Source organism: Toxorhynchites rutilus, chromosome 2, assembly GCF_029784135.1.
Source record: "Toxorhynchites rutilus septentrionalis strain SRP chromosome 2, ASM2978413v1, whole genome shotgun sequence".
Classification (NCBI taxonomy): Eukaryota; Metazoa; Arthropoda; class Insecta; order Diptera; family Culicidae; genus Toxorhynchites; species Toxorhynchites rutilus.
The window spans coordinates 230329968-230474146 of NC_073745.1; the positions used below are offsets into that span (position 1 = coordinate 230329968).

At 38.9% G+C, this 144179-nt stretch overlaps 8 protein-coding genes and 1 long non-coding RNA gene across 14 annotated transcripts; 4 read left to right on the top strand and 5 right to left on the bottom strand.

The window, feature by feature from the left end:
* Positions 1-9004: 9004 nt before the first annotated feature.
* LOC129770932 (uncharacterized) lies at positions 9005-28178 on the bottom strand. 2 transcript variants are annotated; one of them, XM_055774132.1, is made up of 4 exons: positions 27459-28178; positions 20671-20847; positions 10790-10886; positions 9580-9717 (listed from the first exon to the last, which is right to left on the bottom strand). In XM_055774132.1, the coding sequence occupies exons 1-3, from the start codon at positions 27477-27479 to the stop codon at positions 10818-10820; spliced, it is 267 nt and encodes an 88-aa protein (XP_055630107.1). In that variant the 5' UTR covers positions 27480-28178; the 3' UTR covers positions 9580-9717; positions 10790-10817. The 2 variants fall into 2 exon arrangements, with proteins under 2 accessions (XP_055630106.1, XP_055630107.1); XM_055774131.1 differs by lacking the exon at positions 10790-10886 and having other exon boundaries at positions 9005-9717; positions 27459-28151.
* An 18220-nt stretch (positions 28179-46398) lies between these two features.
* On the top strand, positions 46399-47488 carry LOC129771571 (uncharacterized). The gene is made up of 3 exons (XM_055775337.1): positions 46399-46498; positions 46559-46946; positions 47007-47488. Exons 1-3 carry the CDS (start codon positions 46401-46403, stop codon positions 47415-47417), a joined length of 897 nt encoding a protein of 298 aa, XP_055631312.1. The 5' UTR covers positions 46399-46400; the 3' UTR covers positions 47418-47488.
* Positions 47489-58581: 11093 nt separating this feature from the next.
* Positions 58582-79484, top strand: LOC129767883 (uncharacterized). Its single transcript, XM_055769135.1, has 4 exons — positions 58582-58762; positions 58844-59010; positions 78988-79073; positions 79135-79484. The coding sequence occupies exons 2-4, from the start codon at positions 58981-58983 to the stop codon at positions 79250-79252; spliced, it is 234 nt and encodes a 77-aa protein (XP_055625110.1). The 5' UTR covers positions 58582-58762; positions 58844-58980; the 3' UTR covers positions 79253-79484.
* LOC129767884 (uncharacterized) lies at positions 69355-70869 on the bottom strand. Its single transcript, XR_008741590.1, has 2 exons — positions 69997-70869; positions 69355-69935 (listed from the first exon to the last, which is right to left on the bottom strand). It is a non-coding gene; the product is annotated as an uncharacterized LOC129767884 (long non-coding RNA).
* On the bottom strand, positions 79462-80012 carry LOC129767882 (U6 snRNA-associated Sm-like protein LSm6). 3 transcript variants are annotated; one of them, XM_055769133.1, is made up of 2 exons: positions 79881-80009; positions 79462-79796 (listed from the first exon to the last, which is right to left on the bottom strand). In XM_055769133.1, the coding sequence occupies exon 2, from the start codon at positions 79762-79764 to the stop codon at positions 79525-79527; it is 240 nt and encodes a 79-aa protein (XP_055625108.1). In that variant the 5' UTR covers positions 79765-79796; positions 79881-80009; the 3' UTR covers positions 79462-79524. The 3 variants fall into 3 exon arrangements, with proteins under 3 accessions (XP_055625108.1, XP_055625109.1, XP_055625107.1); XM_055769134.1 differs by having other exon boundaries at positions 79462-79764; positions 79881-80000; XM_055769132.1 differs by having other exon boundaries at positions 79467-79768; positions 79881-80012.
* Positions 80013-97067: 17055 nt separating this feature from the next.
* On the top strand, positions 97068-98816 carry LOC129770545 (charged multivesicular body protein 4b). 2 transcript variants are annotated; one of them, XM_055773444.1, is made up of 5 exons: positions 97068-97208; positions 97287-97491; positions 97738-97915; positions 97977-98230; positions 98298-98816. In XM_055773444.1, the coding sequence occupies exons 2-5, from the start codon at positions 97311-97313 to the stop codon at positions 98351-98353; spliced, it is 669 nt and encodes a 222-aa protein (XP_055629419.1). In that variant the 5' UTR covers positions 97068-97208; positions 97287-97310; the 3' UTR covers positions 98354-98816. The 2 variants fall into 2 exon arrangements, with proteins under 2 accessions (XP_055629419.1, XP_055629420.1); XM_055773445.1 differs by having other exon boundaries at positions 97069-97208; positions 97282-97491.
* Positions 98817-117993: 19177 nt separating this feature from the next.
* On the bottom strand, positions 117994-118734 carry LOC129770546 (uncharacterized). The gene is made up of 2 exons (XM_055773446.1): positions 118577-118734; positions 117994-118512 (listed from the first exon to the last, which is right to left on the bottom strand). Exons 1-2 carry the CDS (start codon positions 118595-118597, stop codon positions 118120-118122), a joined length of 414 nt encoding a protein of 137 aa, XP_055629421.1. The 5' UTR covers positions 118598-118734; the 3' UTR covers positions 117994-118119.
* Positions 118735-126389: 7655 nt separating this feature from the next.
* On the bottom strand, positions 126390-131660 carry LOC129769181 (proton-coupled folate transporter). Of its 2 annotated transcripts, none has more exons than XM_055771270.1 (7): positions 131399-131660; positions 130935-131317; positions 130430-130874; positions 127255-127580; positions 126951-127193; positions 126650-126890; positions 126390-126589 (listed from the first exon to the last, which is right to left on the bottom strand). In XM_055771270.1, the coding sequence occupies exons 2-7, from the start codon at positions 131074-131076 to the stop codon at positions 126532-126534; spliced, it is 1455 nt and encodes a 484-aa protein (XP_055627245.1). In that variant the 5' UTR covers positions 131077-131317; positions 131399-131660; the 3' UTR covers positions 126390-126531. The 2 variants fall into 2 exon arrangements, with proteins under 2 accessions (XP_055627245.1, XP_055627244.1); XM_055771269.1 differs by having other exon boundaries at positions 130935-131340.
* A 384-nt stretch (positions 131661-132044) lies between these two features.
* On the top strand, positions 132045-142810 carry LOC129769180 (proton-coupled folate transporter-like). The gene is made up of 6 exons (XM_055771268.1): positions 132045-132327; positions 132388-132838; positions 139060-139391; positions 139460-139702; positions 139768-140008; positions 140076-142810. Exons 1-6 carry the CDS (start codon positions 132171-132173, stop codon positions 140128-140130), a joined length of 1479 nt encoding a protein of 492 aa, XP_055627243.1. The 5' UTR covers positions 132045-132170; the 3' UTR covers positions 140131-142810.
* Positions 142811-144179: the final 1369 nt, after the last annotated feature.

Here is a 144179-nt window from a genome sequence, read left to right on the forward strand (position 1 = left end):
GTTAGGAAATGCACTTTGATAACTTTTACAAGAAGAAGAACACCATTGAACAATGGTGTTAAGCTGGAAAATCAACCCATCAGTAGATGTCAACGAGTAAGAGACTTAGGCGTGGTCTTAGATTCGAAACTAACCTTCGTTGATCATTATAATACAATCATCCATAGAGCAAATATGTTGAGCTTCATCAAACGCTTTAATTACCATTTCCACGATCCGTACGCAATAAAAACATTGTATATAACATACGTCAGATCAATTCTCGAATACTGTAGTATTGTATGGTCCCCCTACATAACTTCACACGAAGACAGAATTGAATCTGTACAAAAACAATTTTTATTATTTGCACTTCGTAAACTAGGTTGGTCTTCATACCATCTCCCTCCAAATGAGGCACGTTGCATGCTAATCAATATGAAAAGCGTCGAAACTCTGCCATGATTCTATTTATTATTGACATCATATCACAACGAGTGGACTCAAAAGAAATATTAGGAAACCTAAATTTTAACGCACCGATTAAACACCTGAGAAATCCTAACATTTTCTACATAGATTACCGAAGAACGAATTATGCCAAAAATAGTCCTATTAATCGTATGATGAGCCTCTGTAACGAACACAGTGAAATAATTGATGTAACCATGTCAAGGTCAATGCTCAAAGACTATTTGAATAGAATAAGATATAGTTAAATTTCACTATAATATTTGGGCAGCATATTTAGTCAACGCTGGTTTGACGAAATAAATAAATAACAATTTGTTGATTATGTAACTTGTTAAAATCGTCTTTTGAATTAAACGGATAAATTATCCAGCCAGCTCTCTTAAGTTTTGTTTTAGTTTTAAGTAGTATTAAGAATGTATTGGTCTGCAATTTTAATTGACGACAATAAAAATAATAAAAAAATTGAAGTCATTGGACTTTTTTTCTATCTTTGATATGTATTTCATCGTTCTACATAGGGACTGTGTCAGCTAATTTCCATTCTCATATTTTATTTTGTTTGTTTTAAGGTATCAGTAGGAGCTTATTGAAAGGAGCAAAGAGTTGATTTTATGATCTATGCAAGTGAGTAGGCCGCTTATCAAAGTGAAAAAAGGAAATCGAATGTTGATCAGGAACAGAATCATTAGGACTTAGGTTATTTTCTTAAGGAAATATATCCATCGCTTAAAAGAAGTTTTTTTTCGAATTGTGTAGCGAACACCATTTTTTAAAGCTACTGGTACGATTTTTTTATGTGAGTGCGCGTCTGCTAATGAGTTGATCGTGGGCACACTCTCAGAATTTTGATAATCATTCTAAATATATTTATATAGAACTAGCTGACCCGGCACACTTCGTCCCGCTCAAAATTTATTTTTTGTTATCAATACCTCCAAACATTCACGTTTTCTTACTTACGATCATGGGTCCAATCGCAGAACCGTTCATTGATTCATCTTCTAATTGGCCCTTTACAATTAACTTTTAATATAAATTTCCTAGGACTTCTACCAAAACTCGTCATTATAATATCAGATTATATTCAGACACAATTCTCATTCAAGATTTTTCATTCACTTACAAATAACATGTTTCTCCGTTACATCTAATGAATGTTTTATACAGAAAATATAATAGAATGAAGATAGCCCTAAATCGGATAATTCCTTCTTCAAGTTTTGCTCTTATCAACACATTCGGCGATCCATTTTAATTTATAAAGATAGAAGAAGATATAGTGCGTTTTATCACATTAAAATCCATTCCCACTTTCGAACAAAAATCAATTTCGTTTGCGCAAACATCAAATGGACTAACAACGCTTGTCACTATGTAGTTATAGAACATATGGGAATTGAATTTTCCTATTTCCCTTCAGAGTTTTCTGAAAATTTTCAATTGTCATGTTTGGTTGAAATATGTGTAATTTTTTATGGGTTTTCGGGTTATGCAGAAATTTGTGTTTCATTTATGAGAGAAAGGGGGAGGAGTGTCTATCCAACATTGAAACATTTATTGCACCCTAAAACCTCCACACACCGAATTTGGGTTCGTTTGCTTGATTAATTCTCGAGTTATGTAGAAATTTGTGTTTGATTTGTATGGCAGCCCACCCTTAGAGAGGGAGAGCGATCTCGAACTATCATATAAGCCACCTCCGTCCCCAAAAACACCTACATACAATTTTTTACGTCGATCGGTTCAGTAGTTCCCGGGTCCATAAGAATCAGACAGACAGACAGACAGAAATCCATGTTTATATATATAGAATAGATTGGGGGAAGTGGGGGCATAGTGGTCACCCTAAGGAATACGCCCATTTCCAGCGCCCACATACCGATTTAAATCCCGTTTTTCGAAGAATATTATAGTTCAACTCATTGTTCTTCAAGATAGCAAACGGCTTTTACTATAAAAATTAAAAATAGTACACTTTGCGTCATTAGAAAAAAGGTAAAAAGCCGAACTTTTTTTTACTTGGGGGTAAAGTGGTCATCCGCACATATCAAACTAAATGGGATAGATTTATGCGTTTTTTCGTCCAAATTTGTTCAAATCACATGTATGAAATAAGCTTGGCCTATTCACCTAGAGTCTCAATTTAAATTTTCTCTTGCATACAAAAACATAGTAAAAAACACATAACGTTCCGCATAATGGGGCTTGGTTTAGTTGGAGTTGCATATTTATACAGGGTCAAAGCCTCAAAAGGATCTTCTCCAAGAGCAGAATGTGATGAGGTATATCAGTTTTAGTAAACAGAACATTGTAAGTTGTTATTCCCCTATGACCACTTTGCCCAAACATGAAAATAATTTCTATCCTAATTAATCGCTGAGATTAAACCAAATATCTGTTCACCTCTCCTAGACTATGTGATCAGTCGTCCAAACTGATGATTTGTCCAACATATCAGATTGAATAAACTAAATTTCACGAGAAATTCTTTAGATACCATACGCACAGAACTACGGCCGAATGGCTATCGAGAGAGTAATTTCTGTTTTTATTTGTATTTTGACATGCGACAGCTCTACTGAAGTACAAGGTGACTCAAAAAGTCATTAAATTCTTCAAATATAAGGTGACTATAAATACGGCATCTATAGTCAATAGTTATACTACCAAACAAGCAGGTGACCATTTTGCCCCCCATGACCAATTTGCGCCCACTACCCCTATGAAGTTTATCCATTCATATGGATGACGCAGCCCGTTTACTTAAAAGAGAGCTGACAATCTTCGTACAAACGTATTATGACACTGAAGTACAATTTTGATTATTAATTTATTTTTTTCGCAAAAAAAATTATTATGAGCTCACTGTAATAGCAAACAGGTAATCAGACTACATGACATGTATAATTAACCGAGCAAACTTAATGTACCAGGTAAATATATGCCATTCGACGCTCGCTAACGCACGGTCGGACCTAACTAAAGGATCGTCTTCTATGTTTCAAACACACCGGGCAATCGGTGGAACACATTTTTTTTCAGAACTAAGATTTTTCAGCTATTAACCCAATTATTGGTTTTTGGATGCGCTAAGTTCACTTTCAACTCTGTTTCACCAAAAAACCCAAACCGTGGAGGGGGGAGAGATTCTTATCGAAAAAAGTATAACAAGTTTTGCAAAATAAAATTCAAAAAATGCCTACTTATGTACTGAATTTCTTCATCTTCCATCTGAACTTGGTCTTCTATCTGAACATCCTCTTCACCGGCATCTTATCGCGTTGTCAGGGCAATGATGCGCGCGCGGAATAGGGTGAAAAACGTGATCCTAGATGGCTTGCACATCCTAGAATAAGGGACTGTAGGATTTTTTGTGTTTATGTAACTTCATTTCCTGGGTATTGGCCGCCTAAATTTTCTCAGGAACCACTGTGCGGTGGCTTAGTACCGCCTCGGTTTCTTTTCCTCGTTGAATGGGGACTTCGGCCCCATTACATTGACCCCAGAATAAATTTATTCATTAAATAATAAAGTCATGATAAAAACTGCGCTGCAATGGTAAATACATAAGTACCATTTTTTTATCTATTCTTTTCACATTTTCATTTTATTTTTGTTTTATGTTAAAGTTACCTGCTTAATTTTCGGAATATTCCATTCCATTTTGTCATTACTCATTTTACTTCCCAACTTCGTAACAGGAGATTCGACAAAACTAAAAAATATTCCTTCATTCAGGTAAACAATCCATTCAGGTATTTGTTACATTTCGGTAAACGTTGTATTCGGGTAAATGTTTATTCGGGTATTTACTGCATTCGGGTCAATGTTCATTCGGGTATATGTCGCATTCGGGTATTTGTTACATTCGGGTGAATGTCATTCGGGTATGTGTTACATTCGGATGAATGTGCTTCGGGTAAACGAGGTTCGGGTGAATGGGGCACAACCATTGTAACATATGCCCGAAATTTTCCATTTACAGCATAATGGTTACATAAACGTAGATGAAAGCTATCAAGTTCAAGCAGTCGCCATTTAATTAATAGTTTAAATCGCACACTGTGACCTGACAAAGCTTGTCACAAGAGATATTGAGACAGTGTTTTTTGTTGCTCTCACATGTTGTTTTGAATTAATCTTATTTATTATAATGTAATTTCTCCTTCTCCATTCGGGTAATCTTATTCGGGTAAATATTGCACTTGGGTATTTATTACATTCCGATTAATGTAAAGTGACCAAATCGTAAGATGTCTAACGCGGGACACCAACCAAAAAAACTACCTTTTGTATATACGTTATGGTAACATAAGCTGAAGAATTACACAACAATAGTTTACCAATTTTCATTTACTCTTGAAATTCTTAACATAACAAATATTTACTTTAAAACAAGTTCCGAAAACTCTCAGATCAACCATGTTTTTCGACTCCGTGTACTTTGTGTAGAAGTGAAAAAATGTGAGGAACATATTTACTGAAGTCTTCGCACGTGTCCTGAAAATTAAACCTGACCTGTAATATTTCTTTCAACATGTCGACACTTAGGTGTGATTCTGTGTTTAGTGTGTTTACGCCTGGAAAAACTCGTTTAACTTGCAATTTTCTCATTTGTCTCGTATTTCTCTGTGTACTTCATCAAACTACTCCGCCACTTCTTTCTATACATCTTCTAGTTTTTAAGGCTTATTCAATCCACGCCAATCTCTATAAATATAAATGGAAGGCCAAATGTGTTCCTGAATGCGAAACCCGAGGAAGGAATCATCCGATTTGAGTTTTGTTGTACTCGTCTCTGCCCGTAGATCATGATTATGAAGAGAAAAATCGGGAAGTTTTCAGAAAACTCTGAAGGAAAATGGGAAAATTTAGGATATGTTTTACAATTACATCGCGATAAGCGTTGTTAAAGGGTGTGTCACATCAAATTGCATCACGGAAAAAAACGCTGTAGAAATTCGCCCAGTAGACCGATCCTTTTGAAAATTTTAGACAGTAAAATAAAAACTATTAAACAACTTTTGGCATTTTCTTTTTATTCATACTTCGAGCCCAAGCCCGTATGCTCGCACCTTCCTCTTTACCCTGTCCATAAGGTTCTGTACAACGTCAGGTTGTAGTTTTTTTGAACAGAAATCCATTTTCTCTTGAAGTCCGCCTCCGATTTGACAACTTTTGGGTTCTTCCGGAGGGCCTGTTTCATAATCGCCCAATATTTCTCTATTGGGCGAAGCTCCGGCGCGTTGGGCGGGTTCATTTCCTTTGGCACGAAGGTGACCCCGTTGGCTTCGTACCACTCCAACACGTCCTTTGAATAGTGGCACGAAGCGAGATCCGGCCAGAAGATGGTCGGGCCCTCGTGCTGCTTCAATAGTGGTAGTAAGCGCTTCTGTAGGCACACCTTAAAGTAAACCTGCCCGTTTACCGTGCCGGTCATCACGAAGGGGGCGCTCCGCTTTCCGCAAGAGCAGATCGCTTGCCACACCATGTACTTTTTGGCAAACTTGGATAGTTTCTGCTTGCGAATCTCCTCCGGAACGCTGAATTTGTCCTCTGTGGAGAAGAACAACAGGCCCGGCAGCTGACGAAAGTCCGCTTTGACGTAGGTTTCGTCGTCCATTACCAGGCAATGCGGCTTCGTCAGCATTTCGGTGTACAGCTTCCGGGCTCGCGTCTTCCCCACATGTTTTGCCTTTCGTCGCGGTTAGGAGCCTTCTGAACCTTGTATGTACGCAGGCCCTCCCGCTGCTTGGTCCGCTGGACGAATGAACTTGACAAATTCAGCTTATTGGCGACATCCCGTACCGAACTTCTAGGATCACGTCTAAACTGCTTAACTACGCGCTTGTGATCTTTTTCACTGACGGAGCATCCATTTTTGCCGTTCTTCACCTTCCGGTCGATGGTTAGGTTCTCGAAGTATCGTTTTAGTACTCTGCTGACCGTGGATTGGACGATTCCCAGCATCTTACCGATGTCCCGATGTGACAACTCCGGATTCTCGAAATGAGTGCACAGGATTAATTCACGACGCTCTTTTTCGTTCGACGACATTTTTCCAAATTTACGAAAAATTGACAGTGAAGCATGGCCAACGTGATCTATACACTCTTTTCTGATTATAAGCGAAAGCTGAAGATATAATTCCTAAAAATTAAATTTCCACAGCGTTTTTTCCGTGATGCAATTTGATGTGACACACCCTTTAGTCCTTTCGATGTTTGCGCTAACGAAATTGATCTTTGTTCGAAAGTGGAAAGATCAAAGTTATGGATCCCATTACATTATGATGAGTTACACTGTAGTAGCCATTTAGGCGTAATGGTATTCTATCTGTTCTTCCATTGTTCAGCAGACCGGACAGCGGAGACAGTTGATATTGATCATTGTTGGGTTATTTTATAGAACAGCAGCCAGATGTTTCTTTGTTCCACCGTGGATCGATCTCCACAGCTGATGATGGTTGCGTGGACGTAGTTATTCTATAACAACACAAAGATGGTCAATTGAGGGCCCTGAGTTTGAACTCACGATCGATCGCTTAGTAAGCGAACGCGTAACCAAGCGGCTACGAAGACCCCCTACGACATTAGTTGCTCGTTATTGATATTGGGTTTGTAAATGCAGAAATACACAGAACAAATGTTTAGATAAATTGGAATGCTTTCAATTTTCGTCAATTTAAAAAAAACTACTGGGGCATCAAACAAATATTAGAGAATATCCGTATATACATCTTTCAAAACTGTTCGCAGCAAAAATAGTTATTAACGTGAATTTTTTTTTATGAAAATATGATATGTTTTCAGATTTAAAGGGTATGTCACATCAATTCGATCACGGAAAAAACGTTGTAGAAATTCGCCCAGTAGACCGATCCTTTTGAAAATTTTAGACAGTAAAATAAAAACTATTAAACAACTTTTGGCATTTTCTTTTTACTCATACTTCGAGCCCAAGCCCGTATGCTCGCACTTTCCTCTTTACCCCGTCCATAAGGTTCTGTACAACGTCAGGTTGTAGTTTTTTTTTTTGAACAGAAATCCATTTTCTCTTGAAGTCCGCCTCCGATTAGATATAATTCCTAAAAATTAAATTTCTACAGCGTTTTTTCCGTGATGCAATTTGATGTGACACACCCTTTAGTACCCTTAATGAGAGACGAAGTCCTACGTCAAAACACATAAAATCAAAATGTTGATTGGGTGATTGATTGCTTGTTATTTTTACATTTCCACAAGAAAACACTACGATTACAAAACATCAACTGCACTTTCTCTATTAGTCATACAATTGTGACAACTTTGGACATCGTTAGAACACTCTGTTTACTCTGAATCGCACATTTTATTGCAGAATTGCACTAGTTTCATCAGTTCTGCAGGAGTCCCATCGCATCGCCTCAATTCGTATAAAAAGTCACTAACCAAATAACAACACTCGTTGAACAAAATTGTTTACAAACGGCGAGCAAATGAATTTGTGCTATTTTTTTATTTATTCAGTGAAATCAGTGATGTAATATATTAAATTATGCTCTTCTGTATTAAGAGGCTGAGACTGAGTGACAAGTTTGATTTATCTTTATGTTTTTGCTGCATTTAATTTATCACAACGAATCGATCGTATAAATTTATCGACAGCAAAAAAACACGGTGTTAAAATACAATAATGTTGCAACAATCGCGAAAATTGTCGAAATAAACACAACTACTGGATTGGTGATAGTTACTGTTATTGAAAGACTTCTTAACATTTCAACTCTAGCCTTTAACGAAGCGATGAGCGTAAGCTCCATTATCGAAGATAAGGAGGTAGCAAATAAAGGCCGATATGATGCAATCTGAACCTGAGCAAGAAACTGTGGTGTACCGGTTGGCTTTTTTTCGTCGAAACACAGTTGACGGTCAGTTAGTTGATCCTGATTTTGATAATGCATGATTTTTTTTTTGTTATTGATTATAGTGGATAAATATGACATTTTATCCGACTGTATTTCGCAGAAGGGGGTACTTCCAGAAGATCATTGAAACATTTTTAGAACATTCTAGTCCTATTCATTGAAATTTCTTTCTATCAAAGTCAAACAGTTAAACGCAACTGAGCTAAATCACCCGTGAATGAAACGATTCGGTCATAGCATTGACTGCACTAAACTGGAAGGATAAACAATGTGGTTGTCCAATAGATGATGGCCTTAGATTAATAACTATAAATAAAGCCACGCGCAACCGGCAAACTAACATTGAACTTGAAGATCGATTTAACTCGTGTGGAATTGGTTTCTTTTAAATCAGACCGTAAATTCATCGATGGCGAGTTGAATTCCAAGATATCGTGGCGCGTGCTTATAACTGAATATGCTAATATTTTCGTCATATTAATTCGTTTTATTTTTATTTCGAAATAGTATTTTGTAGAATATGATTCGGGAGGGGGTAAAGTATAAATAAGCGGGAAAGTGATATAATCCCATATATTAATTTGTATTTTTTATCATTTCGAAAATATTTTTTTATTTATTGTTTAAAAAAAACATTTCGGTAGAATTCCAGAAAAAATCGTATCTGACACGTAATGAAAATAAAATAAAAGCCTTTATTTGCAAACAAAAATATAAAAAAAATCAACAACCTCAAGTTGTATTCTATTTTCCTCCAAACTTTGAACGTTGATCATTATACTAATCGTTTCCTAACATAACAACTTCCGATTGGTACAGTTTTCACGAACGGAACTTGTTGTCGAATAGAGTTAAATGATATTTATATGTAAATATCATTGATAGCAAAATCCTACAAGGACTTGTTTCTTTTGTTTTAGTCAACTTAGAAGTAAAACCGTTTGTTTGACATTCCTACTAAGCTTCATAATTTATGCTATAAATATCACTGATATCTCAACTATGTCCTAACCACATTTCAGCCTAATACAGCCATTATTTGAACTTCTTTGAATCAGCAGAATATAAGGCAATGTACATATAATTCTATTCTAGCTTGCATTCACTAACGAGAAGCGTTTAACAGTTTACATAATATACTAATAATCGCATTGAGCAAGCATCACAAATTCGAAAAAAACTGCTCATTTCATCACACTTCCTCACGGCACTAACAATTTCTTCTACGGCTGCAGATAATTCAATCCGTTCAGATGACCCTCATCCCGTTTTCGCTGCTCTTCCAATCGTTCCTTGTGTTTACCGTCGATACCCAAGCCGAGCCTTTCGATAGCCTTTTCACCTCGATATCCATGTTTCTGTAAAGAGGAGTTGAACAAAAAAAATCTACATTAATCATTGTCGTCTCTCAGAAAATACAACCAAGCAACTGGTAAGCTAAAAAATTACGTTCGTTCAGTGACGTGCAAAATTAGCCGAAAATGAAACCTGTCGGTCATAGCATTGACTTTCAAGCGAGAAATAGGCGAGAGAGAAAAAAAATGCGGTGACGGAATAGATGGCCATAGATTAACAAATAGAAATCGACCCACGCGCAGCCGGCAAACTCACATTGAACTTGAGAATTGAATTCATTCGGATGGAATTCGACTATTTTATCACTGACGCTGGTAAACATTCCGTTGGCGGCTTTTAAGGTTGTAAATTTTCAGGCAGTGTCAGACGTGTTCATAACAGATTATGGAAATTAAAACAATTAATTTATTTTTGAATCGAACAAAATAGAACGACGATGAGCTATGGAAATTATAGGAAGCGATTGCTACGAATATTATATACCGAATACTAATGTATCGACACCGTAGTATTTTGGAAATGCGTTGCACACTGTTGGTATGACATCTATATATATATATATATAAATGGATTTCTGTCTGTCTGTCCGTCTGCCTGTCTGTCTGATTCTTATGGACTCGGAAACGAATGAACCGATCGACATGAAAATTTGTATGTAAGGGTTTTTGGGGTCGGGGAAGATTCTTATGATAGTTCGAGACCCCTCCTCCCTCTCTAAGGAATTACTGCCATACAAATGAAACACAAATTTCTACACTACTCGAGAATTAATCAAGCAAATGAAACGAAGCTCCATTATCGAAGATAAGGAGGCGGGGTAGTTTTGGTGTTTTATATCATAGTGTCAGCTCAAGCGACTTGCGTTTTGTTGAAATTTTAGCTGGTGATTTCAATATTAATTGGTGTGATGACAGTAAAACTTTAATTGATCATGTTTATTCCAATTTTGATACTATTAACACTATCTTTAGTTTTTTCTTACTCTTCAATTTAAAAACATTGCAGTTAGTAAAATGAGTAAACTTAACGTTATTTTCTGATGGAGGCGATCTGGCGTAGTGATAACATTTGTACCTCTCACGCAAAAAGTCACGAGTTCAATTCACACTCCCGACATTATTCCAAAAAATTGGAAGTAATGTGACAAACCAGCCAAAAGTGTTGAAAGTATCTATAATACAGAAAAAAAATATGTTTTCATCATATTCAACAAAATAAATAGACATAAAATGTTGTATATATCAAGTGTAATAGTAATTAATCTCCGCGTTCGTTGGTATTTAAATAGTTCCTCCAGTTTCGGGTTGTTTGTAACCACACTGAAGCCTTGGCTGTGCTCCTGCTTAAGCTCCTCATCTGTGCTGATGATTATCAACTTTTCTTGCATTATCACTATGACTCATTCCATGGCATTTGAATTTGAAAATTTTGAAAATCCTGAAACATCTTAGTAGAATCTTTGTGTAATGCGTCCAAGTGAGTGACATATGATAATATAATATGGTCTTGAAGTTTTTGTGATAATTTTGTCAAATGCGAAAACTGTGAATATTCTTTTCTTCTTGAATCTTGTTTTTTTTTTCAGTTTTGTCAGAAAGGCCTATATTATCGATATTGTTTCAAACGAGTTGAAATCGTCACCCTGCAACTGAAACACAAGTTCAAAAAAGCTGATAATCTTGCTAACAGCCTCAGGATAGTCAGCGGGCTCCAGCGTGTAGAAATAACCGAGTAAAGATTTCGTCGTTTTTCTCATATAGCAGAGCAAACAATCGAGTCCCCCTATTTACACGGTACCTGTTTTAAACGATTTCGCTTTTACACGGTTTATGAAATAACAAATTTTGAAAAACTTGAAAGATGTACGTTTGTAGTTCATATGTAACCAAGTAAAATAGGATTATATATTATAGTTTTGACTACGAATGCGATTTTATGTTCCAGAGCTAGCAAGTCATCAATTTACTAGCATTTTTGGAGTCTTAATATGTAACTTGTGTCAATTTTTCAAGCTCTTAGAATGCCAAGAATATCGACAAAAATGAAAAGTAAAGGAAAGTTATATTTTCGGTTTTCGACTGGAAATCTCTTTATTAAATTTAATGATAAATAAAGCAAAACAAATCTTCGCAGCTGTTAATTGGATCTTCTATCACTTAGTCTGAAGTCAAATCTGAGATCTTCCCGAATTCGTCGACTGTTGAACCAGAATCGCATCAGGAATGCTCAAGTGATAAGGATGACTTTATACTAATCAGAATAAAAATACTGGTAGTTCCTTAAAGTAGCTATAGCGAATAAACTTATTACAATTTAGCTTCTTGAAGAATTCTTTGCTTATTTGTAGATTTTTATAATTGTTTTACTTAAATAAATTATTGAATTCAGTATATATGGAGGGCTTATTCCGTTTTATACGGTTTTACATAGCAAAATCGGAGATTTCATCCTACACGGTTTTATCGGGAACCTATCTCCAGTGTAAATCGAGGGATAGGTTTATAGCGAAGACTGATGTGATCTAGGGCTCACATTTTTTGCTACTAAATGCTGTCTGTGAATCACGCAGTGAAATACCAGTACCTCACGCAGTCGTGAGCTGTAAAACCAACCAAATCCAAATCAACCAAGCCAAATCAGTCTTCCACGGAATAGCTTTCTCGGTTAAAAAAAAAGTTCCTCGGCCTGAATGATCGATTCTCCTCTGGTATCAGTCTTCATTTATTTAGCAGAAATCATTTATTGGCACATATTTTCATCTTTAATATCTCGAACATTCCCTAACAACATATACATAACTAAGTTTATTTTTCATTGTTGGGTAATGTAGACGCGTCCAGCTGGAGAGAAAATCTGTTGGTCTATAATAAATTGAAAAACATTTTCCCTTTTCGCGACTAGAATTTGGCGATCTTTAGAAAAAGATCAATCTTAACGGATCGATTTTCTAAACAGGGTAAGGATCGATTCACTGATTAAATTGGTACCAAAAAATCGATCTTTGAAAAATCGAATGCCTTTTCCAATTTATCTACTTGTTCAATATAAGTGTTGTCTTTTCTTCAAAAATGGTATAAACATTTCACATTTCTATTGAAACATCAAAGAAATTTAAAATTCTCAGAATGAAGGTCACAACAAAAATTTAATGCCCAGAAAAACAGTACTTCCTAGGGCATTCATCTTGAATTGTCATGGAATTATTCAATTAAATAAATTAATTGAAAATTATTATCAGAAATTCAACAGCTAATATTCATCCAGAACTCCACTAACAATAATCTCATAAAATCCAACCGTGCCATATGTCCGGCATTTAGTCGAAATCTTGGTGGTAGTTCCAGTATTAGAAAAGAACGCTTCGGCTCCAGCCCCTTCTCACCATCCAATTTCGTCATAATTTTCACTGTCAGAATATGAATGTGTCTTGTGATGGTGTGATATAACTTATGACCACTTGTTTTGTAATCACCAAATTTACCGATCTGCTTCTGCTAAATTTACGACCACTAATTTGACAACCTTGAAAGGGATCCAATGTTTATGAAATTCGTCAGGTTGTTGGGAGAGATTAAAATCAATGTTCGCTGAAAAACGAAATTACAAAAATATTCTACGATCGAAAAGATAGGAAAGATCGAAAGGAAAAGATCGATTTTCGCGTTTTTTTTTATGAACAAAGAATCGATCCAAAAAATCGGAAAGGAAAATATTGATCTTCTGAATATCGATCCAAGTTCGCCCAATCCTATTCGCGACCCAGCTCAAGTTTCCTGATTTTTTTTTTGTTACGCCGTGCATATAGGTAACCAAGCATTTTGTGAATTCTTTTTCAATCACATTTTTTAGTTCACGTTTCAAGTTTTTTTTACTTGCCAAATTTTTCATTTTGTACTTTTTGCACTTTTTTATTACAATCTTGCGCACGCCCATCGTCTTGTTGAGTTTTCAAAATGTACAGCAATAATACTTTCTACTAAAATATTAGTCGTTCTTATAACACAGTGATTCGCGTAACACAACTTATGCAGCATCTTGAATGTGTTATTTTATAGGGGTCGAACTCGTCGACCCCCAAAATCAATTTACGTTTTTGTCGACCCCTGGAAAACCGGAATCGACCCTGATTTACACAGTCACGGATACCAATTTGAAAATAACCGATCATGAGACTTAGTTATCAATATTGTAGATAATCTCGTGGTAAACGAAGATGTTGTTAAATTAAAGTGCTGGAGAAAGTATTCCAAGCATGCTGTTTCGAATCTCTTAGTGAGAAGTCTGGATTTTCCATTCGAGGTCGGTAATTTAGATCAATCAGCGGCCGTTCTAACTAATACCTTGAAAACGTATACAAATCGGCTTGTTACGCAAAAATTTGTTCCTATGAAAAACTCGAACAGCTGGTACAATTTGGATATTTTACGCCTAAAACGTGAGAGAGACAGATGGTACAAAAAATTTTGTAGAACAAATGATGGAAATCATTGGAATATGTACACGAACGCGCGCAATAGATATTCACAATCGATTAAGGAAACTCGTTGTGAATATATTCAGAGGAAGATTTTTTTTTCCAAAATATATATTTTTATCAAGGCTCATATGGCGTTAGCCTGACGGGGCCGGAGTTCAATATTTTGACAGGTTTTCTTATTATCTATGTTAGTAATATGTAACCGATTACTCGCGGTCGGCTCGAAGTTAGTATTACAAGTGTTCTCGTAATTGGGATGTTGCTGTCTCCAATGCTCTGTACGTGTGCCCGACACGAGATACTTCCTATTGGGATGCAGCTGACCATTAATCAGCACCGCCCCCCTAGTATGTACCCCATATCTAGCGTGGTGCGTCTTCTCGACTCGAGGAATCCAGGATAGAATGGTCACTAGCCGGCGCAATCAGCAGCTCGTGTAGAGTTGTCATGAGCGGTACAACCTTTGGCTCTTGTTGAATCATCAGTGGACTGCACAACCTTTGGCCCGTGTATCTGTAAAGAGTGTGTGTATGTATTGCCGCGACTAAGTAAAAGTTTATAGATCGGATAGGAGGGATATGAAACAGGGACACAACGAAGGAAACATCATTAAACGTTGACATCTCAGAGGAAGATTGATCTGCATCAAAGCAACAGCAAGGAGTTATGGAAAATTTTAAAATCTTTATTAAAACCTAGTAATAGCAAACCGCGGTCCATAACTTTAAATGGCACACTTGAACCGTCTGAACAGGCTATAGTGTCTAAGTTCAACGATTATTTTGTCAATAGCGTTTCATTGATCAACCAGTCAATTCAATTGGTCAATGAACCTGATGAAATAAAAAAAACCGGTTAATAGTAGTTGTAGATTTGAAAGTTTTCACCCAATTACATTAAACGCACTTAGAACTATTTGCTGTTCTTTAGGAAAAACGGCTGGAGTGAATAATGTCAATGCTAGAGTTATTCAAGATTGCTTTCATCTCATTGATCACATCTTGCTGGACCTTATTGATAAATCTTTGCTAACTGGGCATGTGTCTAAGGTGTGGAAGGAATCTTTAATAATTCCAATTCAGAAGGTTGCTGGACGAATAAAGCCGGAGAGTTTCGTCCCATCAATATGTTGCACACGATAGAGAAAATATTAGAAGTAGTCGTTAAAGGCCAGCTGCTGGAATATTTAAATTGCAATGCTTTGCTAATACCAGAACAATCGGGATATCGGGAAGGTCATTCCTGTGAAACCGCATTGAACTTGGAAAGAGAAGCTAGAGTGCAAAGAGAATATCATTGCTGTTTTCTTGAATCTAAAACGCGCTTTCGAAACATCTTCTAGGCCCTTGTTGTTGAACACGATTAGGCGCTTTGGATTTTCGAGTACTGCATACAAATGGTTTGAAAGCTATTTAAATGATAGAACTCAACGGACTATTTTTAATGATTTAATTTCCAATCCCCTAGGGAATAATTTAGAAGTACCTCAGGGAAGTGTATTAGGGTCCCTTTTATTTATTATGTATAGCAATGACATGCGAAGAGTTTTACGATTTTGTGATATCAATCTTTTTGCAGATGATACTGTGTTATTCATTGCAGCTAATGATTTAGATCAGGTCGTTTTACATTTGAATGGAGATTTACATTCTTTAAGCAGATGGTTGAAGTATAAGCAATTGAAATTGAACATAAGTAAAACTAAAAATATGGTAATCTAGCGAAATCGTTTAAATGAAAACGTCTCCATCGTTATCGAAAAACGAGACTATTGATCGAGTTCGGGACATTAAATATCTTGGCGTGATTATTGATGACAAACTCAAGTTCAACACTCAGATTGACAATATCATTAAGAAAATTGCCAAAAAGTTTGTAATCTTATGTCGATTGAAAAACGTTTTAGCTATTGCAGCAAAATACAGCTATACAAATCAATCATCTCTCCTCATTTAGACTTTTGCTCTTCCATTTAATTTTTAGCCAAAGATACACATATATCGAGATTACAGCGCTTGCAAAACAAAATAATGCGGTTGATACTAAAATGTAACAGATTCACTTTCTCATCTTCAATGTTGGACGCTCTGCAATGGTTATCCGTGAAGCAAAGAATTGTTCATATAAATATGGTATTCATTTTTAAAGTAATAAACGATTTGCTGCATCGATATTTGTGTGCTCGAGTTGAAAGAGGAAGTGACTTCCATTATTATAACACTAGAAACCCGAATGAATTAAGAACACCACATTTCTTGACATGTGCTTCACAAAATTCGTTGTATTTTTAAGGTAATAAATGTGTTCAACTCGATGCCAAGACATCGGATACACATTTATTGCATCAATGGCAAAAGTGTCTCATATTCAATGGATAATTAAAATAAAATTATTTGTAGATTATACTTCATATGACTTACTCTTGGAGACTGTTTCGAAAAATTTCACACGAAGACGAATTATAAAATATAATTTTTATATAAAAACATCACATTGAAACACATTGTTAAGTTAATACATAGTTCACAAAAAAATTAAAACAAAATCTTTTTTCATAATCTTGCATGTATCACTGTTTTTTTTTCAAGAGAAAATAATTCCGACCAGTACGACACCCATGTCCAAAATTATTACGACCGCAAAGGGTTAAATGCGCAACAACACTTACAGAATTTAAGAGGCACTGTATTTCACACGTGAAAGCTGTGTTATATTAACAGCTGAACGAGTTTTAAAAATTTTATGACGAAGTTCTTTACTGACGACGTTTTATACGAACGGATAAATTATTGTGGACAATTTTTTTGAAGCTTGTTTTTAACATTTTCAATGAATCTGACGAAGTTTTTTTGAACGGATTATATTGTGTAGACTATTTAATTTTTTCAATTTTGTATTGATCTTTATTATGCCTGTCATGATATTGGTGATGATGGACTATTTTTATTTTTATTTTGTCGTTTTTACAGTTGTATTAAAGGGCGAACACGAAATTATTGCGACACATTCAACAGGGCATAACTTTTTTACCATTGGGTAAAAATCAACCAAATTTTGCACACTTTCTCATTGATGTGTATTGTCTACATGCTGTCAAACTCGAAGTCGTGTTTTTCGATTCAACGAAAATGGAGGTGAACCAACGCAAGTCGAGAGAACAAATTCTTTCCAAACACCTGGAATTTGCTGACCTGTCGCACCGGCAGTTGGGAAAAATGTTGAACATTCACCATTCAACCGTCTCCAGAGTGTTGAAGCGGTTCCAGGAGCGGTTGACGTAGGACCACGGCAAAGGAGCTGGAAGAAAACCGGGACCGGAGAACAAAAAGACAGCGGGAAAGGTGAAGCGGATGATTAAAGCAAATCCCAACGTCTCAAGCCGTGATTTGGCTAAAAAGATCGGCATGTCGCAGAGCTACGTCCAGAATGCAAAGAAAAGAGCTGGACTACATACATACAAGGTAAAGAACTTCCCAAACCGCGATGAGCGGCAACAATCGACGGCTAAAACTCGGGCACGGAAGCTCTACGAGAAGATGCTGACAAAATATGGCTGCTGTGTGATGGACGACGAAAGCCGATTTTAAGCAAATTCCGGGGTTGGAGTTTTTCACCGGCAAGAGTAAGTTCGATGTGGATGACAAATTTAAGAAGAAGGAAATGTCGAAGTTCGCCTCCAAATATCTCGTTTGGAAGGCCATCTGTTCTTGCGGACTGAGGAGTGAGCCTTTCGTGACAAAGGGCACAGTAAATGGCGAGATCTACAAATCTGAGTGCCTCCAGAAGCGCCTTTTGCCGTTCTTGCAGCAGCACGACGAAGCTCCGCTATTTTGGCCAAATTTGGCATCATGCCACTATTCTAAAAGTGTCTTGGAGTGGTATGAGGCCAATTCTGTCCATTTTGTTCCAAAGGACATGAACCCGCCAAACTGTCCGGAACTGCGCCCGGGGGAGCAGTACTGGGCAACAATGAAGCGGGAGCTTCGGAAGAGCAAGAAGACAGATTTCAATGTTGAGAAACTGACTTCAAGCTGATTTCAATGTTGAGAAAAAAATAAATAAATTATCTTTTAGATAACTCGTCTCGCTTAAACCTCTGTAGGGGAAGGAGGCGGGACCATCATCATCATCATCATCATCATCATCATCATCATCATCATAAGAGCATATCTCGAGAAAGAAATTGTCCGATTTAGGGCTGTCTTCATTCTATCATATTTTCTGTATCAAACATTTATTTCAAGTAACGGATATAATGTCGAGTTTTGGGAAAAGTACCGAAATTTTATAGTAAAAAATAATTTTGACGGGTAGATTAGAAGATCAATCAATGAACAGTTCTGTCAGTGGAACCATAAACGTGCGCTTAGTAAGAAAACGGGGATGTAATATCAAAAAATATTTTTTGGGTGGGACGAAGTTTGCCAGGTCAGCTAGTAAGTAACATAAAAAAGTTATCAGTATGTAAATCAATATAAACCCTACACCAAAACTAGCGTTGGCATAAAACATGCCATCTTTGGCAGAAAAGATGCCATTTCCTGAGAGTCAAATGCGCAAATAATGAGCTATTTTGAAGCTTAAAAATGGTTTGTATGTATGCGAGCAGACATCTCTTTCTGTTTTCTTTTCTCTTTTCATTTGGGATTGTGCAAAAAAAGCCCATACGACGTCAATGGGGATCGAATCAAGGCCGGCTGGAATGCGAAGTTACTTTACACGACCACGCTATCCATATAGCTGCCAGCGCTATTACAAAGGATCGTGATAATATTACACCTCATCATAAAATGAAGTTGGAAGATGTTTTCTAAGCCGATAAAGAAGAACATAAACGAGAATATATCTTTCTCTGTCTGGGCCGCGTATTTGGCAAACTATACGAAAAGCCTTCATTTAAATGTGTCTCCTGTTTTGCTCCCTCATATTGGCTCTAGCATATATATATTATACAAATGATATAGGGTAAATGATCTTGGTTTGTCCAATTTGGGGTATTTTTACGCAACTAGTAAATGCAATTCGATTTTTATTCATGAAAATCACATATAATCGATACGAGTTTGGGTTTGTTGAAAAGCCCCAAGTCTCTAGTTGCTAATACTACCATAAGGCGTTGAAATTATTCAAATTTTTATGTTTTTTTAACGATTTTCCTCAAAGAGAAATTATGATCATGGTTTGACCACCTTTGATCATGGTTTGTCCAAAAAATGATCATGGTTTGTCCGGTTTTAGAAATCACCATTTTTGAATGTAAACATTCGAATTCTCAAGTAGATGTTGCATTTATCATTGCTTGAGTTTAATGTCATCATATTGATCTATTCATAATTTAGGCTTTCTTCAGAATATCGTATTTTCTTGGGCATTTTAAAAGTGTTCACTTCAAGACACTCAACATAGAGAAACTTTATTTCTGCTATACGCGAAGGACACAATAAACAAACTGCAGCACTCCAAGCGGTTGCCATAGAAATCATATGGACAAAACAACATTATTGAATTGGACAACTCATGATCAGAATTGTGTTCATTAAAATGCGTTAATTTAATGGTTCAGCTATGTAAATCTGATACAAATGATGTGCAAGAATAATGTTTACAATATTTGTAAGTGTTATAATCCAGAAATGGTCTGAATACGTGCCAAATAATCATCTGTTGGTTGATTAAAAGTTAGCTCAAGTGAAGGGCACATTTACCTTACATGTATTGGGGAGTAGAACATTTTATGTTATCTTTCAGCTCATTCAATATAATAAATCGGGATGCCAGAAAATGTGCTAAAAATTAACTTTGGGTATACGAACACTCATCAAGAGGTCCCTTGATTAATTCCTCAAAAGCTGTTCAAATCATGGAAACCCCAGCGTTTAAAAAAATCATTTGCATATACGTAAATTGATCATTTGAGATTTAAAGGTGGGTTTAAGTAAAGTCGTTATAACCATGTATTCACCATGAACACATGCATTTTACAATTCAAGTATTGTTATTTATCATGGAAAAACACGATAAATAACTATTTTTCAAAATTCTTATGTAGATCTTCCTCAGTAAGTAGAGTACTCTTCATCAGAGAGACTATCCGATGTTTAATGCTGTTTGCTAATTTGACTACCCTTTTCGATGGGAGTTAAAAAAAGGCTGACTTCACCATGGTACATTGGCCCAAGGCCTTACACAAGCATCATGATTGGCGCCAAAATCAAAACATCTAAACATGACCCGCGAGTCTTCTGTGTCGACGCTTTCGCAGTGAAATCGTCAAGCTCAATTAACAAACCTTCAACTGCATACGAACTAAGTCTGTGCAGTAGTAGCAGCAGCAGAAGCAACAGCAGTAGTGGATGAATTCAATCAAATTTCCACATAAGATCAAGCTGATGCATACAAAGATAGAGAGACAAGAAAAGTCAAGGATAGACGCGAAACCGATCAGCGCAACATTACTGGCAGTTTGAGAGTAACTTACCTCATAGTAAAGCTCGCGACGCTTTTTGCTAACCTCCGGATCAAAATCGAACTCTTCTGTTTTGTGGATCAATGGAATGCCGGCGACGTTGTTTTGCAGCAGCTCGGTAAACAGTCGGATAACGGTTGCCCTGATCGGGGGTACGTGCATGCTACTCAGGACGAGCAGTAAACTTATCTGGAAAGGTAAACAATTGTTCAATGAACTTGGAAAAATAATTCGATCACAGAAAATGTACGAGCTTGGGAGAAATGACGATAGCAGAGCAATAACAATAAACAAAATTACTGAAAACTGCAAGTGTATCTTATCCCTTCTTTTAATTTTAGTTTTTAGTATAACAGGAATAATTAAAACTAAAAAATTCCAATAATCTTTACTTTTATTTTCCATTATTTTCAAACAGAAATATTTTTTTCAGATTTCTAAAATTCCTTCGAGCTTTTTGTACAACACCATTTCACGTGGGTCATTTTTGGAAATATCCCAACAATACTTATCGCAATTCTAAAAAGAATGGCTCCACAAGTATTGTTATAACTATTAGTCTGCTTTACGTTACACATATGAAACAAAATTGTTTATTGTATTTGGCTTCATAAATATTGACCATTGACAGCTACACTGCTAGATTATATTTGTTTACACTTTTCTGTGCTCGAAAACGGTGCGAACTACCGAAAATAAATTAATAAAGGGCCTGGATGGGTATGAAAGTATTTTACAGGGTACTAAATAAGAAATTTCGACTATTTTTTGAGGTCCTATGAGGTTCAACATAGAACCTATGGCAAAAAACGTACTTTTCTATGTTTTTGACGCCATTCTCGAAAGCTTTGAGGTAAAAAATTGAAAAATATACTGAAGGCGCATCTTACTATGGTGTATATGATTATTAAAAAAAATTCATCAAAAACTTAAGTACTAAAAAAAATGTTGAAACATTGAAAATTTTTTTTGGGAGATTTAGGGATTCAGTACCACTCTAATTCGTATTTAAATGTGTTTCTACGTCTTTTTAGATGTGTATGATTTTTTTCAGAATTTTAACAATGTTGCGCGATACAGAAAAATTAATATTTATAAAACTTTTGATATTTTTTTAGAACTTTGAGACTTAGTACTGATTTAATTTGTTTTGAAATATGTTCGTGTGTGATTTTTGATATTTGTGATTTTTTTTTCAGAAAATTTCGAGAACTGCGCGGCCCGAAAATATCCAATAACTAAAAAAATATATTTTGTTCATTTTCTAATATTTTGTTATTACCCTAAAATCTATAGTTGTATTGTATTGATGTGTTCGTGAAAAGTGCCTCCAAATCTCATCACCAGCGCTATTGCAAATATTTTATAAGGTATCAAATTAGAAAAATTAATTTATTTTTTTGAATCCCTATAAGAGCTGTAATCAAAATGTGGTTTTACTTTTTTTCACGCCATACTCAATAGGCTCGGAAATTAAAATTCGAAGAAATACTCAAAGTACGGCTATTATGGTGTACCACGACAAATTATAATTTTTTTTATAGAAAATAAAATTTTTAAAATTTAAGTAATTTTTTGGTATTTCGAAATTTTGGATTTTGGATTTTTTTTAATTTTTCGATCCATTAAAACATAATTTTAATTTAAATGTACCAGTTTTTGATATGTGTGTTTTTTCAGAATTTTAGAGGGTTTTCCGGTACAATTTTTTAATAATTTGAGATTTTGAAATTATTAAATTAATTTTTGAAACACAGTACTGCTTTGAAATGTGTTCGTACTTTTTTTTATATTCATGATTCCTTCATAATGTATCGAGCGTTGAACGTACTATTTTAAGGCAATTCTTGAATACAGCTGTAAAAACGGGTTTTGCGTTGAAAAAAATATATTGATTCAGACATATTTTGAAGGCGATAAATAAAGTATATTCTTCAAAAACACAAGTTCCCGGTATAAATTTGACTGAATGTATTTAGTGAACATAGAGTTGTGAAATCAAAACTTGAACATAGAATATATCCAATTGTGATAGAAAAGCGGTGAAAAATGTGTAACAATAAACATTTAAAATACCAAATGTTTTAACACCTAAACAGGGACGAATGTAACAAAATTTGTAAAAAAATAATACTTAATCATTTTCCACAATCTGACCAAAAAAGTCACTGATAAGAGGGTATCCACTTGAAGTCAGGCCCGGACTGCATGAGCATCTCACAACAAAGCTTCCGTATCTTTGCCAAAAGACTGAGGAGAAGTAACAATAGCCAAACTAATCAAGCAAATGTAATCAAACTTAGCATATAAAGGTTTTAGGGATCGATAAACGTTTTTATGGTGGTTCGACACTCCTCCCTCCTCTCTAAAGGGAGGCTTCCATACAAATGAAGCATAAATTTCTGCATAACTCAAGAACTAATCAAACAAACAGAACCAAATTTGGCATGTGGAGGTTTTAGGAGGCAAGGAACGTTTCTAAGGTGGTCTCACAGGGAGCGGGTGAGGTGGGTTTTACATAACTCGAGAACTAAACAAGCAGATGGAGCCTAATTTGGGATGTGAGGATTTTTGGCTACGAGAAATGTTTCTATGATGGAATGCCACCCCACCCTCCTCTAGAATGGAGAGGGGGTCCCATAAAAATAATACACATATTTCAACCAAACATATTCCAACCAAACATATTCCAACCAAACATGACATTTGAAAATTTACGGAAAACTCTGAAGGAATCATCGGTGAACCACATTTTTCATCGGTGAACCACATAAGTTCTACACGGATAGAATTATGAACTTACTCGAATAATGAGGAAAGGTTATAGGTAAGGTAAATGATGTTGTTTTGTCCAGTGGAAAATATGATCATGGTTTGTCACCTTTTTTTAATGCTCTAGTTCAGCGCACCTGTGTCAAATCCGAAATTCAAATGTTTCTAAACATATAAATAAAAAAGTAAATGCAGTCAGTGCAGTGCAAAAAGTGCAATTTGTTTATGTTGTTCTTCGTGCGTAGCAGAAATAAAGTTTCTCTGTGTTCAGTGATGTTGATCTTCAAAATGCCCAATCAAAGGCAATATTCTGAAAAAAATCCTAAATTATGAATGGATCAATATGATGACAGTAAACTTAAGCAATGAGAAATACAACATCCACTTGAAAGTTCGAATTTATTCATTTAAGGGGGTATTCTAGTCTAGAAATCTGAAAAAATCGAAATTTTTTTTTTACCATATTTCTGTAGTTTAGGCATTCAAGAATATACTCTAGAAAGGACTTATCGAAAATCCTATTATTTACCTAGTTAGAGCCATCTTAGTGATGTGGTATCTAACCTGTTACGGCCATCACAATGAACTTCAAACGCGTTTCTCTCGGAACTAGTTTTTTTCTAACTGGCGTACACGATATCTCAAGTTCTACTGAACCGATTTATGTCAAATTTATATGAAAATAATCTGCATACATCTCTCTATCGCATGAACCAATAAAAAAATATAACTTTTTAATTTTACTATTTTTAAAAAATCGGTAAACGCAAAAAAAACGTTTTAAACAGCATTTTTGTTTTCAAACGGCCGCCATTTTGTTAAAACCCATGTTTTTGACTTGTCCGAGGTTCATGCCATAGCGACATCTTTACTGATTCAGAATCTGTTCGATTTTTTTGTTTCAGATAACCAGAAGGACTGGAATCGTGTACGCCATGGCACAACTTTTTTTTGAACACCCTCACTTCACCAGCATGTAACTATTCTAATTATGAATATTTTTTTTCCGTCCTATTTTTGTTTTATTGTTGAAAGATAGATAAACGAATAATGATATAATGGATAGTAAAAATATTCTTTGTTTTATTTTTACGGAGTTCGAAAAAACGTCCGAAATTCGTGTCTCTACACTAGAATACCCCCTTAAAAATAGTAATTTCTAAAACCGCACAAAGCCACATTGGTTGCGCGTTCGCTTAAAAGCGATCGATCGTGAGTTCAAAACTCAGGGCCCTCATTAACCATCTTTGTGCTGTTACAGAATAGCTACGTCCACGCAACAATCATCAGCGATGGAGATCGATCCACGGTCGAAATAAGATCGATTCATCCTTACAACTGCTGTTCTATAAATAACTCAGCAATGATCAATCAACTGTCTCCGCTGTCCGGTCTAATTGGATAATGGAAGAACAGAAGGAAAACTCGTACGCCTAAATGGGTACTGTGTAAATGTACCATGTGCAATCGTATAGAACGAATTCTCTTACGCCGAAAAATGACAACTTGTAATGTGCTAATTATAGATATGATAATCATGTGACATGTACACGATTAAAATTCGGCTCTGTTACAGCCAATATGTTAATGAGCCTGAAATAAACAAATGGAAAAAACCGGACAGACCATGATCATTTTTCGGACAAATCATGATCAGAGGTGGACAAACCATGATCATAACTTCGCTTTGAAGAAATTCGTTCAAAAATATAAAAACTTGGATAATTCGAACGACTTATGGTATTATTAGCAGCTAGAAGCTTGGGTCTTGCTCAACAAACATAAATTCTTGATTATACAGGGTTTTCCATCTCGGGCTTCCAAAAGTATACAGCCCTGCGCTGACAACCGTTTGACATAGCTGTCAACCAAAGCGTCATATCGGTAGTTGAATGTCTGCCATTTTACAATATGGATCGTTTTAGCATCGCACAACGTGTTAATTTTGTTAAATTATACTATAAAAATGATGAAAAACGGGCAAATGTTTTTCGAGCATTACGGACGGATTTTGGTCGTCATGGACGGCCTACAGAGCACACAATCGCTAATGTAGTGCGTAAATTCGAACAAACTGGATCCGTAGCGGATATTGTGAAACCTGTGCATCATCGTAATGTGGGTTCGGCCGAAAATATTGCTGCTGTTGCTGCCAGTGTGGAGGATGACCCAAATGTTTCGATTCCACGGCGTGCTCAGCAATTGGGCTTGTCAAACACATCATTGTGGCGAATTTTGCATTTGGACTTGCACCTACATCCATATAAAGTCCAAATGGTACAAAAATTAGAGCGTGGTGACCATGGAATGCGTCGGGCATACGTCGATTGGGTGAACGAACAACAGCAGCAAAATGCTGAATTTTCGCATCAAATGTACTTCAGCGATGAGGTACATTTCGAGCTCGGTGGCTATGTGAACACCCAAAATTTCCGTTTATGGGGCTCAGAAAATCCACACGTGATTGTTGAGAGGCCGTTGCATCCGCCAAAAGTCACTGTTTGGTGCGCATTATGGTCTGGTGGAGTCATCGGGCCGTATTTATTTGAAAATGAGGACGGCGAGACGGTAACTGTGAATGGTGGCCGTATGTTAACCGATTTTTTTGCCACAAATTGAAGATATGGATACGGATGACATGTGGTTTCAGCAGGACGGCGCCACGTGCCACACAACACGACCGAACATGGCCATATTGCGAACGAAATTTGAGGGACGCATAATTTCGCATTTTGGTGATGCCAATTGGCCTCCAGATCATGCTATTTGAACCCGCTAGACTTTTTTTTTGTGGGGTTATGCGAAAGACCGTGTCTATGTCTCCGCGAACTCTTGAACAAAGACAACATTCGGGGGGAGGCGATCTGGCGTAGTGGTAACATCCATGCCTCTTACGCTAAAGGTCACGAGTTCAATTCTCACTCCCGACATTCTTCCAAAAATGGAAGTTAAAGTGACGAACCAGCCAAATGAGTTGAAAGTCACTATAATACAGATAAAAATATAAAAAAAGACAACATTCGTGAAGTTATGACCGAGATACCGCCCCATATGTGCCGAAAAGTCATCGAAAATTACCTGTTCCGGATCAAGGTGTGCGAGGAAGTCCTAGGTGGACATTTGAATGATGTTGTATTTCACACATAATGGCATAAACCAAACTTTAATTTGAAATAAATGTTTCATCGAAATTCGAATTCTAAGTGTGTTTTATTTCAATTTACTTTCGGAATTTAAAGTTGGAAAACCCTGTATGTGATTTTCATTAAGAAAAATCGATTTGCATTTACTAATTGCGTGAAAACATCCCAAATCGGACAAACTAAAAATCATTTACCGTAATAATATTTGATTAAAATTGATTTTCAATAAAGAAAAAAATCTTCAAGAATGGAACAAAAGCCGCAGGTACATTTGCCCTAATGTATTGTAGTAAGAAAATCTAGAGAAGAAATCGCAAAAAAAAGCCAAGAACAGGGGCGACAATATTACGTATCAAAAAACCACTAAATCAAGCATCTGAATGAATATTTCAATCTTAGAAAATTTTGTATCACAAAAATCGTACCAGCTTAACTGCCATGAAAAATTTGTCTTGGGCTTCTGGATTGCATAATAACTAATTGCATATTATTTAGCCCTCATCGTCCACAGCAAATTCAACACGCTATCGATGATTCAAGCAACCTTTCAAGCTTCATGTGATACTGCTGTGAACTTGCAGAATATAAATGATCATTCATGTCCATATCTTAACGTTTAGTATATTATAAATGAACTACCAGTTTTGGCAAACATATTCAATATATTCAAAGCACCACTGTTTCCAACCACAGTGTTGCTTTGAATATGTTGAAATAAAACAATTTATTACACGGATCAACTGTGACACTGTTCTGCTCGGCGTAATACGTGATCGGCGCATTTGGATCGAATACGTTGTATCTAAACTTCCAAATACTATTGCTCGAAGATTATCGTCATCAGATTCTACGGTTTAGAACTGCACACGCTTTCGTCATACTCACACTGAAGGCCAACTTATTCATTCTATCAGCTCGTTTCGTTTCCAACGTTTATCGTCAAAATCAGCACAGATACAACACAAAGACTTGGTTCCACCTATACGGCCACTCTTCTCAAACATCCGTTTCGCGGAAACCTTAGCAGTGGACTAACTCCAACTCCGTCTTAGCATAACCCACACTAGGTTATACAGCCACTGCACCACCGAGAATCACTCAAACCCACAACGAAAGCCCGTCTCTGTTCTCGAGCTCGATACGCAATATACTTTTTTATTTCTCCAACTGCAGCGGCAGCGCAATCAACGTTGTATTATTTTTGCAACAGTCCATCGACAACTACTCAGCTATGCAAGCCAGTTGCCTGCTAACCTTGTTTTTGATGAGATAATACACCACTCAGCGATGCACGCGACCGAAGCAATTCCCTTTCACGCCAACCAGAAACGACCAATGCTGTCTTGGGTGGTAAACAACGATTTTTTTTCTCCACAAACTGCCCCCGGTAATTGTGAAAAGCACTTCCTTAACACTTCCTGATGCGCGAAATACTCACTGAGCGCATAAATCAACGAAATCCGCAATACACCGTTTGGTATTTTGAAACTCTTTCGCCCACCTTCCGCGATGAATGTGAACAGGTTCGAGACAACCGATGTGTGTTCTAGGATAGTTCGATCGCTTTTAACGCACGCTGGCTGACTTGCATGTTGTTGAAAAGCATACAATTCTCAGCCAGCTCAGGCATGCTTCTCTTCGGCACACATTCGCAACACGACAACCGCCACACGGCTAGATTCTGCACTTCTAAACGCGATGACTCGTCGCGGATCTGTGCACAGATTGACGAAAATCGGCACAGACAAAAATCAAAACATGTGGTTTACCTGTAGACGTGAAAGAAAAACTATCATTACGTTGTTCAACAGCGCAAACGTTGTGTTCGAGATTGGTACAAGATTTTTTCCCGCGGTAAACAACTGAAACTGAATCATCGAGATAATCGAAGATTTAGAATAATAGAAATTTTTGAATATTTTTGTTTTTTTTTTTTTTATCTTCGCTTATTTTTCGTCGGCCTATTTCCGCCACTTTAGTGCCAATCACCGACATCAGGGAGGCGACTCCACCTGTTCCTACCTATCAGACTCAACAACTCATGAGCCGGGCCAACTTCTTTTACTTCCGCTCCGAAGGAAGACGTAACCAGAGATTTTTCGCCTCAGAAAATCCCAACGACGCCAGCTGGGATTGAACCCAGGCCGATCGGATTGTGAGGCTGTTACGCTAACCATACAACCACTGGCGCCGTCAATATATTTTTGTTAACGTATTATAAAGCGGCAGAATTTATTACTTACGCTTGAAACCATATTCGACAGCACAAATAATTCGTGATGGTGGCATTGAGTTCCGTGTGAAACATGCGTGAAGCGAAAACGATTATGGATTTTCGGGAAGAATGAACAGGAGTGATAATTGAATAACCTTCATAGGTGTTCTATTCAAAAGGATACCTTTGCTTCATCTGCACTCAAACATTTGATTGATCTTGACATTGTAAAATCGTCATTACGAATGCTAATGTCAATATCGTGTTTGATTCGAGAATGCTTCGCTCACACCAGCGATTTTGTTCAGAATGAAAAGGAAATAAAACATTCTGCCATAACACGTTAAGCTCCGCGTCGGTCCCTAGAGACCGACATAGAGCTTTTTGGTAGGGAAGCGCTGACTGACTGGGACTGACAGTTACAGAATAAGAAAATAAAAACTTACATGGTCTGTTTTCGAATGTATTACAAGATGTAATTACTTTCTAGTTGAATTTCTGACTATTTTTTATTTATACAATAAGTATCTTTAGGAGCTGCGACCGACACTGATATTGTGCAAACGCTCTTGATGCATGATGAATGGAAAGCGCAACAAGAAAAAATGGGGCTCAACGTGTTAGGCACTTGTTTCTCTTAAAAGTTTCTGTTCCTGTACCTAGCTCGCCCAGTTGGGGAACATGTTTGTGGACTTATGCCACACTCAAGAGAAGCTTTCAAAAATGAAGTTCTTCGCATTGTCTCCAATCATAATAAAATGCGAATACAAACACTAAGAAAACGAAAACGAAAACTCAAATCAAACGTCAATCTGAATAGAATGGTAGTCAAATATATCGAAGGAAACACAGAAGTAAAAGCGTTGAAAAACATTATCTCTACGTTCTGTGTTAACCCACATGTCTTCAAATGTTTTTCAACGTAACTCCTAAACATATATTAATTCTACCATAGTGATGTACTTGGAAAAGTTGTTGAAAATTATAAGCAAATTCATAAAATTTTTTGAACATGGCGGTATAACACGACATATTAAAAGAACCTATTTACTACAAAAAAAGACAATAAATTAGAAATATTTTTTTAAATATCTCGAGAATGGCTGCATTTAGAAGGAGATTGATAAAGAACTTTTTTTGTTTTAAATCATATCAGGATTCATAATTTGTGCCCAAAAATAATTGTTAACATACAAAAATTCCTAGTTTCGGAAAATCATAAAAATTAGATGTTCAACAAAATTTGTCAAAAATATTTTTACCATTTTGTACCCATTTTTAAAATTTTATATTTTTATACTTCTACTAGCTGACCCGGCAAACTTCGTCCCGCCCAAAATGTATTTATCGTTATCACATTAACATTTTCTTACTAAGTGCACCTTCATGAGTCCAATCGCAGAACTGTTCATTGATTGATCTTCTAATCTTCCCTTTAAAATTATCTTTTACTATATAATTTGTAGTACTTCTACCTATACTCGTCATTATAATATCAGATTATTTTCAGACACAATACTCGTTCAAGATTTTTCAACCACTTGCACATAACATGTTTCTCCGTTCTATTGTATAAATGTTTGATACAAGAAATATGAGAGAATGAAGACAGCCCTAAATCGGACAATTCCTTTCTCGAGTTTTGCTCTTATCAACATTCGGTGATCCATTCGGTCATCCATTTTAGAAGATATACGAGTGCGATTTATCACATTAAAATCCATTTCCACTTTCGAACAAAATTCAAATTCGTTAGCGCAAACATCGAATGGACTAACAACGCTTGTCCCTATGTAATTGTAGAACATATGCGAATTGAATTCCCATTTTTCTTCAGAGTTTTCGAAGTGTCTAACCACCGTAAAAACATTTATTGCACCTTAAAATCTCCACATGCCAAATTTCCAGTTTTAAAATGTGTTAAAAAATGAAAATACATGATATTCTTTTCTGCGCCAATTTTTATTGAGGCAATGTTTATTGAGAACCTTTACGACATATCATATGGAAGCGAAAGGGCCTGGCCGAGTAAGGGAGTAAAAAGTGCCCCCAAACCAAATCACTAGCTGTATGGTAAATATTGTATAGGATATTAAATTTGGCGCAGAACCCCTATGTGGTTTAACATAGGATCTATAGTGAAAAATGTACTTATCGTTTATCACACACCATCCTAAAAAGCTTCGGGATAAATTTGAAAAAAAAAAATACAGAATGTGCAAAACTATCAAAAATAATTTCATCAAAAATTGAAGTACTAAAAAAATATTGAAATTTTGAAAAAAAAATTGGGATTTAAAGATTCAGTACTACTCTAATTCATATTTAAATATGTTCCTGCGACTTTTCTTGTGTGATTTTTGTGTGATTTTTTTCAGTGTTGCGCGGTACAAATAATTTTTTTTTTATATTTCCAAAGGGCTTGGCTGAGTACGGGAGTAAAAAGTGCCCCCAAACCATATCACCAGCTGTATGGAAAATATTGCACAGGGTATTGAATATGAAATTTTGACAGTAGTACCCTATATTTGAGTCTTATATAGTACAACATAGCCTTTTCGTTTATTTCACCATTTAACCTTTTCGTTTATTTCACGCCATTCTCAATAACTTTGAGACAAAAATATTTTAAAAAAAATACTGAAAGTACATCTTGCTAAGGTGTATTGATCAATATTTTCAAACAATGTTTTCATCAAAAATCAAATACTAAAAAAATTCAATTATTTTTTATATTGATTTTAAATTTATTTTTTTTATTTTGGGATTCAGTATTATTCTAGAGTGTATTCAAATTTTTTGTGCAAAAAATTTAGTGTGTATTCTAATTCTTATATGTCTAAATTTTGTCAGTATATTTAGAGCATTGAGCTGTACAAAGATTTTTTTTCTCGTATCTTAAAATATATGAGATTATCTTTACATTGGAATTAGATGGTTTACCAAATTCATAGGAGTCAGCAGTACGATAGAGCTCTGTGAGAAAAAAAGACGGGTGGGTAATGTCGGGGACATAACCGGAGTTACGTAGGACTATACAAAAGGGACAGCTTTTGTTAAATATATATTTTAAATATATTGTTTTATTTTCTTCTCCTACGTGAATACCTATCTATCCACCTGAAAAATGGATTAGTTTACTGTTTACTCTTTATGAACATGTTGATGGTTCTGAAAAGAACCTTTGGTGTTGTGTTTTTGTTATCACTCGATATTCCCATCTTGTTCGGTTAAACCTTCCTGTTTAGCTATTGCGTTTGCCACTCGCCACAGCTTTCACAGTTGGAAAATTTCTTCCCATCCAGCTTGTGACATGTTGTTCAGTAAATTACATTTAACGCGACGTGCCGGAGAAACACTTTGCCACTCACTGAAACTAATTGTTGCCTTGATGAGCGCCGAACCGAAGCTGCTCTGTTCTCGATGCGGGTTTTCTGATTGTCGTGAGCAGCTTTGCAAGCCAAGCCGCAAACTCTATAATCGCTGTTAGGTATACTGGTGCTCCGGCACCAATCCGTTCGGCCTAGTTACCCTTGCGGAGCAATCAGTGAATGCGACCAACAGGGAACTGGAGACCTGCACGGTTCGAGTGGGACTTTGCCTTTCCCTTGTCCTCCTTTGTTACGTCCACGATGCCGATGCCATACAACCACACGGGTTTACGGTTTGAAAGAAAATAAGATATTTTTTTGGGGTCCGCGTGTTTTATAATCTAGCGGTACACACTCACAGGATAGAGACAAATCGGCAGACTCAGCCAGAGGGGCGAGTCCAACGAGACGAACGAATGAGCGTTAAAAGGGAGCGATGGCAAAAAAATACATTCATTACGATTTGTTCGCTCGTTGGATTCACATGCAGGCTAAAAGGGTCCTTTTCAGGATCACAAAATTATCTTCAATCTAAAGAGTTTATTGTATTGTTATCACTCGATATCCCCATCTTGTTTGGCTAAACCTTTCTGTTTAGCGATTGCGTTTGCCACTCGCCACAGCTTTCACAGTTGGAAAATTTCATCCCATCCAGCTATGTGACATGTTGTACAGTAAATTACATTCAATGCGACGTCCCGAAGCGCCACTCAGTGTCGCATTGGAGGCGATTTTAACCTGTAATTGAACATTTGCGATGACAGTGGTACAGTGTCGACTTTCAATGTGGGGTCATAATTTGGATCTCTATGTTTACAAAAATGTCCAACTAAATAAGTCGCATTACATGTCCGTTCAATTAGTTAAATGTCGAACTAATTGTAAATTACTGTACTTTCAATCTGGAAACAATTTAAGAATTGGTGAAAATTGAATAATCAGGAAAGTCCCCAACTATCAATAAGCTCAGAACAACTGCCAAATTCACATACTCATCAGATCCTGGCAAACAAATTATGAAAAAATCAATTTGTGTTTTATTATTATTTTGGATATTATTTTAGAAAGCATTGAACTGTATCAAAATTTCGAAATGCCAGAAAATATATAAAGAATGTTTGTACCGCGTATTTAATTTTTTTTTATTATTAGATTGTTTAATGAAAAAATTGTTTGAAGATATTTATCGATACACCTCGCAACACTGAAAAAAATCACACGTGTTTAGAAAAGCCGTAGAAACAAATATAAATATGAATTGGAGAAGTACTGAATTTCAAAATCTTCAAAAAAAATTCAAAATTTCAATATTTTTTAGTATTTCAATTTTTGATAATTTTTTTTTTTTATATTTTTTCTTGATACATCATAGTAAGATGCACATTCGATATTTTTTTCTCAAATTTTTATCTCGAAGCTTTTGGGGATGGCGTGAAATAAATCACATAAGGGTTGAAAAAACCGCCAAAATTTCTTATTTGATATCCTATACAATATTTTCCATACAGCTGGTGATTTAGTTTGAGGGCACTTTTCACTCCCTTACCCGGGCAGGCCCTTTGAAGGTGACGCCAAAAGTGATGGAAAGCGAAAGATAGGACAAACTAAGCTGGCGTTTTGCAGCGAACAATGTCGACGACCCCGATGTACAAAACTTAATGACAGATGTTAAGCGCAAGGGAATCAGAAACCGCGACCGAGATGAGGAATCTGCGCTGTTAGTATCTTGTAATCCATACGAAATATGTTTTTCATGTGTTTATGTGTGTATGTTTGTGTATGTGGACATGTGTTTTTCATCTGGCGCTTCAATTAAATTATATCTACCAATTCACTAATCCCTGTATGAACGTAATACAGGGAAACTTCGATATAACGTACCCACGATATAAAGTCACTCGATATAACGTACACATTTCCAATGTGTAAATATTTTTTTTTCTGAAAGTCATTGTCCTTATCTGTATCTGTATTATCTGTATTGTGATATTGAAACATGTTTTGTACTTTTAATCATTCCCAAAATACAGCTGGTTTTGTGATTCCGGTTTCTAATGAATCATGTTTAATCAACAGTACGAAGGGAAGCACTACGAGAAAGGCTAGCTTCGTCTTCTAATTAAATTTATTCATTAATTTTGCTGAAACAGCAACACAATAATGTATTATGGGCTACGTTTGTGAGTTCTTTATTATGCTTCGATATAACGAACAATTCGATATAACGTATAATTTTGAAAGCGAAATGTACGTTCTATCGAAGTTACCCTTTATGTACTTTTGGCTTTGTACAAAACACTAATTATGTCAATATTTTCTGCGGTCGTAAAACTCAGCCATTAGAACGTTATTGCCAGCTTGTCATCCACATCATGTCACGCGAGAGTTCTGGTCTGTATGAAGTTGTCTTTTGGAGCAAAGTAAACCTACTAGTGATTTTGCAAAAGTCAACTGATTCCAAAAATCCGAGAAACTGTATTCGAAATCCAAAAGATTCAAATGTATTCTTGAGGGTTGAGGGGTTAAAAATAAATACAACCACTTTTGCGATGAAAATTTATTTCTGATTGAATGTATTAGAAGTGCACTCGACGTCGTGCAGCTACGGTCATTAAAAAGTTTTTTTTTCCGCTGGAAGTTGTCGCTACCCAGGCGCAACGTAATTTACGCTACACAATAGTGGGCGACCTTTAATAGCAAAATCAGTAAGTAGTAGCTCGGGTCAGCAATGGTCGCAATAAAATTAACCATGTCCGATTGTAAATTGACAAACTGAAATTCCTTTTTTGAAAACAAAAAAAAGCAACTCAAAAATAGGAAGCATGATCATCACAAATCGTCAGTGTGTATTTACGACCATAAAGAATGTTAGACAATATCACTTCCCTCGAGCGATGGACACATTCAATCAAGAGCCAATTTACACGTGAAGGCGAAGGCCGAAGCGTAAGTTGGTTTTCGAAGACTGTTTGCGTTTTTTTACGCACGTTTGTTTTACCGTTTATTTCCGTTGTCATGTTCGATTATTCACGCTAATTTTTTATTGTTGTGCTCAGCTCCTGGTAGAAATGTGGATCCAAACGATATATTCTCATTGAGGAAACTTAATTCGCGAAAAAAAAACATTGGCCATTACGTCAAACGTTAATACGCACACTGAGCGTATACGACCACTGGCAATCAACGATGTCCTCGCCCTCTAAACATTGCGGATATGTCATCCACCTGAGCTCATATTTCTTCGGGACACACTCTTCATAATCTTCTATGAAGATGTTTTTACTCACTCTGAAATACGGAAGTAACCCTGAACTGAAGATTGGGCCTCGAACTTGACCGACAAGAAGCGAGCCACACATGCGTTTATGGGTGTAGTAAAATACCGGCTGTCGGGTTCGTCGCTTACTCGCTCGCTAAGGTTTTCGCCGGTAATTAAATCGGAAATAATAAGTTACAGTGCTCTTCGAATGCATGCTCTGTTTCAGAAAAATGTAAACCATTCACCGTCATTGAAAATGTAAACCATCTTTTTTTTTGTGCATTGTGTGCGAGCATAATCGCACGTAATCTTCGTTCCATAGCGTTCCATAAGTCTGCCATCTGTTGAAAACATTCGAAGATTCGAAGCTACGAAACACGTCGCGCGTCTCAAAAAATGTTGCTTCTGTCCCGACAAACTCGCACACACACTCAAATCTGGTCTTGCTATAAAATGCAAGCCGAACTCAACTTTCACTTTTCCATTCATAACATTCGAAATCAGTTCGTAAACCGTGACGTCGGTTTCGTTGATCGTGACGGCAGCAACTCTACCTCCAGAAAGTGTTTCTTGTTTTGTTTTGTTTGATCCCCACTTCTTCTGTTACAGACAAACATCACTCATGAGCTCAATGATGGTAAACAGTACGTTCCGTATTTGTTGAATTGGAGGTCAGCGAGAAGGAACACTGGGCAGATAATCTAGCTTTCGTGGCCAAAATTATGTACAAAAATACACCTTTTCTATAGCAACACGTCAATAGGGCCTATCTCGAATGTGACAGTTTCGAGAAAAATGGCTTTGAAAAGCTCTTTTTCAGCTCTCTGTTTTAAATTCTATCTTAAACAGTAACGTTATTATACTCATAATGATGCATAAACAAGAAGGCGAAACTGCATGCTTCAATTTTCAATATGGCACTGTACGAAAAACCAACACTAGCATCACAATTTTTTTAATGAACGACAACATAAATATGTAGTCCCTTTATATTAGGTGTACCGGTAAGTTTCTTCGGTTTTACAATAGATGAGGTAACTTGATTGTTATTCCAGTGAATCAAATTTCCAGACATTCGTTGGAAAGCTACTGTCATTGCACCAAGATGCTGAACGATAGGTGTTTCGTTCTTGACACTTTCAGGACATGACGTGAGACGAGTAGCGAGACGTAACTTTCAGAATTATTTACTTTTTGTTTGGGTGTGTGGTTAAAGTTTCATATCATCTCGCTGAGGAAAATAACTGAAGGAAAAAATAAGCAAATATATATTCGTGAAAAATAGTGCACAACCTCCTTTTGCTCTAGCCAATTACTTGTAACGGCCCTTTCCGGATCTTCTGGATCTGGTAATCTCCTTCCCGGTATATGCACAGCATTTTCCTCCTCCCTGATCGAAATCAGTGGAGCCACAATCCGCGATATTTTTTGTCACCATCGTCGTAAGCTACTCTTTTCCCCACCGATGGGAGCCAAACAGAAGTACATTTTGCTTGGAAAGAAAGGCATTGATTGCGCAGCTAGAAGCGAAAAGATATACTAAAAACATCCTCCTGCACTGTTATGATTCGACAGTAAAGCGCGAGCTACGAGGGTCACTATTTATATTTCGGGAATTGTCGTAAAGTTTGACATTTTTGACGATATACATTTTGAACATTTTGTAATACGGACGCTATTTGTTTATTTTATAGTAAAGCGCAAGCTACGAGGGTCACTATTTATATTTCGGGAATTGTCGTAAAGTTTGACATTTTTGACGATATACATTCAGAACATTTTGTAATACGGACGCTATTTGTTTATTTTATATTTAGTTGAAAGTTTGGTCTCGGCAAAAAAATGGAACTGAATCGTGAACATTTTCGTGCGATGATTTTTTACGACTTTCGACATGGATTATCATAACAAGAGTGCGTCAATCAACTTAATTTGGCTTTTGGCGATGAAGCTCCATCAAAAACCACTGTGTATCGCTGGTATAGTGAATTCAATCGTGGTCGTAGTTCGCTGTCCGACGAGGTTCGTGAAGGTCGTCCATAATCGACTGTAGTGCCAGAAAACATCGATGCTGTGCACGAAATGATTAAGCAAGATCGTCATGTAACCTATTGTGAGATTGAGGCATCCCTAAGCATTAGTTCCACCAGAATATATGCGATTCTACATGAACACTTAGTTGTGCGAAAATTATGTTCACGTTGAATCCCACATAATTTGACAATCGCTCAAAAAAAAGGCTCGTGTCGATTGGAATAAAAGCTTTGAAAATTGGTATAAGCGCATGCAAAAGTGTATCGATCATCGTGGCGAGTACTTTGAAAAACAATAAAAATATATTCGCAGCTTAACTATTTGTTTTTGTTCCTATTCCCGAAATATAAATAGTGACCCTCGTATTTTGCCAACGAATGAATTTGTCACCGAAAGATACGATTTGTTTTGTAAACGAAACGAGCAACGGCCGAACAGCAATTTTTACATTGCCGTCCACCGATAGTACAACGCCTTGCATTGCACGTCTTTTTCAGTATATGTCAAAAAGTTGAAGTTGTGGGTCTCCGTAGCCACATTGGATGCGCGTTCGCTTAGTAAGCGATCGATCGTGAGTTCAAAACTCAGGGCCCTCATTGACCATATTTGTGTTGTTACAGAATAACTATGTCCAAGCAACAATCATCAGCGATGCAGATCGATCCACGGTCGAAATAAGATCGATTCATCAATACAACTGCTCTGCTCTGCAAGACACATCGGGCTGCTGTTCTATAAATAACTCAACCAATGATCAATCAACTATCTCCGCTGTCCGGTTCAACTGGATAATGGAATAACAGAAGGAAAACTGTTACGCCTGAATGGCTACTGCGTAAATGTGTACCATATGCAATGGTATAGAAGGGAATACTCTAACGCCGAAAAATGGCATCTGTGTAATGTGCATAATTAGCTATGATAAATATATGATATGATAAACATGTGACATGTACACGATTAAAATTCGGCTCTGTTACAGCATAAATGCTAAAGAGCCGAAAATAAACAAAACGGGATAAAAAAAAAGTTGAAGCGTAAACAACATAGTTTTTTGCCACTTCGAATATGTCGAATTTTATGGTGACCATGATCCAACTGTGCAAACTCGTAAGACGTGGTTTGCACGGTTTAAAAGTGATAATTTTGACATGGAAACGCTGAAATTGGAGGTCCTATCGCACCCGCTGTATTCTCAAGACATTGCTCCGTCCGATGACTACCTTTTTCGATCGATGCTACATGGCCTGGTTAACCAGCACTTCTGCAATTTTAATGAAGCCAAAAATTAGATCGATTCGTGGCTAGCCGACAAGCCGGCCGATTATTTCCGCAAAGGGATTGAATTGCCAGAAAGATGGGAAGAAGTTGTTACTAGCGATGGGCAATACTTTGAATATTATATTCGTAACCATTCTTGCAGAAAAAAGTATTAATTTAAAAAAAAAACCAAGAAACTTACCGGTACTCATACTAGCATACCTGGTCGCTGTCTAATTATGTTGGTAGATCCGTCGCCGCGATTGAAGTTACATTAAGAGTAGGGGAGGTGCGGATAAAACGGACAGTGGGGGTAAGATGAAAAGATGGTTGATTTGTATAGTTACATTATGAGTTTCAAATTTCTGGTAATGGGAATACTTACTGTGTGGCACGGACTGGAGTACATGAGGCATTGTGCCATGTGCTGACCATATACGGCAACCCTGCGCGTTGGCTGTAAACATCAATGCCCACTTCTCGAGCTGATCGCAGCGACCCACGTTATTTCGTCCTCTTTAACTCTTCAACCGTCAAGCAGGTAAGACGTGCAGAAACCCGGTTTCACTACCCCTTTTCCCCAACGTTAGTTCGGGACTGCACACTTACTACATGCTATTCTATAATATCTAAACACCCTATGACAATAAATACAATTTTAACACGTTGAGCCCCAAAATTTTTCATGAGCGTATGCAAAATATTGGTACCGGTCCCAGGTCCCAAAAATACTTATTGTATAAATAGAAAATAGTCAGAAATTCGACTATAAAGTATTCAAATTTTGTAAAACATTTGAAAACTAACAGTATATATTTATATTTTCTTATTTTGTAACTGTCAGACCCAGTCAGTCAGCGCTTTCCTACCAAAAAGCTCAACATCGGCCCCTAGGGACTGAGGTTGGGCTCAACGTGTTAACCATTTTTAGTGGTTTAATTTCAAAAATCAATCCGCTGATTGTCTATTCCGGCTTGTGAGTTAAATTAAATAGTTGAGGGTCTGTCCATTTATACTGCTGAAAAGTACAATAGGACTTCTAGGATTAATTCGATTTTTCCCCCCTATATGTGTATATCACCCGCATCGAAAAAAAACTCTACTTTTCTGTTTGATTTTCAGTAAAAAAAACCAGGACTATCGAGTTGGAATCGGAGTCGGCAGGAATTTCATTGTATTAGGAGTCGGAGTCGGAATCGGTAAAATTTTAGAGGTAAAATTAAAGGACAATATTTAGCTCAATGAACAAAATTTTATTCCATGATAAGAAAATTTTGATGTTAATTTTCTGTATGATAACCATGTTCAGAGGTGTCTGCTATACTGACAAACACTCAGTTTTGTTTCAGAAACGACCCTTATTTTTGGCACTTTCATAAGAATGAAAATTGTCCGTGAAAAATATGCTAGGGTCCCTCTCAAAGTTTCCTTAGTTGAATATAAGAACGGTAATAATAGCTCTCCGGTCCGCACATCTATGATGCATACATAAAATTAAATTTGTCTGATACAAAGCTGTACCTAACTTTTCATCCCGAATAAATGAATAAGTGAAAATTCCTATTTATTTTCACTACGCACAAACGTTCCGAGGCTTTTCAAAATAGGACTAGATAATTTCATGAAATCATGAAATATCTGACGAGTTAATAACGAGATGAGGATTGAGGAACAGCATTACCTTGTATGATGTCTATGTACGAATAGCCGCAAAGTTTTTTTTTTTTTATCCAAAATATATATTTTTATTAAGGCTCATATGGCGTCAGCCTAACGGGGCCGGGAGTTCAATATTTCGACAATGTTTGCTTACAACTATGTTAGTAATATGTAACCGATTACTCGCGGTTGACTCGAGGTTAGTATTACAAGTGTTCTCATAATTGGTATGTTGCAGTCTTCGATGCTCTGTACGTGTGCCCGACACGGGATACTTCCTATTGGGATGCAGCTGACCATTAATCAGCAAGGCCCCCTAGTCTGTACCCCATATCTAGCGTGGTGCGTCTTTCTCGACTCGAGGAATCCAGGATAGAATGGTCACTAGCCGGCGCAATCATCAGCTCGTGTAGAGTTGTCATGAGCGGTACAACCTTTGGCTCTTGTTGAATGATCAGTGGACTGCACAACCTTCGGCCCGTGCATCTGTAAAGAGTGTGTGTATGTATTGCCGCGACTAAGTAAAAGTTTATCGATCGGATAGGAGGGATATGAAACGGGGACACAACGAAGGAAACATCATTAAACGTTGACATCGGCGTTTCTGAGGAACAGGTATAGATGAAGCAGAAGATCAGGATCCCGGCTACCTAAGATATCCCGGACGGGGATATCCGATTGTCTGCCTTGTGCTCTCAGTGCTCTAGAGAGCTGAGAGCGAGCAGCATGGAACCGGATACACGACCAGACAACATGCTCGATGTCGTGGTAGCCATCGCCACAATCACAAAGATTGTTTGCTGCGAGCCCAATGCGATAGAGATGCGCGTTTAGGTTGTAGTGATTGGACATAAGCCGAGATATCACGCGAATGAAATCACGACCTACATTCAATCCCTTGAACCATGCCCTCGTCGAGACCTTAGGGATAATCGTGTGTAACCAACGACCGAACTCATCACCACTCCACATGCGTTGCCAACTTACGAACGTATACTGACGAGGAATGTGGAAAAATTCATTATAAGCAATTTGCCTTTCAAAAAGTGTGCCTTCTAAAGCGCCCTTAGCTAGCGAGTCCGCTTTCTCATTCCCCGTAATCGAGCAATGAGAGGGAACCAGAGCAATGAGAGGGAATCTTGAATAATTTTTCGACCAAAACACTCAATAGATGTCTTATTCTTGTTAGGAAATAAGATGAGTGTTTATCAACTTTCATTGAGCGGATTGCCTCTATTGAGCTGAGACTGTCTGAAAAAATAAAATAGTGGTCGATGGGCAATGTTTCAATGATCCCTAATGCGTAATATATCGCACCCAGTTCAGCGACATACACGGAACAAGGATCTTTGAGTTTGAAAGAGGCACTGGAATTTTCATTGAAGATGCCGAAGCCAGTGGACCCGTTTATGAATGAACCGTCAGTAAAGAACATTTTATCAGATCTAACTTTCCCATATTCTGCCGAAAATATCGGCGGAATAGAATCGGAGCGTAGGTGATCTGGGATTCCATGGGTTTTTTGTCGCATGGACAGATAAAAAATGACAGAGGAATTGCAGAAGTAAGGGAAGCAAACTTGGTTGGAGATGCCTGGTGAAGGGTGCACGTCGTGGGTAAAGTACTCATGATATAAAGACATAAAACTTGACTGAGGAGTCAGTTGGAATAGATTTTCTAAGTTATCGATCACCAATGGATTCATGATCTTGCAACGGATGAGAAATCTGTAGGATAATTCTGTGAACCGAAGAGTAAGCGGGGGTACTCCTGCCAAAACTTCGAGACTCTTCGTATGTGTCGAATGCAAACACCCCATGGCTATACGCAGGCAACGATATTGTATTCTCTCCAGCTTGAGAATATGAATCCTGGCAGCTGATCGGAAGCAAAAACTGCCATATTCTAACACTGATAATATCGTTGTTTTGTACAACTGAATGAGGTCTCCTGGATGGGCACCCCACCATGTTCCGGTAATTGTTTGGAGAAAATTGATTCTTTGCTGGCATTTCTGTTTCAAATACGCAATGTGTCTTCCCCAGGTCCGCAAAGTTAGCCGCAAAGTTGTTATTGAAAAAATACGTTTCAGGGTGTAATACAACTTAAGAGAAGGTTTTTGAATTCAAAGACAATATAGAATGTTTTATAACATTTGCTCGCCAGATTCGAAGTAGAATCAACTTGAATGGTGAAATTATAGTAAATATATCTATTTTCGAATGAAATAATATAAACTATTTTAAAAAAAATCAACAATTCACCTGCTGTTGGTATGCTTTGTTCATTTGGTAAGTAAAAATTCATTCCAAAGTATGGACGTTGAATTCAAAGAAATTCTTAATATTGAATCTTCTTTAATTCACTGTGATTATGCTAATAGTGCGAACTAAATGGGAATAATACTTTGCAAAAACATCGTAGAACAGCAAAATTATCCACATAACGAAACACCCAACCAGGGACCGTTAGTTTCTCTAACATTTTGGTGACTGCAAGAACAGATAAATTCACAATTCAGTTTACGGACAATGTCAGTAGAATGAGACCAATTACCTTTTCCATTGGTTGTGGGATGCAAAAAATTGAAAAAAAACATCCTCATGAAAAACGCGGCTTCGAATTATTTGGTATTTTTCAGCGGGAGTCGGAGTCGGGATTTTTTTTTCCCATTACCTATTTGGTATTTTTTCTTGAAAAAAATGGGTAGAAGTAGCTTAGAGTGTATTGTTTACACTGTATTTTTATCGCTGTCAGTTTTTCAAAAATTGGAAAAAAAGGCGTCAAGCAAAAACAACATCGCGAATTGATTTTACGCAAACACCTGGAAAATCCTCAGCTCTCTCATAACAATTCGGAATCGTGTAGTCAACGGTGAGTCGGGTGATTAAACGTTACTTCGAAACTCTGAGCATCGAACCGGAAGGAGAAATGCAGTCAGAATGGATGTTCTATTAGCGTTGTGAAAGCGTTTAAGCGGAATACCAATGCTTCGATCAGGGATGTGACCAAAAAGTTGAATCTGTCCAAATTTTTCGTTCAGAGAGTCAAGGACCGGGAGGGACTGCATACGTACAAAACACAGAAGGCTCCAAATTGTGACAAATGGCAAAAATACGGTAAGAAAGTCACAGATCTACCTCAAGGATGGCGTTTGCTCCCTCTGTTGAAGCACACGACGGCCTTACGATCTTCTAACCGGATCTTGCTTCGTGCCACTATTTAAAGAATGTCCTGGAGTGGTATTAAGCCAACGGGGTAACTTTCGAACCCAAGGACATGAACCACAACCCGGGGATTGCTGCTGACAATATTGATATGAAAGAGCAGTGCGTCCGACGAAAACTGATTGAACACGAGGAACGTTGGAGCGATCTCCGATCGATGATAATCCGAAATTAAATCCAAAAAAACAGAGGAATTGATTAAGCCAGGAAAAAAAACACGATTGGGAATAAACGAAGAAGAATCACCCTGCAGAGAGATGATTTTGGTTTTGCTGGTCTATGCTTTTTAGAAAAGACGACCGTCTCTGTTTTCTCCGTTGTAAAATTGTTCAAAATATCTTGTAAGGGTCACTGCATGGCGGATTCTTTTGCAATTTTGACGTAGGACTACGTCTAACCGGAAGATATAGGGGGTGAAATGAAAATCTAGGCACTGAACAAGTAGGAAAAAATGCAAGATTTGGAACGCTTATAACTCGAGCATTTCTCAATAGATCGCAAAGGTTTTTGCATCAATTGATAGGAAATATATCTACGCATCTATCATAACGAATAACATTTCATTTTTCTTGAGATAAATAATTGAATAATTGTGAAATATCAAGCATTGTCCAAATGCACTATGTGCCCATTTTTGATTGGTCCATTTTGTGCTCCTCAAATCGTACCGACCAAAACGGTCAACCAGAGCAGCAGCGAAATACAATGGAGCACGATTGGAAAGGAAAAAGAAAAAATATGAACGAAACATTGGTCGCAGTCTCACACATGCGTAATTCTCGAGCCAGCCAGTCAGCTTAAAAATCCCCGCTCCCCTGCCGTAACGATCATTCTTTTTGTGGACACCGACTGGACAACATCGTTGCTGGACGAGCTGGATGGCGAGGGATCGAGTGCCTTTCTCAAGGCAATGGGGGCGGAGGTGTAATGAAGGAGTTAGAGTAGAGTTTTAAGGGCCTTTCTCAAGGCTAGAGACGAATGAATCAAAAAGTTTAAAGTCTCTATAATACAAAACCACCACCACCACCACCGTAACGATCATTCTCATCCGAACCGTACACCACATCGTTTCGCATGACATCACATCAACAAACCAACACAAGCAGCCATGGTTGGATATGGCAAAGGAGGAAAAGTGAAGGGAAAGGCAAAATCCCGCCTGAACCGTGTTAGTCTGGAGTTCCACGCAAAGGTAGCTAGGCCGAGCGCGTTAGTACCAGTGAATCAGTCCACCTAGCCGGCGTTATATAGTTTCGGCCGCCGAAGTGGAAAAGCTGCTCGTGACGATAAGAAAACCCGCATTCAGAACAGACCACATTCGGTTCGGTGGACATCAAGACAACACAACAGGCAGTTGCAGCGAGTGGCGAGTGGCAAACGCAATCGCAAAACGACATCAGGTAGCAGAAGAAAAAAGTTTGTTCTTTATACAATCTGCTTTGGTGGCAAAACCAGAACAAGGCGGCATCGAAGGCGTTCGAAATGGTTTTTTTTTAAAACCACGAGTACTAAGTTTTCTAAATTGGAACCATTTCATAAAACACGGCGTTTATCAGGGCCATTAAACCTTTCAAACAAGAGTTTACGAAATACAGTTCAATGCATTCTAAAATAATATCCAAAATAATAATAAAACACAAATTGATTTTTTTTATAATTTGTTTGCCAGGATATGATGAGTATGTGAATTTGGCAGTTGTTCTGAGCTTATTGATGGTTGGGGACTTTCCCGATTATTCAATTTTCACCAATTCTTAAATTGCTTCTAGATTGAAAGTACAGTAATTTATATTTAGCTCGACATTGAGCTAATTGGTTGGATCTGTAATGCGACATTTTTGTAAACATAGAGTTCGGGGTCCAAATTATGACCCCACATTGAAAGTCGACACTGTACCACTGTCATCGGAAATGTTCAATTACAGGTTTAAATCGCCTCAAATGCGACACTGAGTGTTTCTCCGGCACGTCGCATTAAATGTAATTTACTGAACAACATGTCACAAGCTGGATGGGAAGAAATTTTCCAACTGTGAAAGCTGTGGCGAGTGGCAAACGCAATAGCTAAACAGGAAGGTTTAACCGAACAAGATGGGGATATCGAGTGATTAAACAGTAAACTAATCCATTTTTCAGGTAGATAGGTAGGTATTCACGTAGGAGAAGAAAATAAAACAATATATTTAAAATATATATTTAACAAAAGCTGTCCCCTTTGTATAGTCCTACGTCACTCCGGTTATGTCCCCGACATTACCCACCCGTCTTTTTTGTACGGGAAACAATTTTTTGCACGGGAAAAATTTTCCGTGATATATTAAAAATCCGTCGATGTTTCGAGCCATTTTCTATTGTTTTTTTCATTAATATTTCGCGTGACAAACCTCAAACCGTCTTTCAAAAGTTATGAATTTTTGAGAAAGGAAAAACGGGAATATATTGGACTATCGGTCATCGGTTCCCCATCTTTTTAACCGCAGAATGAGCAAAATTGTAAATATGCTTTGCTAAAAGAGATATAGAATTCAAACTCAAACTTATGTAACTGGGCCTGTTTAAATAAACGATTTATAAAAGAAAATCGATTAATTTGGAAAAATTATGACTTAGAAGCGGGAAAAACGCCTCTCTGATTTTTTGATATACTATGTAGAAAAAACCTCAGCTTTCAAGAAGAAATATTAAAAAATATAGTGCCCTCTAGTCCAAATCCAGTTGTTTTTTCGGAAATGGCGAAATACAATCCACAGCACACAGAGTATCGAAGTAAACTCTGAATTCGTATTTCATTATATTGACACAATGTCAATTAGAAAACCATCTCCGGCTACAAGCTCTAACCAGTCCCGAAATGTTGAAGCCCAAATGGACACTTTGGACACTGAATATAATTACTACCGGTATGAAGTTCCTTCTACGTAACCATTCAAAATCCCTAACCAAAACACACGTCATCGTAGCGCATTATTACAAGAACTGATCCCAGCGCTGCACAACCCGGACGAACAGGAGCATGCCAACAGATGGCTCACGAGACTCACTGATTTGTCTCTAAACGTGAAAAATCTCCGAGACAAACGAAATCGATTCCTAATGATGCTCTGCCTTTGCTTATTCACCGGTCACGTTCAAACTCCATTCGATTCGCCTCCCCCAGCTAAGCTTCCTGAGCTATCTACGATGAAAAAACCCAAATTCAGCCCTGCTGAATGGCATACAGCAGCCGGCGAATGGAAAGAACATCTGGCACTTATGAACGAACTGTTGAAGAAGCTAAAGCTTCCGGCGCCCCGTAAGTGTTCAGTTCATCCGAAGCTGTGCAGTGGAGGAAAGGATGCTCGTGGAACGGTGTGTAACCCACATAGAGTAAAACTATGTCGACGAATGCTGGAATTTTTATATTTTCAGTTTCTCGATCGACAGTTCGAGTTCTTCCTGCACCTCGCTCGGAGCTATCTTCGTTCTTTGAACACATATCCGGACAGCCGTATAGCCTGCCGGTGGATCGAAGCGCTATCGCAGATCGATCAAAACTGTTGCATTAGAACGAAAGGTATCCGGAACGATTACATGCTGTTTCTAATGGGTTACCTCTTACAGCATCGTCTGCTGGGACCCTTCTGTAGACTTCCCGTTCTACCGTTAGAAGAATTGATGGATGGAGCTAGAAAGGCGGCCGAGAGCGAGCCTTTAATCAAAGTCAACACACCAGAGGTCAACAGGGAACATGATTTTCTGAAACATTTTCCTCTGCCAGAGGAGGGCGTGTTCGCCTTCATCTCGCTCTCATCGGATTATTTGAAATCGATCCAAGAGTAGTATCTCGGTTAGACCGAGGTAAAACATAGGATAGGAAATAGTTTGACCAAACTGAATAAAACGGAAATTATAGTGGCATGTGACTCGTGTTTTAACAAGTATTTTTTATTATTATTTTTTATTGTTTCATCATCTATTATTGGGACGCGGAACATCATCATCAGTAGGTGTTTAAATATAACTTAACGAGTTTTTGACGAAGAACTACATCTTTTAGGAAGGGTGCCAAATCAGAAAACAGGTCACGTTTTTATGTTTAGGTGTTTATTAATATGAACCATAGAATTAATAGAAGTGCCGGTAAGTTTCTTCGATTTTTTTCAAAAAATAATGCTTTATTCTGCAAAAATGGTTACAAATTTAATATTCAAAGTATTGCCCATCGCAAGTTCCAACTTTTTTCCATCTTTCTGGCAATTCATCGATCTAATTTTTGGCTTCATCAAAATTGGAGAAGTACTGGTCAACTAGGCCATGTTGCATTCATCGAAAAAGGTAGTCATCGGACGGAGCAATGTCTTGAGAATACGGCGAGTGGGATAGGACCTCCCATTTCAGCGTTTCTAAGTATGTTTTGACCGGTTTCGCGACATGCGGTCGAGCATTGTCGTGCTGCAAAATAACTTTATCGTGTCTTTGCTAGTATTGTGGCCGTTTTTCCTTCAGTTTACGGCAAAATAGCATCAATTGTCATCGGTAGAGGTCCCCCGTAATGGTTTCATTCGGTTTTAGCAGCTGATAGTACACCATACTCAGCTGGTCCTACCAAATAGACAGCATAACCTTCTGGTCGTGAATACTCTGCGCGGCCGTCGATGTTGATGCATGGCCGGGGTATCCATACTTTGCCCGACGTTTAGGATTGTCGCAATGGACCCACTTTTCATGGCCAGTAACGATTAGATGCAAGAAACCCTTTCTTTAATGCCGTTGGAGCAGTTGTTCGCATGTTTTTAATGCCATGACTTTCCGCAGCTTTTTTCTTCATATTGAAGTGTTGAAGTACACTCCGCGCAAAAACACTCTCGTTGGTACGAAATTCGACATATTCGAAGTGGCTAAAAACTATGTTGTTTACACTTCAATATTTTGACATATACTGAAAAGACACGCAATGACAATAGCTTTCCAAAGAATGGTTGGAAATTTGATTCACTGGAATAATAATCAAGTTACGCCATCTGTTGTAAAACCGAAGAAACTTACCGGTACACCTTATATATTATTGCTTTTTCTATAGGAGAAACATATGACAGCATGCGGAAAAAAGACAGTATGGGGAAAAAAAGGTGCAAGAATTTTTTTTTTCCTGCACTTGAAAAATAATTCTCATTGACTTGATGACCCAGGGTTGTACGTATGATACAACCGCAAGGTTGATTTAGGACTACCGGTGGCTTTTTGTAGTCATTATATTGTATCATTGTAATAGTGTATTGATTAACACTGGTTTAATAATAATACCAGAATGTTTGAATGAAACAATTTCCGAATTCAATTCCGAACAAATCCCAATTTAGGTTAATTCTTGCATTGTAGTAGATTACGTTCTTCGTTGCAAGTCTGATGTGTAGCCTTTCAAAATATGTGAACGGAAAAATTGCTAAACGATCAGTGTATTTTACATTTCCCTCTGAAGTTATTGCATCTCCCAAGTGTACATATTTCTCGAACCGCAAATTGGCCTGATTTGATCAATTTCAGGCACTAAGTTTTGATTTTGACATGTAAGTTGAACACATATTGTTCAATCGACATTATCGCATCAAATTGTTATCAACATTTTGCCAAACGGAACGGTAGAAGTTCAGTAAGCATCTTCATGAAAGGATATCTTCCAATACGGTCTTGAATAACCGAACCAAAGCGTTGTGTTCAGAACGCTTTTGAAGTCCGCACACATTTTGAAATGTAAAAATTCATGCAGGTACAAAAGTTCCCGCACCTTGCATCTATTTTGCAATGCAAGTTTCCCCATACTCTTTGATTTTGGAGTCTGTGTTAGGGAAACACACAGATTCCAGCGATCGTACATCATTCGCTGCCCAATCATAACTGAGTGGATTTCCTTGCGCGCACCCGCTTCTATACAGATTCGTGTAATTTCAATGGCCTGTTTTGAAAGCAATTTTATAGCTATTCAATCATGTTTTTGAATCAATTAGTAACAAGCATATAACGAATAGAAATTTTACCATTCGAATGAGGTGTTTATCATACCATTCAATTCAGTTGTTTAGGAGGTATTTATGCTCAAAACCCTGTTGCTCCGGCGTAACGCTCTAGTTTTCGAAACTTTGAACTTACTCTCAGAATAGAAATATAGAAATGAAATACGCGGTCCTACGTCATACGTCAGAATATTGAATATCATCTTGGTCCAATCAATTATTTATGGTCATACAATGTAAATCATAAATTTCAGTATAGTTGTTATATCTTCAAGTAAAAGTAAGCGAAATATTTTTCTATAATCATTTACGCCTTGATTACCGACGAATGAAAGAAATAAATAGACAGCTTTGATTGCTCTTTGTGGAACGTCCTTTTCCACATATTTTTTGCTAGGAAGATAATTCGCTGCAAATACTTCAGAGGTTTAGTTGTAAGCTCGCAAAATGTATGTCGTGGCTGATCGCTTCTTGAATTATTTATATGCGCTTTTAGAATGTGTGACCATTCGGATTTCGAGCGGTAATGCGTTGATGCGAGACAGTCCATGATGAAGGACAGTATACAATAGAAGTTGTCAGTACACAAATTCAAAGTATGATGAACATTCGGTATGTCAGTTTTGAACATGCATTACGTGAATTTTTGAGCTTTAATTTGCATGCATGACCCAACAATATAAAAGATATCCAAAGCACAGAATGGGACACCGTCTACACCATGGGTGGCCAACTTTATGGGCATTACGGGTTACTAATTGTTCAAATGTTCGCCTGCGGTCACCCACGATGACTGACTTTTGTAAAACAAAATTTTAACCCTGCTGTACTCGCGCGCAAAATCCTAACTTGTATACTCGTGCACGGTGTCACAGACTGTGCGTGTCTCTGTAATTTTGCTATTGTGTATTTTGAAGCGTTATTTGTTAATTCGAAGGACCTGTAATGCGACACGAATAATTAGACATTTGATCCTCTAATTTGTCATTTTTGTAAACATTTTTTGTGCAACTTTCCTCAACGCGATACATTTTTAGAAGTGTTTTTTTTCCTTTTTTTTTTGTTTGTTGATATGTCCAATTACAGGTCACAATCAGTGTTACCACATTTAAATCTGTACCAGAGGAGTCAAAAATCATACTCATCTGTACTTTTTTTTCCAAAAATCTGTACCATCGAAAATATTTGTTGTAGAGAAAAAAAAATTATTAGCATTAAAAAAATTATCATTTATTTACTACAAATACTACATTTACATTTGCAAGTCATTCGTGTGTTTGATGATGCTTATACATAGTTTTTTTTTAATCTAGATTGCATACTATCAATTTTTAAAATTTTCGAGCTGCCATCACGATGTTTGATCAAATCCTTTGATCTCAAAATAGTGTTCATCTTATCGTTGCTGATCCGATTTCAAAGCTAATTTTTGTTCTGATTATATTCAGAAAAAATCGCTCGACAGTTGCCGAGGAGTGAGGCATAGTGAAAACGTTACAAACAAGGCATCGAAGCGCCGGAAAGGCGAGCGAGCCGTCAATCTACAGAGTTACACACTGTTTCGCAAAATTATTGAATATTGGGCTAGGGATGAAGGAGGAAGATGAAAGAAGTGAGCGCCATTGTGGAAGCCATTTGTGGCCCTCGTTTCACCTTCACCTTAAATGGGATAGGTCTGTGTTTGGATGATATCCAAGGCATTTAAAATATATTTTTATTATCATTTGTGTTTTTGCGGATACAAAATCTCCGTTCATGTATCGAATGAAAACGAATATATAAAATAATATATGTTTTCTAATCCAGTGGTGGCCAGATATAGACATGGTGCGGGCCGCATTAGAATTTTCATTATAGCCGCGGGCCGCAATTATTTTTTTCTCACTTCTTTTCATAATGAAATGTAAAATATTATATATGTATTTAACTGGTACTTTTTTGACTCACTTTTTATTTCAAATTAGAAAGCATTCAGTTCTGTACCTGTAAAAGTCATAACTCGAGAACAAAATGAGAGAAAAACCCAAAACATTTTTTGAAGGTATAAAAGTATCAAGAATTAACATTTTTGGCAAAATTATTCGACCATCTCTTCTTCACGCAGAGTCGAAAACGCTAAGACCAATCGTTAATCACTGCAGCTTCTCGATGGAATTCTTTGACGATTGGTAATTACAATGTTCCAATGAGAACTGTGAATAATCCGATGGATTGGCAAATGGCCAATCATTTGCGGAGATGAAGTCTGGTAGGTTTATTGCCGGAGTTTTTTTGCATCATTCCAAACATATTCGTCCAATCTGGGCGTCAATAAATGACTCACACATCGATGTACGCACCAATTAATTTTGACTGATGAACGTTTTTGTTTCCGAAGAGGATTGCGTTGAACGCGTTCATGAACAACATAGATAACATTGTGCAGCCGTACCGACCTCGGACGTCCCTTTTTGGGCCTATCGTCAACATCAGCTGTTTCTTTGTACTGTTGTAGTGTACGGAACACGAAACGTTCATTGATAGAAAACGATTTGCGCAGCTCATAGATTTGTTTTGACGTTTCCCCGCACTTAAATAACCTGACAATTGCCACATGCTTCTCGTACAGACCGAACTTTATCGTTGCTAGGAAGCCGAACAAGTGCTGATAGGACCACGAAACTTAGTAAGAGTGAAGGGGAACATCGAACTACACGACTGCAGTGTTACCACTTTTCTTCGCTCCAATATTTTCTGCTGAGAGCAGTCGCAGTTTCACTGACAGAATTATGGCTACACTTGATCAGTGAATACGGTATCACGGTTAAATTGGACGTTCTTTCAATCATTGAAAAGTTTCTACATTGTTTTTTGTTTGTTTCAATATAGAAAATACTTAAATACAAACATACTCCAACACCGTTTCGATTTCACTCGAACTACTTTTCATGAGCCATTTTATCTAAATCAGCTTGAATATGAGTGATAGTCACTGATAGTCACTGGAGTAGAAATCCAAGACATCATAGTTTTCAAATTTGTGATACAACTCTAAAACACACTGCGTTTGAATGAGTTTCATCTGCATGTTTTCAGCGGTATGTACATTTTCGAATCTGAATGGGGTAGAGAAAATTGGAAAATTCTTTCATGTGCTTTGAAGTACCAAAATCTGCGAGAAGAATAAGCCTTGATCGATTGGAGTGCATGAACATTTTTCCTAGGTGTCGACACTTGAGAAATTCTCAATGTCAGAAAATGGGTACAATTAAATTTTCCATTTGTTGTTTGAACTCATTGCCGTTAGTTGCACGAATTTATGCGAGTGTAAGCAAAACAGAACCAAAAACGTGAAAGGTCCTTTTGAGTACTAACGAGAATAAAAAACGAAAAAGAAAACAGAAAATGATCTGTTTGGATACACATGATTAACAAGAATTACTAACAAAGTCGAAATTATTCAAGGCTGCGGGCCGCATGAACAAGGCTGGAGGGCCGCAGGTTGGCCACCACTGATCTAATCAATATTTTCAAACAAGCTACCGAATCATTATATGTACTATCTTAATATTCAGCCATTCCATGCCAAACCGATATAGTGGTTCTCAGATTTTCGTCAAAAGTGATAATTTTATTCTTTATCGCAAAACATTAGACCCGTATACTTCTTTATTTTTTTATCAGGGTGCCCATTTCCTTTTTAGGGTGGTCCAAAAATCAATTTTTTCTACTTTTTATCCAAAAATGACTGTTTTCAAAAATTCATAACTTTGGAACCACTGAAGAAGTTCGATATATTAAATTGAATTCAATGAGAGCTATTGCGAAAAATTTTTGTTTCGTTTTTGTAATTATTGATTGCGTTAGTTTTTCATAGTTTTCTCGGGTCAAGATAGAGGGCGCTATATTTTTTCTGGAAAGATGAGGTTTTTTACGCAATATATCAGACAATCAAATGGGTGTTATTTTTGTTTTTTGAGTTATTATTTAGCAAATTTAACACATTTTAAGTCATCGTTCAATATTTCCTATGTGACTATACTAGACTTATGCGACTAGAATCCAATCTTCCCGCAAGTGTGAGATTTTTTCAATGGCTTCAATTTAATATGTCGATCATCTAAATCGGTTCAGTACTTCAAATGTTATGATTTTTTGCAAAAAGTCATTTTTGGATAAAAGGGGAAAATGATTTTTCGGACAACCAATTAATTTGAAAAATCATATCTCAAAAACGAAAAAAGTTTCTCTGATATCGAGACATGTTATGTAAAAAATCCTCAGCTTTCAAGAAAAAATATAAAAAAATATAACGCCCTATAGTCCAAAGCCATGAAAACAATAAAAAACGACTACTATCAATAATTACGAAAATTAAATCCATTTTTTGACATAGGACTATGTCTTTGATTTCTATACAGGGGGGTCACTCTACGAAAAATGTAACGATTTATTAAGAGTTTTCAAACGCATATTACTCAAAATGGTTATTGCGACATATGTTGTTGATATATAAATATCATTAGACAGGAAATTTATCCAGAATTTTTTTTGCCTGAAACATGAACAGTGAATATTGTAAAAAAAGTTGACAATTTGACGATTTGATTGGGTATGTTTTCTTTCGATTGCACTATCCACTCGCTTCCTCCCCGAGGCACAGTGCGGCGTCCCATAGACAAAAGTAAAAAAAATCACTTTTATATTCACCCAAACTAAGTAGGCGGTGTGTTTTATACATGTTTCAGGCATGCTGAAACGATCTCAGTAGCCTTGTTAGCCCACCCAATTTGTCAGAACAAGCATGTGCAGTTTCTTCTAAGCACGTGGCAAATTAATTTTCAGTGATTCATCACAGTTTTACATTGAGTTTTCGTGTACGTTCGATATCTTTTGAAGTGAAACCACAAATGGCGACGATAGCAACACGTAAGTATAATCCGTTTCCTTAACTATTATTGGGACATGCCGCAATCATTGTGAAAATAAACGCTTCTTTGTTAAGGTAGTTTTGTTCCTTAAGAAAAAAAGATACTCAAATTTCAAATCCTTCGGCAAAAAAAGTTCCGCGGAGTTCCGCTCCAAAACACCCCTCAACTGTTCAGTCATTATGCCCTTGATATTCTGCAAGTGATTCTTGTTGCTCAAGTCTGCTCTTCTGACCACAGGCTCCCAGTTGACTCCTCCCAAAGAAAAGATTGTTTGTTAACCTTTTTGTTGAGTTTTTATGATACGGATGATTGCTCTAAAGAATTTAAAGAAGAGCTTTTTTCGAAATGCTGCAGATCATATTCAAAATTCGTAAAGCAAAATTCTGACTGGTTGTCATAACCAGTTAAGCTTCCGGCATATCAGAAAGGTAAAACTAAAGACGATTTGCAGTCTGTTCCTGAAATTGGTAAAGGAAGAACTCAGAAATCGTATAACGAATGTTCGAAAAAGACAAAAAGGCGACGTGTTGAAGATCCTGTTAACAACAATGCACCTGAAAACCTTGCATTCGCTGCCAATGTATCAAACTGTTCGAGTGGAAATCAGGAGAAAACACTGACGGCGGCACAAGCACTGGCTCTATATGTTGATTTAGATCTCTCTGAAAGAAAGTACAATGTACTTCGAAGTAGTTTGAATGAAATACATCCAAATTTGCTACCAAGTCTTTAAGCATTGAAACAAGAAAAAACAAAGATAACTCCTAAATTGATCTCTGCGACCGAGACGTCTACTGAAGTAGATTTACAAGATCTTATGAATTGCACTTCCGCTATTTCGCTAATGACTTCAACTTCAGTCAATCTCGTCTGTAAATGGGGTTTTGACGGCAGTTCAGGGCATAGTGCATACAAGAAAAAGTTTACGGAAGCAGGAAGTTCAGACGAAAGTTTGTTAGTCGTTGCACTGGTTTAAAGCGTTACAGATTTTCATCATCAACAACGATAGCGATCAGATCGTTGTATGTTATGAATTCCATCTTACTATCATAGATGGGAAGGTGGCAAATGTGCTTTCCGGAAATAAAGCTTCTGCAAAATGCTTAATTTGTGGATCTTTTCAGAGAGAGATGAATATATCGAAGGCTGTTGAGACAGTACCAAATACCGAAACTTACAAGCTAGGCCTGTCACCACTGCATTGCAAGATAAAATGTTTTGAATGCGTATGAAAGCAAGAGTATGAAAGCAACAAGCGAGAAATTCAAGAGGCGTTCAAGTCAAGGATGGGTGTAGTTGTCGACAAGCCGAAACCGGGGTATGGTTCAAGCATTGATGGCAACACTGCACGAAATTTTTTCTCGGATCCACAAACCAGCTCGGAAATAACAGGGGTAAGTGTGGAGCTGATAACGAATTTCGCTATAATTCTCCGTATAATATCGTCTTGGCGAAAAATTGAAATGTCCAAATACCAGAAACTATTGTCGTATACAAGAGATCTCTACATAAGCCTGTACGGATGGTATTTTATGCCTGTAACTGTGCATAAGTTATTGGTACACAGTTCAGATATTACGGAAGCATTTGGTCTGCCTATTGGTCAGTTATCGAAGAGGCTTCCGAAGCTACACACAGGCTGATCAGGGAGAACAGGTTGAAGCATACAAGGAAAGCATCAAGAATTTACAGTAATAAGGACTTGATGAACTATATGCTGCTTTCTTCTGACCCTTCCATAGCAGGGAACAGAAAAACTATAGCAAATAATCATCACACGGATGTCAATGATATTTCTTCTTTTTTTGCTGATACAGTTGAATTTGAAAAGTAAAAAAAAAGTACCTATTCATAAACTAACAAATATTACAAAATAGAGAAAAAAAATTACCTTTAAGGAAAATTCCAAAATAATAAATGAATAATAAATAGTGTAGAGTTTCCCCTGCTATACAATACATGTATGGAATGTGAAAATTAAATGTGACCCTAGAATAGAAAACATTTAAAAATTGAAAAATCACCACAGTGGCGTTTGCGTAACTTTGCCATCGGATGAAAAATAAAAGATTATATTATTTGTGTATTATCCAAACAGGAGAAATATTCCGGAATGTATTTTATTTCTTCATAACATTATTAATTTAGCATTTAATATACTTCTGCGATTATATACAAAACGTTAGTCTTTTATGCAAACAAAATCGTAAAAAGCATTAATATTTTATGTAAAGAGTAAGAATATATAAATCAAACATTGCCCTAGAGTAAAATGTATTTAGTTGTTAAAAAAGAAGCATTAGCAACATAGATGAAAAAATGTATAAAAAAATGAAAAATCACCATGGTGGCGTTTAGGCCACTGTGTCGTCGGATGAGATATAAAAGATTGTGTATTATTAGCCTTTTATCTAAACAGGAGAAGCATTCCAGAGAACAATTTAATTTTATGTCACTATTAATATACTATACACTATTAATTTGGCGCTTAAGACACTTATGTGATTACGTACAATACATAAGTCTTTAATGAAAATAGTAGATTTCATCATAACTAACATTTTTTCCATTATACCTATCCGAAAAAATGACTATAAGGGTTGTTTTGATTTTTGTCCCGCATCCCTATGTATTCAACGCACTGTGCGACGCAACCAGCAATCTTTTTGCCTGAATTCGGGCGTTAGCTCATAATGTGAGTTGATGCGTAAAATGAATTATTCTCCATTTACCGATAATAGGCATTAATTTTATATTATATTGTATGTTGTCGAATCAATTTGTGTTCAATTCATGTTTTTATCGCGTAGGTCTCACTGCTAACAATTTGTGTAATAGTGGTCCAGGATGTCATAATATCGATTCATGTTGTTTGGTTATGTGAAAATGCAATAAATGAATTTAAATGGTTGCTGATTTGGAAGATCGAAAGGGTATACCCACGTAAATCAGATTATGATAGCTTGAATAGTCGCGATCTTACAGGGCTATAAAGCTATTACAAACAATGTTCCGGACAACGTGGTAACGAAGGAGATAATGTTATTTTTATCTATAATATATTTTTGTAGTCATAGTTTGATTTGACTCATGCTTATATTTATGTAGGTCTTAACTATTTAGACTTGTGTTTAAAAATGATACATGATGACTCTTTGTCTTCTTCTGCATGATTGAATAAACAGATGAAAAGGGTAGTAATGGCTTTAATGGTATTTCTGTGTACATTTTTGAACAGAATGCGGTACCGAATTCTACCACGTCATGTCATCTTACCCGTTTAAAGGACACAATTACATACAGGAAACGGTTTTTCCAGAGCATCCATTTGATGTATCAAAAGAGAAGAAAATACAGATTTTGAACAATGAAAAACTCAATTTAAATGCAATTAATACACACAATCACAGTCCTACGTCATGATCCCGTCCGTACCGCTAGGCTCAGACCCATCAACTTTTGTAAGTTGAGCATGTTTTATTTTAAAAAAAGGTTTTTCGGACCACCCTGAAATGGGAATGGGCACCCTAGTAAAAAAAATACGAGTCTAAGGGTGGGTTTAGACTAGTGATATATTCATGTGAAGAAATATGATGAGATTTATAGAAATCGCATCAACCGTTTACACTAGCGTGAACTTCTATAATGAATATATTCATATTTTCGGTGAATTTATTCACCTAAAGTAGAACTGCATCCAACTTTAGTGATTTCTCACCAGTGAGAAATTCACAAGCGTTTACATATGCTGAATTTATTCAAGTTATATATACCTCGAATAAGTGCATCATATTTATTCTCACCCGTTTACACCTATTTTCACGTGAATAAATCCATCTATAGCTATAGATCTCCCTAATGTAAACCCGCCATAATGTTTTGCGATGAAGAACAAAATTACCACTTTTGACGAAAATCTGATATCTAATAAAGCTGTTAGTTGGAACAATAAAAATATACTAACCACAACTGCCACTAATCGCACCACTATGCGCATACCATTGGTATCGATGGAAGGTATGGCAAATTCCAGCAAAAGCTCCCACCAACATCGTCGCTCCATCGTGCGAGCAGGAGCTCAATTCACTTTCGTCTGCGGTTACCCCCAAACAATCACGCGTCCAATCGTATCGCGTATGTTCGCAGCTCCCCAAATCGGCCCGGCTCAACCAGTCTCAAGTCGGAATCCATAAGATAAAGCTGTGACGACGGCAGCGGCGGCAACGCGAGCGATTCGGATTTCACCAGGCATCCAATCAGTGAAGTGAGTTTCGAAAGGACGTGCAGATCGTTGCGTTGTTGTTTGCGGGGTGTGACCTGTTGAAACATATTCACCTGTTTTTAGGGCAGCAGCATCAGTGTCAGTGGCTGAATACCAGTTCCTCGGAGGAGGGATTAAAATTACGTAAAAAACAAACGATTGGACATAACATTTGGAGCATCGCACGCACTCTTAACGGTCTTGGAACACTACAGACTGCCATGACGCGGATCCGTTCCATTTGTTTTGCTGTGAGTAATACCGTACGATATATCCGATGATATTTTCATTAATTAAAGTCAAAAGACATTTGGTTGTGGGGATAAGAATGGTGCAAGCACTAATTGCAAAAGTGAGTCAATGAAAGTGTCCTACAAAGCTCTCCCATGTTTATGAGTTTATTGTGGCTGTTTGTTACCTAGTTTGACCAGGAAGCTGTGCAAAAATGGCTCTCTGCATCGACAGGCATGGTAGATTGGAACATGACGTTACCACCGCAAAGCGGCACAGTTTTCCCTCAGTTATTCGTTTTTTACGTAATCGGTGTACCACTTTCGCGCATGGCGAGACACGGTTGGCTCAGTTTCGGTACAGGCGCGCGCGTCAACACAGGTGGAGGCTATTGGGTTCGCAGTGAAGTTGAACACACAAACCCCGCTTGAACCCCATTCGACACTGGAAAATGTGCCGGTTTCATAAAACGCTCGTTAATTGGGGGCCAAGTTTGAGTTAATTAATCAAACCATAAAGTATTGAAAATAAATCACAATTATTACCGTCTCGCGCTTCGGATTCGTGATGGATCTGCTAGATGATTGTTCACTGCTGAAATTATATATAAATGATTTAGTTTGAAAAAATAAAATATTTTCAATATGTACGAAACTAAGTTTCTCATATTCCATAGTTCATGAAGAACAAAAATGGAAAAAGATTTTCCTCAACGCAATTCGGCTCAGCATAAATCATCCCACTGCAGTTATCTCTTTCCTTTGACACGTTGAGCCCCGTGTCGGTCCTTAGGGGCCGACATTGAGCTTTTTGGTAGGAAAGCGCTGACTGACTGGGACTGACATAAAATGGTCCTTATGATGTTGTATGGCATTGTCCCGTTGTAACAGTTGTAACAACCGTTGTGATGTTTTCAGATTATTTATTTACCCATTTATTATTTGTGTGCATATTTATTGAGTTGAGTTTATTTGTTTTTTTGAATTTATTTTTTTAACAATAATTTTGTGTTAATTTTAATATCTCCACTAAGTCACAACTCAATGTTATCTAGAAGATACTCCAGAAAGTATACATAAGATCTTAGATTCCCCATCCCACCACATGGCAGGAACAGCGCGAAAGCATCGCCAAAGTTGTTGGACCAATGAGTGTCTGTTTGCGCAGCGCTTACTTTCGTGGCCTTGAGTTTGGGGAGGGAAATGAGAAGGCTGTATTTAAGGATAGTTGGTCGAAGCAAAATGCACACAAGGGGATGCTTTGGGGGAATTATCTTCGGCTGAGCTTGAACTCTGAATCGCGAGATACCCTGCGGTTTATCTGAAGACTACAATGTTCTTCGACCATTTTACTACTATCCGACGTCGCAGAAGCATTGTACCTTGTTCGCGCGTTTCAAATGTAAGGTCTATTGTATAACGTGAGGTTTTTGTGATTGTAATTTGAATCGATTTTCAGTGTGAGCATTGTTCTTAAGTATCAGATAAAAGATCATTTATTTAAATGAGCAACAAGTAACAAGTACCGGTATTCGGTACGAATTTTGTGTTAATTAGTATTCCTAAATGTACAAAAATTGAAACACAGGGAAATTCTCCTGGACGAAACCTGGCAATCTAAAGTCCGTCGGAAAAAGCCAGCGCCGTCACCATCGCGATTTCGAAGGGTCCGCTGGACCGAACCAACTGGCCAAAATCCACATCTAGAAAGCAGAAGGAGTGGGTGAGGAGATTTGTGTCCTCACCGTACTACCCAGTATTTACAATGAATCTCCATCCTTTTCGTAGTTGTCAACTTTAGGGTGTCTGTAGAAGATTCTTTCACTGTCGTCATACGCTCATATTTCTTTTAGTAACATCTTTTTAATCAGGTTATCTCGAGCACCGATAATCAATCGGTATTTCAACGGTTCTTCTTGTTGTTCCGTTGCGTATCCACAAGCTATCGCCTTTTTCATCAAACGTTTCACAAAATCTTCTATTTTTTCTTCCTCATTCTGGCGCATTGTGTTAAATTCTGCTCTTTCCATACGTTTGTCCTGCTGTGGAATCAAATGCTGCTCTATTCGAGCCAAAATCGTATCCGGTGTTGCACGTTCAGCTTCCGTCGGTTGGAGCTCCTCTACCAGTACCACACCTTCAACTCCCATGACCGCCATCAACGTCACGATTTGTTGATTAACAGGCTTTTGCGCTACCTCCGTAGCAAGTGAGTAATAATTCCACTGCAGCTTGAATATTTTCATTGCATCACTATCCCCTCCACCCAACTTGAGCGGAGCTGGAAGGGAAATATTCGCCATTTTGAGGTTATGTACTGTCCGACGTTATCTCTCGATTTTTTATTATTTTCTGTACTGCTACCACGAAATATCACAACATTACATTCCCGAATTCTCCGAACGTCTTTCCGATCGCGTTTAGAATCTAATATATTATCATCAAAACCAAAAATGCCCACTTCTTACAACACGTTATATAAACACGTTGTGTTGTTGTCGAGTATCTAATGTTGTCTGTCTATTGACATTTGTAAGCATAGGGTGGTGTAATGCAATCGGAAGCAGAAAACAATTGAAATTCTGAAATTAACCGTTTTCTCAACACCAACTTATTTAATGATAGGTTGAAAACGCGTTGTTTCACGCGGTGATTTTATTACGTGTTTTATACGAGGGTCATTTGAAAAGTCCATGCAAAAACACTACTTTTTTTTATTAATTCGTTTATTTTTACAGGCTCAGTTACATAAGTTTTGAGGAGCCGAATTTTCAACTCTATTTTTATAATTATATGCAAACAATTTCCTAATTATATGGTAAGTAAGGTAAAAAACCGATTACTCGCGGTTGACTCGAGTTTAGAAGGGTGAAATGTTTTTTATAAGGACAAGGATGGGATATAAGGAGATTATAAAAATGTTGATGATCAACATCAATTCTTAAAGCTATTCGTATATCTATAGTGTATTTACATTTCAACTTATTCTACTGTTTATAGCTAGGGGGCCAAAAACACGCAAAGGAAAAAAAGAATGGTATAAGGATATAGCGTGCACCCGTGGCCGAGTGGCTAGCGTCTCACATTATCATGCCGGGTGTTCGGGTTCGATTCCCGTTCTGGACGGGGGAATTTTTCGTCAAAGAAATTTCCTCGGACTTGCACTGTGGTCACGCGTATTCTAGAGCTTGCCCCTCAGAATAAATTTAAGGCGTGTTGTTCGGCTTAAGAAATCTCAACTAAGTATTAATAAATGACGCTAGTTAATGCATACGTTCAGACGGCAAAAGTTCCACAGGTAACGTTCACGCCATTCAAGAAGAAGAATATTTGGGACATGTAATCAAGTTCTAACCGAGCCAATACATCTCTCACCGGCACATTTTTGATTTTTCAGCATAGTCTCCTCCTAGGCTTATACACTTCGTTCAACGCAGCTCTATTTTGTTCGTTTCGTGTCCAATGTCCAATGACTTTTGAATAGTGGCACGGAGCTAGTTCCGACCAGAAAATCGAAGGGCCCTCGTTTTACTCCAACAGAAGAAGCATATGCTTTTGAAGACACTCCTTGAGGTAGATCTGCCCGTTTACAGTCCCGTAGTCACAAAAGGCGCACTTCGTTTGCCACATGTGCAGATCGCTTGCCGAATCATTTATTTCCTGGCAAACTTAGGAAGTTTCTGCTTCCTTACTTCCTCCGGAATATCAAACTTGAGATGAGCGGTGACGAAGACAATGAGGCTTCGTCAGCATCTGGGTGCACAGTTTCCGGGCGCGTGACTTCTCAGACTTTGTCGTTTTTCACGATTTGGCACTTTGTACGTATGCAGCACCTCTCAGTCCTTGGCTCTCTGAACAAAAAACATTGACAAATTCATTTTTTGGGCGCATCCGTCATCGAAGCGTTGGGATTCCGCTTAAACGCATCCTGATCGCTAACAGAACACATATTCTGACAGCATTTCTTCTTCCGTTCGATGCTCAGAGGTTCGTAGTAACGTTCAATCACACGACTCACCATTGGCCGCACGATTCTGAGTTGTTTTCCGATGTCCCGATGAGAGAGTTGAGGATTTGCAGGTACATGCGCAAAATCAATTCACAACTTTGCTTTTCGGGAGACACCATTTTTTCCAATTTTCGAAAAACTGACAGCGATAAAAATACAGTGTAAACAATACACTCTAAACTACTTCTACCCAAATTTTCAAGAGAAAACACCTAATAGGTGATTTTCTACAGCGTGATGCAATTTGATGTAGGACACCCTTTAGTATTCCGATGGAGCCAAGTCTGGAGAACAGGTGGAATGTGAAATGAGTTGGAACTCTATTGCCATTAATTTTGCAACCACAACTGTTGATGCAGAAGCTTAGGCGTTGATGAGAAAAAATCATTCGACTCGAACGAATGCCAAACACAAAGAAACAGACCGATCTGCCTGAAATTTGGTGTGTGTTCTTCCAAGAAATGCTACAAACCGAACATAATCTCGATACGCGCCAGTAGTGCCATCTCTCTGACTTTGCATGGACTTTTCAAATGACTAGCATTGTTCTGCTATTTCACGTTAGCGCACTTTTCTGTTCATATCAGAAACGATGAGCCTCCGAATAATCCCTGATGGCCCATTTCATAGGAAAAAATATAGATCTCTAAAATTATCCAATTTTAACATAGTTCAAAAACATTTGATATTTTTACCACTTTCACGGTACCGTGTGCGACTAATGACGAAACAATTGGCGTTGACGGAATTGGCGATCTAATGCAAAACGTAAACGATCGGTGAGACTTATCTGATAGAGATTACACTTTCGAATTTGGACCCAAATTATGGTCCTGAACTAGGTCGTGTGAGGTGTATCTTGTTCCCAGATCGAATTTAGAGAACTCCCTTCGGGCTAGAGGAAGGCAGCCCAATGTGCCGGTGAGAGATGTGTTGACTCGGTTAGACCTTGATTACATGTCCCAAATATATGTTTTCCTTAAATCTATCGATGTTCGTGTGTGATTATCCTTATATCCTTATACCCTCCATTTCTTCCTTTGTGAATAATTGGTCCGCTTGCTATAAACAGGAGAATGAAATGTAAATTCACAATAGATGTACGAATAGATTTAAGAATTGAGTGTGTATGATTATCAACATTGTAATAATTTCCTTATACCCCATCCTTTTCCTGAGAAAAATATGTCACCCTTCTAATCTCGAATCCACCGCGAGTAATCGGTTTCCCACATTACTAACCATAGAGCTAAGAAAATTGTTCATATATATAGTTTAAAAAATATATTTAAGATTTCGGCTCCTTTAAACTAATGTAACTGAGCCTGTAAAAATAAACGAATTTATAAAATAAAAAAGACGGGTGGGTAATGTCGGGGACATAACCGGAGTGACGTAGGACTATACAAAGGGGACAGCTTTTGTTAAATATATATTTTAAATATATTGTTTTATTTTCTTCTCCTACGTGAATACCTACCTATCTACCTTAAAAATTGATTAGTTTACTGTTTACTATTCATGAATATGTTGATGGTTCTGAAAAGAACCTTTGGTGTTGTGTTTTTGTTATCACTCGATATTCCCATCTTGTTCGGTTAAACCTTCCTGTTTAGCTATTGCGTTTGCCACTCGCCACAGCTTTCACAGTTGGAAAATTTCTTCCCATCCAGCTTGTGACATGTTGTTCAGTAAATAACATTTGATGCGACGTGCCGGAGAAACACTTTGCCACTCACTGAAACTAATTGTTGCCTTGATGAGCGCCGAACCGAAGCTGCTCTGTTTTTGATGCGGGTTTTCTGATTGTCGTGAGCAGCTTTGCAAGCCAACTCGAGCACTCCGACGGCCGAAACTCTATAATCGCTGTTAGGTATACTGGTGCTCCGGCACCAATCCATTCGGCCTAGTTACCCTTGCGGAGCAATCAGTGAATGCGACCAACAGGGAACTGAAGACTTACACAGTTCGAGTGAGACTTTGCCTTTCCCTTAACTTGTCCTCCTTTGTTACGTCCACGATGCCGATGCCATACAACCACACGGGTTTACGGTTTGAAAGAAAATAAGATATTTTTTTGGGGTCCGCGTGTTTTATACTCTAGCGGTACACACTCACAGGATAGAGACAAATCGGCAGACTCAGCCAGAGGGGCGAGTCCAACGAGACGAACGAATGAGCGTTAAAAGGGAGCGATGGCAAAAAAATACATTCATTACGATTTGTTCGCTCGTTGGATTCACATGCAGGCTAAAAGGGTCCTTTTCAGGATCACAAAATTATCTTCAATCTAAAGAGTTTATTGTTTTGTTATCACTCGATATCCCCATCTTGTTCGGCTAAACCTTGCTGTTTAGCGATTGCATTTGCCACTCGCCACAGCTTTCACAGTTGGAAAATTTCTTCCCATCCAGCTTGTGACATATTTTACAGTAAATTACATTCAATGGCACGTCGCATTACCACCACTCAGTATCGGATTGGAGGTAATTTTAACCTGTAATTGAACATTTGCGATGACAGTGGTACAGTGTCGACCTTCAATGTGGGGTCATAATTTGGACCCCGAACTCTATGTTTACAAAAATGTCCAACTAAATATGTCGCATTACAGGTCCGACCAATTAGCTAAATGTCGAGATAAGTGTAAATTACTGTACTTTCAATCTAGAAGCAATTTAAGAATTGGTGAAAATCAATAAGCTCAGAACAACTGCCAAATTCACATACTCATCATATCCTGGCAAACAAATTATGAAAAAATCAATTTGTGTTTTATTATTATTTTGGATATTGTTTTAGAAAGCATTGAACTGTATTTCCTAAACTCTTTTTTGGAAGACTTAATGGCCCTGAAAAGCGCCTTGTTTTATGGAATGGTTCAAATTTAGAAAACTTAGTACTCGTGGTTTTGAAAAAAAACCATTTCGAACGCCCTCGATGCCGCCTTGTTCTGGATTTGCCACCAAAGCAGTGTGTATAAAGAACAAACTTTTTTCTTCTGCTACCTGATGCCGTTTTACGATTGCGTTTGCCACTCGCCACTCGCTGCAACTGCATGTTGTCTTGATGTCCACCGAACCGAATGTGTTCTGTTCCGAATGCGGGTTTTCTTATTGTCGCGAGCAGCTTTACCAGCTAACTCGATCACTTCGGCGGCCGAAACTATATAACGCCGGCTAGGTGGACTGGTGCACTGGTACTAACGCGCTCGGCCTAGCTACCCTTGCGGGGAACTCCAGATCATCACGGTTCGAGCCGGATTTTGCCTTTCCCTTCACTTTTCCTCCTTTACCATGTCCAGACATGGCTGCTTGGGTTGGTTTGTTGATGTGTTGTGATGCGAACCGATGTGGTGTACGGTTTGAATGAGAATGATCGTTACGGCAGCGGAGCGGGGATTTTTAAGCTGACTGGCTGGCTCGAGAATTACGCATGTGTGAGACTGCGACCAATGTTTCGTTCATTTTTTTCTTTTTCCTTTCCAATCGTGGTTCATTCTATTTCGCTGCTGCTCTGGTTGCCCGTTTTGGTCGGTTCGATTTGAGGAGCACAAAATGGACCAATCAAAAATGGGCACCTAGTGCATTTTGACAATGCTTGATATTTCACAATTATTCAATTATTTATCTCAAGAAAAATGAAATGTTATTCGTTATGATAGATGCGTAGATATATTTCCTATCAATTGATGCAAAAACCTTTGCGATCTATTGAGAAATGCTCGAGTTATAAGCGTTCCAAATCTTGCATTTTTTCCTACTTGTTCAGTGCCTAGATTTCCATTTCACCCCCTATATCTTCCGGTTAGACGTAGTCCTACGTCAAAAATTGCAAAAAATTTTAGAAAGGGGATGGAAGTCAATGTCAACTGCGTAATTTCATTCAGTCGCTCACGAACACCGATTGTCTTCGACTATAAAATGGCGACGACAAGTTTGAAGCGTACGAGTGTCGTAAAGGATCTGGGGATTCTCGTAGACAGTAAACTACGGTTGGCGGAACACATCACCTCTACGAGAGCATATTCCATGCTAGGCTTCTTGAAACGAAACACGAAATGTTTTGGCGATATATGTTGTTTGAAACGCTGTACTGCTCTTTGGTGCGTAGTGTGTTGTAATACGGGGTACAAGTCTGGGCCCCGTTCCATGTAGTCCACATAAATCGGATAGAGCGAGTCCAAAAGCCTTTTATCCGTTATGATCTTAGGAATCTCAATTAGAGAGATAGAACGAATCTACCAGGGTACGAAAACCGTTGTCCTGCCAACATTAGTAATGAGACAAGCACTTCTTCATCGATTACTCGTCTTTGATATCCTGACTAATCACATTGACTGTGCTAACTTATTAGCAAAACTTCGCTTCAACACACCTCCTCGAGTGACGAGACAATCAGTTTTTTCCGCCGATCGAACCACCGCACCAACTATGGAATGAAAAATCTACTGGACGTCTGTTGCAACAAGTTCAACGAAGTGGCTCATATGTTTGAATTTGGCGTATCCAAAAACGTGTTTAGACTGAGACTTAATAGATGAAAATGTCTGTACGGTTTTTATGTCGAAGATAAATAAATAATAATAACAACACTGAACTAGATGTTGACATCAATTCCAGGGGAAAGCTCGTTGTTTAGAACTGGCGCCAAAATCAAGAATCGACTACATGACAGACGTGTGACATGTTTGGATTTTATGGGATCGTTGTCAGCTGAAAACTGAACATACGTCAATTGTTGATTTCCTAATAATGTTTTTTAAATAATTTACGAACCAACTTCCTGACGTCACAAGATGAATGCCCTGAATGCCAACACTCCTATAGGATAAGCAGATAAGTTGGAAAAAAGCTAGCTTAGTTAATTGAAATTGAAAGTTAATTGAAAGTAAATTTACTAAGTCTGTTGACATTAACGATGTGTTCGGATAACTTGCTGTTGTTATAAATTAATAATGATGATCTCACCTCAATCCCCTACAAAGTTTTGAGCTTGCCATTTGGTAACTATCTAGAAGATCTATTTTTTCCATCCTATAGGCCCATTTATACGTTGCTAGTAGCTGGCTTCACAATGAGCAGCTACTGACCCGGTGAACTCGCTTGACAAATGGTTGACTCGCCTTGTCCGTTCACACAATGTGAGCTGCTGGCAAGAAACTAGATACTACGGCACAGGTTTTCCAGAGATGCCAGGCGGTTTTTCAAATGTCCATCAAATCGTCAGAAACAGCAATCAGATCCGAATTTGTCAGATGATTGATCCGAAATCGACTTCTTTATTGGCAGTTTTCGTCTTAGATTTTCAGTTGAATTTATCATTACACAATTTTATCGCTAAACACACACTGGCCGTGTTTAAAAATACTTTGTGCTGAATTTCTTTGAACTGAAGGTACTATCCGGAAAAAGCAGAAAGAAAAAAGGATTCGGTCCAGGAATTGGATGCAAAAAAAAGGAGCAACAAATACAATATTGAAGTAACTCTACGATGATGATCCCCGAGAGTACAGAGCAGTGTTGAGAATAACACCTGAAAAAGTGAAAAAACTGTTGGATTTAATTGCTCCACAAATACAACGCAAGATACACTCATGAGGGATGCTATACCTACATAAGTGAAACTAGAAATGTTGTACCTTTCTTCTGGAATATCGTTCAGATTATTGTCGATATTTTTTTAGAATCTCGAAAGCATCCATAGCTAAAATAATTCCGAAAGTATGTAGTGCTACAAATGGCAGTCTAAAAGATTTTTCAAATTTTGAATTATTTCGCCTTGACAGCAGCTTCGTGTACCAATTTGTGAAATGAAAATGATAGTAGATTTGCAGGAGGAATGAATACGCCTCAAAAACTAAAATAATGAATGAAAATCTACTTTTTTAAATGGAATATGTATTCTGTTTTTTAGAACAATACTTTTTTTGGAAGTTGTGAGTGAATTTCGAATGAAAATTGTGCCCGATAATGATTTTATATTTAGAATCCCAAGAAAACTATCTCAAAAAGAAAACGTGCCCCACCAGCGTGCAAAACAAAATAAAATGAGTAAAAAAACTTTTTAAGTTAAACGGTTTATTTGTGATTAAACATAATAATGTACTAAAAGCTAGAGAAAATAATTAGGCAAGTTGCAGTTAGTAGTTATCACACCTCTCCTTCATTAGTCTAGGGCATTGATAAGACTAAAATAAAATAGTGGGACATATGATGAAATCACTAATTGTGGATAATGAAAATGAATGGATTTTATAATTTAAAAAGTTTTTGTTTACTCATTTTATTTTCTAGTTTTTAGTACATTATCTGTTTCATTAGAATATTTCTCTACAATAAAGGCATTGTACTGTATTCTATCAGTCAAAAAATTTCATTTGATACCGATATTGAGTAGATTGCAGAAAATACATAGTGTGTTCTCCAAGTCAAGTTCGTTGGTTTGATACACATATCTCAATCAACCTTTTTTTTTGAGATGATATGGAATCAGCGATTTTGAGCGGAGGCCAAATTGGATTTTTCAAGATAAGCAGTTTTAAAATGACAGCAGTTCCTATCCGGTCAGTTCCTATTGGTCAAATTTCTATTACTGTGGGACAATCCTACAGACATACATACATACATACGAACAGTTCAAGCTAAATAAAACCGTTTAATAAAGTATATTGCTATTTTGTGATTGCGGCCATCTTGGATTTTAATTTTTCATGATCTACTGTGATCTACTATTCAAGCCCTTTCATTTGATACCCATATTAATGGTGTTTTGACATAATATGTAGTCCGCCATTTGGTAGAATTTTGATGGATTTGCATTTTTCATAAATAACCGTGTTCTGCTAGTCAATCCCTTTCATTTGATACCCATTGTTACGGGGGTTTCGGAGGTTCTATTCAGCACGCGTTTTTATCAATGTATAGCGAGCTCAAAGCTGTATTTATTAAGAGAAACAATAATTAAACAAGAACTTTACATTATTAGGTTTTACCTACATTTGATCTCCTCGTTTTAAGTTCAAAGCACGACAGGATGATTCAATTATTTAACAATTTGGGAATTCAACTTTATTTTGGGTTCTATCTCTACTCCTTTTTTGTGATTAGCAAAGAATGTGTGGTACGAGAGAAGTTTTCAGAATGACAGTGATGACAGCTAGCTGTCAATGATTGTCTGGGTGCGTCATGGAGTGGCACCGTCCGGATGCGCAGGTTCAGATCAAGTCATCAGTGGCGTAGTTTGCTTCCCCCCAACACCCATATTAATGAAGTTTTGGGAAACTATGTAGTCCGCCATTTAGTAGTGGCAGCCATCTTGGATTTGCATTTTTCTTAAATAACTGTATTCTGCTAGTCAAGCCCTTTCATTTGATACCCATATTGATGGGGTTTTGGAAAACCCACATTGATGAGGTTTTGAGGAAGAAAGGGATCCGCCATTTTGTAGCGGCCTCTATCTTGGATTTACAAGATAATGAAATACGCAGTTTTGTAATGACTACAGAGATAAAGGTGTGTTCCAAATTTCAGATCAATCGGTCAACAAGAAGGGGGTCAAATTTCTACTAATGTGGGACATGTTACAAACATACAAACAGATTACAGGGCAAGCTAAATAAAACCGTTTAATAACAACGATTCCGCTTAGAAACTATGAGGGTTTTATTTGTTTTTTCAATAATTTTCAAGTCTATAATAATCTTCGCATATTTTCAAATATCTTAAAAATAGAGACATGTAAAGACAATGTAAAGATTTGGCATCCCTGATTCGAGCGCTAAATTCTGTTTTTGACGTTTTGAGGGATGCGAGTGCGAGTAAATTCAAAAAAATTTGAAGTAGCTCGCACGCCGAATCACACATGACACTAACTGGCATGATGTGTTCACACGGTGTGAGTAGCTGTACTGCAGTAACTGACTAGACCGACTCGTATGCTTACTCGCACCGTCTGAACCCGGCTTATGTCGGTATCAGCCGTGAATTCACAAGAGTCTTCCCGCAACCCAAAAAAAATCTTGTTGTATCCCCGTTGTTGAAGATGCACATAGTTGAAGATGGAGATGAGAACAACGTTACTGTCAATTGTGATCCCTATCGTGCAATGATATCCGACTTTTTATTGCCCAAAACACATTAGGCAAGGCGCAAATTGAGAAGCGTATAGCGCTCGTAAACGAACATGAGACTACCAACACGACTCATACGTGCCACAAACGTAGCGTGGTGGAGCGCATATTCAGTCACAGTTTGGTGCAAATAACGTGCCACTCGCATACAATGTCTGATTCACACAAATTTGCGCGATATATTTATTTACTAACACAATCACCCGACCGGTACGACCACACAGTGCCAAACTCACCGCACTATATGATTGTTCACCAACACAACTACCACAACCGGTACGACCAGCACGAGAAACTGTGGTTCAGCCACAGCGTCACGCGAGTCGTGTCTCACGAGCGCTCCACAATCTCACGTCATCTGGCCAATTTGCGCCGTTCTATCTGTTTTTATTAGCCACAAAAACAGGCGCTATATCGCGGCAAGTTACTCGCGCTATACGCGTCTCAATATGCGCCTGGCCTTAAATAGAGCCCCGATTTTACGCACCATCTCATCGACTTTAAAGCCAGATATGATACAATAACACGAAAAGAACTATGCAGAATCATGGGCAAAATCGGCTTCCCGGAGAAGCTGCTTAGACTGATTAAGGCTACGATAGGCAGAAAACTGTGCGGTGTTCGAATATCGGATAGGTTATCTGATTCATTCCAGTTCCGCAGGGAGCTTCGACAGGGTGATGGACCCTCTATTCGACATTGCGCGAGGGTGTTTTAAGGGGGGACTGGAAAATCGAAAAAATCGATTTTTTTTTGTTTGCATTTTTTTGGGAAGCTTATGCCCTTAGAAATGTTGTCTTAAAAGTTTTTTCGATATTTGATTTCGTTGTAAAGTAACAGCCAAAAGTATAAAATCACTTCATGGGATATTGCTGTACATGGGTTGCTGTACGAATTTTTAAACGCGTTTTTCTCGGAACCATGTTTTTTTCAACTAGTGGTATCGATATCTCAGGATGTACATGACCGATTTGGCTGAAATTTTTTATCAGCAACAAAAAATGAATTATCTAAAGCGTTACATAGCTGTTCTTTGTTTTCTCATTTTTTCGATTTTGACGTAGGATTACGTCTTTCGGGAACATATTGGGGTACAAATTGGAAATCGAAAATCGAACACATCTTGAAAATTGTCCAATTTCAAACGCTTATTGTTCAGTCATTTCATAATGTATTGATGAAATTTTTGCGTCAATCGATTTCGACACTCCATAACATTTTTTTATATTGATGAAAACATTGTATGTCATGTAACTAACTATCGAACAATTGAAAAATCTCAACCCCTATCCTAACGGAAATACCCACTTCTGATTGGTCGAAATTGACGACACATGCGGCGGGTCCCGAACAGAGACATCAAAACCAAGCTGCCTGGGGGAAATCGACATTGCAAATACATGAAAGTAGGGGGAGCTTCTGTTCCTACCGAAATGTGCTCCCTAACAGAGACATCAAAACCAATCTGCCTTGGGGAAATCGACATTGAAAATACATGAAAGTAAAGTATTAGGTGCTGTTAGTCCAATTGGAATTCGCGTTGGGTTGAATAAACACTCAGAAAGTAAAAATGATGTGCACCCGTGGCCGAGTGGTTAGCGTCTCACATTATCATGCCGGGTGTTCGGGTTTGATTCCCGTTCTGGCCGAAGGATTTTTCGTCAGAGAAATTTCCTTCGACTTGCACTGCGGTCACGCGTATTCTAGAGCTTGTTCCTCAGAATACATTCAAGGCGTGTTATTTGGCTTAAGAAATCTCAACTAAGTATTAATAAATGACGCTAATTAATTCATAGGTTGAGACGGCAAAAGTTCCACAGGGAACGTTAACGCCATTCAAGAGAAGAGAAAGAAAGTAAAAATTTTAAAAGGAAATTACCTTTCGCATTTCAAATATGTTTTCTCTATATTGAAGTAACATGTTTTTACTGATGAGAAAAATTGATAATTGTGTTCGGTATTGGTAATTATCTCATATTACATTGGTGATTTTTTTTTTCTTTATTTCATCCATACATACCATAGGAGGCATCTCGTCTAAGATCACAGAGGGCGGTTTTCATCATATCTTGTTCCACTTCGGTATCATTTATCTGATACGCACCATCCAACGACTGTTTACCATCCTTATGTCATCATCACTCGGTGAACACTGGTGGAGCGAACAAATAATATCCAACAACCAAACAAAACGACCCTTTTCGGGGCTACCAAATCATTATCAAAGAGTTTAACGATGTAATTCTTCAAACATATCCAAAATCAACAGATAGCCTAATGGAATCCTACGTCAACTATGCTGTCGTATCTCGGACACAACCTCTGTGACTTTTTTTTGTGGCCTTCTAAACAGCGATTTTTTATAAAAAATAATTACTGTTAACAGCGTAATAATCATTAATCGTGCACTCAAAAAACGGAAAATACATCTTCAAATATACCCTAAACAATAACCAAAATACCCGAACACTTCACTTTATTCCTAACATCCGAAAAAAATCACGAAAATTCATTGTTTTCGGACTTTCCAGACAGGGGTTTCCCCTTAAGACGAACGGCATTTTACTTGCTTGACACGATCTTCAACAGACGGATTTCAAATTTCATGGTCAAAAATTTTATATAATTTCTATGTATTGTTCTAGAATTTTGCGATGACTTTTCATGAGATATAAGGACAAATTATTATTCATATTCAATTTCTGTTTACCGACTTTAACTTCCATAATCAGTACCATCTATACCTATTTCTACAGAGACCCGTCAAATTGACGGATCTGGCAATTTCAAAGTTTATAACAATCTATGCATCATTCATGGAATAGTGGACATCAATAAGTATTTGCATTCAATTAGGCATGCAATTTCGTGCAGTTTACGCACAATAGTTGTCCGATATGTTTAGAGTTTGGAGTAGTTACGAAATTTAGATTGTAAAAATAGAAATACCTGAAATTGTATCGTTCTACAATAAAACCAAGTTTGGAGTAGATGTAGTTGACCAGATGACACGCAAATATAGCGTAAAAGCAGGGTCTCGTAGATGGCCATTGCAAGTGTTCTACTATATTTTGGACTTGGCAGCAATCAATTCGTGGATTTTATACAAAGAGACTTGTGATGAGAACATGACCAGAAAACAGTGCTTGTTTCATTTGGCAGAATAACTTTCCAATGAACATATGTGCTGCAGAGAACAAGCTTCCTCCAAAAAACAACCAAACAAAGCATTGGATTTTGTGATATTTTAAATAGCTTTCTAAGTTAAATAACAACCAATCATTTTACCAGTACAAAACACGCTTTTTATTTCTCTCAAATCTCCGTATTTAATAATCTCCCTCTGACAGTTCTCCCCAGACCCGTATTCACCTCTCTCACTCTCACCTAATCAGTACCAGGATTGTATCCAGGCACCACATCTTCCCCTTTTACGAGATAGTATTTTACATTCGATAATCTGAAAATCTTGCTGGCTTCTTTCATGTTCGCAGCTGTCGCTCTGGTAGCAATACCCGAGGAGATACCCTAGGTAACGGTTCGATCTCGAATCCCTGAAACTCGTCTTCGACGGACGAACCACTTAGTTCGTCATCAGCTTTACTTGAAGGTTCCACAACTCCATTACTAGCCGACGATGGTGTTGATTCAACGCGATCTATCACCTTTTCAAGATGTGCAGCATTTCGGTCATATGACTTTCCACTAACAGGATCTTCTACAGTTACCCGAGCACCAGATCGAGACATCACAACGTATTTCTTGGAATTGTAGGTCGTCTGAAGTTTATTTGTTGGTAGTAGATTTTGCATGAGGACCGAATCACCGCAGTCGATGGATGACCTCTTTGTTTTTCGTTTGATGTCCTCTCGATCCTTCCCTTTTTCCTTTGATTCTAAATCCTTATCAGCAAAATCTGTGGACGGAGGAGCAGTCTCGATGTCGTCTAATGACGGTATTTTAGACCGAATCGAATGGCCATATATAAGCTCCGTTGGTGTACGGCCGGTAACGGAGTGCGGAGTAGTGTAGAACATTACTAGATAATCCTGCTTCCAGTTCCTGCCAAGAGCGTTACTAATCTGAAGCCTCTTTAACAACGATCGATTTTGTCTCTCAACAAGGCCGTTTTCCTGAGGCCAGTAAGGTGTCGAATGGTTGAGGTGAATTACGTGTGTCTTGCTGTATTCTTCAAACTCGGTGCCCACAAATTGTTTGGCGTTGTCTAAAATAATTGTGCGGAGATATCACAGTATCCCATTTTGTCCAATCTGGAAACTGTCTCCTCGGCTGAAATCTTATTCATCAATTCCACCTCCTTGTATCGACTGTAATAATCGATTATAACGAGCAAGTACACACCATCTGGTAATGGTCCAAGAAAGTCAATGGCCACGTCAACCCATGGCTTATTCGGAAGTGGCCAGCGTGACATAGGCTCTGGTCTATTTAGTAGTCCAACTAATCTGCAACCTTCGCATGATGTGACTCGGTTAGTGGCTTCACGGTCCATACCTGGCCACCAAACTCGATCTCTAAGACAGAGCTAGTGCCTCCTTTTAGGTTTGGCAGTACCTACGTTCTGTCTGGGTGAGACTCTTGCTCGCGTATGAAATAGGACGAGGATTTTCATCTGTTAGACCTTTAAACTGCACAAGGACAGCATCGAAAGCAACCGGTGAGGCGTCTGGAATGACGAGAGTACGCAGCGAATTGTCGAAAAAACGAAGCAGTTTTATATTCGAGATCATCTCTTTCAATTTGATGAACGATCGTTGTTGGCTTTCGCCCCATTCGTTCGTTCGCCCCAATGATATCGTTCGCCAAGAGGGAGTTCAACTTGTCCTCGATTTTCGCCATCAAAGCTATTGGGGGTCGTCTTGGGTTTTGGCACACAAGCTTTATCAATCGGTATAGATACCTTAACCCCTTTGATTTTCGGGAACGAACGTTTTTCCTCAACCTTTACTGCATTAACACCACGAGTGCTGGGTAAGCCAATCTAGCTCGGTAGCAGTTGTCCTGCCTAAAAGACACTGCTGACCTCCTCGAATTACGTGAAACGTAGCCATCTTTCTAGTTATCTTTCCAACATCTTCAATCGTAATAGAAGTATCAAATGAGCCTAGTACCGTCAGAGGTTTCGCATTTCTACCATATGGAAGGAATACTTCATCGCACTCTTTCTTCTGGTTCCAAATTTCAACGCCGTTTGCATTTAAGTACTTGAAGATTGTTCATCAATGATGTTCCTCTTGCACCCCGAATCGACCATTAGTTGCAGCAGTATGCCTCCTACAGACATCCTAAATAGTTCGTCACCATCCGAAATATTGAATATGAAGCTTTTATCCTTCACATCTTCTTGTCGTTCAGTATTAGATCTTATTTCACGAATCCGTTCCTGTCGTGGGTGCTTGTTATTGAATTTGGGCCCCTCAAATTTACGCATCACTGAACCGGTTGTTCGACATTGATTGGCAAAGTGTCCGAAACGCTTACATTTATTACATTCTTTATCTCTCGCTGGACACTTAGGATCGAACGCATAGTGGCCCACTTTGCCACAACGTATGCACTCCCTCGAAGTCGAAGGTCGAATCCTGTTGACAGAGCTGGATAGCTCTTGACTCAACATAGCATTCTCAGAAAAACCACTAGCAGAGCAACTGATTGTTCGAGCCTGATGTTTGACCGATTCATATGAACTCACTATTTTCGTGACTTCATCAATTTTTAGATTATCCTTTTGCAATAATTGCTCTTTTAAATCACTTAGAGCAAACAAAATAACTTTATCGATAACGCTGATGGATCTGCTCTCTTCAGAAGACTTCCCAAAGTCACATTTAGTTGATTGCTCTTGGCAACGGAGCATAAACTTCACCAGGGTCTCTTCTGGATCCGGTTCCAATGTCCAGAACAGGTTACGCTCAAACGTATCGTGTTGCTTGGGTGCAAAGTAAGTGTAGTTTACAATAGCTACCGCATTTGAATCGACTCCGTCCTCCTTCACGTCAGCTCCATCAGCGTCAGCAAACACTTCTTGAAGATCCGGCCCGCCCTTCGCGAGGAAAATGTTTCGGATACGATTTTTATCGGTTTCACCAGTGGCCGCGACGACGAAATAAAAATTCCTCTTATTCCTATGCAAGGATTTGAAATTAAATGGTTTAATTTCCCACTTGTCCATCGTGACAATTTGGGGATAGCTGAAAATGAAGCTTACTTTTGTTTCTCTCCTTTCATAATATTATAATGAACCTTACCATCAATTTGTCGATTCTCCACTTTAAACTACTTTTTTTTTCTCTATCGCTATGCGAGCCGTTATTTCTAAATAGCTTTCCCGTCCGTTCGGAATCCACTTCGCCTTTTTGGCATTCCTTCGCTGCTTCACAGCCGCTACACCCGGTAGCCTTCTCACGTTAATGCTCGTGGCAATTTCCGCTGTTTCACCACAGCCGTTACCCTTTGGTAACCTACTGCTGTTTTAAACAGCCACTACCCGATCGGTACTCTTCTATTTGACCGCTGAAAATCAGCCGATACTCTTTGGTAGCATACAGTATCCGCTGCTTCCAGCGGCCACTACTTTGGTGTAGTATAGCAATTCTGACGAAAAAAATGTAACATAACCTATATTTTCCTCGTTTTCTAATGAACGTCTATATCTTCTTGAAAAACACTGTTTTGATGGAAAATCGGATTCTTTCCTCTTCTCAATGTTTTCCAGTTTTCCTCAGTCGCCAATGTGATATTTTAAATAGTCATTAACATAAACTAAGTAAATAAAATACAACAAACGCGCTAATCAGAAATCCGTCAATTTGACGGGTGCGGTAGAACTAGGTATATATTAAACGTCGGTAGTTCTAGTGTTAATTGATCTGATTTGCGTTGTCGGTAGAACATTTGAGATGGTAGCTGAACTGAGGTTAAGGTAGACTTAAGCACGAAACAGAGAGAGTTAGACAGAGAATTAATGCGTCCAAAACCGAACATATGCTAGTTTCCGGATTCAAGCATGACAGGACCCCATCAGACAATAAAATTACGTTCATCAAAGACCCAGCGGTTACGAGACAACGAGAAACGCAGCAAGCATAGTGGTTAGCGCGAACAGACGATCCGCGGAAGGAAGTTCTACAGAATTTCTATAGGCATTCCTTGAATTTGTCTGTGAATGGTAGATTCTTGCTTTTTGTTTTGGTAATGGTCAATGGTGTACACGACCCTACAAATGGATAGTTTAATGATTTATGTATTGATAATACATCGTTTTCATGCTGAAATACCTTTTTTTTCGTGTTTGCCCCTCATTTTTGGTTCTTTATTGCGTCAGCCACGAATTTCGTTCTCAGCGGTGACCTTGATTACTTAATTTTGCGGAAACCAGGGTTCCACCGTAATTTTATGTTTTATCAATATTCAGTGCGTACCAAAACATCAAAGAAACGAAACCGAAGTCCGGATAACCACAGCATTTGCAAACAACGCAATCATAATTATAATTCCATTGGACACATAAAAGAAATGAAGGAAAGATAAACTATTGTCCTGAATTCGTCAATCCAAAACACGGATGGCCTTCAATCGTATTCGAACTGTGTTAAGGCAGTCGTTATTGCAATCACGTATTGATAGCAAAAAGCCAACGCACCACTTGAACCGAATTCGGTCAAATTACGATCGAGGGCGACTTACGTGCTGTCACGTATCTAGCTTTTGATCGCTATGGAGGGGAAACTTCGCTGTTTTCTCCAATCAGGCACATATTTTTCTTATCTTTCTCCCACAATTGTTGCATAAATGAAATTTACGCAAAAGAATGATCATTTCTTTCGTATATCCACAGGTTCTTCTGTTGGTGTGTGTTCTCCTTGCTCCAACTGCCGATTCGACGCTGCAACCGAAAGCACCCAATTTCCAGTACTTTGAGAGGTAAGTACGCAGATCGCATCCGCTGAAATACACGTGGTGACTCAAATAAATTTATTTTCAGGCCTAAGTATCGATATCCATACTACGACGAGAATGGCAAAGGCAAGCTTCTCTACGGTTACGGAGGACCAGAATTATACCAGTACAAGAGCTATTCACCTTTGGACGGGATTCATTAGATAAATGAATGTATCAAATGTATTGTTAATATGTAATTGGTTACCTTTAATAATTTTGTACATACGAATGAAGTCTACTGTAGGATGTTAAATTAAGCAATCAATGATCCAACCGATCATTACTCACTGGCCGGAGCGCAGCAATCCCGAATGATTTTAAATCAATTGCATGTTTCATTGTGAGACAAGTGTACTTATTTAGTGGAATTGAAATAAAACATTGTATTTGGAAATGGAAGTTGTATTTTCAATTAAGCAGTAGAGATGATTTACTATACACGTCTTTTTTGAGTGGATATGTACAGAACATTATTACCACGAATGAACGCATCACCGTATTTATTTTTCAGCTGACCATTGACATATTCCTCAGTCTGGTCGAGTGCGATGTTCATGTAACCATCGAGACATGCCAGGACGCCACGGTAATCTACGCCGCTGTTCAGTTTCACAACCACTGGGCGCCCATGGATCTGATTGATGAACGTTGAGAGAGCTTCCTTTCGTGACATCTTACTGGAACAGTTTAACAATGAAGTTGTTTCTTAAAACCCAATACATGCTATTAGATCTTACGAGTATAATTACTTGTGATCGTTTATTAATTAAATGAAGAAAGAATACTTACTAATATTATTGAACAATATACTTGTCTAAATAAAATCTGCAAAATTAATTTCGGAAACCTTCATAAAAATACTCGAACGTTTAAAATCGACCACAAACAGCTGTTAACTTGACGTTTAGGACTTGGCCCCTGTGGCAAATTTGTGGAATCGTTAGTACAATGCTGCCAGATTCACAGTGTAACATTATTCTAATGAACGGAAAAATTTAAAAAAATGAAACTCCATTGGACAAAGTATTTTATTATATGTACAAGTTTATAACAAAATTAATAGGAATTGACACCCAATTTGTAGATTTTCTGACAATACATGGTAAAATGCTCCAGTAGCATTATAATACGTCTTATATCGTAACACCTTGATTAATCGTCACTGACGATACAAGCAAGCTGCTGGCCCTCTCGTACCCAAGAGTTCATTAGTGTTTTTTTTCTTAATATTTTAAATCAACATGTAAATATTCACCTATATTTTCATTTTCGAACGAATAGGAAACGTATGCTAATCCCATCCTTGTTTTCGTACGAGCCATTCGTCGTATTTTCAACGTACGGTCGTACTAAATCAAGTTATTGGTGTACTACATTATCGACATCGTGTTGACAGTCAGGAGGTGTTTACGTATCGAACGTCTTTAATTCATGATACAGAATTATCTGAACGTTGGAGTTTATTTTTTGTGGTTTTGATTTGTGCAGCTGAATAAAAACGAGATATAAAGCTGGTGAGATTTCTTAAAACATGTCCGGACTATTTGTTCTCTGAATAATATGATTGTTCGAAATTGTTGAATGCAGATAATCTTCCGCTAGAGGAACAAGATCCGGCTATTCTAATTGCGGATTGCTGGCTATCATACTATCGGACACGCAATTCGTGTGTATCCGCCCTATCCGCTATACGACTAGTCAGCCGTTCGTCATTGAGAATATCCCTGCCTTGCAACCGCCGTCCGGTAGTAGCAGATGACCCTATTGTGTCAAATTTTGCAGCAAGGTTCCGTCGCAGTTATGAGTTCAGTAACCGGAACCAAGATGTTACTGTGAAAAACTACACGAGTGCAGATGAACAACGACACCAACATAAAGCAAACGAGGAAGAGTCAGAATGGGTGTCGGCAGGACCTACCTCTCACGTGGACACAATTGAACTTTGTGGATTCGATGAAGATACCTCAATCAACGCCTCGCCAATCGATTAGTCAACATGCTAGAACAAAATCAAATCAACAATAACAACTCAGCAACAATTTTTAAGCAAATTCTCAGCAAAATCCGAAACCGGTGATCGATATTTTGCGCCGATTGCTCATGAAAAACAACATTGAGAATGCAACTGAACAACAGCAACAGTCAACCCAACAGGCTCGCTATCCATCCCAACGTGAGCTTCAGTTTCATACCCAACCCATAGTGCAGAATGCTTTGCTCCGTAAAAAACTGCAGGATCAACGCAAGGCGCTTTGTGATCAGAACAGTCGAATTGCTGTCGCTGCCGCCGTGGTGAACGGGAACTAAATGCAACTGTGCAGCAGCTTGTACAATTGATTTGTCCAAATATGCTGTGGAGTCTTTCAGTTTTTAGCCAAACTGCTAACAATTGTAATCCCTTCAATCAACTGTTCCCAGCCTTCGACAAATATCCTGTGGGATTCGAGTTAAGCTGAGGAAAAACGTTTTATTTTGATTACAAAGCTTTATTCTCTTGTTCTAGCGTCGACTGATGGAAGCTAACTGAAACTTCTCAGTCTGAAAAACTAACTGCCTAAAATAAACGATGGTATGTGTGTGCGTATATACTCGGTGCGAGGGGCTAATCAATTCGAGCGTGTTTCCACAATCCTAATGGTACACATTTCTCTGCACAGCCGACTATGCATGAGCGTCACGCAAAAATTGTACCAAGAGAAACGTAGTGGACCCATGAGCGCTAGAAGTTCTCAGAAAGCATCGAATTCTACAGATGAATTTTTACATGTTACGAAAGAACTGGATTCTTACAATGCATTTACCAATGCAGAGATGGTTATCTCTTGCAACACTCAAATGTAATGCTGCTTTTCTCATGATCACATTTTTATATGTTTGTGGTTGTTCTTTTTTATTACTTTTTATAATAACGTGCTTCGGATGATCATATTTTTTATGCAAGCGGAATTTTGATAGAAATTCTCACTGTCTGATTTATATTTTGCAAAATTGTATCGATTAATTTGTCGTAGGTTTTCCTAGCAAGTTTATTAGTATAAGACGATTACAGAAATATAAATTACAGGAACGAATGTTCATTCTATTTTTTGAGACTGCATTCGCTAAATATTTTTTAGAAAAGCCATTGTTTTACCTCGCCACTAACATCTCGTATATTACCTAAAAACTGTCTCAATTATTCTCATGTGAAACTTTTTCCCCTAGCTTTGCGCTCGAGATCTCGTGTTCAAGTACATATCTAAAAAAGACGGGTGGGTAATGTCGGTGACATAACCGGAGTGACGTAGGACTATACAAAGGGGACAGCTTTTGCTAAATATTTATTTAAAATATATTGTTTTACTTATCTACCAGAAAAATGGATTAGTTTACTGTTTACTCTTTATGAACATGTTGGGGGTTCTGAAAAGAACCTTTGGTGTTGTGTTTTTGCGTTTTTTCTTTACAAACTTGATTCTTGATTTTTTTCTGAAGGCTTTGTACTTATTAAATGTTCAATGTTGGGCATCTTTCGGCATATACACATATCGTACAATCAAAATGATGGCTGTGATAGGGAATGCATAGGTGGTCATCAGCTCGTTCACTATCATATATTTCACTATTGAGCACATTACTGTACCTTAAGCTGTGGTTTCGGAGACGAATGAATTGTAAGATTTGTAGTCTCCGCAAACAAAGTAAATAAAAATGACAAAGAACTGAGGTTTTGGAGACGAACTCTACGATCTGTCGAGAAATAAACGAGCTATAAGCGTTCTGAAAAACCAACAGTAAATACAGGGACGGATGACCTTCGGATTAAAGTCCTTTAAAATAAGAACAGAGCAGCAGGAAATACATAGCTCATCATGTTGCTCCTTAGTTATTTCTCTATCAATGCAGATGTAACGTCAGTCAAAGAAAGCAGTTCTTGCTACCGAGAAAATTCGTTAATGCCATCCTGCATACAATGTTTTGTAATTTGAAGCCACTTTTAATTCAGAAACCATACATGGGTTTGTGAAAACTGAATGATCAATTTAAAGGACCCCAACCACCAATAAGTTCAAGAACAAGCATAAACAAAAAAAAATCAGTTTATATTATATGTCATATTATGTCACTTTAGAATGAATTGGTATTGTGAAAAACTTTTAATAACTCTTATTTGAAAGTTTTAATGGCCCTGAAAAGCGACGCGTTTTACGGTGGCTGGTTTTGCCACCAAAGCAGTCTGTATAAACAAACTTTTTCTTTCTTCTACCTGCTGCCGTTTTGCGAATGTGTTTGCCACTCGCTGCAACTGCCTGTTGTTGTCTTGATGTCCACCGAACCGAATGTGTTCTGTTCTGAATGCGGGTTTTCTTATCGTCGCGAGCAGCTTTACCAGCCAACTCGATCACTTCGGCGGCCGAAACTATATAACGCCGGCTAGGTGGACTGGTGCACTGGTACTAACGCGCTCGGCCTAGCTACCCTTGCGGAGAAATTGGCGGATACACCTACGGGGAACTGTACACCTGCACGGTTCGAGTGGGACTTTGCCTTTCCCTTAACTTGTCCTCCTTTGTTACGTCCACACGTCCACGTTGCTGCTTGTTTTCTTTTTATGATGTGATGCGATGCGAAAGAAAATAAGATATTTTTTTGGGGTCCGCGTGTTTTATACTCTAGCGGTACACACTCACAGGATAGAGACAAATCGGCAGACTCAGCCAAAGGGGCGAGTCCAACGAGACGAACGTATGAGCGTTAAAAGGCAGCGATGGCAAAAAAATACATCTATTAGAGGCGAATGAACTTCCAAGTTTAAAGCCTCTTAAAAACAAAGAAAGAAGAAGAAAAATACATTCATTACGGTTTGTTCGCTCGTTGGATTCACATGCAGGCTAAAAAGGGTCCTTTTCAGGATCACAAAATTACCTTCAATCTAAAGAGTTTATTGTTTTGTTATCACTCGATATCCCCATCTTGTTCGGCTAAACCTTCCTGTTTAGCGATTTGTTGCCACTCGCCACAGCTTTCACAGTTGGAAAATTTCTTCCCATCCAGCTTTGTGACATGTTGTACAGTAAATTACATTCAATGCGACGTGCCGAAGCACCACTCAGTGTCGCATTGGAGGCGATTTTAACATGTAATTGAAAATTTGCGATGACAGTGGTACAGTGTCGACTTTCAATGTGGGGTCATAATTTGGATCTCTATGTTTACAAAAATGTCCAACTAAATATGTCGCATTACATGTCCGTCTAATTAGCTCAATGTCGAACTAATTGTAAATTACTGGACTGTCAATCTGGAAACAATTTAAGAATTGGTGAAAATTGAATAATCAGGAAAGTCCCCAACTATCAATAAGCTCAGAACAACTGCCAAATTCACATACTAATCAGATCCTGGCAAACAAGTTATGAAAAAATCAATTTGTGTTTTATTATTATTTTGGATATTATTTTAGAAAGCTTTGAACTGTATTTCGTAAACTCTTTTTTTAAAAGGTTTAATGGCCCTGATAAGCGCCATGTTTTATGGAATGGTTCCAATTTAGAAAACTTTGTACTCGTGGTTTTGAAAAAAAAAACATTTCGAACGCCCTCGATGCCGCCTTGTTCTGGATTTGCCACCAAAGCAGATTGTATAAAGAACAAACTTTTTTCTTCTGCTACCAGGCATTCTTTGTGTGGACACCGACTGGACTACATCGTTGCTGGACGAGCTGGACGGCGAGGAATCGAGTGCCTTTCTCAAGGCAAGAGGGTGGAGGTGGTAGTGCTGGAGTAGAGTAGAGTTTTCTAAGGGTCCTTCTCAAGGCTAGAGACGAATGAACTGAAAAAGTTTAAAGTCTCTATAATACAATACCTTACCTTACCTTACCTTCTGCTACCAGCTGCCGTTTTGCGATTGCGTTTGCAACTGCCTGTTGTCTCGATGTCCACCGAACCGAATGTGTTCTGTTCCGAATTCGGGCTTTCTTATCGTCGCGAGTAGCTTTGCCAGCTAACTTGATCACTTCGGCGGCCGAAACTATATAACGCCGGCTAGGTGGACTGGTGCACTGGTACTAACGCGCTCGGCCTAGCTACCCTTGCGGGGAACTCCAGACCAACACGGTCGGTATTTTGCCAACACGAGCGGGATTTTGCACTTTTCCTCCTTTGCCATGTCCAGACATGGCTGCTTGGGTTGGTTTGTTGATGTGTTGTGATGCGAAGGTATGGTAAGGTATTGTATTATAGAGACTTTAAACTTTTGCAGTTCATTCGTCTCTAGCCTTGAGAAAGGCCCTTTGAAAACTCTACTTTACTCCAGCGCTACCACCTCCACCCTCTTGCCTTGAGAAAGGCACTCGATTCCTCGCCGTCCAGCTCGTCCAGCAACGATGTTGTCCAGTCGGTGTCCACACAAAGAATGCCTGGTAGCAGAAGAAAAAAGTTTGTTCTTTATACAATCTGTTTTGGTGGCAAATCCAGAACAAGGCGTTGTCCAGTCGGTGTCCACGCAAGATGATGTTGTGATGTGAACTGATGTGGTGTACGGTTTGAAGGAGAATGATCGTTACGGCAGCGGAGCGGGGATTTTTGAGCTGACTGGCTGGCTCGAGCATTACGCATGTGTGAGACTGCGACCAATGTTTCGTTCATTTTTGACGTAGGACTACGTCTTTCATTTCTATACCGGGGTGTAAAACCAAAGTTTCGAAAATGAAAGCGTTACGCCGGAGACCGAGATTTTGAGCGTTAATAGCTCTTAAACAACTGAACGAAATGGTATGATAAACACTTTATTCGAAAGATAAAAGGTCTACGCGTCATATACTTGTTACTTTTTCATCCAAAAACTTGTTTCAATAGTCTTAAAATTGCTTTCAAAACAGGCTATTGAAATTACCAATCGGTATATAAGCGAGCGCCGCTCGTAAACCCCCTCAGTTATGATTGAACAACGATTGGAGCATGTTGTCGCTGTGTTGTGAAGCTATTTTCGTTTATCATGAAAGCGCTAATGAACGGTGTCACCAAGAGCCTGTATGTGCACCTAAGGCCAGAAGGGAATCCATCAGGAGGAGAGTGATGCCACGGTTCCGCTTGAAACATCGGCCGCCACACACACATATACACGCGCGGAATTCTCGTTGCTGAAAAATAATCTGCCAGTTCCCCTGGGAATTGAAAAATACATTCATGCGAAAGTGTTTATTTTAATTTTTTCTATCCATATAACACTGCAACCAAATACATTTGGTTTTGTGATTTTTCAATCAATCGCAATTAATAGGAAAGCTTCTGAATATTTTTTTCCCATCAGTGCAAATTTTCGTATCCATTATTGGATGCATAACATGAAAAACGGAAAATGTTTCACATCGCGAAAATCAAGTCATTTTCGAGCGATTATTTGCTTTCTACTCATATAATGCTGCGACCAAATACATTTCGTTTTGGATTTTTTCAATCATGTGCGATCAACCTAAGACCACGTCTTTCGGCAATTTATTAGAGGTGCAATGAATCTTTAGGAATTCCCGCTCTACGCGCACTGGCAAACAATGTTTACTCAACAATTTCTCAAACGAGAAATGGGTGTTGTGAGAAAAGATTAGCGAACGCGAAAACGACAAACGGGAGAATGATATGTTTGGAGGTTGAATGAAATTGACAGAAAACTTCTTCATTCTATCATTCAAATAATGTGATTCGTACCACTTCGTTTTACCAGAAAGAGTTTCTTAATGCTCAAAGGAGGAATTGAGTCCTCCGAGGAAATTACCCAGCGCAAATTAGAGTCGACTATCGATTGCGGCATTCGTACACAAATAATTTTATAATGCAGTTTTATCAAAGTGATTTCTTCGGATATATTCACTACATCATGTCATATATTTCATATTCTTCATTATGAAATCCATATCCATGGCACCTATCGGTATCGAATTATCATCGACACCACGATTTTCGCTAAATGCTCCTTTCAGTTCGGCCTGTAAAAAACATTTCTGAACTCTAATCCATCAAATTGGGAGCCCTGAAAAGGGCCGTTGATTATATGCTAAGCTAATATAGCACGCTCTCCTCGGATACGATGGGCCAGCTGGATGTCCTTGGGCATGATGTGACGCGTTTTGCATGGATAACACACAAATTGGTATCTTCGAATAAGCCTCCTGCAGCGTCATAACTGCGGAACTTTGGAAGCGCAAGTCGGTTTTGAAGTCCTGAGCAATTCCACGATCCAAATGCTGCAAATGTAGCTGCGGATCACCAATTCGGTCGACTTCTGATAGCGACGAATTTCACGCAAAGTTCCCGGTCGATAGCGATGTGGCTTCTTCACCTATCCTGCTGCTGGTGCGCTTATCCGAGCTGCTTTCATGTGCCTTACCACCGAAAGACTAACGAGCTGTCTGCGAAAGACTAACGAGCTCGAGTCCTCACGGTGCGAGAGTAGAGTAAGAAATGAACGAAAGCAAAGGAAGCGTCATTTTATAAACCATAAAAGTATAGAATCTAAACCCCACCCTTATTATATTCGTAAGTATACAGTAAGCTTATATAATAAAGAGGGTGGGGTTTACATTCGATACTTTTATGTTTTATAAAATGACACTTCCCTTGCTTTCGTTCATTTCTTACTCTACTCTTGCACCGTGAGGACTCGAGCTCGTTAGTCTTTCGGTTAGTCTTTAGCCGTATGTAGCGCGCCCACTTGGAAGCCCATTAATCTTATTGGAATGTGAGATGGGGAAGCTCATACTTACGTCTATGCATTATGCTGTACACTTCAATTAGAGCCCCCGCACACTACAGACTTTTCGTCAGCCGACAGTTTGGTCGGAACGGCTACTGGTGCAAACACCGACCCAACGGAATCGGTGTAATGTGCGCACATGCATACGCGTCACATCATGCCCAAGGACATCCAGCTGGCCCATCGTATCCGAGGAGAGCGTGCTATATTAGCTTAGCATATAATCAACGGCCCTTTTCAGGGCTCCAAATTTGATGGATTAGAGTTCAGAACAGTTTTTTGCAGGCCAAACTGAAACGAGAATTTTCGTTTGGATGCCATACAGCATCGAGAAAATTCCGGAAAGATCTAATCGTTGCTGAAAAATAATCTGCCAGTTCCCTGGGAATTGAAGAATACATCCATGCGAAAGAGTTTATTTTAATGTTTTCTAATTATATGGCGAACACAGCGACCAAATACATTTGATTTCGTAATTTTTCAATCAAGTGTAATTAGCTGGAAAGCTTCTGAAGATTATTCTTTCCCATCAGTAGGATATTTTCGTATCCAATATTGGATGCATAACATGAAAAACGGAAAATGTTTCGTATCGCGAAAATTATATAATTTTCAATCGATTATTGCTCAGTCGCCGAAATTTTCATACTCAGAGAGTTCATTCTCCTCTAGTTTGCCTTCCAAATTGCCATCGTAAACCACACCTTCTCTCGATTCAATCACGCACGAAAAGCATACTGAAATGATATTCTGGTGGTGAAACCGATTCATTTTTCGTGAGGCGTCGTGCACAAATTACGTAACGTGATAAGGGGGGAGGGGGTAGATGTTGCGTTACTTTCTGTTTATTAGAGATAGGAAATTGCGTTACGTAAGGGGGGGGGGGGGTTCAAGATCCGGATTTTTAGCGTTACGTAATTTGTGCACGACGCCTGAGGACATCGACAAGACAACATCGTTACTGAACGAGCTGAACGGCGAGGGATCGAGGGATTCATTACCTGGCCTGACCTGACCTGAAATGCAATCAGTTTGTTTTAACTGTGAGGGAGCGCAGAAAAGCCGATCGATCAGAAGGAGAAGAGAAGGTGACCAAGAGAGCATCAAAATACGGTTCCTCGGGAAGACATTGAAGCAGCCGCCACACACACACACATACACGCGCGCAACTCTTTTCGTTTGCTGGTTATCGAGAAGAAACCTGGAAAGAAATGATCGTTGCTGAAAAATAATCTGGCAGTTCCCCTTGAAATTTTCAAGCGAGTTTATTTTAATTTTTTTCTATCCATATAATACTGCGACCACATACATTTGGTTTTGTGGTTTGTCAATCAAGTGCAGTTAACAGGAAAGCTTCTGAAGATTATTCTTCAGAACAAGGTTTTTTGAATCCAATACTGAATGCATATAACCTTGAGCCTCCAACGTAATGCTCTCGTTTTTGAAGCCACCCAAATATTTATTTATTCATTCATTCAGGATGGATTTAGATTCAACTTCAAACAAATGATCCCTAAATCAACGATAGTCCTACGTCACCCTTGCGGTTATATCATAGATATAACCCACTTCCTGTTTTTTTCTTTTTCCTTTCCAATAGTGCTTCATTTTATTTCGCTGCTGCTCTGGTTGCCCGTTTTGGTCGGTACGGTTTGAGGAGCACAAAATGGACCAATCAAAAATGGGCACATAGTGCATTTGGACAATGCTTGATATTTCACAATTATTCAATTATTTATCTCAAGAAAAATGAAATGTTATTCGTTATGATAGATGCGTAGATATATTTCCTATCAATTGATGCAAAAACCTTTGCTCTATTGAGAAATGCTCGAGCTATAAGCGTTCCAAATCTTGCATTTTTTCCTACTTGTTCAGTGCCTAGATTTCCATTTCACCCCCTATATCTTCCGGTTAGACGTAGTCCTACGTCAAAAGTTCATACAAATACAAGTACATATCTACAAAGAGGAAAAATCGAAAAGTGGTCTCGATGGACACGCTACCCTACGGTCGGCGCTTGTCGAAAAATTCCTCCGGATGTCTGTTGGACGGTACCCGGAACAGACGTGCTCACGTCTATTCAGGATACAGCACATGCGATGGAGGTTTCGATGGTAAGCGTTGATCCTGGAAAGATCCGCACGATAGTGGCGGCACCTATGCGCCCAAATGGACGCCCATTCCAATGCACACAGGCTTCAATAGGAAACCACCGTCAGCTTCAGTTGCACCAACAGTAAGAACAGGTACAGCTGGTCATTCTAATGGTCATTCTTTGTTGTCATCTGTAGGTGCAAATGGTCTTGTTGAAGATGCTAACAAGAGCGGTAACAGTAGCACATCGAGGCCAGCAAACGATCTTCACGAAACATATCCACATATCAGGCGAACCAGTCTCCTGCCCATCTGATTCGGAACCATCATCTCTCGACGAGTCCGCATACGCAATTACGGATTACGCATACGCAATTTGTCTTTTGAATTATAAGATTGTAAGCAAATGTTACAGACAAAATACAATTGAATCTAAAAGCCAAACTGTTTAATGTTTATCATATTTATTTCGTCTTGAACCTAAGGTCGCTATTGGGATATCTCACTTGGTGGACTTGTTTCACGTGGACCAACATTTCCGGACGAGTGTAGTACTCCATTGGACGATATTCACATCTGAACTGACGCACGTCCTCATGTCGCTTCCTGTGAGTTTTGAGGGCAAATTTCGTCTCGATAGACAATCCACAGCTGTCTCACATAAAGTCGCGATGCTCGAGACGTTTGTTTATCGAACTCCATGTCACATTGGAAATTGCTCCCTCCTACGATAGAATTTTGTTATTTTTAATACATTTTACCAATGTAAAAATACTCACTTCAAATGTTTCTTCATATGAACGTCGAATCTGTTTGAATAATACGTTTTAAAATTATCGCTTGAATATCGATTTGATTTTACTTTGACCACCAATTTTTTTTTTATCCAGTTCATTTATTTGTAAGGCTCAATCGCATAAGCTTTGCGGAGCCGCTAATTCAAGGTTTGTTTATACAAAGTTTCAACTAATTTCTATGTTTAGTAGGATTCGACCGAACACTCGCGGTTTACTCGAGGTTAAAAGGGCAACATTTTTGTGGGACGGGTCAGGTTGGGGATATGGATATGAGGTATCGTTGTCTCAACCGAGGGTTGCCGCACGCACTGTAGCATTGTGCATAATGACCAGGGATAGCATCTGGTGTTCGACTAGCTGTCGAGGGTGGGCGACGGTGAGATGGGGGGACAAGACAAACAAACTAATAATGAAAAAGAAAAACACAAAAGCATTAAATACTTATACTAGACCGTTTCACAAACATATAGATCAACTGCATATAGCAGATGTCGCGAGTTCCCAACACGTCTCTAACAGGAACATAGGGTTGTCTTCCTTGGACCTCAAGGGCATTCAAAAGGTACTCTCTGGCTGCGTAATTATCCGTACATTGCCAAACTGCGTGATCGATGTCATCGTAACCGTTTCCACACCGACAGACATTGCTTTGAACAAGATTTATTCTGTGGAGATGCACATCTAGCGAGTAGTGGTTGGACATAAGTCTACTCATTACACGAATGAAGTCACGACTTAAGTCCAAACCTTTGAACCACGCTCTCGAAGAAACCTTTGGAATAATTGAATATAACCACCGCCCAAGAATTCCAGTGTCCCAATCGGTTTGCCAACTCAAGAGGGAACTCTGACGCAGTAATTGGAAAAATTCATCGTATGAAATCTGTCTATCAAACAATTCGCCTTCCTGGGCACCCACCTTTGCGAGAGTGTCTGCCTTCTCATTGCCAGGAATTGAGCAATGAGAGGGGACCCAAACAAAGGTTAACTTATAAGATCTTTCGATCAGTGCACTCATCTGCTGTCTCACTTTTGTGAGGAAATAAGATGGGTGCCTACTAGTTTTCATCGACTGGAGAGCCTCAAGCGAACTGAGACTATCCGAGAAAATGAAGTAATGGTCTGCAGGCTTGTTGGAGATCATCCCCAATGCGAAGTCGATTGCTGCCAGCTCAGCAACATAAACGGAACAAGGTTCCTGCAGTTTACGGAAGGCGCTTGAATTTTCATTGAAAACACCGAAGCCAGTGGATCCATTGAGGCGAGACCCATCAGTGAAGTATCTTTTCATGCAATTGACTTTTTGGTACTTTCGGTTAAAAATACGGGGAATGAAAGTTGGTCGAAGCTGATGAAATCCCAAGTATTGCTTGTTTCATCGACAGATCGTATTCAATTGAGGAACTGCTGATGGTGAAGTGAGCAAGGTCTGGAGTAAACGATGGAAGACAAATATCTGATGAAATATAGTGATGATAAATTCTCATAAACCGAGATTGTATATTTAGATGAAGCATTTTATCAAAGTTTTCAATCACAAGTGTGTTCGTGATACCGCATTTCACCAGTATTCTGAGAGAAAGTTCCCAGAATCGGTTCTGTAGAGGAGTTACTCCTGCCAGAACCTCGAGACTCATGTTATACGTTGAGTGCATACAGCCGAGAGCTATACGCAGACAATGATATTGAATTCGTTCCAATTTTAGAAGGTGACTTTTAGCTGCTGAGAGAAAGCAGAAAGAGCCATACTCCAGAATAGATAGAATAGTTGTTTTATAAAGCGTTATGAGATCTCCCGGATGAGCTCCCCACCACGTGCCGCAAATCGAGCGGAGAAAGTTGACTCTTTTTTGACATTTTTGCTTCAAATACGTAATGTGGGTATTCCAAGTGCAATTTGAATCAAACCAGACACCAAGGTACTTGAAGGTCAATGATTGGGTAATGTTTCTCCCCAAAAGCTTAAGTTGCAATTGGGCTGGGGACCGCTTTCGAGTAAACACTACCAGTTCTGTTTTCTGCGGCGAGAATTCTATCCCTAAGTTCCTTGCCCAAGAAGACAAGTTATCTAGGGAATTTTGCAATGGTCTTTGCACGTTTTCGGCATGGGGACCTCTGACGGAAACCACACCATCATCTGCAAGTTGTCTTAGCGTGCATTGTTCTGCCAAACAACTGTCAATATCTTTCACATAAAAATTATAAAGAAGGGGGCTGAGACATGAGCCTTGGGGTAGACCCATATAACTATTTCTGGAAGTTGTCAGCTGTCCAAGGGTGAAGTTCATTTGCTTTTCTGACAACAAATTGTACAAGAAGTTATTCAAAATTCCAGGAAGTCCACATCTGTTCAGATTGTCTGACAGAATTTCTATGGAAACTGAATCAAAAGCTCCCTTAATATCCAAGAATACTGAAGCCAGTTGCTCCTTGTGCGCAAAGGCCAGTTGAATATCTGTAGAAAGCAACGCTAGACAATCGTTTGTTCCTTTGCTCTTGCGAAACCCAAATTGTGTACTTGATAGCAAATTATTTGTCTCGATCCATTGATCGAGTCTTCGAAGGATCATTTTCTCCAGCAATTTTCTAATGCACGAGAGCATAGCAATCGGACGGTATGAGTTATGGTCAGACGCTGGTTTGCCAGGCTTTTGAATTGCTATCACTTTGATCTGTCTCCATTCGGGTGGCACAATATTGTTTTCTAGTAGAGTATTGAATAAGTCTAGCAAGCGTCTTTTCGCGATATCGGGAAGATTTTTTAGAAGAACGAATTTAATCATATCGCTTCCGGGTGAAGAGTTGTTCGATGAAAGAAGAGCCATAGAAAATTCCAGCATTGAGAATGGTCTGTCCAGAGGTCCACCGCTTAGAGACGTTTCTCGAAGAATATGTTGGGCTGGAACTGAGTCTGGACAGAACTTTTTAGCGAAATCGAATATCCATCGGTTGGAGTATTCTTCACTCTCGTTGGTAGATGAGCGGTTACGCATGTTGCGAGCTACCCTCCACAAGGTGCGTATTGAGGTTTCACGAGAAAGACCTTCGATGAAATTGCGCCAGTAACCGCGTTTTTTTGCTTTAACTAATTGTTTCAGCTGTATTTCAAGCTTTGAATATTCCTCGAAGTGTGTGGATGTTCCATGTCTGCGAAAAGCTTTGAAAGCATCAGATTTTTTCAAATACAATTTTGTGCATTCATCGTCCCAGCCAGGAGTGGCTGGTTTTCTTTTAAATGAAGCACTTGGAACTTTTCTTTTTTGTGCTTCCAGTGAGCTTTTATACAATAAATCGACGAAGAATCGATATTCTTCCAATGGTGGAAGTATATCTATTGATTCGACACCGATTGTTACCGCCGTTGCAAATTTTTGCCAGTCGATGTTCCTTGTTAGATCAAATGGAACTCGAGATGGTTCAGTGGATTGCGGGCTACACTTGATTGATATATTGATTGGCAAGTGATCGCTACCATGGGGATCATTGATGACCTTCCACTGACAATCTAATGATAGCGAGTTTGAGCACAAGATAGATCGAGTCGGCTTTCCCGAGCCGGAGGTTTTGCAATTCGTGTCACTTCACCAGTGTTCAAGATAGTCAAGTTGAAATCGTCACATAAATCGTAAAAAATAGCCGCCCTAACGTCATCATAAAGATCGCCCCACCCAGTACCATGGGAGTTCATGTCACCCAAAATTAGAACTGGGGTTGAGAGAATCGAAATTAGATTCCAAAGTTGACTACGGCTAATGGAAGTATTCGGGGGAACGTATACTGAAGTTATGCAGAGTTCTTTATTCTTTGCAGTTATTTGACAAGCGACGATTTCGACGTCTGATAGAGCTGGGAGAGGAATTTTATAGAAAGAGTAGCACGTTTTGATCCCTAAAAGTACTCCTCCATAGGAATCATCTCTATCCAGGCGAATAATATTAAAATCGTGGAAGTTGAGTTCCGTGTCAGAAGAAAGCCATGTTTCGGAAAGAGCGAATATATCACAATCATAATTTTGAAGTAAAAATTTGAACGAGTCTAGTTTAGGCACTAGACTACGGCAGTTCCATTGTAGCACATTGATCATATCTTCTACTACGTTAGATGAATTATCCATCGAAAGATATGATTGATGCAAGGAGGGGCCATGAAGCAGTCAATTGCTTAAGATAAGACTTTAAAGATGGAAGCAAGGCAGAAATAAGGCTTCTGAGGGGGTCTTGAATTTTGAACGTGTTTAGTATGAAATCCACAATGTCCGAAAAAGCTATCAATCCTCGATTAGACGCGAAATTTCTACGAGAAGATCGAGGAGCAGCGTTTTTATTTCTCTCTTCTCTGGGTAATGACGTAAAATCCTTGCTGCAACCAGGAACTGGCTGAGAAGGAGCCTTCGGATTCGTTTTTTTGCTACTATTACCCTTGGAATTAGACAATCTTCCAAGGGTCATTTTAGCTTTCTTACGGTGCACCATTGGTGAAGAGAGCTTTCTTTTTGATGATTCATCCTTTATTGAAGATTCTGGTGCAGCCGAAGTATGACCCTCATCAGAATCAGAATCCGATTCTTGAGATGACAAAACCGAAAATTGGTTTTCATTTTGAGCGGCTGATGCGGTCTTTAGCATTTCAGCATAAGTCCGCTTGGAGCGTCCAGCGATAGAACGCGTCACTTTATCGGAGTGCTGTTTGTACCTTGGGCACTCTTGTAGAGGGTGAGGATTCTCGCCACAGTGAATACATTTTTCCACTGTTTGAGTGCAAGAATCCTCACTATGTTTATCGCCACATTTGCCGCAACGAAATTTGTTGCCGCAGTGGCTAACCGAGTGTCCCAACTTTTTACATTTGGTACAATTATAAACCCGCGGTACAAACAGGCGCACTGGGAAAAAAACATTTTCTACTTTCACATAGTTTGGGCGAACAGAACCTGCGAAAGTAACTCGAAAAGAGTGCGAGGGCTTATAAACTTTTTTATTTTCTTCCAAAGATGCTGAATGCAGATTTCTAACATCCAGGATCTTTACAAGATCTCCAATCATCGAGTTTTTGAAGGAACCCGACGCTTGTTTTAGTTCATCGACACTCAGACTCGCGTCGGTTACTACGCCTTCTATCTCCACTTCTCGAGAAGGGATGTAGATGTGATACTCCCTGTTAAAAACTTCGTGGTCAACAATCTTGTTGGCCACATCAAAAGTCGGTGCTTCTACACGCAGTTTGTCCGGTCTCTCTTTATGTATCGAGACGCCCTTATAATTACGCAGCAAATCTCTTGAAATATCAAGAGTTCTCAAAGCTTTTTCCTTGGGCCGAAAGAAAACAACCCATGGTGCCTTCGAGGACTGTTGATAATAACGCGTCCGCGCAACATTGGCATCAGCAGATGTCATAACGGTTGCGCAGACGGTGCGCAACCACCTATGAAAACGAAAAAAAAACTCGCACGCACACACTCGCGCAAAAACTCAACTTAAAACTAACTTAGACTAAAAACTAACTTAAACTAAAAACTAGCTCAAATCAAAAATCTTCTTGAAAAAAAAACAATAATTTCGTAAAAAAAAAAATTTAATAAATAAAAACTCAATAAAAAAATTTAGTCTGGTGAGTTCGAACAACTTGAACAACCCTATTCAGGGAGCTATACAACGCTGCACGCTACGGTATAAGCACAATAGCGAGACGGCAAAAACTATTCTATTGTACTTCTCTGTTTGATGTTTGGTGAAGATACAAATGTGACGCTCAATGGAACCAATTCACAGAACACCGGTCCAGCGTCGCTGGAGAGGTGCTGCTTCCTCGCTGTTCCGGATGCGTTGGCACTTAACTTGTCACCAATGGGCGAAAGAAAAAAAACAACAACCAAAAATCACTTTGGCGGAGGGGGAAAAAAAAACTTTCCAGCTTCGATATTGTAGCGGAGGACGGACAATGTGTGTCCGTCTCTTGCAAATAATCGACGAGAAATGACTTTGACCACCAATGTTCCTAATCGAATATCAAATGAAAACAAAACGGAAGTGAAAAAATAAAAAGCAGCTGTCATCGATGTCGATAATAGTACATTTTACCCAAAAGAATATAGTACACAGAAATACGGCCGTAAATCAGAATGGCTTTTTCTATGACGACATATCGTATCCGACGAATGAATACGGCCGTAAATGAGAATAAGGGTGTATATCCCAGCAAAAATGTACCAAGAAATACGAAAACATCTTTACTTTTCCAGATAAATCTGTGCAACACTGCTTTTGTAAATGAGTCGATGAACAGTTAGGAATAGAACCCCGATACGTCTCAGCTAAAACCCCTCGATGATCGAGTCAAGCTGTCATAATGAATGTGTTTTGTCGATGAAATGACGCATCCTTGAGCGCTAGTAAAAGACGAAAAAATTTCAGTCTGGCATCAAAAAGCGATTTTGAAGCAATTGTGAGGTGTTTTCAGCCGATCAAGTGACGAAAAAATTAAGTGGTGAAGAGAGGTAAGTTTATTTCCCAAGGCGGACCGAATAATCTCCTTTTTGATTAATGATTTGGGAATGTTTATTTCCGAAGCGCAGACTCTTGGCGTAGCAGACACCAGGATGAGTTTCTTCGGCAAATTATTCTCGGGGAAAAAGGGCGAACCTGCCCCAACACCCAGCGAGGCAATCCAAAAATTGCGTGACATCGAAAATATGCTCACCAAGAAGCAAGAATTTCTGGAAAAGAAAATAGATGTGGAGCTGGATACTGCCCGAAAAAATGGAACCAAAAATAAGCGAGGTAGGTGGAAGTTGTAGAGCGAGTATTGGGAAACAGGTGGAAGAAACTTGGTTCTTTTTGTTGTTTTTGTTTTCATTAAGGTCACTCAATAGCATAACGCAAAAAAAAGTATGGATTTTTCGAAAGGATTATTAGAGATTTGAATCATCCTGAGAAAACCTTAAAATACAAAACCATGACCACAAAAGTGATTGTTATTATTTTTTGTTGATTGGAATTCAAGGTTGAAGCTTACTCCATTTTCAGCTGCTATCCAGGCACTCAAACGGAAGAAGCGGTATGAGAAACAGCTGACACAGATTGATGGTACCTTGTCTACAATTGAAATGCAGAGGGAAGCGTTGGAGAATGCTAACACAAATACAGCAGTGCTTACCACGATGAAAAAAGCCGCGGATGCTCTTAAGGCGGCACACAAGGATATGTTCGTTGTGCCTGGATTAATTGTTAGTCTGTCATGTTAATGTATGATGATTTTTTTCCAGGAACATTGATGACGTTCATGAGATGATGGATGACATCGCCGAGCAGCATGACATCGCTAACGAGATTTCGAACGCCGTCTCGACTGCCGTTGGCTTTGGTCAGGACATCGACGAGGACGAGCTGGAGAAAGAGTTGGAAGAATTGGAACAGGAAGAGCTGGACAAGGAACTGCTTGGAGTGCAGCCGGAAACCGATCAGCTGCCGGATGTGCCATCCACAGATCTGCCAGCCAAGGCAAAGGAAAAGAAAAAAGGTGAGCATGATACGCTTAGAAAAAAAAGTGGCAAAAATGAATGCAAAACACGTTTTGTCGTTTACAGCTGTGGAGGAGGACGACGATCCGGATATGAAAGAACTGATGTCCTGGGCAAACTAGGATATTGTATTATACTCTATTTCCCAAAAATACGCGTGACAGGTTAGCAATTCCACATAATATTTTTTTTCTGAACAAGATCTGCTAATCGGTAACACCAGAGAACGGAGTCAAAAATAATATTATGCTGCGTTCATTGAAAAATTGTACACTGTTATATACATTACAGCTTTATTTTGATTCCCTTTTTCCGTTCGTTTATTAGTGTAATAGTGCAGAGCAATGATTCGAATAATTATTGGTTATTTCCTGTACTTTTCGCTTCTTTTTGAACCGGTATATTGAAGTAGACACAATCGTAGTATAAGTCAAAATTTTACGACGGATCAAGAGATCACAGCTGTGGTTTTCTGCGTTCGCTGAACTTGTAATAAGTTTTGTGGTTGAATGCCAGAGGAAAGGTGTAACATCGTGCTATGTTTTGATTTTTTGTTTATCAAAGAAAAATTGCTCGAGAAACCAACGTAAGAAGTTTTCATTATGAAAAATGAACAGAAAGAACATCCACAAATCGAAGCTATACACTGTACGCCTTTTTTCATTTAAAGCGTTTTTATTTTTTGCGCGCACCCATCAGTCGCGTAAAAAAGATTTCAATGTTCAATGCGGTCTCAGGTGATTATATATTTGTCCCACACTACCGTTATCCATTTGATAACGCATAACGCATAAAATCAACAATTCGTACAATCTCCACGGTATGAAAACCGACGACGGAGCTGCTATATAATATTTCTCTTCTGCTTTGTTTCGCTCTACACTATGCTTGCCTCTTACATATTCTGAAAATGCATTTTGTGGCGAAATTTTTTTTTAATACAGTAGCAAAATAGAAACAGATTGGCCAGGGCGAGCACAATATTTAGAAAACTTTCGCTGACAGCCAATGACATGCAGGTACTCATATTCATAGATTTTTGCGATTTCAATAGTTTGCTTTCGAAGCAGTTTTGAGATATTGAAACAAGTTTTTGGGTAAACAGAATCGAATGAAATGATTGACATACCATTTTGTACAACTGACAAAGAGGTGTTGACGCTCGAAACTTTACACCCCAAACATAATGCTCTTGTTTCAGAAATTTTAAACTTACGCCCCAGTACAGATGCAAATGTGATGTGATGCAAAAATACAGAGGCAATCTTTACCGGACGGCATGCAAATCGACGCGGTGTCCTCACCGAACAAAATTGCACCATACAGTGCGATTCTATCATTAATTCGTTCTTAGAATCGAGCAAAACCATTTTTTTTATATCCCTTTTGTTTATTTTAGGCTCATTAGTATTTTAGCTGTAACAGAGCCGAATTTCAATCGTATACATGTCACATGTTTATCATATCTATAATTAGCACATTACACAGTTGCCATGTTTTCGGCGTTAGAGTATTCCCTTCTATACCATTGCATATGGTACACACTTACACAGTTGCCATATAGGCGTAAGAGTTTTCGTTCTGTTCTTCCATTATCAAGTTAGACCGGACAGCGGAGACAGTTGATTGATCATTGTTGAGTTATTTATAGAACAGCAGCTCGATGTGTCTTGCAGAGCAGAGCAGTTGTATAGATGAATCGATCTTATTTCGACCGTGGATCGATCTCCATCGCTGATGATTGTTGCGTGGACGTAGTTATTCTGTAACAACACAAAGATGGTCAATGAGGGCCCTGAGTTTTGAACTTACGATCGATCGCTTACTAAGCGAACGCGCAACCAATGTGGCTACGGAGACCCCCCGAGCAAAACCATTGTGTGACATCAGTTTTGAGTTATAGATGCTTTTAAATTCATCAGTTTATTCTTCTGTAGCCTTGAAAAAGACCGTCTGGTGGCTGGTTGATGACATCGAAAATGCTGTGTTTTGAAATCGCAAATGGCTTGTTTATACTAACCCGGCAAACTTCGTCCTGTCCAAAATTAGTTTTATGTTATCAATACCTTCAAACATTCACGTTTTTTTACTAAGCGCATGTTCATGAGTCCAATCGCAGAACTGTTCATTGATTGATGTTCTAATCGACCCAGTTCCATTTACCTTTTACTATAAAATTCCTAGTACTGCTACCAAAACTCATCATTATAATATCAGATTATTTTCAGACACAATTCTCGTTCAAGATTTTTCAACCACTTGCAAATAACATGTTTCTCCGATACATGAAATAAATGTTTGATACAGAAAATATGATAGAACTCTCCCCTCTTCTCCCCTTAGAGAGGGGGAGGAGTGTCTATTCACCACAGAAACGTTTCGTGTTCCCTAAAATCTTCACATGCCAAATTTGGCTCCATTTGCTTGATTAGTTTTCGAGTTATGCCGAAATTTGTTTTTCGTTTGTATGACAGCCCGCCCTAAGAAGGAGTGTCGAACCACCATAGAAACATTTATTGCATCCTGAAACCCCCACATCCCAAATTTGGTTTCGTTTGCTTGATTAGTTCTCGAGTTATGCAGAAATTTGTGTTTCATGTGTTTCACCGATGACGATTTTGATGTCATGTTTTGGGCAGCGATCGTATTCACGCTCTAGCTGCGCGTAGAATTCTTCCTTGTCATCGGTGCTAGCTAGATGAGGGCTGTGGACGTTAATAATGCTGATATTGAAGAAGTGCCCTCGAACGACAGCTCGACAGCGACAGCTCAGGTAGATGGTATACCCACCTTGGAACAATCGCATCATCGAACCTTTTCAGCATACCTCCTGCAGCGCTACGATGTTGAAATTGCGGGTTCTCAATATTTCCGAAAGAATTCGGGTACTCGCAAGGAAGTTGAGAGACTTGCAGTTCCATGTTCCGAGTTTTTTTTGACGTAGGACTACGTCTTTCATTTCTATACCGGGGTGTAAAATCAAAGTTTCGAAAACGAAAGCGTTACGCCGGAGACCGAGATTTTGAGCGTTAATAGCTCCTAAACAATTGAACGAAATGGTATGATAAACAATTCATTCGAAAGATAAAATGTCTACGCGTTATATACTTGTTACTTTTTGATCCAAAAACTTGTTTCAATAGTCTTAAAATTGCTTTCAAAACAGGCTATTGAAATCACCAATCGGTATATAAGCGAGCGGCGCTCGGAAATCCACTCAGTTCTAATTGAACAGCGATTGGAGCATGTTGTCGCTGTTGTGGTGAAGCTCTTTATTTATCATGAAAGCGCGGATGAACGGTGTCACCAAGAGCCTGTTTGTGCATCCTATGCCAGAAGGGAACCTATCAGGAGGAGAGTGATGCCACAAACGGTTCCCTGGGAAGACATCGCTACACACACATACACGCGCGGCTATTAACAGGTGGTTATCGAGTTGGCATTAACCACTGGTGGGCTTCCAGTATCGAGGAAAATGTGGAAATATCTAATCGTTACTGAGAATAATCTGCCAGTTCCTCTGGGAATTTTCCAAATATATTCATGTGAAAGAGTTTAATTGAATGTTTTCTATCCATGTTACACTGTGACCAAATATGTTTCAATCAAGTGCTATTAACAGGTGGTTTTCGAGTTGGCATTAACCAATGGTGGGCTTCCAGTATCGAGGAAAATGTGGAAATATCTAATCGTTACTGAAAATAATCTGCCAGTTCCTTTGGGAATTTTCAAAATATATTCATGTGAAAGAGTTTAATTGAATGTTTTCTATCCATGTAACACTGTGACCAAATACATTTGGTTTTGTGGTTTTTCAATCAATCGCAATTAACAGGATAGCTTCAGAAGATTATTCTTCCCCATCAGTAGGATATTTCCGTATCCAATATTGTATGCGCCCGCAATCGATTATTGCTCAGTCGCCGAAAGTTCCGAGCTCAGAGAGTTCATTCCCCTCTAGTTTGCCTTCCAAATTGCCATCGTAAACCACACCTTCTCTCGGTTCAATCACACACAAAAAGCATACTTAAGCGATATTCTGGTGGTGAGACACATTCATTTTTCGTGAGGACATCGACAAGACAACATCGTTGCCTAACGTGCTGGAGGAGGTGGACGGCGAAGGATCGACACATACACGCGCAGAACTCTTTCCGTTAGGATGCCATTCAGCATCGAGAAAGTTCCGGAAAGATCTAATCATTGCTGGAAAATAATCTGCCAGTTCCTTTGGGAATTTTCAAAATATATTCATGTGAAAGAGTTTAATTGAATGTTTTCTATCCATGTAACACTGTGACCAAATATGTTTCAATCAAGTGCTATTAACAGGTGGTTATCGAGTTGGCATTAACCACTGGTGGGCTTCCAGTATCGAGGAAAATGTGGAAATATCTAATCGTTACTTAAAATAATCTGCCAGTTCCTTTGGGAATTTTCAAAATATATTCATGTGAAAGAGTTTAATTTAATGTTTTCTATCCATGTTACACTGTGACCAAATATGTTTCAATCAAGTGCTATTAACAGGTGGTTATCGAGTTGGCATTAACCACTGGTGGGCTTCCAGTATTGAGGAAAATGTGGAAATATCTAATCGTTACTGAAAATAATCTGCCAGTTCCTTTGGGAATTGTCAAAATATATTCATGTGAAAGAGTTTAATTGAATGTTTTCTATCCACTGTTTTCTATAACACTGTGACCAAATACATTTGGTTTTGTGGTTTTTCAATCAATCGCAATTAACAGGATAGCTTCAGAAGATTATTCTTCCCCATCAGTAGGATATTTCCTTATCCAATATTGTATGCGCCCGCAATCGATTATTGCTCAGTCGCCGAAAGTTCCGAGCTCAGAGAGTTCTTTCCCCTCTAGTTTGCCTTCCAAATTGCCATCGTAAACCACACCTTCTCTCGATTCAATCACACACAAAAAGCATACTTAAGCGATATTCTGGTGGTGAGACACATTCATTTTTCGTGAGGACATCGACAAGACAACATCGTTGCCTAACGTGCTGGAGGAGGTGGACGGCGAAGGATCGACACATACACGCGCAGAACTCTTTCCGTTAGGATGCCATTCAGCATCGAGAAAGTTCCGGAAAGATCTAATCATTGCTGGAAAATAATCTGCCAGTTCCTTTGGGAATTTTCAAAATATATTCATGTGAAAGAGTTTAATTGAATGTTTTCTATCCATGTTACACTGTGACCAAATATGTTTCAACCAAGTGCTATTAACAGGTGGTTATCGAGTTGGCATTAACCACTGGTGGGCTTCCAGTATCGAGGAAAATGTGGAAATATCTAATCGTTACTGAAAATAATCTGCCAGTTCCTTTGGGAATTTTCAAAATATATTCATGTGAAAGAGTTTAATTGAATGTTTTCTATCCATGTAACACTGTGACCAAATATGTTTTAATCAAGTGCTATTAACAGGTGGTTATCGAGTTGGCATTAACCACTGGTGGGCTTCCAGTATCGAGGAAAATGTGGAAATAACTAATCGTTACTGAAAATAATCTGCCAGTTCCTCTGGGAATTTTCAAAATATATTCATGTGAAAGAGTTTAATTGAATGTTTTCTATCCATGTAACACTGTGACCAAATATGTTTCAATCAAGTGCTATTAACAGGTGGTTATCGAATTAGCATTAACCACTGGTGGGCTTCCAGTATCGAGGAAAATGTGGAAATATCTAATCGTTACTGAAAATAATCTGCCAGTTCCTTTGGGAATTTTCAAAATATATTCAATCAATCGCAATCAACAGGATAGCTTCTGAAGATTATTCTTCCCCATCAGTAGGATATTTCCGTATCCAATATTGGATGCATAAAACCTTGTGCCTCCAACGTAACGCTCTCGTTTTCGAAGTTCTCCAAATATTCATTCATTCAGAATGAATTCAGATTCAACTTCATACAAATGATCTCTAAATCAACGATAGTCCTACGTCACCCTTGCGGTTATACCATAGATATAACCCACTTCCTGTTTTTTATTTATAAAAATTAAAAATAAATAAATATAAATATAACGAAAATTGTTGAACTTGTTCAACAAGTTTCTGGAGCTGAATATTGTCCCGCATGACTGGAGACAAGTGAGAGTGATAGCCATACGAAAACCCAACAAGCCGGCTTGCGATCACAACTCGTATAGGCCGATTGCAATGTTATCCTGTATTCGTAAATTGTTGGAGAAAATGATTCTACTTCGTTTGGACAAGTGGGTTGAAGCGAACAATTTGCTGTCAAATACGCAGTTTGGCTTCCGCCGAGGTAAAGGGACGAACGCTTGTCTCGCGCTGCTATCTTCTGAAATCCAAATCGCATTTGCTCGTAAAGAACAAATGGCTTCCGTTTTTCTCGATACAAAGGGGCATTTGATTTAGTTTCCATGGAAATTCTCTCAGAGAAACTTCATAATCGTGGACTTTCGCCAATTCTGAATAATTTCCTGTACAATTTACTCTCAGAAAAGCACATGTTTTTCAATCATGGCAGCTTGAAATCTTCTCGATACAGTTTTATGGGCCTACCACAAGGCTCCTGCCTAAGCCCCCTCTTGTATAGTTTTTACGTCAATGATATGGATGATTGTCTAACTAGAAACTGCACGCTGAGACAACTTGCAGACGATGGAGTTATTTCCATCACGGGTACTAATCACGCCATTCTGCAAAAATCCTTGCAAGATACCCTGAACAACCTGTTCACGTGGGCTCTCAAGCTGGGTATCGAATTCTCTACGGAGAAAACCGAAATGGTCGTTTTTTCTAGGAAGCACGAACCCGCCCAATTCCAGCTTCACCTATCCGGCAAAACGATCAAGCACTCGATGTTTTTCAAATACCTTGGAGTATATTTTGACTCTAAATGTACCTGGGGAATACACATTGCGTATTTGAAACAGAAATGCCAGCAAAGAATCAATTTTCTCCAAACAATAACCGGAACATGGTGGGGCGCCCATCCAGGAGACCTCATTCAGTTGTACAAAACAACGATATTATCAGTGTTAGAATATGGCAGTTTTTGCTTCCGATTAGCTGCCAGGATTCATATTCTCAAGCTGGAGAGAATACAATATCGTTGCTTGCGTATAGCCATGGGGTGTTTGCATTCGACACATACGATGAGTCTCGAAGTTTTGGCAGGAGTACCCCCGCTTACTCTTCGGTTCACAGAATTATCCTACAGATTTCTCATCCGTTGCAAGATCATGAATCCATTGGTGATTGATAACTTCGAAAATCTACTCCAACTGACTCCTCAGTCAAGTTTTATGTCTTTATACCATGAGTACCTTACCCACGACGTGCACCCTTCACCAGGCATCTCCAACCAAGTTTGCTTCCCTTACTTCTGCAATTCCTCTGTCATTTTTGATCTGTCCATGCGACAAAAAACCCATGGAATCCCAGATCACCTACGCTCCGATTCTATTCCGCCGATATTTTCGGCAGAATATGGGAAAGTTAGATCTGATAAAATGTTCTTTACTGACGGTTCATTCATAAACGGGTCCACTGGCTTCGGCATCTTCAATGAAAATTCCAGTACCTCTTTCAAATTCAAAGATCCTTGTTCCGTGTATGTCGCTGAACTGGGTGCGATATATTACGCATTAGGGATCATTGAAACATTGCCCATCGACCACTGTTTTATTTTTTCAGACAGTCTCAGCTCAATAGAGGCAATCCGCTCAATGAAAGTTGATAAACGCTCATCTTATTTCCTAACAAGAATAAGACAACTATTGAGTGTTTTGGTCGAAAAATTATTCAAGATTACCTTAGCATGGGTTCCCTCTCATTGCTCGATTCCGGGGAATGAGAAAGCGGACTCGCTAGCAAAGGTGGGCGCTTCAGAAGGCACACTTTTTGAAAGGCAAATTGCTTATAACGAATTTTTTCACATTCCTCGTCAGGACACACTCGTTAGTTGGCAGCGCATGTGGAGTGAAGATGAGTTCTGTCGCAGGTTACACACGATTATCCCTAAGGTTTCGACGAAAGCTTGGTTTAAGGGATTGAATGTAGGTCGTGATTTCATTCGCGTGATATCTCGGCTTATGTCCAATCACTGCAACCTAAACGCGCATCTCTATCGCATTGGGCTCGCAGCAAACAATCTTTGTGATTGTGGCGATGGCTACCACGACATCGAGCATGTTGTCTGGTCGTGTATCCGGTTCCATGCTGCTCGCTCTCAGCTCTCTAGAGCACTGAGAGCAAAAGGCAGACAATCGGATATCCCCGTCCGGGATATCTTAGGTAGCCGTGATCCTGATCTTCTGCTTCATCTATACCTGTTCCTCAGAAACGCCGATGTCAACGTTTAATGATGTTTCCTTCGTTGTGTCCCTGTTTCATATCCCTCCTATCCGATCGATAAACTTTTACTTAGTCGCGGCAATACATACACACACTCTTTACAGATACACGGGCCAAAGGTTGTGCAGTCCACTGATCATTCAATAAGAGCCAAAGGTTGTACCGCTCATGACAACTCTACACGAGCTGATGTTTGCGCCGGCTAGTGACCATTCTATCCTGGATTCCTCGAGTCGAGAAAGACGCACCACGCTAGATATGGGGTACAGACTAGGGGGCCTTGCTGATTAATGGTCAGCTGCATCCCAAAAGGAAGTATCCCGTGTCGGGCACAGGTACAGAGCATTGGAGACAGCAACATCACAATTATGAAAACACTTGTAATACTAACCTCGAGCCAACCGCGAGTAATCGGTTACATATTACTAACATAGTTATAACATTGTCGAAATATTGAACTCCCGGCCCCGTCAGGTTGACGCCATATGAGCCTTAATAAAAATATATATTTTGGATAAAAAAAAACAAAAAAAGGAAAATTTGTTAGTTTCCAATCCTTAGTCCGACATTCTTGTCAAAAAACAGGAAGTGGGTTATATCTATGGTATAACCGCAAGGGTGACGTAGGACTATCGTTGATTTAGAGATCATTTGTTCGAAGTTGAATCTAAATCCATTCTGAATGAATGAATAAATGAATATTTGGGGGACTTCGAAAACGAGAGCGTTACGTTGGAGGCACAAGGTTTTATGCATCCAATATAGGATACGAAAAACCTTGTTCTGAAGAATAATCTTCAGAAGCTAACCTGCTAACTGTACTTGATTGACAAATCACAAACCCAAATGTATTATATGGATATTTTATGGATAGAAAACATTAAAATAAACTCTTTCGCTTGAATGTAATTTTCAATTCCAAGGGGAACTGGCAGATTATTTTCCAGCAACGATTAGATATTTCCACATTTTCCTCGATACTGGAAGCCCACCAGTGGTTAATACTAACTCGATAACCATCTGTTAATAGTACTTGATTGAAAAATATTTGGTCACAGTGTTACATGGATAGAAAACATTAAAATAAACTCTTTCACATGAATGTATTTTTAAATTCCCAGAGGAACTGGCAGATCATTTTCCAGCAAAGATTAGATCTTTCCGGAACTTTCTCGATGCTGAATGGCATCCAAACGGAAAGAATTCTGCGCGTGTATGTGTCGATCCTTCGCCGTCCATCTCCTCCAGCACGTTAGGCAACGATGTTGTCTTGTCAATGTCCTCACGAAAAATGAATGTGTCTCACCACCAGAATATCGCTTAAGTATGCTTTTTGTGTGTGATTGAATCGAGAGAAGGTGTGGTTTACGATGGCAATTTGGAAGGCAAACTAGAGGGGAATGAACTCTCTGAGCTCGGAACTTTCGGCGACTGAGCAATAATCGATTGCGGGCGCATACAATATTGGATACGGAAATATCCTACTGATGGGGAAGAATAATCTTCTGAAGCTATCCTGTTTATTGCGATTGATTGAAAAATCACAAAACCAAATGTATTTGGTCACAGTGTTACATGGATAGAAAACATTCAAATAAACTCTTTCACATGAATGTATTTTTAAATTCCCAGAGGAACTGGCAGATTATTTTCAGTAACGATTAGATATTTCCACATTTTCCTCGATACTGGAAGCCCGCCAGTGGTTAATACTAACTCGATAACCACCGGGGAACCGTTTGTGGCATCACTCCTCCTGATGGATTCCCTTCTGGCCTAAGGTGCACAAACAGGTGACACCGTTCATTCGCGCTTTCATGATAAACGAAGAGCTTCACCACAACAGCGACAACATGCTCCAATCGCTGTTCAATTAGAACTCAGTGGATTTCCGAGCGGCGCTCGCTTATATTCCGATTGGTGATTTCAATAGCCTGTTTTGAAAGCAATTTTAAGACTATTGAAACAAGTTTTTGGATCAAAAAGTAACAAGTATAGAACGCGTAGACATTTTATCTTTCGAATGAAGTGTTTATCATACCATTTCGTTCAGTTGTTTAGGAGCTATTAACGCTCAAAATCTCGGTCTCCGGCGTAACGCTTTCGTTTTCGAAACTTTGATTTTACACCCCGGTATAGAAATGAAAGACGTAGTCCTACGTCAAAAATATCATATGACCGAGACATTTGTATTTGAAATTCATTTGACTCTACCATCATAGAGACGAAGATCGTGTTAGAGCAAAAGTAAAAGAGCATAAAGAAATGAAAACAGAAACGGAAAAAGACTCCGATTGTACCGGACCGAAATGCTAAGGAAAATTTGGAGGCCAACGAGTGCGAAAATTTGTTAACAATCTATGATTGCGTGGTTATGGTCGACGAGACGTACTGCCTGGCAGTATTCGATAACATTCCTAGTTAAGATTTGATTCAGTTAGAATCCGGAATCACTGTTCATTTTATAACAGCGTTACTGAAATTTTTCGGCAACTCTAACAACTCTAACCAAATCCATTCAGAGAATCCGTATGTGAGAAGAAAATCATAATTCCCTTGTCAGCAAGCAACCAAACAGGACGCTGAAACAAAATCTGTTGGCCAAAAGACGCACTCGAAAGTTGTACAAAAAGGTTTTGACGAAGTACTCCCAGGCCTGAAATTCTATAAGGCCACTGCTAGTGATGTCTAAATTTTTCATTTATTCGATTATCGATTAATCGTTGGGGCATTTTTAAATATTCGATTCATTCGAATAATTGTCTTTCAATATTCGATTAATCGTGCGAATATTTTTTGCTTGTAATAATCACGTATCATGTTGTCATTCCGGTCGCGTGGTCTATCAGGACCTTAACCTAAAATGCATTAACCTTGAGAAAAATGCCTTCTTTCATTAATCGCGATTACAGTGACAACTATTCGATGTATTCATATTTTGATTTTAAATTATTCGATACAAAATTACTCGATTATAATTTCCGATATTCGATACTTTGAATTAATCGAACGATTAACCGACATCTCTAGCCACTGCCGGAAGAGGTCCACCGCAAATTTTAGTTCGTTTTTGTTGATAAATTTACCTGGAAGTTTTTGATATGGCAACGGATATGCAGCTGTGGAAAGAAAACCAAGATTCTCGTCTGAAACAAGACAATGGACTCGAAAATGTATAGGGAAGTAGAGATGGCCAAAACGCTTCATTTCAGTGAGCGGCTCAGAGCCGTGCGCTCAATGAGAAGAGCCGGCTCATTTGAGCGGCACGACGGATGTTTTCATGAACTGGGGTGGCATTTCGCACTTCGAAACGAGTGATTTTTGTTCGTTTCGACCACTTTTGCCATTATGGATCTCGAAGCGAGCTCGAAACGAGTGAAGCGAATAAGGCGGTAGTAAAGGTTCGATCAAAGTTTGGTATTACGTAACATTGTGTTCGAGCATTCTTCAACTCGAAACGAGAACAAATGTCTCGCCAAGAAATGGTTGAACGTCGTATGGGAAAATGCTACTTAAACGATAATTTTAATACCAAACCTTACATCAAATAAAATTTCAATTGTATTTCCTTCGGTTTTTGGCGTCTATTTGTACCAGTATGTGGGTATAAATACGATACTTTTAGTATGTTGCATAATTAATAACTTGTTATTTTAGCACTATGGAATCACAAATAAATACAATAATCATCAACACTTCCCAAGCGGAACATTTGACGAAGTTAATGGAGGAACATCCGAATCTCGCCCGAAATTTGCTGAATACCCCTGATGCGAGGAGGACTTCTTTCAAATTATGAGGCAGTTTGAAAAAAGCACGTAATGAGCGCGGGATCCCGGTGCGGGAAGTTTCGGAGTTGAAAAAAGTACATGTGTTCGTTTTTCGTAGGCCTTAGAATGGGTATACGAGTACCATCACTAAACCGGGTGTCTTGAATTTGTCGATTCGATCCATTTACATAAACATATACATAAACTTCTTTCCAAAAGTGGCATCATTTCATTGAACATTGATAAAACTGTTGGTTGAGCCATACCAAGTGAAAAGTTTCCTCCTACATTAATTTGGTCCGACCCTCTGGCCCGAAGTATCAAAGTGGTCGTTAATTTCAAAGCTGCAGGAATAGCAGTGCCTTTAAAAGCTGTTTGGAACATGGTTGTATCCGAAATATTTTTAAATGCTTCTCGACTAAGCCTGAAATACTGCCGAAAAAACTAAAAAAACAAACTCACTCATTTTCACTTAGCGATTGAGGGTTACCTTTATCCCTCAGCTCACGACTCTGTGGAATAAGCATGCTCTCTTCTCCGCTATAGCTGACGTCAAAAAAAATTTCGCAATATTTTCTTTTTAATCACAATTCAAATATAACATCGAATTGAATTTGTTTTTCTGCACTCGGCATTTTTTTTCGCAATTGCCGTTAACTTTGCTGTGTTTACGAACCCAAAAATTTGACGTTTCTTTTCGAGACAAATTTTACTCGATATCTAGTACCCTGAAAGCATTAACTCGAAAAAGATACAGAATACCCAATTCAATTCGATTCGAGTTTGAATTTTCTTGAATTTACTCGTTTCGAAATGCGAAATGATACTCCTGGTTTATTCGGATATGTAAAGAATGGAAGACGTAAAAAATAAGGTTTAAAACGATAATCAGTGCAGATAATAGTAAAAATATTACTTTACTGAAGATTTTCTCTGATATATTTCCATCACAAAGATCTTTCCTTTTTTTATTTTTAAACATTATCTTTTCAATGTTATCTGATGAAAGTCTACTTTATCTTTCACTGTAAATATGTCCTGCTTTCGGAAAAACTCGCTCATATGGCACCGAAGTCGCCGGAATACAATATATTTAAAAAAATTATAGGAGGTTGTGTCCAAGACACGACCACTTTGTTGACGAAGAACTACGCTGTTATTTAGTTCAAGTCGCTTATTAATAACTTCGGATATTATTTCACACACACACATACACACACACTTATCTCCGCTTTGCGCACTTCTCAACAGAAGCTTCCGGTCTCGATTAGCTTAGCTGTCATCCTTGGTGGAGATAGTTTTGCTACTGTCATGCGAAACCACGTCACACACAAAATTTCTGAACAATTATTTTCTTGATGAGCCGATGATAACCTAGTTGGATGATTCCCCATACAATTGTTTAGTTCAGAACCTTAATGGATTGGTGTCAGATTGATGTAATGATTGCAATGCCAGAGACATCAGCGACTAAGTAATTTGGTCGCGTCTACAGCTCACTCCGAAACGAAGACATGTGATGACGCAAAACAAGGAGGAACAAACGATGTTCATTGTTTCGTATCTAGAACGATACTGAAAGTTTGCCCATTGCATTCCATTCTTTGTTTTAAAGAGACTTTAAACTTTTCAGTTCATTCGCCTCTAATAAAAGTTTGTCCCAGCAAGATCCAATATTTATGCTCCAGGCAAATATTCTTCCTTTTCTTTGTTCACGGTGTCTTCGAATCATTATCCTTCGTTGATCGCCGATAAGTTGCTCGTTCTTGACGGCACGGGTTGGGAAGCTCACAAATGAGCAGTACAAATGTATGGGAAAATGGGAATACTTCAAGTTTTCATCAGTTTAAACCGTTTACACATCAGTTTATTGTAATACATAGCATGAAAAATAAATCTTAGGGAATTTCCGATTCGTTTTGTATATAAATCGTCTAAATCCGTTCGCGGAAAGAATAGCTATTAACGTTAACTTTATTTCACAAAAACGTGACGTGTTTTCTGATTTGGTACCCTTAATGAAAGACGTAGTTCTACGTCAAAAAATAATGGTAGAGCCGCGGAAAGATAGATTTCCTTTCATTCCACCAAAGCAAAGGGTCGCATCCTCTCAGCAAATGTGGTTCCGCTGAATATTTATCTACAATAGATATTGCAGCAGCTTTTGCATCATGTGAGGATCGAAGATTACCAACCAATGCATCAAACTTCTCCCATACAGATGATCGCGCTCCATCACCAACGATTGGTGGTAGTTTCGTAGGCGTGTATTCTATGGATGTCATTTTTAGCGTCCTTATCAACGACTGGTGTGCACAGCTGTACTTCCTGTTATCCCCGAAACCTTGCTGCTTGAAGCGAGTATCCAGCAGTTTTGTTTAGGCTACTAATTTGTTTGATTCAAGATTTCGAAATCGCTTTACCAGCTCCGAAATCTATTGATAATTACTAGAACTGATTTCTCTTGATCCATATAATGTTGATCATGTCGAATTATCAGTCGGGAGGCTATAGCAGTTTTCGATAAGTTCTCTTCCCGTTTTATATCCCAAACATTTTTTAAATGTTTCGAATGGAATGTTTTCATGATTAACTGTATCATATTAATCAAATCATTTTACCCATATGCGGGAGTTGCATGAAAAAAGTAATTGGCCATCTTGTAGTTGGATTTATCATAAAAAGATGTGCTCTACTAGTCAAGCCCTTTCATCTGATAGCCATATGATGAGGTTTTCATAAGAAATGTAGTCTGCCATTTTGGATTTACATTTTTTATAAATAACTGTGTTCTTCTAGTCAAATCCTTTCATTTGATACCCATATTGATGTCGATTTGACAAAATATGCAGTCTGTCATTTTATAACGGTCATAAACTTGGATTTCCATTTTACATAAATAACTGTGTCCTACTAGTCAAGTCCTTTCATTAGATACCCATATTTTTTAATTTTTTTTCCCAAAATATATATTTTATTAAGGCACATGTGGCGTTAGCCTGACGGGGCCGGGAGTCCAATATTTTGACAATTTTTGTCTTACAACTATGTTAGTAATATGTAACCGATTACTCGCGGTTGGCTCGAGGTTAGTATTACAAGTGTTCTCATAATTGGTATGTTGCAGTCTTCAATGCTCTGTACGTGTGCCCGACACGGGATACTTCCTATTGGGATGCAGCTGACCATTAATCAGCAACGCCCCCCTAGTCTGTACCCCATATCTAGCGTGGTGCGTCTTTCTCGACTCGAGGAATCCAGGATAGAATGGTCACTAGCCGGCGCAATCATCAGCTCGTGTAGAGTTGTCATGAGCGGTACAACCTTTGGCTCTTGTTGAATGATCAGTGGACTGCACAACCTTCGGCCCGTGCATCTGTAAAGAGTGTGTGTATGTATTGCCGCGACTAAGTAAAAGTTTACACGTATAGATGAAGCAGAAGATCAGGATCCCGGCTACCTAAGATATCCCGGACGGGGATATCCGATTGTCTGTCTTGTGCTCTCAGTGCTCTAGAGAGCTGAGAGCGAGCAGCATGGAACCGGATACACGACCAGACAACATGCTCGATTTCGTGGTAGCCATCGCCACAATCACAAAGATTGTTTGCTGCGAGTCCAATGCGATAGAGATGCGCGTTTAGGTTGTAGTGATTGGACATAAGCCGAGATATCACGCGAATGAAATCACGACCTACATTCAATCCCATGAACCATGCCCTCGTCGAGACCTTAGGGATAATCGTGTGTAACCAACGACCGAACTCATCTCCACTCCACATGCGCTGCCAACTTACGAGCGTATACTGACGAGGAATGTGGAAAAATTCATTATAAGCAATTTGCCTTTCAAAAAGAGTGCCTTCTAAAGCGCCCACCTTAGCTAGCGAGTCCGCTTTCTCATTCCCCGGAATCGAGCAATGAGAGGGAACCCATGCTAAGGTAATCTTGAATAATTTTTCGACCAAAACACTCAATAGTTGTCTTATTCTTGTTAGGAAATAAGATGAGCGTTTATCAACTTTCATTGAGCGGATTGCCTCTATTGAGCTGAGACTGTCTGAAAAAATAAAATAGTGGTCGATGGGCAATGTTTCAATGATCCCTAATGCTTAATATATCGCACCCTGTTCAGCGACATACACGGAACAAGGATCTTTGAGTTTGAAAGAGGCACTGGAATTTTCATTGAAGATGCCGAAGCCAGTGGACCCGTTTATGAATGAACCGTCAGTAAAGAACATTTTATCAGATCCAACTTTCCCATATTCTGCCGAAAATATCGGCGGAATAGAATCGGAGCGTAGGTGATCTGGGATTCCATGGGTTTTTTGTCGCATGGACAGATAAAAAATGACAGAGGAATTCCTTGACCTCTTGCACTGAATCAGGCATCGAGGGAAATGAACGCTGCTAAAAAGGCACATTTTTCTTTCAAGAATGTTCTCACTACCGGAAGCAAACATAATAATATGCTTTTAAGAGAGTCATTAATATTCAAAGCATTCAAAATGTTGTCCACCAGGTCAGAAAGCGCAAACAAGTCAGGTTGTGACTGTTGCTTTGACCGCGAAAAGGAACAGACGTATTGGGTGTTGTTCCGGAACGTGCTGAGGACCTCTGGTTAGTAGAAGAACCGTGTAAACCAGGAGGTACTTGCTTCGGTCTATTTTCAGCACGTTCGGTTCGAAGTTTCAATCCAACTTGGGAAATTTCGGACTTCTTACTGGGGAGTGATGGAAAAGTAGTAATTTTCCTTTTCCTGATGGCACCCTGCGATGTACCAGAACTTCCCGCGTTGGGAGCGTCAGCGACAGGCTCGTCGTTCTGCAGGAGGGAGTAAGGATTGTCCTGAGTCGTTGGCACGGAATTCTTAAGCATTTCTGCATAAGTCCGTTTTGAAATTTCCTTTAAGGAAGGCTTGATTTTTTCCCCTCTTTGTATGTACACCGGGCATTGAGAAAGATCATGGGGGGCCCCGTCGCAATGGAGACACTTGCGAAGTCCCATCATGACTCTCTCCACAATCTGCGCAACGCTTTTTGTTGCAACAGTAGACGGCCGTGTGACCAAGTTGCTTGCAGTTGTTGCAACTCATTACCCGGGGTACAAACAATCGAACAGGTAAACGAAGCGCATCTATCCACACGAAGTTTGGAAGGGCGGAGCCCTCAAAGGTTACTCGAAAAGAATTTGTCGAACTGAGAACTCTCTTATTATTTATAATAGATACGGATTTCAGTTGGTCGCATGCAAGAATCTTCACAGTTTTAAGCGAAGAGTTCTTGAAGCGACCGACTCCATCCTTGAGTATATCATTTCGGGTCAAACCCTTTTCGGTGATTACGCCGTCGATTTCTACGTTACGACAGGGCACGTATACGCGATACTCAATCGCAAAGAGATCGCAACGGGTTATATCATTTGCTTGGGTCCGGCTGGAGACGACAACTCGTAATTTGTCTGGCCCCATCCGAGTAATCTCGGTAACATCTGAGAAGTTTTTTGTCAGCTCTTTAGATATGTGAATAACATTGAGGGGTTTGGATTTTCGCCTAAAGTACACAATGAATGGGCCTTTGGAGCCCTCAGGGTATACTTTTTGACGAAAATCCAGTTTTTCTTCATCCTCCTCATCATCAGAAATTACGTTTTCTATTTCCTTCCTTCTTCCAATTTCTACTTCACCTTCCGGTTCTTCAGGGGGTTCCGTATCAGAGATATACGTTGGCGTCGTTGCGGGATCCTCCCCGCCTTCAGCCATAGTAATAAATTTCGTCAACTGTTCGATATGAACAGAATTTATTGGTAATAAAACAAAAATAAAAAAATAAATATAATAAGATAAACTTCTATTTTAGTTACAGTAGAAAATTATAGTTATTCAAACTAATTTTTATTAAATTAAATTCAAAAATGAAAAAAGTTCCAACAAATGTTCAAGTGCAATATATATGAAGATGGTCACCCTAATGCCAACGCTTGATGATTACGTAAACACCAAGCGAAACAATGGTATTTGTTATGCACAGAAAGTGGAAGAAATGATAGAAAGGAGAAAAAAAAGAAATAAACTTCTACTTGCCGCTGCGGTGTGACGTATGTGATCTGTTGAATGGATCCTCAGTGTCTCGATCGTACACCACTTATTTGGTTGAGATTCACCACGCTTGCAAGCGCGCCGGATGAAAAAAACACAATAGAATCGATGTGAAAAAAACACCTCTTTCGGATCAACTGAAGAATGCGTCCGATAAGCTTGCAAGTGAGCGAACGAATACCCATATAGATACCCATATTAATGGGGGTAATTGTAAAAAAAAAGTACATTTTTCGCCATTTTGGGGTGGCGGCCATTTTGGATTTGCATTTTTCATAAATCATTGTGTTCTACTAGTCAAGCCGTTTCATTTGATACCCATATTGATGGGGTTTTGACGAAATTTGTTGTCTGTCATTTTGTAACGTCCGCCATCTTGGATTTCCATTTTACATAAATTACTGTGTCCTTCATTTGAGACAGCAACATCACAATTATGAAAACACTTGTAATACTAACCTCGAGCCAACCGCGAGTAATCGGTTACATATTACTAACATAATTGTAAGGCAAACATTGTCGAAATATTGAACTCCCGGCCCCGTCAGGCTGGCGCCATAAGAGCCTTAATAAAAATATATATTTTAGATAAAAAAACTGTGTCCTATCAGTGAAGTCGTTTCATTAGATACCCATATTTATGAGGTTTCGAGAAAATATGTAATTCGCCAAAATTTACAAACATTCAAACAGCTAAATAAAACCGTTTAAAAAGCAGCATGGAAAACATATATTTCTTCCGCACTACCGCAGGCCACGGTTCGTCAGAACGAGCGTACGATTCACGGTTCTTTACCAATAAGCCGCCTCTTGAAAGAAACACGTTTCTTTTATGAGCCGTGGCTCTTTTTTGAGCCGCGGCTCATTTTTAAAAAACCGTGGATCGTACGCTCTTTCTGACGAACCGGCTCGTGAGCGCTCGCCCATCTCTATAGGGAGGAGTTCCTGCAGAAACGTCTCTCGTTTATTAAGGCTAACAAAGGTCCAGTGAAGTTTTGGCCTGATTTTGCAAGCTGCCACTACAGTCGAGAGGTGCTTCAGTGGTATCAATCCTCCCCATTCTGCGGAAATTGAAGAAGAGTGCCCAGTTTTCTTGGGATGCTTTAGACATGAGTCATATGGCGTTACAGTGATTCCCAAAACGATGAACCTCATCACCATTGAACACAGCTCCTGATCGTGAGTTTTATTGATGCGCGTACTTTGATCTATTCTATCGACCGTTTTTGGCGTTCAAGTTCTAACTGTATTGACCATCACGCACAACTTATGAAGAACAACTCGATATGCACCAAATTTCAACTTCTAGAAAATAAAACACGAAAGGTTTTTCGACAACTGATGTCAAGACATAAAAATTACTATGTAGGCGCTTCAATGAAATACGCAGCGATTCCTTATTCTAAGTGACTACAGTCTTACCACTGTTTTCTGAAAGTGTTTGCACATCCGTTTCATAGTGATAGTTCAATAAATTTTCCAATGATCCTCGCATCGAACGCACATTGTCAAAAGGATGTCTCCAGCGATAACAAATTAAACTTATGGAAAGGAAAAGAAAGAACTAACTTTTATTGTTGTCTTTAGCAAATACACTCACACAGATTTCGCAAAAAAATAACTTAATAGCTTCATTATTCACTAGCATCACTTTAACTGTTCTCATTCCTAAAATCCTTTAAATTCGCGCCCGACCGCTCCGTAATATCGTAACTCACTGGGTGAGTACCCATTCCCGATTAGCGCGATTAGATTCTCGCCTCGAACCCCAAACTGCCGCTGATAGGCACCTCTCAGACGTAGTGCTCGGTCCGGATCAAACATAATATTGTAGGTATTCTGCTGTATCGGATGTCCCAGCAGCAAATTCCTGAAGTATGTATATACAGCCTTCGCTCGTTGACCCAATGACGGATCCGGATCAACCTGCCGCAGTCCGTATCGCGTCGTAGGTCTTGCGGGATATTTGAAATAGTTAAAGTTGTGAGCATCCAAATTGTAGAAATCAGCTGTTGGGTTTCCTTCGACTAGGATTGCCATCAGAACAATCGATATGAGGAGCTGAAAGATGTCCTGGTTCTAAGAGCGGCATGTGTCGTAATATAGAACAGCAATTGTTACTCACGGTGAATACAAAACCCATCATTATGGTGCACTGGTGCAATTGGTCACTGATTGTTCAGACGTAGTCGTCACCAACGACACTTTGCGATTGTCGACAACACGCTGCTCTAGCAGCGGGATGGATCCATTTGATACATTTTACCTCAACTTCAATTGCATCGCAGAGTAGTGTGTAGTTGCGCCAAAATTGACGACATGCATAAAATCAAATAGCGATCATCGGCGGTACGACGTAGCGATGTAATGGTTGCGCAGCCGGAATTTCCATTAGCTTGCTCGATCGTCGTCTCATTAGTATGCCTCGGGGATATTCTAGTCCGCCCAAACGTAAACGTTGTCACAAACGACACATACGTTCGAAATTATTGACCGTTGCGATTTTGCCTTATTTTCGTGACCACGAGGCGGCCCCTCCGGCGTTTTATAGCGATAAGCAATTGCAATTATGCGCACCATCGATACTTGTGATGTAATGATTCATGCGACAATGACACTCCGAATTGTGTTGCATAAATTTCGGACTGGACTATTCGAAGGTCATGTTTTCTATCCGGGGAGGAAATAGTAGTGGAGGTTTGAACAATTCCGACTCATAACAGAAGATTTGCTAGGGTTTTTCGAATAGACTCAACGGAGCTAAGACTATCCGTTACAGTGTGATAGTGTTCAAGAGATCGAGATGCGACGCTGTCTAACGCCCAGCGAATCACTGCCAATTCAGCAATATATACGGAGTAAGGAAACTGTGAGAGGTGCTGATAATTTCTTGAACACTCAAAATCCTGTGGACTCGTAGAGGATAGAGAGTAGATGATTTATCCATAACGTACATATTATCACTATTGATACGCCCATACTTTGCATCAACGATCGTTGGAACTATCCCCGATCGATGATAATCTGGAATTCGATGTATTTCCTGCTTCATATACCGATCAAAATACACAGTGGTATTAATGTAGTCAGGAAAACAAACACGGTTGGGAATATACGAAGAAGGAACAACCTGCATGGAGATGAATTCATGATATGAGCTCATGAATCCAGAATGAAAATTTATGAAAACTATACTCCAGAAACTGATTAAGTGATTTCAACAAGCGATGTTTCGCCACATCAGGGAGGTTTTGATCAAGTTGACCTTTTTTTTCCAAAATATATTTTTTTATAAAGGCTCATATGGCGTTAGCCTCACGGGGCCGGGAGTTCAATACAATTTTTCTTATTATCTATGTTAGTAATATGTAACCGATTACTCGCGGTTGGCTCGAGGTTAGTATTACAAGTGTTTTCGTAATTGGGATGTTGCTGTCTCCAATGCTCTGTACGTGTGCCCGACACGGGATACTTCCTATTGGGATGCAACTGACCATTAATTAGCAACGCCCCCCTAGTCTGTACCTCATATCTAGCGTGGTGCGTATTTCTCGACTCGAGGAATCCAGGATAGAATGGTCACTAGCCGGCGCAATCATCAGTTCGTGTAGAGTTGTCATGAGCGGTACAACCTTTGGCTCTTGTTGAATGATCAGTGGACTGCACAACCTTTGGCCCGTGTGTCTGTAAAGAGTGTGTGTATGTATTGCCGCGACTAAGTAAAAGTTTATCGATCGGATAGGAGGGATATGAAACGGGGACACAACGAAGGAAACATCATTAAACGTTGACATCGGCGTTTCTGAGGAACAGGTATAGATGAAGCAGAAGATCAGGATCACGGCTACCTAAGATATCCCGGACGGGGATATCCGATTGTCTGCCTTGTGCTCTTAGTGCTCTAGAGAGCTGAAAGCGAGCAGCATGGAACTGGATACACGACCAGACAACATGCTCGATGTCGTGGTAGCCATCGCCACAATCACAAAGATTGTTTGCTGCGAGTCCAATGCGATAGAGATGCGCGTTTAGGTTGTAGTGATTGGACAAAAGCCGAGATATCACGCGAATGAAATCACGACCTACATTCAATCCCTTGAACCATGCCCTCGTCGAGACCTTAGGGATAATCGTGTGTAACCAACGACCGAACTCATCTCCACTCCACATGCGCTGCCAACTTACGAGCGTATACTGACGAGGAATGTGGAAAAATTCATTATAAGCAATTTGCCTTTCAAAAAGAGTGCCTTCTAAAGCGCCCACCTTAGCTAGCGAGTCCGCTTTCTCATTCCCCGGAATCGAGCAATGAGAGGGAACCCATGCTAAGGTAATCTTGAATAATTTTTCGACCAAAACACTCAATAGTTGTCTTATTCTTGTTAGGAAATAAGATGAGCGTTTATCAACCTTCATTGAGCGGATTGCCTCTAATGAGCTGAGACTGTCTGAAAAAATAAAATAGTGGTCGATGGGCAATGTTTCAATGATCCCCAGTGCGTAGTATATCGCACCCAGTTCAGCAACATACACGGAACAAGGATCTTTGAGTTTGAAAGAGGCACTCGAATTTTCATTGAAGATGCCAAAGCCAGTGGACCCGTTTATGAATGAACCGTCAGTAAAGAACATTTTATCAGATCTAACTATGCCCCCATATTCTGCCGAAAATATCGGCGGAACAGATAAAAAATGACAGAGGAATTGCAAAAGTATGGGAAGCAAACTTGGTTGGAGATGCCTGGTGAAGGGTGCACGTCGTGGGTAAGGTACTCATGGTATAAAGACATAAAACTTGACTGAGGAATCAGTTGGAGTAGATTTTCGAAGTTATCAATCACCAATGGATTCATGATCTTGCAACGGATGAGAAATCTGTAGGATAATTCTGTGAACCGAAGAGTAAGCGGGGGTACTCCTGCCAAAACTTCGAGACTCATTGTATGTGTCGAATGCAAACACCCCATGGCTATACGCAGGCAACGATATTGTATTCTCTCCAGCTTGAGAATATGAATCCTGGCAGTTGATCGGAAGCAAAAACTGCCATATTCTATCACTGATAATATCGTTGTTTTGTATAACTGAATGAGGTCTCCTGGATGGGCACCCCATCATGTTCCGGTTATTGTTTGGAGAAAATTGATTCTTTGCTGGCATTTCTGTTTCAAATACGCAATGTGTATTCCCCAGGTACATTTAGAGTCAAAATATACTCCAAGGTATTTGAAAAACATCGAGTGCTTGATCGTTTTGCCGGATAGGTGAAGCTGGAATTAGGCGGGTTCGTGCTTCCTAGAAAAAACGACCATTTCGGTTTTCTCCGTAGAGAATTCGATACCCAGCTTGAGAGCCCACGTGAACAGGTTGTTCAGGGTATCTTGCAAGGATTTTTGCAGAACGGCGGGATTAGTACCCAAGTTGACCTTTATTCTATCCGATCTTGAAACCTAATTGTTACAAGAAAGGAGAGCAAAAAAATTGTACCATTGGAAACTTGCAATCAAGAACGCACCTATATTGTGGTATATCTCGAACAATTTTGAAGTAGGATTAGTAGATATTCCATGATGGATTGATGAGATTTTAGCATCAATCGATTTCGGTACTCCATAGCTATTTACTATAGAATCCGATAGATGAGTTTTTGACCTATATTCCACATTGTAAAATACAGCTGGGAATGTGTTTGCAGCTAAGTTAAGACCAAAAAAGAGAGTCGATGTAGATAAATCGATGATGTCACTTATACCCCTTCCATTTTGAGCCGCTCATATGTCATAAAACTAACTATCGAACAATTGAAAAAGCTCAACCGTTTTCCAAACGGAAATATCGCGTTCTGAATTGGTGGAAATCGAAGATAGAAGCTTCCTGTTCTAGAAGAAGTGAGGGTAAGACGGACATGTTAAGAAGAATTTCAATTGTATCTTTGGAAACTTGTGTTTCCCAGAACTTAGGCGTCGTGTACAAATTGCGTAACGCTAAAAAAGAGGTTTTTGGATCGAAGTCGTTTGAAAAATTTTCAGCTTATTTTAAGTAATGAGAATATCAACGTAAAAAATCAGATATCTGCACAGGTTGAAATCAAATGTTCAGACGGAAGTTCTTTATATGTGTCTTCGGAAGAACTTTCGTCAAGTTCATAGAATTTCGAACAAACCGAGATGGAAAATGAATGCTCACATCTGTTGGGATTGGTGCTTTCAAACCATCTGGCGTTTTGCTGAGAAGAGCATGGACTGGTATAAATTGATGTTGATTTACACAAAAGTAACTACTCCTTCGTTCAATGCAGCAGTTCCTATCGTTACATTTCACTACTTGCAAAAGGTCTTGGGATGTCCTTACGTGACGAGTGAACCACTCGGCTCAATATCATACTAATTCCGGTTCGTTGATTTGGGAGTTTGCGGACTTAATATAATATAGGTTATTCCACAAATCAGCTAACGAGTACCCGGCATACTAAAAATGTTTTGTTTCCAATTCCGGGTGCCTTTTTTTGAGTTTTTCATCCAAGTGAGATCCCTTGTGATCACGAAGAAGTTTTTAACCTACTGGGAAAGAGGGACAATCCGACTTTCAACTCAGTTGAGTGCACTGCTTGCTGGAGAATTTCTAGCAACTAATATTGCATCAAGATTCAATTGATTAAAATGATAGATCGAAAATATCTACGACCTTTTTAAAACGAGTGTTCTCGTCTGGTCCTCCATCCACATTAATTATGGCTACTGGCTTGATTATTCTTTGGTACCGAATTATATCGAGCCCATGAGAAAATGCGTTCGAAGAACAGTTTCTTCCTGAACAAACTGCAACATATATTGGAACACCGCATAGAACTACTTCAGCATGATCGAGGTGCCTAAGCTTTATTTTGCATCCTGCGACAACAGACGGATTAAGCTTATGTTTTCCAACCATGACAAAATCATGATTCGGTAGATTAACGCGATATTTGAGATGCATCAATCTGCCCATTACATCAAGTCCTGCTTACTGCCCATTACATCAAGTGCTTTGTCATTTTGGCTCAGAAACACACCTCTTTCGGTCTCAGAAGCGAAGTTAGGGGCGCGTCAATTTATCCAGGAATAAAAATAGAAATTTTGTTACGTAACGATCACGGCTACCCCCTCCCTCCTATGTCACATTAAGTAACGAAACCTCGAAAACCGCCACGAATCCTGTATATAATCGAGTCAAAAAAAAATATTTGTTTTTTATACATATATTTTTCGTTTTATGAATATAAACGTACAATTTATTTTTTTATTCATCCCCTTGAAGTCATAAAATACCTTTCTCATACAAAAAATATATATACTTTTGGGAGGTTATGGAGCATATGTTCGATTTCCAACAATGACGGAGTTATGGAACTTTGTCTCTGTTTCGGGCTCTGTTTGTCTTGAATTGGTACTAATTCAAAATTACGCTATGTAGGACAATTTTGTTGCTTCCATTTGAAAGATAAGAAAATTTTATATAGAATACAGTTGTGAAACTTCCAAATTAGAAGTTTAAGTAACATTTTAGAAGCAAAAAACTTCAAAGTTCGTGGTTTTAAGGTGTTACTTTTAATTTAATCCAAAATATACATAATAAATATGAATGTTTCTATCAACCAAATTGTAGCTCTCTAACGACTCTACAATTTGTTCTTTGAAACCCAACTTCTATGTTTTTCAATTTCGCTGCAATATCATTTTGAACAATTCCTGGCGAATCTTCAACTAAAATGTACCAAAATCACGATTTTTACTTCACTATACTCGTAATAGCCAATTCACTTTCATTTAAACGTTATATATATATTTGAGACATTAAAAATCGTGAAGGTTTTATCTACGATGTCAGACTACTTCATAAATCCCGATTGGGATGTTGGAATTGACAGTGAAACATTGACAGTTGGAGTTTTTGATGTCCAACAAGCTGTAAACAAGCAGCAATAAGCTGCTGTGTGAACAACTGACTTCTCCCATAACTTTTGAAAAGAACCTATCTACTTTGATATTTAGGAACAATCTTGCATCTTCCTTTTACGGCAATTAAGTCAGATATGTTCGGTATAACTGTACTGGATTCCTAGCCATTGCGGGATAGAGGGCGATGAGCGAGCAGATGAACTTGCCAGAAACGGCTCAAGCTCACCCTTAACTAAAGCTAAAGAAATGGGAAGACCGGAAAGTGGCAGCCAATTGGTTGGCTGTACAACTTAACCAGGTAATAAAAATGATCACGCCGAGTATTGAAATTACTCAACAACTGCTGATCCTTAATAAGAGAGACTTCAGCACATTCACTGGTCTTATAACAGGACACTGTCCGGGCAAATACCATCCCAAGAACATAGGTTTAGCACAATGTAGTACAAAAAAAATGAGGTATGCCACAATAGTTCAAAATAATGGACGCAGTGGCTCACACCTAACAGGGGCAAAATAAAATCTACTTTGATTGATTCTTCTTTTCAACATTCTCTTTCGTTAATAACTCAGTGGTAAAAGCATTTCCTGATGTGTTCGACGATCAGGAGTGTTAAAGAGAACCTCGTTTATCCAACTATGTGACAAAGCTGGCGCAAAATCTCTCTGCAAGGCCGTGTTTATCGAAAGGGAAAGTCGACGAAGAGAATCGACCAAAGCCTTTTCTAAAGTTATGCGAGATTTGCACTTTTGGCAAGCCACGTGCATTGGCACAAAGAGTCGCACCGGTAGCCTAATTGTTCCTGCCAGAACGTAGTCGGGTGGGTGGAGTCAGCAAAAGTGCCTTGAAACGAGTCGGATGTCATAAATTACTTTTATTCTTCTTCATGGAAGACTTTTCCGAGTTGGCGACAGTCCAAGACATTGGAAGCTTCTTGAACTTGCCATCTTCTTTACTCAGTATAGTTTCGCACGTCAGACCCCTTTCCAATCATCCTCCCTCGCCCCTCCCCACTTTCTTCGTCGTGGGATGTAATAAATAATCGATATTCCAGCGAGAAATGCTTAACAGCAACAATCTCGTTTGCATGCTTCCAGTCAGGCACGATAACTCGCAGTTTGTTCTGTCTAACCCTTTGCAAATTTCTGTAACGGAAGTATACCGGCTCAGATCTTTCTAGATTTGAATGACTTTCAAGGCTTTATCTTCTAGTGTAGACCGGAAGAAAAAAAACCACCGGCCAGTTACAGGTGGATCTTCTGCATAGACTCTGACTCGGGGAGCGGTGACAACAGAGGTGGTAGGCGAGGACGAGGGTTGAGCTGTAATGGGAATATCAGAAGGGGGAAGCGAAATCGGGAGTGAGAAAGAGAGGATGGGAGTATTGGAGGACCGAAGGGAGAGGCTTGCGACATTTCTCGAGGATGGCTTTGTAGGATGAGCTGACTCGTCCTCGGAAGATCTATCTTCCAATGCTGAGACGCGTTTGAGTGGTTTCCCTATTTCTTTTTTATACATAAGTGTGGACACCCGTTTCAATATCGAGGATCTACATATTAGGAGATCCACACCCTCTGCCATTATGTGAGAATATATTTATTATTATGATTACAATGTAAAGTAATAGAAAAAAAGAAACATCTTATATTTTTTTGTTCATAGCTAACACACAGTGCACAGTGCGTTTGATCCGAAAACTACTTCCGCTGATCACTATCCGTCCACATTATCGTCAGCGTATTATAGTGTGAACATGCTATTAGTACCGATGCACGGACAAAAGATCACAGCGCTGTATGTGAAAATATTCCTCCTCTTGTTGGATACGATTTCCTTTCGCGCTTCGCTTCTTCGCAGATAACGATTAACAACCGTTAGGCCGAAAGAAACACATCAACCACAAAGCCAATAACGATATCAAAACCACGGTAACTCAGACGTGAACAACCTTACGTCCGACAGCTTCGAACTTCAGACGAGGAATGAATTTTTCGTTTAGTTAGAAAATTTATTGCTTGACTAGTTACCAATTCCATCCAGTGTAACGTACAAAAACTTAATTGATTTGTTAAAAATTGTCAATATATGTATAACATAGGTATTTTTCTAAACTATTATCAACACGATCTATAATAAATGTCATCAATTAATTGCCCTGAAGGTAGGTGCCTGGTACATTCCTTGAAATATCCGGACAAATCTGTAATCGAAAGACGACACGTGAGATCGTTATCGCAGGATGCGAAAAACTTCGACTTACATCATGATAGAACAGCAAAAGAAAAACACCGTGGCGCTGATGAGATTGAATGCTCCAGGATACCAGGGCAAAGTTTTGGTATACACGTATGTATAAACCGGCGCTGACACCAATGGGGTCAAAGATTCTATCGATGTGGTTAACGAGAAAATCTTCCCGATATCACTTGGTGGTGCAGTATTCGATATCACAGCTCGACCCATCGGACCCGCGATTCCTCTCATCATCGAAATTACAATGGCTGTAATGTGTGACACATAGATCAGCCAGTATCACATTTACTGTACATACTTCGACTTACCTAAATACAAATGCCATGGTACATAAGCGACTGCCCTGATTCCACTGTCAATCGCGTAGCAGCAAAATCCTATCGCTGCCAGCATTGCCTCGGAAAGACCAAAATACTGCTTCATAACATACATCCCAACGAGATTACCGACAATCATAAGCACAATCGCGGTGGCATCGTAGTAAGAAAATTCCTGCACAGTCCAATCGAATCGTTCCCGCAGGAAAAGAAAATATACAGTCCCAGTTCCCTCTGCAATTTAGGATGAAACTATTATGATCAAGCGTTGAATATTGTGTGCAACGTGTTTTACCCAAAGCGAAAATGCTAGATCCCAGGGCCACAATCACCAACCATATAATAACCCGGTCGAAGTTTGGCCTCCGCTTGAAGCACGTATGGAACATATCGGTCACCAGCTCGAAACGGAATATTTCCCGCACCCTGGAAGTCGAGCTATCGAACTCGTTCGGTCGTATGCTTTCCTCGATGCATATTGCGATGTATAGAATACCGAAAAATATGCTCCCGGTTGCGATGGCGAACACCACCGTCGCATTCGTCCAGCGTAAGATGTAGCTGCTACTTAGCGTCCCTAGCAGCAGTCCACAAAAGATAGCGGCCTCCAGAATGCCCATCCTGAAATAAATACGATTCGTTTGGTAGCACTACGTCTATCAGGAATAAATCTAAACAATGAACATGCAGAAAATAATGGAAGATTTCAAACGTTTCAAGCGCGATTATATCCTTAATAGAAAATATTTCTGCACAAGTATCATAATAAAGAAAATTATTGTTTTTAGATAAAGAATAGAATAATTTAGGATTGAGGCGTGAGGAAGAAGTCCTCCACCGCAGGCGCGGTGCATGTGCCGTATCATCGCTGTGTATGGCGTACCATCGTCATCGATTCCATTATCGTATTGTGGTGCGATATACCGTTGCAGCTGTGCCGATTGATCATCACGCGGTTCGATTGGGACACCGTTATAATTCATTCGCACTGTTGTGCGCGTATAACACATGTTAGTTTAAGGGATAAAAATTATATAATTGTATATCTGCCATAATGGCAGAAAGAGGCCATTTTGATATGGAGAATGAAACTACTGTTTCCTCCTCATTAGCTACAACGGGGGCTGGGAAGTCGCTTAAACACGTCCCTCCCTCGGAAGATGTCTCTTCAGATGAAGAATTAACCCACCCTCACAAGCCCCACTCAAGAAAATTTCTAACCTTTCCTCTTCACCCTCAATCTCCTGCTCCCGCTCAACCAGTTGATCGTCCTCGTCCTCAGTTGATTCCCAGTCTCCCTCAGTTGTTTCCTCTCCCCGTGTCAAGGTTTATCCAGAAGATGCACGTGGAACTGGTCCCTGGGTTGTTTTCTTCCGGCCCAAACCCAACGGGAAATCGCTCAACGTCATTCAGATTATGAAAGATCTGACAAAAAATTATTCCTCCGTGGTCGAAATTAGAAAGGTTAGACCGAACAAACTGCGTGTTGTCGTAGCTGATCGGAAGCAAGCTAACGAGTTTGTTGTCGACAATCGGTTCATCTTAGAATATCGCGCATATGTGCCCTGCCATAACGTAGAAATTTCGGGGGTGATTACAGAAACGCGTCTGTCGAGCGCATTAATAAAAGAGAGGGAGATGGCAGATTTAAAAAGCTCCCTCTGACGAAATTTAAAATTTTGGACTGCCATCAATTAGGAAAAGTGTCTCAGGAAGAAGGAAGAACAAAATTCACGCCGTCCGACTCGTTTCGAGTAACTTTTGCTGGTTCCGCCCTCCCTGACTACGTTATGGTGGACAAATTGAGGCTTCCGCTGCGTTTCTTCGTGCCAAAGCCCATAACTTGCAACAAATGCAAGTCAGTTGGTTACACAGCAGATTATGGTGCCAACAAGGAGCACTGTGCCACTTGCGGAGAGCAACATGTGGGGAAATCCTGCAGTGCGACTGAGCATAAATGTCCATAATTCAAACGTATTAAGCCCTTGAGAATCAGTTCAAAAATTTGATCAAAGGGAGAAAACGTGCTTATTGGCGGTATTTCGTGGGAGGTTTGTAACGAGAAACGTCAAAGAAAAAATTATGGAAAGTGGCTCGTAGAATTCTCTCTTGCTCTACTTTCTTGTAACAATTCTGCTCCAGGATCGGTTCGAATTAAGTTCAACTTGTTGAAAAACCTCCCTGATGTGGCGAAACATCGCTTGTTGATTTTATTCGATCGGTTTCTGGAACATAATATTGCTCCAGATGATTGGAGACAAGTACGTGTTATAGCTATTCAAAAACCCGGAAAACCCAGAAAACCCGCAAATTGCACCATATTGTCGATGTCTATTTTCTATTCTTCCTTAGAATACACCTAAGAATAATTGCTCCAGATGATTGGAGGCAAGTACGTGTTATAACTATTCAAAAACCCGGAAAACCCGCAAATTGCACCATATTGTAGATATCTATTTTCTATTCTTCCTTAGAATAGAGCAAAGCCGCTGTGTGTGGCATCAGCATTGAGAGAGACAGGTGTCTGATAGTAGGAGTGAGGCGACTTGAATGATGATGAGGATGATGTTTTGAATTATAGAGTCTTTAAAATCCATCAGTTCATTCGCATCACACACAATTAAACTAAACACTAAGCCTTGAGAAAGGTAATTTCAAAAGCCTCGCTGCCGTCTGGACGCTAGCTAAATGACGATTTGAAATCGCAAATGGCTTGTTTATACTTAATGAATAGAATACGGCGAATCTTAGATTGAAATTTTTTTCTATCCACATTGTCCGTAGAACGAATGCTGCATTTGCTTTTCTAGCGACTGATTTACGCTCATATGATTAGCAGTGATATTTAAATATTGTACCTCGGTCACGGAGACACAATTCGATTCCGATTCGGTTGGAATGCAAACCATCATAATCAGTTCAGAGATTAACGTTAAAACTATTTCATAAAACATGTTTTTTGATTTGGTACCATAATTGATATACGTAGTCTAATGTCGAAAAATAGATAATGGTTTCACATTCATATTTTCATATCCATATTTTTATTCACTAACGGCAACAAGATTAGCCCAATTATCGGATTAAATATATTTAATTAATATTTGATATCACATGGTTCCTAGTTGATTTCTTAAGTTTTCATGATTGTTACACATACAAAAAGTAACGGGCAAGACGGGCCACCCGAAAAAGCCCGATGACCGAAGGTTGAGTATAGCTGTTCAAGATGGAATCGGCAAAACAAACCGTCGAAAAACAAGATAGCATAAACAAAGTTTTCTGAGGAATTTTCGTGCCAATTTCATACTATTTGGAGACGAATTCTACTCCACTTGGTTCTAATGATTTACGCCTCCTGAAAATGTCAATTTTCTGTAGCAGAAATGGAAGGAGTTTATGGGAAACCGTGATCATTGTTAACGAACGTCATTTATGGGAAATCATAGAACAGATTTGTGAATACATACTTAACGGCACGATTTTGTTCAGTGGTCACATCGGTGATGTAGCAAAACACTCCCGTAATCAACGCGCAATTTCCCCCTGAGAAGGCTGCCGGAATGAACGCCAGTAGGTAGTACCACGGATCAATCTCGTACTGATCGGACAGCAAACAAACTATCGTCACCAGGCAGTACGTTGCGAACGATCCGATGAAGGTGGACAGAAGAACCGGCTTCCGGCCATATTTATCCGACCATGGCCCAATGAACATACTGCACAGTGCCGGAATAATCGATTCGATCAGAGACTTCGCCATAAGTATGTCGGCCGAATAGGGTTGCACCCGCTTCTCGAGCTCCTTACTGGCGTCTGTTTCATTTTCCGTCCCGAGAAGGGCACATTCGGACTGATTGATCGAAAGAATAACGGTACACGTTTGATACACAATCTGATTGGTGAAGACAGCGGCTACAATGACACAATTAACGCTAATGATAACTGCTTTGATTGAATAAGGCTGATACTTACAAGAAACGTTCCACGCGTAGAATAATAGCAAAATTGCGGGTTCCAAGATGAAATACCGATACCTCCGTTCAAATTTATTCTTCTCGGTATAGGACAAATCCGGAGAGGGGTCAAGATGGGTGCTTGTTTCACCTTCGTCCATTGCTTCGTTAATGCTCCCGATATTCTGTGAATCTGTTGTAAATGTCTATTGAACCTCAACTATTTCTTTTCATGCTACAATCAAGGTGTGTCACAGTCGACCTAGTCGACCTAAACCTTCTGTTAGCAAGCCCACTCTTTAGAGGAATGACCAGAGATTTCAATTCAGTGAAAGTTACACACGTGATTCAATACTTCACACTTCCGCATAAAGAATCGAACAAAACCTCGAGAGATGATATCTGAAATGTATTTTAGGTGTTTCCTGATGCAGAGAAGAATGAGATTGCAAAATAAAATAACAATCCATCGACAGTACAAACCTCTGATGTGTAACGCAAATGCACTTCTAGTTGTGTTCTGAAAGGCTATGAATCCACCCCTAATATCGCGATTACTGTCATTCAATTCCACGGTGCAAATGATTCGTCACGGCACAGTTGTCACAGCAATTCTGCACATTTCATGCAGAAAATTATGGACATTATAGAGTTCCTGCGACACATCGCTTAGATTCAAAATAAAAACAAAGAATAATCAACTCGAGTGTTTACGTGTGACGAGCAACAGTCAATGGCGACGTATACTACCTTGAACAAACGTATATAACGGAACGTTTGTTTACCATGCCGAGCGCACAGCTGACACGCATACATTTGAACTGATCAGCTGTTTCTTGATGCTTACTGTTTGGTCCCGGTTTGTCAGAAAAGAGTAAACTATGTGCTAACGGTGAGACACTGACACAAAATCACCGGAGCAAAATCGTAATGAGCAAATTTACTTATGAACACTATGAAAAAATGAATTCATTTAGTTTATTTCCAATATTTATCAAGAGAAAAAAACAAATTTTGAAAATGATTCACTGTTGAGATTATGAAACAAAAAACTGGATCGCCACCAGCTCGGAATCAAACAAAACTTCGCAACATATTTAAGACCGCACTTTTCGTTCAGAGCTTCACTCAGTAAAATTTGCGTATTATCATGTTGATCCTCCCATATGTGCCATACTCGTGCCACAGCTGATGTTATATTATTAGACCCGCTGATTTCGTAGTAACGCGGTTTCGCGAATAGTATGTAAGCAAAATGTGTTCAAATTCTCCTACTTCCCTGGAGGAACGGAGCTTGATTGAGGGGTTGCACCCGAATTCAATGGAGCAGTATCGAACCAGCCCACCACGGAGACGACGCGTCCTCCTGGAGCCACCGGTATTTCTAATGTTCTATGCCTGGAATGTATCGGGTAAGTGTCAATGAAGAATGACTTGTGAAAACCCGTTCTAACCTAATTAATCATCGATAGCCGCCGTATTCACGGATCAAATTGTGTACCAGGCATGTACGGTTTCGCTGGGGATTAATAAATCAGAGTGCGCCCTACTCGGCAAGGAACATGAATCTCCCGAAGTACAATCCCTGGAGGCCAGAGTTCAACCGTATTCGGCGGATATTCTGATGGTAGAGGCCGTGATGGATTCGATGCTGCCGGCGGTGTTGAATCTGTTCATAGGCCCTTGGTCGGACCGGTTTGGCCGGAAACCGGTGATGATAGTGTCGTTCGTTGGCTGTATGGTTTCTTACGTGATAATTACCACGCTGTGTTATCTCTCCGACCAGCTGCAGCTGCAGCTGGATCCCTGGCTGTACGCAATTGCTTTCGTTCCCACAGCTCTATCAGGAGGATATTGTACACTTATGACCATTGTTTACTGCTATATTGCGGACGTCACCTGCGAGCAGGAAAGAGGAACCAAGTAGGTATCTGAGAATTGCGAATCATTTTACAATAATTTGAATGATGCTGAGGATAGATTTTTTTTTATAAAACGCACATTATGAAGGTCGTATGAGCAAAAATATTACGCATTGTTCGCTCTTGTTATCGTTGACTCTGATGCGTGCCCTAGGTTTGAAATGATGGGACCGATTGTTAATTTTTTTTTGTTACGATATTATTTGAATATATTTTTCGGGTGCGACTTTTCTGCTCTGCTCGGAGAAATACGTTATAAAAAACATTAAAGGAAATCACAGTAAAGCAGACACCTTCACAATTTTTAACGGAAATCCAATATTGTTATACACTGCGTTTCACAACTATAGAACCACTCATTTTTTATGAGTTTCCAGAGGTATGTAAGAAGTCAGTTGAATTGAAGTATATAGTGTAATATACAATAACTATCTTCATTTATAAGACTGATCATTTCAACTTTATTGTTGTGTTCAGGCGCGAAATATTTAAAAAACTAAAACTCCAGTGTTTCATAACTATAGATGGAAAACTCTCACTCCTTTACAAAATTAACATCAATTTAACACGAATTACGATAAGTTTCTAATTCGTAGGTCATCTTTAGTTCTCAATCAGTTCAAATAACCCATTCGGGGTGGTTACGACCAGGCTGCGCTATGTTATAGTGTGTATCTCGATCTACGCAGAGGATACTGCTCGTTTAAGCTCTTCAAATTACTCATACTGCTTGTAAGATGCATCTACTATTCGTACGATCACTACTCATAAGTTCCTGACAGGGTTTTGATTTAGTAAACAAGCTGTCCAGTCCAGAATCTGAAGCCCCTATTCATTAAACCATGCCATGACTTGATGTCAAATTTATGAATTTTATGAATTGATGTCAAATTACCCAATTATCAAACTGTTTTTGATGCAAAAGCAGCAGTAAATGATTCTCAAGTTCTTCGTTGCACTTCGGACTGTTCATTCGTGTTGATGGTAATCTATCTAAACTAGGCCTTAATGAGAAAATTCTACCCATATATGTCATAAAATAATAACAGACTTCATAAACAACCAATAATCCTTAAACAAAAATGAAACAACTATATGTTACATAAAATATATGTGTGTGTGTATACAGCCATTCCATGCCTAAACGATATAGTGGTTCTCTGATTTTCGTTAAAATTGTTAGTTTTGTTCCTTATCGTAAAATATAAGACTCGATTTTTTTATTCTTTTCATTAGGGTGCCCATTTGCACTTTAGGGTGGTCCGAGAAATCATTCCCCTTTTTTCCTAAAAATGTTTTTTTTCAAAACTTCATAACTTTTGAAAAGGGGAAAAAATTGGGTTTTCGGGTCACAATAAAAAGGGAAATGGGAACCTTAATGAAAAAATAAAAGAATATGGATCTAATATTTTGCGACAAGAAACAGAACTACAAACTACAGGCAAACCAGGCAATCGCCTAAAACAAATCATGCAAAACTTCACTTTATAAAATCGTGTTCGGTGCACAATTTGAAAAAAAAAACTTTTTTTGTGCGGTGGATAGGGACCGCTTAAAAACAACGTGAAGTTTTGCACGTTTTTTTATGCGACTTTTTTTTGTGCGGTCCCTATCCCCCGCACAAAAAAGGTTTGCCTGTATGCTTTTTCTCATTAGAGATGGGCAAAACGGTTCACTTTGATGAACCGTTCAGTGACCAACCGTTCACTTAAGTGAACTAGTTTTTTTGAGCAGTTCACTCACTCTTTCGTGCATTAGAGGGATATGCCAAAGCAAGTATAAAAAAAAGATAGATGTTATGTAGGACTGTTCTATTCATTCATAAAATGCTGTTTGTTAGCGAATAATTATATGTCCGAATGCACAGTTCAGCCAGCGGTCAGTTCGTTCTGAACTGTATACACAGTTCAGCCAGCGGTCTTCGTACACAGTTCGTTCTGAACTGGGTAAGCAGTTCATGTGAACTGTTGCCCAGTAAAAAAGAACGACCGTTCGTTCACTCTTTTTGGTGAACTAGTTCTTTTGAACAGTTCATGAATGGTTTGCCCATCTCTACTTTTCATATACACCCAAACTAGCGTTGGCAGAAAACATGTCATCTTTGGCAGAAAAGATGCCATTTTGTGTTCAAAATCTGAGAACCACTCTATTGATTTGGCATGGAATGGCTGTATATGGATATCGAAAAAAAAGTTTTTTTTGCCGTTATAGCGAATCATTGTAGGCCGTAAATCGAAAACGTGCCTTAATTAAAGAGGGCCGTTAAAGCGAAATGCCGTATAAAGAGCAGCCGTATAACGAGGTATGGGTGTATTGGGTTTTTTTTTTGTAGGTTCCATTACCTTTACATATTCGAAGTTGACCGCAATGCCCCACAGCTTGCATGTTCTTAGTTTGAATCTGAAAAGTATCACGAAAAAGCTTTTTAGTAAAGCTTGCTTTGATACATTTGACTGTGTGATGAGGGTTATGGTTTCTAAACCAAACTTCGTCCCCTGGTGTCTGGAAGGATCTACAAAACTTTTCGGTATATTCTCGCCATCCTTCGAACCGTCTATTTTGAACCTTCCCACTGAACATTTTTCATTTCTTAAAATCTTTTTCATCTTGGTTCTTCTGTCAGTGGTTTTAATATCTATTTTGAATGCGATCTGTCATTTACTTTGCCTATAGCGTCATTACGATCAAGCTAAATTTAATATTGAATTTTGAAAATAGCACACCGCGATCCATAGTTTTCGAAGGGTCAGAAGAACAGTCAGACCAAACTACTGCCGATAAATTCTACAGTTATTTCGTCAATAGTGTTCTGCTGTTCAACCAAAGTATTGACAGCAGTCACCGAATCACAACAATGATGCCACCAGCGTAAACAAAAACAACGTTTATGCGCAACAAACACATAGTGGTATGCACTCCCCATTGCCCATTCGGCTTATTCCCATTCTGATGTTATGTTTTGTTTGTTTTATGGTGTCAGTAGGACCTTTTTGAAAGGAATTTCTACATAGATCGAAACAAATGATAGTCGAAAGGAGGAAAGTCTGGGGTGGGTGAACCGGAATTTCTGATCCGCTATTTTTTTCGTTTTAACTCGAACAGCAACATGAGGCCGACCGTTGTCATGATGGAATATTATCGACTAATGTCTGGTCGCATAATCTGAACGTTTTTCGGCAATAGCTCAAATTTCAAATGATTCAAATGAATCAATTGTTGTCTGCAGAAGTATCCATTCATCGTTTAACCAGATTTTAGCAGTTCATAGTGGATCATACTTTTTTGATCCCAACAAATACAGACAATCACTTGTTTACATACGTTCTTATGCGTTTTTGATTGTCGTAGTGAATCCATGTTTGGTCCCCGATAACATTTCGATGCGAAGAAAAGATTCTGTCTCACTTTGTACCTTTGTTTTTTCGTTGTAAAAATTTAGCTTAAATACATTTGTCCTTGATGATGTTGAATCGACATATTTTGATGTTAGCGTTCTGAAGCCTCTTAAAATCGGACCCATTACCTTACAGGTAACAGCCCTTCAATAGAATTTATTACTTTTTCATTTGTTATTATAGGGTTGGGGAAAAAGAAATGTCATATTTCTGATCGAAATTTGACCCTTTATTTAACATACTTAAAATTATCCAATTTAAGTCAAATTTACATGGACCGGAAGAGATGATAATCACTTGGAGCCAGGTCCGGACTATACGGTGGGTGCAATAGGACATCCCATCCGAGCTCCCGTAGCTTCTGGCGGGTCATCATAGATGTGTGAGGCCGAGCTTTGTCCTGGTGGAAAATAACACCATTCCTATTGATCATTTCTGGCCGCTTCTGGTCAATCGCCTGCTTCAAATGGTCAGGCTGCTCACAGTAAAGAACCGAGTTGAGGATCTGGCCATAGTTGAGCAGCTCATAGTGGATGATTCCCTCCCAATCCCACCAAACACACAGCAAAACCTTCCTGGCCGTCAATCCGGGCTTGGCGATGGTTTGGGCCGGCTCACCGCGCTTCGACCACGACTTTTTTTTCGCTTTAGGTTGTCGTACGTGATCCACTTTTCATCACCAGTCACCATCTTCTTCAAAAATGGATCGAGTTCGTTCCGTTTTAGCAGTGCATCGTAGGCGTTGATTCGGTCTAAAAGATTTTTTTGCGTCAACTCGTGTGGCACCCATACATCCAGCTTTTTTTGGAATCCAATCTTCTGCAAATGGTTCCAAACGGTTTCATGGTCTATATCCAGTTCCTGGCCAATCGAGCGAGTGCTCACATGCCGGTCTACTTGGATGATTTCAACGATTTGATCGGTTTCCACGACGATTAGCCTACCAGTACGGGGTGTATCTTCGACAGCCACTACACCAGAACGAAATCGTTCAAACCAACGCTGTGCTGTGCGAATTGTTACAGTATCGGGTCCATAAACTACACGAATTTTTTCGGCCGCCTTCGGTGCAGTTTTACCTCGCAGGTAGTAAAAACGTAAAATATGGCGAATTTCTTGCTTGGTGGACTCCATCTTTGACGCGCTATAACTTGAGACTAAAAAGGACAATCACAACACTGTCAAAACGACACTTGTAGCACAGATTGTCGTCTTCTAATAGCCGTATAGTATGACCCGATGCGATAAGTACAACACAAGATATGTTTAAGTGTTGCCATATATTGACAATATATGACATTTCTTTTTCCTCAACCCAATATAAATTAATATTATTTTGATCTGTCTGATAACGACAAATGAGTATAGGCGCGCTCGAGATCCAATGTGCGAACAATTTTACATACAGCCAAATTTTCCGACTTATTGATCGATACCTTGCAATCTATCACTCGTCTTATTCTATTCTTCTTTTTGACGTAGGACTACGTCTAATCGCAATATATAGGGGGTAAACTGAAAATCTAGGCACTGAATATGTAAATATGTTTACATCAACAGATAGGGAATATTTCTACGCATCTATCAGAATGAATAACACTTTTTTTCTTGAGATAAACAATTGAATAATTATGAAATATCAAACATTATCAAAATTTACTGTGCGCCATGATTTGATTGGTCCAATTTGTGCTCCTCAAATGGTGCTCAAATGGAGCAACCAGAGCAACAGCGGAATATAATTTGGATACAAGCAAAGAATTGTATTGTAAGCCACTTCCCTTGTGGTGCTACCCGCGAAGCAGAGCTGATATGCTAAGGCCATCGTTCTAGCATATAACGGCAGCAGCGGTAGAAGTGGCAGACGTGACATAAGGGGCTGCGGCGGCAGTGGCGACAGTGTGTAACAAGTTTTAATTTTGTTGCTCACATACACTAAAAACCTCCGCAAACTGCAGACATTCAGTTTGATTACAAAAGTGCACTGACGAAATGAGGACACAAATTTCGACATCGTGAATGAATCCATTGGCGCTTTTGAGGGCCACCAAACCTTCCATAAAAGAGTATTTAAAAGTTATTACAATACGATGCGTTCTAAAGTGATATCCAAATAATAAAATATGTAAATTGATTTTTGTTTGCGGTTTTTGAGAGCCTGTGTTAGACGTGTTTTTGAGCTTATTGGGGGTTGTGGTCTTTTAGATCGATAATCCACTTGTCCCGAATTCGTGCATGGTTTCCGAATCGAAAGTAGCTTCAAAGTACAGGGTCTTCCAGATTAAACGCTCATGCAAAGAAATCGAATAGCTTCTTATGAAAACAATTTTCGGCTCTTCGGCCCAACTCTGCCGTTTTGTTTAACGAACAAAAACACGAGGCATTTACATAAAGATAAAAGTATCAAACTCGAGGCAGGTCTTGCGCAGAAACATAAGGTCTTCGTAGGTTTTACCCAAGGTTAAAATGTCGGTTTTGTCCCGAATGGATTCGAAATTTCCAAAAAAAACGACCAATGCTCAAGATAAGCAACCCACCTTCATACAAAATTATGAAGAATTATTTATTTAATTTATTTAATTTAATCAATTATTTATTTAAGTTTATTTATTTTTTCCGACTAAAACATTTAAATTTCGCCACTTCAGCAGTTGTAGAATGACTCCAAACGTAAGAAATGGCAAGTGTGTACAAGAGGCCATCGGAAAAATGGCAAAAATAAAATAGCTTTTCACTGGAAAGCCAGAAGGTGTCAGTTTTATCCGTACTTCCCCTACTTTCGACTTCTTCCGTAAATGTTGTTGCATTTCATCCTATTGTATTCCAGAATGACCATTTTGGAGGCTAGCATGTTCGTCGGGATACTGCTGGGCAACATCAGCAGTAGTTTTATCTTACGAATGACCAACTCAACAACGGTTTTCGCCATAGCTACCTTGTCGGTGTTCCTGGCCGTGCTGTATATTGTCGTTGAAGTGAGGGAAAGCATTCCAACGAACGAACATCAGCATGATGGTTTCTACGAGAAGTTCCGGTACCTGTTGCGACCCCGCTTGGTGATCGATACGCTCAATAGCAGCTTCAGTGGTAGACCACACTTCGACAGGGCTATCATTCTGATGGGTACCGTTGCCTTGGGCGGAAGTATGTTTGCAATAGGTATGTTGGGGGTGGAGATTGACATTTACGGTGTTCACATTAACGCGTCAATTCAATCTAAATTCCAGAGGATACCTATACGGTGTTCTTCCTGTTTCTGAGGAAACAGTTCAACTGGGCCGTGCGGAAATATTCCTTCTACAGTTCGGCCGAGACCATTTGTATGATTTTGGGAAACTTGGTTGGTACTTATGGGCTGCTGAATCTGGCCGGAATGACTGAGGCCGGGATAGCGGCAATAGGCTTTTTCAGTTGCCTCCTGAAAAGCATCGCAATAGCGGTTGCTTACGAATCGTGGCATTTGTATTTAGGTATGTCGCTTCAAAGATCTTCAGTTTTCGATAGAGAGTATTCATTATTCTTTTTGCAATTGCAGCAATATTTGTGTGCATGCTGAGTGGCAGTGCGGGTCCAATGATAAGAGCGTCCATTTCAAATTCCATCCCACCGGATGATATTGGGAAGATATATTCCTTCGCGTCAACGTTCGAAGCGTTAATGCAACTCGGTGCCGCACCGTTGTATACGTTCGTGTATAAAAATACTCTTTCTTGGTATCCTGGAGCGTTCAGCTGGATTAGTGCTGGGGTATACGCGGCTTGCTACTGTCTGACCATGTAAGTAGAGGGTTATATTTGTTTTTATTCGCACAAATTCTAACTCATTCTGTTCCGTCAATCGCAGGAGTATTTGTATTCTACAGTCTATTCAGAGGCCCATCTATACGGCTGTAGCGTGAAATTCGTGTGTTCATCCCATTTTTAGTTGTTTTATTTGCGTGGTCGTATTTATAAGCTATGAAGATAGATTTAATTTTGTTGTAAACATGATACAGTAGAAACCGATTATCCACAGAATTGGGTGGCAAGATCACCACGGCTAATGAGAATCGCGAGTAACGCAATGAACCAATGAAAAAGGCATTTCAGCATGAAAACTCCTTTTCATTAGTTAGTAATTAAAGCTTTAAACGTATACAAACAGCAGAAAACTTTGCTCTATGCATACATCACTAAAATACATCAGAATACATCGGAATTGAGATACATCACAACCACTAACAATTTATTTTTATGTGGTTTATGTGATAATAGGTATTTTACTGCATATGCGAATGTTGTATTATCTAGTAGTAACTGTGCATTGGTAGTACAAATTTACATAAATTGGTCATTCTCCTTGATCATGAGTATTCTGTAACGATGACGATGCATAAGGATAATTAACGATGAATTGCACTGAGTTCATTTAGAATCCGGGGTCACAAAACCAGTTGTATCGTGGAATTGGTTAACACTTTCGTCGCCCAGAGTGAATCGGTTGAGTTTCTCGCGGAGCCCAAATTCAACTATCGGTGCACTAGAGAAATAAGCGGGCAACGATAATAATGAATTCCGGTTCGACTCAGGACTACTTTTCTGTTGAATTCGAATGAAATCAACTGACTGCTGATTACAAAACTTATAAAAATATTTTTTCAGCCAATTATACAGTGTTGCTAATGATAATAAAAAATAAAATTCAACCAAAAATACTTGCTCTATATACTATATTCGATGACGATGAATAACTGCAATTTTATTGGAGAATATGCAATATTCTGTTCAATCGATTGATTCTCGGAGATTCTGTGAATATATCGTACCAAGAACATATGTCACTTTTGTGGGAAAATAATCGTCAAAAATTTCACAAACTATATCACTATATCACCACTCCGACTTTTCACGTGCTTCGTTTTCATTGTTCTTTTCGCTTGGTAAATAAAAAGCTAAAAGAAGAAGCAAGTTGCAAGTTTTTTTTTCTGAGAATAAGAATAATAATTGCACAGCTCGGATAGGCCCAAAAAAAATGTCTTAGGCGCAAATGTGTTATTTCATCCTCAAGATGTTCACTGGGCTGCGTAATAGTAAATCTAAAAGTGAGGGAAGTAGTGATGATGTAATAGTGCGAAGCGTTAGAAGAAAAGTTTCGAGTATTATCTCATCGAGTTTCGATTCGGATATTCAGGCAATATACGCAAGTGAAGCCCTGGACGATATGTTAGAACTTACTATAGACGACATAAAGATATGAAAATTTTTAATTTTATTTTTGAAAATGTTTTTTAACAGTACATTCAGAATGTGATTTTTCTCTTCTTTGTCAAACATCATATTTTAATAAGATATCTAGTTTTTGAGTTACAATTTTTTGAAAAAAAGATCAATCCGTTTAAAAAAATCAGTCGTAATTCAAATTGGTCATATAATAATGAAAATTGTAATTCAGGTAGTTTTGTACCAGGTTTAAAAAAAATCGTAGAGTTGCTCTGTACTGTCCGAGAGTTGTATGAATAAAAGTAATTGACCATTTTGAATTTGAATTTTTCATGATCCAATGTGTTCTACTGTCAAGCCTTCTTCATTTGATATCCATGGTTCTGAAAAAAACATATATCGCCATTTTGGATTTGCATTTTTCATAAATAACTGTGTTCTACTAGTCAAGCTTTTTCATTCGATACCCATATTGATGGGGTTTCGATAGAATATGTAGTTCGCCATTTTGTTGCGGCCGCCATCTTGGATTTTCAAGATCATAGAATACGCAGTTTTATAACGACAGCAGAGATAAAGGCGTGTTCCAAATTTCAGATCAATCGGTCAGCTGGAAGAGGGTTAAATATCTATTGATATGGGACAACCCTACAGATAAACATACAAAGATACTAACAATAGATCATGCTAAATAAAACCGTTTAAAAGTATAGTATGAAAACTATATATTTTTTATGTGTTATTCCGTTTAAAAATCCCATTCAAATTGAACGAAAAAAGTGTCACCCACATCTGACGGGGCCTCCCAGGAAATACACCTTCAGCGTTTTGTTTGGTTGTTTGCAGGCAAGGAAATTACAATAGCCTTCTCGCATACGGTTTCTCTAGATCAGGGGTTCTCAAACTGTTCTGGGCAATAGACCCCTTTCCCAGAATGAAGTGATACCATAGACCCCTATAGGCATTATTTTCATTATTTTCTCATTAAAATTCAACAACATAAATATGAACTTCAGTTAATTACAAGTGTAATTAATAATTTTAAATACAAATTACTTACAAATAAAGTAGGTAACTAATTTTTGAAACTAACTCTAAAATCGCAAAGAAAAGATAAAAATATGTTCCCGAAAGACGTAATCCTACGTCAAAAACTATGGGTGAGTTATACCTAAAATACAATCACAAGGTTGACGTAGGACTAACGTGGGCTTAGTAGTCATTTTAGTGTAATTATTGATTAAACCAGTGATTGAATGGTACAATTTCCGGATTCAAACGCGAACAAATCCCAATTTAGGTCAATTCATGCATTGTGATAGATTATTTTCTTCGTTGCAAGTCGTATGGCATGACGCCTTGTTCATTTCATTTTTTTCTCGTGGACTTCCAAAATATGTGAACGCCAGAATGGTTAAATGATCAATGTATTTTTTTTTTTTACATTTCCCTCTGAATTTAATGCATCTCCCAAATGCACGTATTTCTCGAACCGCGAACTTGCTTGATTTATTGAGCTCCAGGCACTTAGTTTTAATTTTGACATATAAGTTGAACGCATATTGTTCAATTGACGTTATAGACGTTATCGCAGCAAATTGTTCTCAACATTTTGCCAAACGGTATACATAGAAGTTCAGTAAGCTGAAGACATCAAGGGATATCTTCGAATAACCGAGCCAAAGCATTGTGTTCACACCGCTTTTAAAGTCTGCACATATTCCCGAGTGTAAAGCTGCATGCGGGTACAAAAGTACCCGCATCTTGCATCTATTTCGCAATGCCGTTTTCCCCAGGCTCATTGGTTTTGAAATCTGTGTTGGGGAACACGCTCCCATCTGCAGAAATATATGCGAGTACAAAAGTATCCGTACCTTGCATCAAATTGATGTGGTGAATGAACTTGGTGACTTTCTACCAATCTATCTAAATCCGGTCCAATATTGGTGAGTTGAAGCATTAAATCTCCGCGTTCGAACGGTTTCTTTGTTCATCTTTAATATATCGAACATACCCTAACAACAGAGCTCCGATGCCAGGTAATGCAGACTTACCCAACTGGAGAGAGGATCTGTTGGTCTGTAATAACATCCCGTCAATTCGTCCCTGAGCGATGTCATTGCTCAAAATTTTTAGTAGAAAGTACAGGTAAGTAATTTTTAGTAGAAAGTACAGGTTTGTTCAAAAAGTATCGCGACTTTCGAATTTACGCGGGTTACGTATGTTCGATTGTAGATTTTTTGTGGTATTATGTTGGTACTCATGTATTTCACTTATGCTGACAAGTACGACTATTTTTCTTACACTTGTTTTGTCTTTGATATTTGCCTATTGCAAAAATGGATCAAAGAATCTGTATCAAATTTTGTCTGAAAATTAAAATCAAATGCGGGAACACAATCCGAATGTTAATTGTGACATCTGGTGAACCTACCTTGGAGCGAAACAACGTTTATCGGAGTTCGAAACAATGTTCTCAGAGGGTCGAAAAGATGTAAACGCAAAGCATGCCGGAAGCCCGAACGTAACCCGCGTAAATTCGAAAGTCGCGAAACTTTTTGAACCGACCACGTACGTACCAAAAGATTAGAAGTACCAAATATTTTGTAGCTTATTTTACTATTTTAAAAAAGAAAACAAAAAAAAATTAACATTCATAATTATCGGTGACAAGTGGTTGGTGTTCAGTCAGAGGGGACCAAGTCGCAAAATTTCGAGTTATTGATTGCATTATGTTAAGCATGTTGTA

Excerpts from the sequence above, each read along its gene's own strand:
- LOC129770932 (XM_055774131.1), bottom strand. The coding sequence starts at position 27,479 with ATGAATAAGTTGGCCTTCAGT. Across the intron at positions 20,848-27,458 it reads TGAATAAGTTGGCCTTCAGT|ATAAGTTTACTGCTCGTCCT; the intron begins GTGAGTATGACG and ends TTACCTTTCCAG. Across the intron at positions 9,718-20,670 it reads GTCGCGAGCTTTACTATGAG|AAACATGGATATCGAGGTGA; the intron begins GTAAGTTACTCT and ends TCCTCTTTACAG.
- LOC129771571 (XM_055775337.1), top strand. The coding sequence starts at position 46,401 with ATGTCAATTAGAAAACCATCTCCGGCTACAAGCTCTAACCAGTCCCGA. Across the intron at positions 46,499-46,558 it reads ACTGAATATAATTACTACCG|CGCATTATTACAAGAACTGA; the intron begins GTATGAAGTTCC and ends ACGTCATCGTAG. Across the intron at positions 46,947-47,006 it reads GAAAGGATGCTCGTGGAACG|TTTCTCGATCGACAGTTCGA; the intron begins GTGTGTAACCCA and ends TTATATTTTCAG.
- LOC129767883 (XM_055769135.1), top strand. The coding sequence starts at position 58,981 with ATGACGCGGATCCGTTCCATTTGTTTTGCT. Across the intron at positions 59,011-78,987 it reads TCCGTTCCATTTGTTTTGCT|GTTCTTCTGTTGGTGTGTGT; the intron begins GTGAGTAATACC and ends GTATATCCACAG. Across the intron at positions 79,074-79,134 it reads AATTTCCAGTACTTTGAGAG|GCCTAAGTATCGATATCCAT; the intron begins GTAAGTACGCAG and ends ATTTATTTTCAG.
- LOC129767882 (XM_055769133.1), bottom strand. The coding sequence starts at position 79,764 with ATGTCACGAAAGGAAGCTCTCTCAACGTTCATCAATCAGATCCATGGG.
- LOC129770545 (XM_055773444.1), top strand. The coding sequence starts at position 97,311 with ATGAGTTTCTTCGGCAAATTATTCTCGGGGAAAAAGGGCGAACCTGCC. Across the intron at positions 97,916-97,976 it reads AAGGCGGCACACAAGGATAT|GAACATTGATGACGTTCATG; the intron begins GTTCGTTGTGCC and ends ATTTTTTTCCAG. Across the intron at positions 98,231-98,297 it reads GGCAAAGGAAAAGAAAAAAG|CTGTGGAGGAGGACGACGAT; the intron begins GTGAGCATGATA and ends TGTCGTTTACAG.
- LOC129770546 (XM_055773446.1), bottom strand. The coding sequence starts at position 118,597 with ATGATGGGTTTTGTATTCACC. Across the intron at positions 118,513-118,576 it reads TGATGGGTTTTGTATTCACC|CTCCTCATATCGATTGTTCT; the intron begins GTGAGTAACAAT and ends GACATCTTTCAG.
- LOC129769181 (XM_055771270.1), bottom strand. The coding sequence starts at position 131,076 with ATGGACGAAGGTGAAACAAGCACCCATCTTGACCCCTCTCCGGATTTG. Across the intron at positions 127,194-127,254 it reads ATCTAGCATTTTCGCTTTGG|AGGGAACTGGGACTGTATAT; the intron begins GTAAAACACGTT and ends CCTAAATTGCAG. Across the intron at positions 126,891-126,950 it reads ACCATGGCATTTGTATTTAG|CCATTGTAATTTCGATGATG; the intron begins GTAAGTCGAAGT and ends CACACATTACAG.
- LOC129769180 (XM_055771268.1), top strand. The coding sequence starts at position 132,171 with ATGTGTTCAAATTCTCCTACTTCCCTGGAGGAACGGAGCTTGATTGAG. Across the intron at positions 132,328-132,387 it reads CTATGCCTGGAATGTATCGG|CCGCCGTATTCACGGATCAA; the intron begins GTAAGTGTCAAT and ends AATCATCGATAG. Across the intron at positions 139,392-139,459 it reads CGGAAGTATGTTTGCAATAG|AGGATACCTATACGGTGTTC; the intron begins GTATGTTGGGGG and ends TCTAAATTCCAG.